Raw genomic sequence first — 116,466 nt, forward strand, 5'->3', positions numbered from 1 at the left:
GTCTCAGAGTTTGACAATCAACATTGCATCTACCTAAGGGTGTCCTGGCCCTTACCCTCTCTCCCACAGTTCTGTTTAAGAGAAAATAAATCTTTTTGCATTCAAAAAGTGTCTGGTGCCCACCATTTCATCTTGTATCACAACCACCATGCCTTGTAACCCACTCTACACTGAAGGATGTCAGCTGTCCCTAACTCTGGAGGTCACAATTAGGCCTCAGGGGCCCCGGGACTTTGCTACATGTGTAATTCCTGATCAAGATCCCTGTCTGCCTGCCCTGCTAGATTGAATTTCCCTGTGCATGACATTGGACTGTTCTCTGAACTCTGCCACCTGAACTTGTGCCAGCTGTGGTTATATATAAAGTCCAATCTAGTCCCAAAAGTGCAAAAATTTCAAACCAATAATAAAATCAATTGGAAAGAGGAAGGAATGGGTGGGATTATGACGGTGCTTTTAGAATAAAGAAATTATTTGATATAAAAATAGAAAAAGATTTTATTAATTGTAGTAATAAAAAGCAGAAAGAAGTAATGAGATCAAAATTTTGAAATCACAATTAACAATACTAATATATTCAAATACATTACAAATGACCACAGTCCGTCAATTAGTTCAAATAAAAGAATTCTTGGCTATTTTGATGGAATCCCGACATGTTTCACCTGCACTGAGGCTTCTTCAGGGGAGCCAATAATTGACAGAAGGTATTTTAAAGCAAGAGAAGGGAGAAATTCACTGTAAACAAAATATAACAGATTTAGTGAATTGGATCTTAGACGTGAAAGGCAGCCCAAACCCTTGATACGCGCACAAATTTCAAAAAATGTGTTTTAGGGCTACATAAGCCAGTTCTCAATTAAAATCAAATACTATGCATACCAATCTCCTGGAGATTGGTATGCATAGTATTTGATTTTAATTGAGAACTGGCTTATGTAGCCCTAAAACACATTTTTTGAAATTTGTGCGCGTATCAAGGGTTTGGGCTGCCTTTCACGTCTAAGATCCAATTCACTAAATCTGTTATATTTTGTTTACAGTGAATTTCTCCCTTCTCTTGCTTTAAAATACCTTCTGTCAATTATTGGCGTCCCTGAAGAAGCCTCAGTGCAGGCGAAACATGTCGGGATTCCATCAAAATAGCCAAGAATTCTTTTATTTGAACTAATTGACGGACTGTGGTCATTTGTAATGTATTTGAATATATTAGTATTGTTAATTGTGATTTCAAAATTTTGATCTCATTACTTCTTTCTGCTTTTTATTACTACAATTAATAAAATCTTTTTCTATTTTTATATCAAATAATTTCTTTATTCTAAAAACACCATCATAATCCCACCCATTCCTTCCTCTTTCTATCTGACATAATTGGGATGAGGTGCGCTGCTAAATTCTAGCCCGACCTGGCTCTCTCTCTCTCTCAATAAAATCAATTGTTTTCTTCCTTGTGCAAAAAAGCATTCCGATGTTCAAATAATAAAACGTGCTGGTAATAGAATGTGCTGAAAGAATACACCTCTCATCTCTGTGCAAAGATACACACCAATAGAAGTGGCCTCTTACCTTGCGGCAATGAGGTAACCATATATATATATATATATATATATATATATATATATATATACACCTGGGATAGCTGCTTCCTGGACCAATATAGTTTTGTACTTGTCTTTATCTCTCATAGATGCAAAGGAAAGTGATAAAAAAAGGGGGGATTCCGGATAGTGTAGTCATTTTTAAACCATTAATAGTTTTTCCAGTTCCCCTGATGAAGTCACGTGATGCCACATGTTGTTTAAATAAAAACTATTAATGGTTTAAAAATTACTACACTATCCGGTATCCCCCCTTTTTTTATCACAATTGATTTTATTATTGGTTTGCAATTTTTGCACTTTTGGAACTAGATTGGACTTTATATATAACCACAGCTGGCACAATTGAAGATTTAATTTTGTGGGGTTTTTTTTGCATTTTTGCACAAGTTACTTGCACATTGCACAGAAAGTTTTTTTGCTGCTGATTATTGCACATTTGGGATTTTGCACATGCTGTATAGTGAACCATTTCTTCGCAGTGCTATTAGTCATTTATTTATGCACTTATCAGTTATTTGTCTTTTGTGATCATCATTTGTATTATTGATCCGTTTCCATTGAAATGACCTATGTACTACTACCTGTAGCAGCACATGTTTTCCATTCTGTTGGGAATAGCGCAGCACCACCCCCTTTTTAATTCTAAATTAGACCAATTTTTCCTCTTTGTGGGACTTTAAAAGGCAGGAGTCTTCAAGAAAATGATATCAAAGTATAAATTTTATTAGGAAAGTTAAAACATGTGAAGCAATAAAAATATATGGAAGCACAGCTACAAACTCATGATATACAAGAAAACACAGCGATATATACAAACCCAATAGGAATCATGACACCACACTGGTAGATCCTGAGTAGTGAAATTGAAACCAAGAAATCCCAACGCGTTTCGAGGCAATTAAAGCGTCAGACCTCTTCTTCAGGGGCTTTTAATTCTAAATGTCCGACCCTGACATCCAACATTTCCCGTTGGAAAGTCCGATTGTGTTTACAGGGCTCATCAGACAATTGTTGTCCAACTTTCCGCCCAACAAATGTTGGATGGCAGGCTAGTAAATCTTTGGCGGACAACGGTCTGTTGTCAGATTTTCCTATTGTGTGTACACAAGTCCGCCACACAAAAGTCCAAAGTACAAACACGCATGCTCAGAATCAATGCTCATCAAACACGACATCAGCAGAAGGTGCCCAAAGGGTGGCGCTCAAGAGCTGAAATCCCAAGTAGTACGTCACTACGTTCGTGTTTGTTGGCTGACAATTGTGGTACCGTTTGTATGCAAGGCAAGTTCACGGCACACGCCCTTCGGACAAAGTCTGATGCTTTGTCTTCGGAAAACCCGGTTGTGTGTACGAGGCTTTAGAGTACACATTGCAATACAACATACCTAAGGAGCCAGAGATTTGAGTTCAGGCTGCCCTGTCATTGATATTGGACAGAATGGAGAAGGGGGCGCTGGGAGGGGGACTATGGTCAATTTAAATAAAGTAAGGGAATGCGAGATTTGTTATTTACCAGAAAAAGATGGCCGATCTTCTCTGTGTTACCTCCCCGCTTCAAGCCGCCCGTGCACGCAGGTGCCAGACCGTTCATAAATCTCCATGCAGTGGTATGGGCTTTCTAACGGCAATTCATTTTAATTATGTTTGACATAAAAAGACCACCTACAGATGAGACAATACAGCAATACGATTTCCAGGCTTTCTATGGGGAATACTTCATAACTGAAGTATGCTTTCCCCAAGGAGTTTTACTACCATTTGATTTAATTTTTAATTTTTACATTTTAATCAAAAATAGATCAAACGGAAGCGCCGTCCTCCGGGGAGACATCCGTTCTGATTTAAAGCAGGGTATATTTCTTTTAAATACACGTTGCTGCCATTTCTGCATAACTCAGGAATGACACCCTGCATTGGAAACACGGATCATGCTGTGCTACACATCGTATTCCCCTAATAACATAATGATCAGTTGTCAAATACTGACAACACGTCTTTTTTTCCAGGAGTCATTTCATTTCCCCCTCATCTTTTAAAGAAATCCAGACGAAGCCAGCGGTTCAGCAATAAAGTATTTTCTGAGTGCCCATTTACCTGAAGACGCCTTTTGTTTTCATGATGCATTTTGGAGGGAAAAAAAAATTATTTTTCTGATACAAGTTGTCTAGATGTGTTAGCAGAAATGACACGCTTAAAGCGGAACTCCAGGCAAACAGCTAAATACACGGGTAAAGTACATACAGTATACAGCAGAAGGGAGGCGTTTAGCTGCTGAAGGATTTTTATTTCTGTCCATCCAGTTCTAATATTTATACGTTTTTCGTTCCTTTCACTCTTTTTAGTCACCTCACTGATGTGCTGTGGAGGCAGGGGCGGACTGACCATTCGGCCACTGTTTTTTTTTTTTTTTACATCTGTCTCTGAAATGTCCATTACTGACATCTTTTTGGTCTAAAAATCCAGAGATTATAGCTGCCCCACCTCTCCAGTACCTTCTCAGCCAATAGAAACATGTCTGTGTATACTGTGTGTACATGTATGTGTATACTGTGTGATTGTATACTGTGTGGCCCCATAATCTCTGATTGCCTGGGGGGCTCCATAATATCCTATTGCCCGGGGGCCCCATAATCTCCTATTGCCCGGGGTTGTCAGTCCGCCCCTGTGTGGAGGGGTGTTCACTCATGCCTCTCCTTTTTTTCTTTTATATATATATATATATATATATATATATATATACACACAATATTTTATTTATTTTTGTATATATATATATATATATATATATATTATTTTTTTCGCACACACTCACGCCCCCAGAAGGGATTTCTGGGCACATCTTTTAATATCCTCACTTTTCTCTTGATTCACATATATATTTACATATATATTTACCTAGTTATATTTATGGTGGGAAATTTAGCGCTAATGCCCCATACACACGATCGGACAATCTGCCGGACTTCGCAGCGGAGGTCCGCCGGACTTGCCGAACGAGTGGACTTGCCCACCCACGACCACACACGAACTGACTTTTGGTGGACTTTTGGTGGAGGTCCGCCGGACTTTCCAAATGGACGGGCTTGCCCACACACACTAAAGTCCGTTCATTTTGAACGTGACTCCAGGTACAACAGGACTAGAGAAGGAAGTCAATCTCGCCACCTCCATCGGCGAGATTGACACCTTAGCCCTGTCACCTGGTATGGATTTTAAGGGGAAGCACCTACACTGAAAAAATGGCGTGCCCTCAACATGGGGGAGCGGGTGCTTTGGGGAAGGGGGGCGCCCATGTTGATGAGGACAAGGGCCTCTTCCTGACAACCCTGGCCGTTGGTTGTCGGGGTCTGCTTTAATAAGGGGGCCCCCAGATCCCAGGCCCCCCACCCTATGTGAATGAGTATGGGGTACATTGTACCCCTACCCATTCACCTGAGGGAAAAAGTGTAAATAAAAAAAACACACTGCGGAAAGTCTGGCGGACAAGCACACAGACGAGCGGATTGTCCACCGGAAAGCCGAGCCCGGTGGACAATTTTGATTCAAGTCTTCTTTCAAAGCCCACCGGGACTTTTGGGAAGAAAAAGTCCACTGGAGCCCACACATGGTCGAATTGTCCAGCGGACTAAGTCCGCCAGATAGTCAGATCGTGTGTACGCGGCATAACAGGTAAACACATATATATCGATATCTAAGTGAAATAGTGCAAAAGTCAAATATAGAAAACCACCAATGGAAATGTGAAAAAATCCAATGGATGTGAAAGTCTTAAGAAACCACCAAATGATGGCAAATCAAAGATGAAATAAGCTGGCACTGTCTGGCATCGGAAGCATCAAGGATCGTGGGGGGGCACTCTTTACATTTAGAGAAAAAGAGATTTCATCTTCAAATACGGAAAGGTTTCTTCACAGTAAGAGCTGTGAAAATGTGGAATAGACTCCCTGCAGAGGTGGTTCTGGTCATCTCAGTGGATTGCTTTAAGAAAGGCCTGGATTATTTCCTAAATGTACATAATATAACTGGGTACTAACATTTATAGGTAAAGTTGATCCGGGGAAAATCCGATTGCCTCTCTGGGATCAGGAAGGAATTTTTCCCCTGCTGTAGCAAATTGGAGCATGCTCTGCTGGGGTTTTTTCCTTCCTCTGGATCAACTGTGGGTATAAAATTGGGTATATTGGATTTACGATATTTTTTATTTTATTTATTTATTGTTTTTAAGGTTGAACTGGATTGACTTGTGTCTTTTTTCAACCTAACTTCTTCTACCAAAAAGGGAAGTATATTTACTCTAAAGCACCATACACACTATCAGATTTTCTGCTGATTTTTGTCTTCAGATTTACCAAAACCATGTAGTGCAAGGGCCTGCCTGATTGCATATAAATTGAAACTCCTAAGTAGGGATGAGCCGAACACCCCCCGGTTCGATTCGCACCAGAACTTTCGAACGGACCCCAAATTCGAACGAACTTTAGAACCCCATTGAAGTCTATGGGACTCGAACGTTCGAAATGAAAAGTGCTAATTTTAACGGCTAATATGCAAGATACTGTCCTAAAACGGGTTTGGGGACCTGGCTCCTGCCCCAGGGGACATGGGTCAATGCCTAAAATGTTTTTAAAAATGGCCGTTTTGGCGGGAGCACTGATTTTAATGACGGTTAAAGTGAAAAAAAAAAGTGAAATATTCCTTTAAATATGGTGCCTGGGGGGTGTCTGTAGTATGCCTGTGAAGTGCCACGTGTTTCCCGTGTTTAGAACAGTCCCTGCACAAAATGACATTTAACGGAAATAACGTCATTTAAAGCTGCTTGCGGTTTTAATGTTATATTTGGTTCCTGCAATATGGTTGAAAAACATTAAAGGGGTTCTGCACTCATAATCAAACATTTGCCCATTCTGTTGCCTCTAGTTCATACATTTCATAATGCCACCTGTTTTTTTTTTTGGATTCACCTACCTTTTGTAATCTGTAGTAATTTATTTTAAACCCCTGCGGCGATGGGCGGTCTCTTGCGGGGATCAGCGTCATTTCCTGCTGAAGCCCGCACTGTCTCCTGGGATCTCGTTGAAGTAATCCCAGGAGACATTGCGGCTAATGCACCCGACATCTCGGGAGATCTCGGCTGTAATAACCCAAATCACGCGAGATGTCGGCTGTAGCACCCGAAATCTCGCGAGATGTCGGGTGCATTAGCCGCAATGTCTCCTGGGATTACTTCAACGAGATCCCAGGAGACAGTGCGGGCTTCAGCAGGAAATGACGCTGATCCCCGCAAGAGACCGCCCATCGCCGCAGGGGTTTAAAATAAATTACTACAGATTACATAAGGTAGGTGAATCCAAAAAAAAAAACAGGTGGCATTATGAAATATATGAACTAGAGGCAACAGAATGGGCAAATGTTTGATTATGAGTGCAGAACCCCTTTAAGAAAAATGGCATGGGTAGCCCTCCCTGCCCATTACCAGCCCCTTTAGGTCTTGTACGCATATTAAGGGGAACCCCATACCCATATTAAAAAAAGGAAATGCGTGTGGCCCCCAGGCCCTATATACTCAGAACAGCAGTATACAGGCGGTGCAAACAAGACAGGGACTGTGTAGGTTTGTTGTGTTAAGTTGAATCTGTTTGTAATTTTCAACTGGTACATTTTTAAAGTGTAGCTCCAGTCAAAAAAACTATTTTTAAGCTTTTTGGAAAACATAGGGAAGGGTTATCACCCCTGTATAATTTGTTTTGTCGTCCATCTTTTTTCATCTCACTTGCTGTTGTCTCCTTCCGTTTGCAAGTAGGAGATGTTTGTAAATTGGATGTTTGAAAGTAGGGGCCTGCCCTATATGCTCTGCAGAAATGGCGGAACAAGGTGTTGGTTTTGCCACAACATTGTAAGCCCTCAAAGTGACTCTTGGTGGGCGCTGGAGCGCCCTGCTGTGAACGATTATATCAAGAATTGTAATTACATGCCATTGTTCAACAGTGGTAGAAAAATTGACCTTTGGTGGTTGTGGTGCTGGTGCCACAACACTATAAGTCCTCACCGTTACTCTGGGTGGGCACAGGAAGGGGCCCTCCTGTGAAATATTATATCAGGAATTGTAATTACATGTCCCTGTTAAACAGGGGCAGAAAAATTTGGCCTTAGGCACTGCTGCTGGTGCCACCACACTGCAACCTCTTCCATATACTCTAGTTTTACTGCAGGAATTAGCCCGGCTGCAAAGCATTGCATCAAAAATTGTACTTAAACGCCCCTGTTAAACAGGGGCAGAAAAATTGGGCCTTAGGCACTGGTGCTGGTGCCACCACACTGCAACCTCTGCCATATACTCTAGTTTTATTGCAGGAATTAGCCCTGCTGCAAAGCATTGCATCAAAAATTGTAATTAAACGCCCCTGTTAAACAGGGGCAGAAAAATTGGGCCTTAGGCACTGGTGCTGGTGCCACCACACTGCAACCTCTGCCATATACTCTAGTTTTATTGCAGGAATTAGCCCTGCTGCAAAGCATTGCATCAAAAATTGTAATTAAACGCCCCTGTTAAACAGGGGCAGAAAAATTGGGCCTTAGGCACTGGTGCTGGTGCCACCACACTGCAACCTCTGCCATATACTCTAGTTTTATTGCAGGAATTAGCCCTGCTACAAAGCATTGCATCAAAAATTTTACTTAAACGCCCCTGTTAAACAGGGGCAGAAAAATTTGGCCTTAGGCACTGCTGCTGGTGCCACCACACTGCAACCTCTTCCATATACTCTAGTTTTATTGCAGGAATTAGCCCTGCTACAAAGCATTGCATCAAAAATTGTAATTAAACGCCCATGTTAAACAGGGGCAGAAAAATTGGGCCTTAGGCACTGGTGCTGGTGCCACCACACTGCAACCTCTGCCATATACTCTAGTTTTATTGCAGGAATTAGCCCTGCTGCAAAGCATTGCATCAAAAATTGTACTTAAACGCCCCTGTTAAACAGGGGCAGAAAAATTTGGCCTTAGACACTGCTGCTGGTGCCACCACACTGCAACCTCTTCCATATACTCTAGTTTTATTGCAGGAATTAGCCCTGCTGCAAAGCATTGCATCAAAAATTGTACTTAAACGCCCCTGTTAAACAGGGGCAGAAAAATTGGGCCTTAGGCACTGGTGCTGGTGCCACCACACTGCAACCTCTGCCATATACTCTAGTTTTATTGCAGGAATTAGCCCTGCTGCAAAGCATTGCATCAAAAATTGTAATTAAACGCCCCTGTTAAACAGGGGCAGAAAAATTGGGCCTTAGGCACTGGTGCTGGTGCCACCACACTGCAACCTCTCCCATATACTCTTGTTTGATTGCAGGAATTAGCCCTGCTGCAAAGCATTGCATCAAAAATTGTACTTAAACACCCCTGTTAAACAGGGGCAGAAAAATTGGGCTGATGGCATCAACTAGAACCAGAAATGTTCTTCCAACATATCAGCGGAGGAGGAAGAGGATAGACAATCAACATAACAGGACAGTCACTCAGCATCAGCATAGGCAGTCTTGAAGGGATGTGATATTTCAAAAAAAATTATTCTGTTACATCAGCTTCAGGTGCTTGGTAGCTGTGGGTGATCCAAGACTGATTCATCTTGATGAAGGTCAGCCGATCAACTGATTCGGTGGACAGGCGCACCCTGTGATCGGTAACAAAGCCACCAGCAGCACTGAAGGTGCGTTCCGAAAGAACGCTGGATGCAGGACAGGCCAGTAGCTCAATTGCATACTGTGCAAGCTCTGGCCAGTGATCCATCCTCAAGACCCAGTAAGCCAGAGGATTTTCGGTGGGAAAGGTGTCCAAGTCTGACCTTGCCCCTAGGTATTCCTGCACCATGTAAATCAGACGCTGGCGATGGGTGCTGGAACCGATCATACCTTGGGGCTGCGGACTAAAAAATTGTCTGAAAGCATCAGTCAGACGGCCACCTTCTCCACCGCTCCTTCTGACCGATGCCTCAGCAACACGTTGTCCAGGACCAGGAGTTTGTAACCTCCCAGTCTCTGGGAACGCGTTGCACAGACCTTTCTGCAAGGCCTCCCGGAGATGTCTCATCCTCTGCTCCCTCTGCGATGGCAAGATAAGGTCGGCAACCTTACCCTTGTACCGTGGATCAAGGAGAGTGGCCAGCCAGTAATGGTCCCTCTCCTTGATCCGAAGAATACGAGGATCCTTCCGCAGGCTTTTCAGGATCAGGGAGGCCATGCAGCGTAGGTTAGCTGAGGCATTCGATCCGGAGTCCTCTGGGTCACTAAGGACAACATGATCCGCAGTTACCTCCTCCCAGCCACGTACAAGTCCACGTGTTTCTTGGGACTGTAAATCATCCCTACAAGACTGCTGCTGCTGATGCTGAGTGCCAGCCTCCACCTCCATGCTGACACAATCATCCTCCTCCTCCTCTTCCTCCTCCTCATCCTCTTCCTGTGTGATGGGTGGCACAGCAGGAACACTGTCTGGATAAAGGGGGCCTTGAGAGGCAAGGAAGTCCTCCTCTTCCTGCCTCTGTTCTGCCTCAAGTGCCCTGTCCATTATTCCATGCAGCGTATGCTCCAAGAGGTGGACAAGAGGTACAGTGTCACTGATGCATGCACTGTCACTGCTCACCATCCTTGTGGCCTCCTCAAACGGTGACAGAACAGTGCATGCATCCCTGATCATGCCCCACTGGCGTGGTGAGAAAAAACCGAGCTCCCCTGACCCTGTCCTGGTGCCGTAGTCGCACAGGTACTCATTGATGGCCCTCTGCTGCGTGTGCAGCCGCTGCAGCATGGCCAATGTTGAGTTCCATCTGGTGGGCATGTCACATATAAGGCGGTTCTTGGGCAGGTTCAACTCCTTTTGGAGCTCAGCCAGCCGAGCACAGGCATTAAATGATCGTCGGAAATGCACACAGACTTTCCTGGCCTGCTTCAGGACATCCTGTAAGCCGGGGTACCTGCCCAAGAACCGCTGCACCACCAGGTTAAGGACGTGAGCTACACAGGGCACATGGGTCAGTTGTCCCTGTCGGAGGGCGGAGAGAAGGTTGGTGCCATTGTCGCAAACCACCATTCCTGGCTTAAGCTGGCGTGGCGTCAACCACCTCTCGGCCTGCCCCTGCAGAGCTGACAAAACATCCGCCCCAGTGTGGCTCCTGTCCCCCAAACAAACCAGCGCAAGCACGGCATGGCATCGTTTTGCCTGCGTACTTGCGTAGCCCCTGGAACGCCTACGGAGCACCGCTGGTTCTGAGGACAGAGCACTGGAAGAGGCCATGGAGGAAGAAGAAGAGGAGGGGGTGGAGGAGAGAGGTGTGTCACAACCAATAGTAGCATTTTGGAGGCGTGGTGGCGGAACAACCTCCAACACTACTGCACCTTGTCCTGCATCCTTCCCAGCTGCCAGAAGAGTGACCCAATGGGCCGTGAAAGACAGGTAACGTCCCAGTCCATGCCTGCTGGACCATGAGTCAGCAGTAATATGCACCTTACCGCTGACCGCCCTGTCCAGCGAGGCAAGGACATTGCCTTCCACATGCCGGTAGAGAGCCGGAATCGCCTTCCGTGAGAAAAAGTGGCGTTTGGGGACCTGCCACTGAGGAACCGCACATTGTACAAACTCACGGAAGGGGGCCGAGTCTACCAACTGAAAAGGCAGCAGTTGAAGTGCTAGCAATTTAGCCAAGCTAGCATTCAACCGCTGCTCATGTGGATGGCTGGGAGTGAACTTCTTTCGCCGGTCCAGCAGCTGGGGCAGGGACATTTGCCTGCTATAATCGGACATGGGTGTACCGCTAGCAGAGTTCCCGGAAGCACTTGGCTGTGACACACCTAATTCTACACCTTCATTCCTCTCAGAGCAGGTTTCAGAGAGGACTGAAGGTCTAGTGGGGTTGGAGATGCCAGCTGATGAGGAGCAAGGAGAGGTCCGCTTTGTTCTTTGGTGTGGGTCTTTGAGGTACGCTTGCCAACGAGCTGCATGGCAGGTCAACATATGTCTGGTCAAGCATGTGGTGCCCAAGCGGCTGATGTTTTGGCCACGTGAGATACGCTTGAGACATATGTTGCAAATAGCAGCGGTGCGATCTGATGCACTCGTCTCAAAAAAGGCCCACACCAAAGAACTTTTAGAATAACGCGCAGAGGCAGCGCCCTGCACAGGCGGAGCTCTGCGGTGTGATTCAGTCGGTGTGCTGCCCCTAAGCTGGCCCCCGGAGGGCATCCTGCCTCGTTGGACATGTGCCTCCTCCTCCTCCTCCTCCTCCTCTCTCCTTCCAGGCACCCACGTGGAGTCAGTGCCCTCATCATCCCCTCCCTCTTCATCGCTGTAGCAAACCTGGCAGTATGCTGCAGCTTGTGGAACATGACTGCCAGATTGCTGTCCTTCTTGAGCATCCCCTCTCTCTGCGCTCACGCTACTGCCTTCCTCTAGCTGAGTGTCATCATCAGAGCCCACAAAACACTGGGCATCCTCCTGGAGCATGTACCCAACACTGTGCTCAAAGAGTTCAGGAGACTCCTCAGGAGGACGTGGTGGGTCTAGGGAAGGAGTCACTGATGATGACATTGGGAGGAGGGAAGACGATGCGTTGGCAGCTGCTTTGCTAGTACCCTGAGACTGGATGAGAGAGGATGAGGAGGATGAAGAGGGCTTGGTCATCCACTCTACCAAGTCGTTGGCATGTTGCGGTTCAACATGTCCAGCTGCCGAAAAGAAGGACAAGCGTGTCCCATGACCACGTGCTGATGACAATGCACCACGTCCACGACCAGCACTGTTGTCTCTAGACACAGAGCCTGCTTGCCCTCTTTTATCGGCTCGCGCCTGTCTGCCTCTCCTTGCTGGCCTTCCAGACATGGTAATGACCTGAAGGGAGTTGGGTAAAAAAGCAGTTGGGTAGTGTATATTGTGCTTGAGGCACACAACACCCACTAACTCCTGCAGATGCCTTTATTATAGAACACCAGAGATAAAGGGGTATATACAGATGTATACTGTGATGTGCTGGAGGCACACACAACTTCCAATAACTCCTGCAGATGGCAAGTGGTCTCAAATAGAGAAGAGCTATGTAGGTGGATATAGCGGTATGTACTGGGTACAGAGCACGCAGACAGCACGCACTATCTCCTAACACTACTGACTGCAAGCTCTATTATAAAAGATAGATCACTAGCTATAAGTGAGGTGAGTATAGCGGTGTATACTGCGGTCAGGGCACGCAGACAACAACCACTACACAACAGCAAGATCAAAAATCGTCCGAAAACGATCGGTGTGTACTGTGTTGAAGGTACACAGAACACCCACTGCTTCAGACGCCAACACACTACACAAGGCCGCCGCGCTGGCGGCCTTATATAGTGTGGGGCGTGCACTACACAGCCTGAGCTATGATTGGCCACAGGCATCCTGCCTGTGGCCAATCATGGCTCTCCTCGCTGCTGGCGCTGCGATTGGCCAAGCATGCGGGGTCACAGTGCATGCTTGGCCAATCATGAGCCAGCAATGCACTGCGCCATCGCAGTGCATTGTGGGCCGTGAGCGCCACACGAATTTGGCCCGAACGGACCAAAATGTTAGGATTTCGCCGAACGGACGAACAGCCAATGTTCGACTCGAACACGAAGCTCATCCCTACTCCTAAGGTTTGACCTCATATTATATGGTTTTGGTAAATCTAAGGGAAAAAATCAGCAGAAAATCTGATAGTGTGTATGGGGCTTTAGCGGAACAGGTGGACTCGAATGTCAGTGACGAGTCATAAAGGCAAAGGTGCCGAAATCGGCAGATCATCAGGGCGTAACCTATTGTATTAGGGTGTGCACCCCAAAGCTCAAACACACGTGACTTTCTATGCAGCCTCAGCTGCACAGGACAGTGATTGAATAGGAAGTGCTCTGTGCTGAGCGGCTTCCTGTTGATTCACAAACTGAAGCATAGTAAACACAGTTTCTTATTCAGTTAACAAAGCGAGTGTGTTCATTTAGAAAAGGAAGGGGCCAGTAAATGACATATTGATTAGCCCCCCCCCCCCCCCCCCGCTCTCCATCCTGAAACATCCCCCACAGCACTACAGGGGTGGCAACATGGGGGGAAGCTCGGGCAGTAGGGGACAGAGTGATTATGGTGTGCCCAGGCACACCTCCTGTGCATGCCTATGAGCATACTTACTGTATGAGCTCCTTTATAATCAGCATGCGTCTTATTAGCACGTCAGCACTGTAGCTCTTTGTGTTACTTTTCCTTCTCTGTCAAAATCTGCTGTACAGGGGATTTGTCCTAAAATAAATAAAAAATTGCTCCACAGGGGACGTACATGTCTGAGATTTGAACCAAGTAAAGACCAGCAGCAGCAAAAACATTTTATTTGGTGTGGGCAGAATGGGGATGGGGAGCAGATTTTCTCAACCTTTTTACCCCAGATGTCTTGGGAAAGCCCTACTTAACCACTTGCCTACTGGGCACTTTTACCTCCTTCCTACCGAGGCCAATTTTCACACAGATATACGTCGGCAGAATGGCACAGGCAGGAAAATGGGCGTACCTGTACATCCCTTTAAATTTGCCGTCTATCGGGCGTGACCATGCTGCATGCCGCGGGTCCCAGGAATTCGATGTTAGCCGGTGGCCCGCGATTGTGGTGTGGAGAGGTAGAACGGGGAGATTCCTATGTAAACAAGGCATTTCCCCATTCTGCCTTGTGACATGACAGAGATCTACTGTTCTCTGTCATCGGAAGCAGTGATCGCTTTCATGTCAATGGTAGCCCACCCCCCCCACGGTTAGAATAACTCCCTAGGACACAGTTAACCCCTTTGTCGCCCCCTAGTGTTAACCCCTTTCCATGCCAGTGACATTTTTACAGTAATTAGTTCCTTTTTAATAGCACTGATTGCTGTATAAATGACAATGTTCCCAAAAATGTGTCAAAAGTGTCCGATGTGTCCACCATAATGTCACAGTCTCGATAAAAAACGCAGATCGCCGCTATTATTAGTAAAAAAAATTATAATAATAAAAATGCTATAACTCTATCCCCTATTTTGTAGACGCTATAACTTTTGCGCAAACCAATCAATATACGCTTATTGCGATTTTTATTACCAAAAATATGTAGAAGAATACATATCTGCTTAAACAGAGCTTTTTTAAAAAAAAATTGGGGATATTTATTATAGCAAAAAATACAAAGCCGCAGAGGTGATCAAATACCACCAAAAGAAAGCTCTATTTGTGGGGAAAAAAAGGACGTCAATATTGTTAGGGTGCAGCGTTGCACGACCATGCAATTGTCAGTTAAATCGACGCAGTGCCGAATTGCAAAAAATGGTCATTCAGCAGCCAAATCTTCCGGGGCTGAAGTGGTTAAAGAAGAAGAGAATTGTGCGCTGCATTTGTAGATTTCATAATTTGCCACATCAAGAATGTTAATTCTCCATTATGATTGCTAGTTTACAAGACCGACCGCTTCTGGCTGATCCTTGCTTCCGAGCATGCATGTTTGTACTTTGGACTTTTGTCCGACGGACTTGTGTACACACGATCGGAAAATCCGACAACAGACATTTACCCGTGGAAAATGTATAAACCTGCCATCCAACATTCATCCATGGAAAATTGTCTGCTGGAGCGTACAGATTTTCCGCCAACAGCCTGTTATCACACAATTCCTGTCGGAAAATCCGATCGTGTGTACGAGGCTTTAGGACGTGGATTACTGGAATCATGTCCTGTGGTCTGATGAGGCCAAGATAAACTTATTTGGTTCAGATGGTGACAAGTGTGTGTGGCGGCAACCAGGTGAGGAGGACAAAGACAATTGTATCTTGCCTACAGTCAAGCATGGTGGTGGGAGTGTCATGGTCTGGGGCTGTATGAGTGCTGCCGACACTGGGGAGCTACAGTTCATTGAGGGAACCATGAATGCCAACATGTACTGTGACATACTGAAGCAGAGCATGATACCCTCCCTTCGGAGACTGCTGTGTGTTGAGTTATGTTGAGGGGACAGCAAATTTACACTGTTATACAAGCTGTACACTCACTACTTTACATTGTAACAAAGTGTCATTTCTTCAGTGTTGTCACATGAAAAGATAGAATAAAATATTTACAAAAATGTGAGGGGTGTACTCACTTTTGTGAGATACTGTGTGTGTGTGTGTGTGTGTGTGTGTGTGTGTGTGTGTGTGTGTGTGTATATATATATATATATATATATACACACACATATACACACACCGCTGTGAAAAAGTATTTGCCCCCTTTCTGGCTTTTTCTTTTTGCATATTTGTCACACTTAAATGACTCAGATCATCAAAAAAAATGTATTACACAAAGATAACCCGAGTAAATACAAAATGCAGTTTTTAAATGATGGTTTCATTTATTAAGGCAAAAAAACTGTTCAAACCTCCCTGGCTTTATGTGAAAAAGTAATTGCCCCCTAAACTTAATAACTGGTTGTGCCACCATTGGCAGCAACAACTGCAATCAAGCATTTGTGATAATTGGCATTGAGTCTTTGACATTGCTGTGGAGCAATTTTGGCCCACTCTTCTTTGCAGAATTGTTTTAATTCAGCCACATTGGAGGGTTTTCCACCATGAATCTAGTCCGGGCTTTGACTAGGCCACTCCAAAACCTAAAATTTTCTTTGTTTGAACCATTTGCAGGCGGACTTGAAGTTGTGTTTCGGATCATTGTCCTGCTGCATAACCCAAGTGCACTTGATCTTGAGGTCACAAACTAATGGCCGGACATTCTCCTTTTGGATTTTCTGATAGAGCTCAGAATTCATGGTTCCATCAATTATGGTAAGCCATCCAGGTCCTGAAGCTGCAAAGCAGGCCCAGACCATCACGCTACCACCACCATGTCTGAATGTTGGTATAATGTTCTTGTTATGAAATGCTGTATTAGTTTTATGCCAGATGTAACGAGACACACCCCTTCCAAAAAGTTTTATTTTTGTCTCATCAGTCCACGGAATATTTGCCTAAAAGTCTTAGGGATAATCAAGATGTTTTTTGGTAAACGTGGGATGAGCCTTTGTGTTCTTTTTGGTCAGCAGTGGCTTTGGCCTTGGAACTCTCCCATGGTTGCCATTTTTGCCCAGTCTCTTTCTTATTGGTGAATCATGAACACTGATCTTTTCCAAGTTCCAAGTTCCAAGTTCCAAAGCCTTATGCCGCGTACACACGACCGGACTTTTCGACGGACTAGGTCCGACGGTCTTCCCGAAAGACTTTCGGTGGAGGTCCAACTGACTTTCTGAATGAAACGGACTTGGCCACACACGACCGGACTAAGTCCGTTCGAACGTCCGTTCGTTTTGAACATGATGACGTAAACGGGACTAAACAAGGAAGTTCAATAGCCAGTAGCCAATAGCTGCCCTTGTGTCATATTTGGTCCATCGGACTAACACACAGACGAACAGTTTCCCAGATTTTTAGTCCATCGGATAGATTTGAAACATATTTTATTTCTAGGTCCGTCTGACTTTTGGGAAAAAAAAGTCTGCTGGAGCCCACACACAATGGAATTGTCCGACGGATTCCGTTCCGCCGGACCAAGTCTGCCGGAAAGTCTGATCATGTGTATGCGGCATTAGAAATGGTTTTGAAACCCTACACATTACTTTGTTTCTAATCTGTTCTTGATATTTTTTTGAGATTGCGGCACGATGTGTGCCTTTTTGTGATCCGTTAGTGTGCTACACTTTGTTAGACAGCTTCTATTCTATGTGATTTCTTGATTCAACAGGTCTGGCAGTAATCAGGCCTGGGTGTGGCAAGTGAAATTTAACTTGGCTTTCCAAAAAAAAATGTGGTTAATCACAGTTCATTTATGATTCAGCATGTGAGGGAGCAATTACTTTTTCACATAGGTCCAGGCAGGTTTGAACAGCTTTTTTCCCTTAATAAATGAAATAATTTAAAAAGTAAATCTTGGATTTACTCAGGTTATCTTTGTGTGTTATTAAAATTTGTTTGATGATCTGAGTCATTTAAATGTGAGAAATATGCAAAAAAATAAAAATAAATAAAATCAGAAAGGGGGGAAAATACTTTTTCACAGCATTGTAATATATATATATATATATATATATATATATATATATATATATATATTGTGAGGGGGTTCGCTCGGTAGCGGGTGTGTGTGACCCCCTGGATGGGTTCACAACACAAAGTCAGGCACAGCAGGCAGCGTTGTAGGTGCAAAAAACAAAAGATCCGGTTTATTTAGGCTACATGCAGTGATACATATAACAGCCAAACAAAATAAAACAAGAAAATAAATCCTGGTCAGCTTGACCTCTAACTACACACGTAGACTCCCTGTCTAACAACTGGGTGCAGCCTTGTGCTGCCCCAGTCCCTGTCCCTATTGTAGGGGTTTGCCACACAGGCGTTAACTCACCGCACAGAACAGATCTCAGACTCCCCAGTCTATACACACAAAACTGGTTCCAGGATGGAGCATCTCCCTATGCATGCTGGGGTTTTTTGTAGAGGTCTTAATGAGCCCACTTACTACAGCTGGGCTCATTAACTCTTCCCCTCTAATTGTAAAAGTCTGCATAAAGCCTGAATCTAGGACACACATTTCCCATCCTGAATACAACCAGGTGATTTTACCTGCGTGCTGTCACATACCCCCCCCTCTTGTTTCAACCTTGGGGTTGTAACACAAGCAGCCAGACATGCATGTATCCGAGACAAAGCATCCACATTCCCCATTTTAACACCAGGGCGATGCTTAACTGTAAAGTTAAATTCCTGTAGGGCCAGGAACCACCTATTTACCCTTCTATTGGTCTCCTTGTTTTGAGCCATCCACTTTAAAGGAGCGTGATCAGTCACCAGGTCAAAGTGCCTACCTAGCAGATAGTACCGAAGGGAATCTAGAGCCCACTTCACTGCTAAACATTCCTTCTCAATCGTGGAGTAATTTACCTCATGGGACTTTAACTTCCTGCTGAGGTAAATGACTGGGTGCTCTTCCCCGTTCCAGACCTGGGATAACACTGCTCCTAACCCAACGTCTGATGCATCAGTTTGTACAACAAAGTCCTTAGAGAAGTCTGGTGAGTACAACACTGGCTGGCTACATAAGGCTGTTTTTAAGGACTGAAATGCTTCCTCAGCCTCTGGGGACCATTTAACCATGACAGACTCTTTCCCTTTTGTCAGGTTGGTGAGAGGCACAGCCTGAGAAGCAAAATGGGGAATGAATTGTCGATAATAGCCAGCGATTCCCAGAAAGGCCCGTACCTGTTTCTTGCTGTTGGGACGTGGCCAACTCTGTATGGCCTCGACTTTATTGACTTGGGGTTTTATCACCCCCCTCCCAATAGTGTACCCAAGATATTTGGCCTCCTCCTGTCCAATGGTACACTTCTTTGGATTGGCCGTAAACCCAGCTTCCCGGATAGAGTCTAGGACTGCTTGTACTTTTGGCAAATGTGAGACCCAGTCTGTGCTATGGATAATCACATCATCCAGGTAAGCTGCAGCATATTTATGATGGGGCCTCAGAATCTTATCCATTTTCCGCTGGAATGTTGCCGGTGCATTCTGTAACCCAAACGGCATTCTCTTATATTGGAATGCCCCATCTGGGGTTACAAACGCAGTTTTCTCCTTGGCCGACTCGGCCAGGGGAATTTGCCAATACCCTTTGGTGAGATCAAGAGTTGTCATATATCGGGCTGTTCCCAGCCGGTCAACCAACTCATCTATACGTGGCATGGGGTAGGTGTCAAATTTTGTAACTTTATTTAATTGTCTAAAATCGTTACAAAACCGCCAGCTCCCATCAGGTTTGGGCACTAGTACAATAGGACTGGACCAGTCACTCTGGGACTCCTCTATCACACCCAATTCCAGCATCCTTTGAACCTCCCCACGTATTGCCTCCCATCGGGCCTCTTGTATTCTATAAGGTTTTAGTTTTACCCTTTCTCCTGGCGGGGTGATAATGTCATGCTCTACGCCAGATGTTTGTCCCGGAAGCTCAGAAAAAATCTCTTTGTTACGAAGTACAAACTCTTTAACCTCCTGTTGTTGGGGTTTCGATAAGGTGTCTGCTATTCCAACCTCAGGAACTAAGCAATCAGGCTGTACTTGTGACAAAGTCTTTGCGACTAGGGATTCCCTATCCCTCCAGGCTTTCAGCAGATTGACGTGATAGATCTGCTCCGGCTTTCGCCTTCCTGGCTGTCTAACCCTGTAGTTCACCTCACTAATTTTTTCAATTACTTCATATGGACCTTGCCATTTGGCCAGAAATTTGCTTTCAACCGTAGGGACTAGCACCAAGACCCTATCCCCCGGAGAAAAAGTACGTGTCTTGGCCCCACGGTTGTACACTCTCTGCTGGGCTAACTGCGCTTGGGTTAAATGTTCCTTTACAATTGGCATTACCTGTGAAATTCTATCTTGCATCAGGGCGACATGCTCAATCACACTCCTGTGAGGAGAACTCTCATTTTCCCAAGTTTCCTTGGCGATATCCAGCAGCCCTCTTGGGTGTCTCCCATAGAGCAACTCGAAGGGTGAGAAACCCGTAGAGGATTGGGGTACCTCCCTAATGGCAAACATCAGATAGGGTATTAGACAATCCCAATTCTTTCCATCTCTATCCACCACCTTCTTTAACATTTGTTTTAGGGTTTTGTTGAATCTTTCAACCAACCCATCTGTTTGGGGGTGATACACAGATGTACGCAATTGCTTCACTTTGTACAACTTGCATAATTCTTTCATAACCCGGGACATAAAGGGTGTACCTTGGTCCGTAAGCAGTTCCTTACAAATACCCACGCGGCTAAAAACAAGGGATAGCTCTTTGGCTATGGTTTTGGCCGAGGTATTTCGGAGAGGAATTGCTTCCGGATAACGGGTGGCATAGTCCAATATAACCAAAATGTACTGATGCCCCCTAGCAGACTTCTTTATCGGACCTACCAAATCCATTGCGATCCTCTCAAAGGGGACCTCAATGATAGGAAGAGGTACCAGTGGGTTACGGAAATGTGGCATAGGTGCCGACTTCTGACACACAGGGCAGGAGGAACAATACTTTTCTATTTCCTTCATGACCCCAGGCCAATAGAATCTCTGCAATACCCTCTCTCTGGTTTTCTCTGTCCCCAGATGACCTCCCAGAATGTGTCCATGAGCCAATTCTAACACCAACTTCCTGTAAGGTTTGGGCACTACAAGTTGCTCAATGGTTTCTTCTGCCCTTTGAGCCACTCGATATAGCAGGTCCCTTTCCATAGTGAAGTAAGGATAAGGGCAAGTCTTATCTGGGTTCACTAACTCGCCATCTATTTTCACCACATTTTCCCGTGCCTTTATTAGGGTGGGGTCTTTTAACTGTTCTGTGGCAAAAATTTTCCCTGTGAACCTCAAGATCCGAAAACTCCACAGACGGCAGGTTTTCATCTGAGGATGTTGGCTCCTCCCCAGTTTCTCGAGTTTCCCCCGCCAATATCGACAAGGGAAATTCAGGAGAGTCCTCACCACTCCCAGAGGAATTCTGGTCATCTTCCTGGTTTATAGGGGCACCAATGGGGGCCTCAGGACAATCCCAGAGTTCCCAGAATTTTGGAAAATCCCTTCCCACAATAGCATCATGTGGTAACTGAGACACTAACCCCACCTGATGAGAGAGGTTACCTTTGGGGGTCTCAAAAAACACTGAAGTTACAGGATACTCTCGGGTGTCCCCATGCACACAAATAACAGCCACCCTGTTCTTCCCAGAGACCTCTGTAGTAACTAATTCAGCTTTTATCAATGTTACCAGGCTACCTGAATCTAGCAACACATCAACATGTCTACCATTAATACACATTTTACATAAATGTTTCTCAGGTCCCCGAATGGCAGTGCATGCAACTGTCGCAAACAGCGACTGACGTCTCTCCCTTATAAAGTCACATTGCATAGGCTCATCCACAACTGGGCAATTGGCTGCAATATGTCCCTCTTGCTGGCAGCGGTAGCAAATAATTTTTTTCGCTGCCTCTTGCAGCATGGGCTTCCTGGGCTGCTCCCGCCAGACCTTAGGTAGAACTCCCACCCTCTCACTCTCTCCACCCTCACCCCTTGGAGTCATCTTACCCGCCACTGGGGATGATCTGGTCTTAGGGGGGAAAGTCCGTGAGTCCCTGGAAGAGGTGGTCAAGTTCTCTGTAGCCAAGTACCTCTCAACCAGATCCACAAGTTTATCTGCATTTTCTGGGTCTCCATGGCTTACCCATTTTTGGATGGCAGTAGGAAGAGCTCTCAGGAAACGATCCATAACAACACGTTCCACAATGTTTGGTGCGGTCAAAATCTCTGGCTGCAGCCACTTCCTGCTCAGGTGAATGAGATCATACATTTGAGACCTGGGAGGTTTTCCAACCTGAAAAGTCCAGTTATGCACACGCTGAGCCCGGACTGCCAGGGTGACACCCAGCCGTGCTAATATTTCTGCTTTTAGCACCACATAGTCTTTTGCTTGGTCAGGCTCTAGGTCATAATAAGCTTTCTGCGATTCCCCAGTTAACAGAGGGGCCACCAGTCCAGCCCATTGCTCCTTAGGCCACTTTTCCATTTCAGCAGTCCTTTCAAATGTGGTCAAAAACACCTCCGGATCATCCTCTCCAGTCATTTTTGTCAGTAAACGGCTCACACCAAAGGTTGCGGTATTATTGTACCCACTTGCTTCATTGGTCTGCGGACGTTGCTGTATCAATGTCTCTATTTGCTGTTGAAAATTCTGCTCTTGCTTCTGCAACAGGTCTATGAAGCGGGCTTCAGATCGCTGCTGGGCTTGTTGCTGAGCTTCCAAACTCTGCTGCAAAGTTGCATTTGTCTGCTGCTGGTTTGCATTTGCTAGAGCCAGCTGTCTCAGTATCTCCTCCATGCTGGCCTTAACAACAAAAAAAAAAAAAAAAAAAAAAAAAAAAACTGCCAAAATTCTCCACCAACTGTGAGGGGGTTCGCTCGGTAGCGGGTGTGTGTGACCCCCTGGATGGGTTCACAACACAAAGTCAGGCACAGCAGGCAGCGTTGTAGGTGCAAAAAACAAAAGATCCGGTTTATTTAGGCTACATGCAGTGATACATATAACAGCCAAACAAAATAAAACAAGAAAATAAATCCTGGTCAGCTTGACCTCTAACTACACACGTAGACTCCCTGTCTAACAACTGGGTGCAGCCTTGTGCTGCCCCAGTCCCTGTCCCTATTGTAGGGGTTTGCCACACAGGCGTTAACTCACCGCACAGAACAGATCTCAGACTCCCCAGTCTATACACACAAAACTGGTTCCAGGATGGAGCATCTCCCTATGCATGCTGGGGTTTTTTGTAGAGGTCTTAATGAGCCCACTTACTACAGCTGGGCTCATTAACTCTTCCCCTCTAATTGTAAAAGTCTGCATAAAGCCTGAATCTAGGACACACATATTTCCCATCCTGAATACAACCAGGTGATTTTACCTGCGTGCTGTCACAATATATATATATATATATATATATATATACACACACACACACACACATACATATAATATAAAAAAAAAATTAAAAAAAAAAAATATATATATATATATATATATATATTTTTTTTTTTTTTATATGATACACACACGAACGCTTTTTTTTTTTACTATTTTGTGCCAGTTTTAATTTGATAAGCAGCACAGTAGCTAAGCTTAGCACTTCCACCTACCAGCACTAGGGTCATTGGTTCAAATGCCAACATTGGCTCTGCCTGCATTGGGGTGCATAGGTTTCCTTTGGGTACACCGGTTTTTCCCCCCACACTCCCGCTGGTAGGTTAAATTGCTCCTGTCTAAATTGGCCCTAGTATGTGTATGTTATTTTAGTGACCTTAGATTGTAAGCTTCTTGAGAGCCGGGACTAATGTGAATGTACAATATATGTGTAAAGTGCTGTGTAAATTGACAGCACTGTATAAGAACCTGTAAAAAAAATCAATAAAATAAACAAAAACATCCCCTTTTTGGGTGAAATTCCATTTTAAAGTTTGTTTTACTCTCCTTCATGAAGGGGTTAAGATATAAAAACAAAACCACCAGTAAACAAAAAGTCACAAACAAGTCATTACAGACAGATGCTTCTTTAAAAACACATTCTTTATTTAAAAAATAAAAACTATTTGGCAAACATCCTCCTTCATTAGGGAATGTGTTACTTGCTAATTTTACATTCACAACAAATGTACCAATTAAAATTTTCTTACAAAACAAATCTGATGAAGAGGACAACATGCCAGATCCTGTTTATACAATACGACGCCCGGCGTTTCAGCGTCGCCGTTCGCAGGAGAGAGGCCGCGAGTCTGTTATTTTGTTTAAAGTAAATAGAAAATCCAGAGGTGTGAAAATAGAAAAGAAACCTCGGGGCTGTACATTCCATCTCGTCAGGAAGGAAGAAAATAAAGAACTCTGAAATATCACAAAATCTGATTTATACATGAGAACACACAAACCTAGAGTAGAAAACGGCTACTTAGTGGTTAATGTAGTTGCATAGTCTACCTTAGAGTAAGATACTAATAGACAAGACAACTTTTACCAGACCTGTTTGAATTAGTTGTCTTTTTCGACCATAAACCACAATCTTATTAACTAAAAAGATCAGTGCTTCACAAAATATACATATATAATGATGCCAGATAATACCAAAGTGATGTTTCTAGGCACATAACACACAAGTACTGTGTGAAAAAGTAGGTACACCCCATGGAAATTGTTGACTTTCAATATATTAAAGGAGGAAAACTTTAGGACATTGATTCAAACAATATGATTAGAATCTAAGATCTTCATAGGCTGAAATGCTTAAAGCCCCACACACACACACTATCAGATTTTCTTCTGATTTTTTCCTTCAGATTTACCAAAACCATGTAATATGAGGTCAAACCTTAGGAGTTTCAATTTGTATGCAATCAGGCAGTCCCTTCTACTACACAGTTTTGGTAAAACTGGAGGAAAAAAATGAGGAGAAAATCAGATAGTGTGTATGGGGCTTTAAAGTTTCTTATCTCAGTGTTTCTCAATTCCAGTCCTCAAGGCGCCCCAACAGGTCATGTTTTCAGGATTTCCCTCAGATGAATTGGCTGTGGTAATTACTAAGGAAGTGAAACTGATCAAATCACCTGTGCAAAATAATGGAAAGCCTGAAAACATGACCTGTTGGGGCGCCTTGAGGACTGGAACATTTTTACTCCTTGTATCAATAAAGAAAAATGATGTTTCACTTTCACCTTGTTGTTGACTTTTCATGGTGTGGTTAATTCAAACAGTGCCTACAAATAAAGGTGATAATAAAAAATAAAAATAAAATAAAAAAAATGTACATTGTGTTTAATTTTCATGATCTCAACCAGGGTTCTCCATACTTTCTAATTGAATTTTTTTATCCCTCGAACTTTATGGGGGGCAAACCAGTGAGAGTAGAAAATGCCCCAGCATCTGTGAGAGTAAACAAATCAGGCATAGCACCTTTGGTCAGTAAGTGGAGGAATAGTTGCCCATCACTGGTGTTAGTGGGTGGAATAGTGCCCCACCATTGGTGTCAGTGGAAAGAATAAAGCCCCATCATTGGCGTCAGTAGAAGAAATAGTGTCTTGTATCAGTGGGTGGAATAGTGCCTTAAAGGCCGGATTAAGGCAAGCATAGAGTCGCATCTGGCCCAGGGGCCGCAGTTTGGAGACCATTGATCCAAACTAACAAAAATGCTGACTTGTCATATGGTGCCAATAATAGAACCTCTTTAGGGAGTATTCAGGTTGAAACTGTCTTAAGCCTCAGATATCTAGGGTTAGGGGTTTTCTTTGTTACGGACGTCTGTGGTGTCATCATGCCAAGATCAGGAGACCTCTCCAAGGCCCTCAGAAAGTTGTAAAGCCTACAAGTCTGGCAAGGGGATTTAAAATCAGATCATTCCACTGTAGGGAAAATAATCTATAGGTGAGATTGATTTTAAACAACTGCCAGTTTGTCCTGGACTGCCCAGCCCTACAAATTATACAAGTTTGCCATTGATTATATAGGCAAAGACTTGGCCTTCTGCAACAATGTGATGAAGACGGATTAATCACAGATGTTTGGTCACAATAATAGTAGATATGTTTGCTGCAAACCAAATACATTTTTAACTGTGAAGCATGGTGGTTGGGGTTACATTGTTGTTTCAAGGCCTAGGAAATTGCAGCCATCAAGTCAACTATACATTTTGTTTCATATTAAAGTGTTATTGGTGAGAATCTGTTCAAACATAAAGCAAAAATGAGTGTTCCAACTTGACAATAATCCAAAGCACACTAGCAATTCCTCCAAGGAAACACTCAAAAAGAAGAAATCAAAGCCCTGATTTGATGCCCATTGAAATCTTGTGGGGGAAGATTTTGAAAATGGGCAGTTCAGGCAGGAGAACCCACAAAGATCTTGGAACTGAGGGAATTTTGTATTGAGAAGTGGTCAAAAATGTTATGATATCAGAGAGTGGTGGGCAGTTCTATAAAATGCCTACTGGGTGGTAATACCAGCTTTTTCCACTGTACACCATTGCATGTATTGACATTTTTGTTGGAAAAAAATATTTTTCCTGTGTTCTTATGCAAGTCTATCGCCTTTATCTGCAGACACGGTTTAAATGTTTGGATGTTCAAATAAGTTAGGCCGCGTACACACGGGCGGACTGTTCGCCCAACTTTGTCCGCTCAACAGTGTTTGGGCGGACAGTCCGCTCGTGTGTGGGCTTTCAGCGGACAGTTTCAGCGGACAGTTTGACGAACAAGGTTTTACGGAATTTCCAAAAAACTGTCCGCTGAAACCTTGTTTCAGCGAACAGTCCGCTCGTGTGTAGGCTTGTTCGTCAAACTAAGTTCCGCGCATGCTCAGAAAGGATTTACACGCGAAAGTTATAATGCAGTGTATAGGACGTCGTATTTTTCGTCCCGTCGTACGTGCCGTTCACGTCATCGCGCACGGTTTCAGCAAACTGTTCGTCCGTCGTGTGTGGCCATGTCCGTCCATGCTAATTTTGAGCGGACTGTTTGCCGAAACTGTTTGACGGACAAAGTTGGGCGAACAGTCCGCGCGTGTGTACGCGGCCAAAAAGACAACAATTCCATGGAGTGTACTTACTTTTTAAGATGCTTGTATATTATGTATTATTGATTACTTTAAAGATTGATTTTGGGTATGGATATTTTATACACTGGTCCAGCTTGCCATACCTGGGCAATGCCCCTGGAAGCTGGATATCACTGAAGTAGACACCGCTACTACAGTGTTCACCACTTACTTTCAGGTCCCACACTGAGCAGTTGCCTTGTTGCCTTTTGAACACAGGAGGGTCGGCCGCTCAGGTGATGAGACGCTGCACTGATGTCACGCTCTCTATTTCGTCCAATCAGAGAACGCTTTGGAGCAGCAAGGTCTACTTTAGTGATTTCCAACTTCAATTTCCAGGGGCATCAGCGAGGTTTGGGATATACAAGCTGGATCAATGTAACTGTGTATCAAATATCCATACCTGAAATTCCTCTTTAAAAGACCAGTCCACTCAAGTGATATTTTAGTTAAAGGTGCAGGTGATTGGGTTGATTCAGCCACTAGCTTATTTTATTCCTTGAATACTAAACAATGAGACCCCCCCAGACATAATTCCTGGCTTTATTTCTGCCACCAGCTTGGGGTGAAGTCCAACAGGCAGAGTCTGAGCTCTCATAATGGCCACAGGAGGTGTGCACACTTGAGAACTCAACTGCAGATACTTTATATTACCAAAAGTATTGGGACACCTACCTTTACCCACACATAAACTTTAATGGCATCCCAGTCATAGTCTGTATGGGTCAATATCGAGTTGGCCCACCCTTTGCAGCTATTACAGCTTCAACTCTTCTGGGAAGGGCGCCCACAAGGTTTAGGAGTGTGTCTATGGGAACGTTTGTGCCTGACCTCACAAATGCACTTCTGGAAGAATGGTCAAACATTCCCTTATTGAATATTGAACCCTACGGACTAAGACTGGGATGCCATTAAAGTTCATCTGTGTGTAAAGGCAAGTATCCCAATACTTTTGCTAATATAGTGCATCTCACCAATAGTTCAAGAAAGATAAAGGCAAAGTGTCAGAGTGGACTGAACCTTTAAAATTAAAAAAACAAAACAAAAAAAACAAAAACAAACATGTAAAACAAATGCTCTGGATGGAAACAGTCTAAGAAATTCCAGCTCTGCAGATTGATTTCTCTCACAAGCTTCATCAATGAAATATTCTTTCTTACATGAGCCAACATTTGAAGCTAATGTCTATGGGTAGACAAAGTGCAAAACTAAATGGATATTTAAGTCTATGTATGTAGTCAATGCTGGACAGGCTGAGTGGAGACTGTAATTCCAGCAAACACCCTGAGCTCATCCTTATTAAAGGCAACTGGCCGTGTAGCAATTTTGTGGCCCATTGCTACTGGCTGCCCTGAGATAAGGCTGCCCCGGGATGTTGGCAAACGATCTAGAAGCTATCTAAGCCCTTGTACACATGGTCGGACATTCCGACAACAAAATCCGACGGATGTCTGAAAGTGGTGTTGCACAAAGTTGTCGGAAAATCCGATCATTTGGAACGTGATGACGTTCGGTCGTCGCAACAGGACTACGTTGCGGCTAGTAGCCAATAGCTTTGGTCTCGTAATTTGATCTGAGCATGCGTTGCACTTTGTCCAATCAGAATTCTCTACAAACGATCGGACTGATCACGTTGTCGGAAAATTTTATATCCAGCTCTCAAACTTTATTGGTCGGACATTCCGACGGAAAAAGTCCGATTGAGCCCACACACGGACGGATTATCCGACAACATGGTCCGATCAGACCTTTTCCGTCGGAATGTCCGACCGTGTGTGCAAGGGCTAAAACAAATACATTACTCAACAATGAGGCTCCATGCACACTAGCTTAAAAAACGTTGCTTCTACATGAGTTTTGTGTTCTGCCTGTAGAAGCAGCTTAATGTTATGCTATGTGTCCATGCACATTAGGATGATTAGAGGCATATTTTAAGCTCAACGTTTAGAGGCAGGAATAAAAAAAAACTGATTCGTGTCTCTGATTGGAGTTTACAGGCAGAAACAACGTAAATCTCTTCTAAACTCGTCTAGACTTTGTACAAAAAATGCTCCATATGAGCGTTTTTTTACTGCCAAGAGAACAGGCGTTTTTTTTTTTTTACACCCAGTGTGCATGGAGTTAGAAAGAAAACTCAAGTTTTGGTGGTCAGATCATCTTCTCTTGTCACACATCATTAAAGGGCATAGTCACCTTACAGGGACTATATTGCTTTTTGTATGTATAAAAAAAAAAGTTTGTATTCCTTTATAACAAGGTAAATATGAAAAATGCCTAGGAGTATACTTCAAGCACTTCTGAGAGGCACCAGAGGAGGGACAATCCCCCCCCCCCCCCCCTACTTCCCCTATGATAAATAGGACTGTCTAACGTAGTTAGATACAATTTGCCAACGGGCATGCACGTAGTCATTTTTTCTTTTAAGAAAGTCAAATATGCTTTACCAACTTAAATCCCAACTGACCTTTGGGTTTAAAATCGACTAAAATATATTCCAAGTTCATCAAAGCAAAATATGAAAGACTTAGCCCTTGTACACACGGTCGGAGATTCCGACAACCAAATCCGTCAGATTTTGTCCGTTGGATTTTGTCCAAAACTGTTGCATACACACGGTCGGACAAAGTTTTTGGAAAGTCCGACGTGATGACGTTATTTCATTACGACGGGACTACGTTCCACGCTAGTAGCCAATAGCTTTGGTGTAGGAATTTGATCTGAGCATGCGTGGCACTTTGTCTGATCGGAATTCTCTATACATGATCGGAGTATGTCCGATCGGAGCATTTTGGCGGAAAATTTTACCAACAAGTTGGAAAACTCCGACGGAAACAGTCCGATGTAGACTACACACAGTCGGAATATCCGACAAATCGGTCCGATTGGACACATTCCGTCGGAATCTCCGACCATGTGTACAAGGGCTAAAGTTTGTTTTCTTTAGAAATTTATATCTATAGCTCTTCGATCAACAAATCTCAAATCTCCCTGCTGATTGTAGAGCTCTAGCGAACTACTGCAGAGAGACCACTGCTTTCACACAGACAGAAAGGGTTCCTCTGCAGCATGCTGGCAAGGGGCAGACCTTTCTATTAAGGAAGCAGCCAGTGCCTTTCCTAGAACATATTTTTTTTATTTTAAACTCAAAGTTCAGATAGACTTGTGACTAATGGTATGGGTTATAGATTCCCTTTGTATTAAATGGTTATTTTAAAATTTTAAATTCACATTAAAACACCAGTTTATAAACCTGTTAAAAAAAAGTTACAAAAAACACTGTAAACTATTCCCTTTCATCCAAGGCAGTCTTGAAGCGCTTGTCCTTCTGGCCAGGCAGTGACTGCATGATGACTACCAAACAGCATCACCAATGCATCTAGTCTTCGCTTGTATGTGCATTTAGGACGACACTAATTCATACACATTATGGTGCTTATAGCCGTAATGTGCAGAGCACCCAGTCCCATAACAACCAATCAGGTTTTACTTTTCTTCAGACAAGTAGCACAACCAATATAATGAAAAATAACTATTGGTTGGTTTCTGAGTGTGGCTGCACTTTGGCCTAATAAAAGTAAACAAATTAGCAAATTATGCAGCACAGCAACAGATACAGCAAGTGTATATAATACACACCCTAAAACGGAAAAACATTGCAACTTCACCGCAAAGAATGATCATATCATGTATTATAAAGGTGTATTTCCCCTTTCCTCCTACTTAGGGCTTAAACCTCACCTAGAAAGAGATGGAAGGACTTTCTTGACTATGCTGTTCATCATGCACTTGTTGCATCACCGCCACCTTCCCTGCAATCCCTGAGACAGCCAATCAAAACCAGCAAGGAAAGGAACTGTTCTAACAACTGTATGATGGGTTGTAAGGGAAAACATGCTTCTGTTTCAAGAAGAAACATAGTTGAAAATAAGTATTTACGGCTGGAAGAAACCATTTAACATAGGCTAGCAATTTGGCTTTCCATTGTACACCTTCAGATTACAGCATGTACCAGCCATTGTCCATCCACACGTTATCACTGCTATCAATAGGTTTTACACTTCTATTTCCAGGACTAACATCTGGGTCGTTCTTGCAAGACCCTAAGCATCTATAGTCGCTAGAAAACTTACTGCAGGGCGTTTCCCAAAAATCACAAATAGTGCAGACTTGAAGAAAGTCAAAGATTACTATTGGATAGACCATCCTTTCTCAAATGTATTTACCCTAGAAGAAGAACCCTTGAAATATTGTTCAGATCTCTGGGAGCCCCTGCTAAACCAATTCATTAGTGTCAGTGAGAAATATGACCCTTACATTGTTGGTCAGCTGGAAGGACTTTAGGACTTTAGGACTTGTTCCAACTTCTATCCAAGGGCCATTAAAAGCAGGCGTTTGAGCTTTGGTTCCACTCCGACCCAAAGAAGGGCATGCAGCCGCAATGCTTTGCTTCATGGAAAAGATTAAACTTGTCTTTCGCGGTGAACAGGTAGTACCGCCGCCCCAAACACTACTCATTCCACCATGTGCGGTGGGTCAGCAATTTCAGGGTTAAAACAGGTGGTGAGGAAGCATCATATGGCCTCCCGCGTCAACCGCGATTCCATAGAGGACTGCTTTTAGGGGTACAACAAGAGCTGCCACATGTCAGAACGAGCCCAAACAGTGGCGGCAGTAGATCTTCTTGCTGAGCCACCTGACATGTTAAACATGGAGGGAAAACAAGTGCATAGGCACTACAACCTTCCCACATAACAGTTCTGCCCGGTGATATCATCCAGAGTGCCAACACAACCATCCCTTTTCTTATTCAGAGATGCTGGACAGTTCCCAGTCTGATTCCTTGGATAATTTTGCCTTGTCTATTTCTGATGAACCTTGAACTCCTTGCCCTTCCTATAAACTTCCTATTTAAGCCATGTCTCTGCACTTGCCAAATTATTGACTTCTCTCCAGCCGATATCTTGCTTCTTTGAGTACCTGCAGCTGTCCTTATCTCCACTACCACTCGTTACTGGCCTTTGGCTTGTTTGTCGACTACTCTTCTGCTTGATCCCAACCTGGAATCACTTGTTACTGACTTTTGGGCTTGTTCGTCGACTACCCTTCCTCTTGATCCCTACCTGGTACATTTGCTGCTGGACCACAGCTTGCTCACCTCCTATTCGGGCGATCCTAAGGACCGCGACCTGGTATTATCATGCAGCAAAACCCTCCACCATCAGGAGCTCTGATGAATACCAGTTAGTGCTTAGAACCCGCAGCTCTAGTGAGCCAGTGTCATCTGCCAGGGTGACCTGCTTGTGTACTTATCCAGCTGGTCGGTGGTAGCTTCTCTACTGTTATAGCTACTGGTCTCCAAGCCTGACCCCCGACCATAATATCACTGGTGTAATGCAGATGGATCTGCCAAGTAGCACTGGCCCCCAAACTAGGAAGGCACCTTCAGAAGTCAATCAACTCAAACAATCTCTAGCAAACGCTGGCGTAACCCTGAGGTCAATTAGTCAATCAGAAGTCAATTAGTATTGTTCGGATAGCTCTCATCCGATGAACATTTTTAAAAATAAATCTGATTGGTTGTTATGGTTTGAAGAAAGAACTGTTCTTGTTACCCTTTGGCAACCAGATTCTTCCTTTTCATATTTTTAGTGCAGTGCAAGGAGAAACAAAGAAAGAATCTGGATGGTTGGCATCAGGAACAGTTTTCCAAACTTATTTATGAATGGCACGGTGAAAGGCTTTTCCTGTTGTAGAAGGAAGTATGGAAAGCCAAAAAGGCATTACCTTGTACCTTTCAAGATGATTGTTATTAAGGTCTCATGCACATTGGGCTTAAAAAATGCCGCTTTTATAGGCCTGTAAACGCACCTCTATGTTAGCCTATGTGGCCAGGCACACATATAGTAGGTGTTTACAGAAGTATTTAGGGGCTGAAAAAAAAAACACATTACTTGCAAATAGAGATGCACTGAAATTTCAGTGGCCGAAAATCGAGTTTTGCTGATAGAGAAAAGGGTGCTGAAAACGCACGCGATTTTACTATGCGATTTGCACTGCAGAATTCATTGCAGCTTGCGACTTCATACAACAGAAGTCTTTCATTGCAAAAAGTAGTGCAGGAATGTTTCTGAGTCGCAGCTATTTGAATGGTTCCATTGCCGACAACGGGTTGCGCACCGGTGTGAACTAGGGCTTATTGTGTGTTTTTCATAGGCCATGTGACTCAAAAACCACATAAAAAATGTAACAAGGGTGCATTATTGATTCGTTCTTGCTGCATTTGCAATGCATTTCAAAGGAGAATTGCATTTTTGGTGCTTTTTTTTTTTAGCAGACCAAAAATGCACCACAACAGAAATCGACCAGTGTGAAGACATACATAGAATTTAAAGGGATGCATTTTTCTCAAGATTTTCTTGGGCTAAAGGTGCCAATAATGGGCGACAATAAATTCTTATTCATTTAAATTCACGATATTAACCCCCTTCCCGACCGACGCAGGCCGATATACGTCGGCAGAATGGCAAAAGGGCGTACAGGTACGTCCCCTTTAAGATGCGGCATTGTGGGCGCGTTCCGCGTGCTTCGTGACCACAGGTCCCATGGACTCAATGTCCGTCGGGTGCCCGCGATCATGTCACAGAGCAGAAGAACGGGGAGATGCCTTTGTAAACAAGGCACGTTCTGCCTTGTGATATGACAGAGATCACTGCGCCCTGTCATCGGGAGCGTTGATCGCTGTTATGTGAGTAGTAGCCCATCCCCTCCACAATTAGAATCACTCCCTAGGACACACGTAACCACTTTATTGCACCCCTAGTGTTTAACCCCTTCCCTGCCTGTGTCATTTACACAATCAATGTAATCAATGCATTTTTATAGCACTGATCGCTGTATAAATGACAATGGTCCCAAAATAGTGTCAAAAGTGTCCGATGTGTCCGCCATAATGTCGCAGTCACCATAAAAATCAGATTGCCGCCATTACTAATAACAAAAAAATAATAATAAAAATGCCATAAAACTATCCCCTATTTTGTAGACGCTATACATTTTGCGCAAACCAATCAATAATCGCTAATCGCAATTTTTTTTTTTACCAAAAATATGTAGAAGAATACATATCGGCCTGTTTTTTTTTTTTTTTTTTTGGGGGGGGGATATTTATTATAGCAAAAAATATTGCGATTTTTTTCTAAATTGTTACACTTTTTTGTTTATATTGCAAAAAATAAAAACCGAAGAGGTGATCAAATACCAACAAAAGCAAGCTCTATTTGTGGGGAAAAAAGAACGTCAATTTTGTTTCGGTACAACGTCGCACGACCGCACAATTGTCAGTTAAAGCGACGCAGTGCCGAATCGCAAAAAGTGTTCTGGTCAGGAAGGGGGTAAATCCTTTCCGGGGCCGGAGTGGTTAAATAAAAAGTCAAACGTAATACAATTTATATATAAAAATATGTATTTGAAAAAAACTGTCATTTCGGTTTAGGGCCAAGTGAATCTTGAATTTTCGGTATTGGCACCAAAATTTCCATTCGGTGCACCTCTACTTGCAAGTTGAATAGCTTTTGGGCAGAAAAAAATGCTGAACGATCCTAAACATGAAACACACTCTAGATGCATTTAGCGCTTGAGCAATCATTAATTCCAATGGCCAGAAGACATAATTTTCTGGCCAATGAAATCAATGAACGCCCAAACGCTTAACAAGCCTAAACGCATGTGCAAACCGCACATCTAGACGTTTTTTTTTTTTTTTTTTTTTTTTTTAAGCGTTTTTTTTTCCTGACAAGAGCAAAGGAAAAAAAAAAAAAAAAAGATGTCCTGTGTGCATGAGGCCTAAAGGGGAGAGTCCCAGGAGGTGCCGCTCAGGCCTCATCCACAATGGAACATAAGCTGAAACATTTTTAGAATCCACTTTTAAAAGCAGAAGTTTTCTATAAAGACAGAGTAGCTATTAGTGACCACTTTGGATGGATAATGGAGGCACTGTAGTAATGTCCATATAAAAAGTATAAAACATAGATCAGTGCAGGCTGCAGTATTTCAGCGGAGTATTCTGGCTCTACGACGTCCAAAAACCATTAAAAAAAATCCAAACTTCCCCATCAGGTCTACAGTCCAAGAATGTGGTTAATATGCCCCTGAAAAAAAAAAAACACAAATAATGTATATTAGCAAATTCATTCTATGTATCAAAGTTGTAGAACTCTTCAGTAGCAAAACAGACAGAAATACAAATGCTTTTTTTTCTCTGGGATAGAGCTGCACGATTCTGGCCAAAATGAGAATCACGATTTTTTTGCTTAGAATAAAAAGATCACTATTCTTGCGACTAAAAATCTTTCACATTATACAAAAAAAATTGGGCTAACTTTACTGGTTATTTTTATTTTTTTTATTCATTAACCACTTCCCGACTGGTGCACACCGATGTACGTCGGCAGAATGGCCCGGGCAGGCATATTGGCGTACAGGTACGTCCAGTTTTAAATGCCGCCCTGCCATCATGAGCGTGACGCCGGCGGCACGCTTGTGTGGCGGTCGAGACCCCCGTGAGTCCGGTCGCAGGTCCCACGGACTCGATCGCTGCGGGCATACCCACGATCGTCTCACAGGGCGGCTGAACGAGGAGATGCCATTGTAAACACCATTTGCCCGTTCTGCCTAGCAACAAGTGACGCTGATCTCTGCTCCATGTGATTGGAGCAGAGATCAGTGTTCACTAAAACAAAGCCAAGCCCCCCACAGTTAGTAACATGCCCCTAGGAACACTTAACCCCTACACTGCCACCCACTGGTTAACCCCTTCGCTGCCAGTGTAATTTACACAGGAATCACTGCATTTATATAGCACTGATTGATGTATAAATGACAATGGTCCCAAAAATGTGTCAAAAATGTCCGATGTGTCCGCCATGATGTCGCAGTCACAATAAAAAAAATCACTGATCGCCGCCATTACTAGTAAAAAAAAAAAAATTTTATAAAAATGCCATAAAACTATCTCCTATTTTGTAAACGCTATAACTTTTGCACAAACCAATCAATAATCGCTTATTGCGATTTTTTTTACCAAAAATATGTAGAAGAATACGTATTGGCCTAAACTGAGGGAAATTTTTTTTTATATATTTTTGGGGGATATTTATTATAACAAAAAGTAAAAAATAATGCTTTTTTTTTTTTCAAAATTGTCGCTCTATTTTTGTTTATAGCGCACAAAATAAAAAACGCAGGGGGTGATCAAATACCACCAAAAGAAAGCTCTATTTGTGGGAAAAAAAGGACGTCAAATTTGTTTGGGAGCCACGTCACACGACCGCGCAATTGTCAGTTAAAGCGATACAGTGCCGAATCGCAAAAAGTGGTCTGGTCTTAAGCCAGCAAAATGGTCCGGTCTGAAAGTGGTTAAAGTAATATTTTCCAAAAACATTGCATTTGAAAGACCGCTGCGCAAATACAGTGTTACATAAAATATTGCAACAACCACCATTTTATTCTCTAGGGTCTCTAAACTCTCTACTAATATATATATATATATATATATATATATATATATATATATATATTTTTTTTTTTAATATATATATATATATTTATATAAATATAATGTTTGGGGGTTCTACGTAATTTTCTAGAAAAAAATTACAAAAAATAATTTTGACTTGAAACCAAACTTTCTTCATTTACACACGAAGTCTATTCCATTGACAAATTGTTACAATGTTTTACTTAAGTTTCACTGCTAAAGAATGCTGCGGTTCTTGGCAAACTGCCCAATTTTTTTCTTCCTTTCTTTTGACGGCTGTGGCTTCAGAAGAGCAGAGAGAATTCTTTCCATATTAAGAATCGTGAAACACTTTTGTCAAGATTGCAACAGGGAAAAAAAAAATTGCGATAATGATTCTTGATGATTTAATCGTGCAGCTCTACTCTGGGATCATGCCAATTTTATAGGAGTAATCAATAAAACTGTATAATGTTTTAATAACTTTAGGTGGATGATTATATAAACCTTTTTTTTTTATTATTATTCCCTAAAGAAATTGTATTTACCAAGGCATTATTTCCACTGTATTTTGTTGAAATTATAGTGGCATTGAAATCTCAGTTGCCGAATCTATTGGCTGAAAATGGTGTTTTCTGCCGAAAGAAAAAAAAAGTGCCAATAATGGCGCCGAGAACGCATGCAATTTTTCTGTGCTTACGGTGTGTTTTTCATAGGTCACGTGACTCAAAAAAAAAAAAACAGGGAAGTGAGTTTTTGCTGCAGTTTAGGCATTTAGGCTTGCTAAGCGTTTGGGCGACCATTGCCTTGCTAAAGAAGCTGAGGGTAAAAGTGATGGACTGGCCAAGCATATCTCCAGACCTAAACCCCATTGAGCATCTGTGGGGCATCATCAAATGGAAGGTGGAGGAGCGCAAGGTCTCTATCATCCACCAGCTCTGTGATATCAGTGGAAGAGGACTCCAGTGGTAACCTGTGAAACTCTGGTGAACTCCATGCCCAAGAGGGTTAAGGCAGGGCTGGAAAATAATGGTGGCCATACAAAATATTGACACTTTGGGTCCAATTTGGACATTTTCACTTAGGGGTGTACTCACTTTGTTATTTTGAGGGGACAGCAAATTTACACTGTTATACAAGCTGTACACTCACTACTTTACATTGTAGCAAAGTGTAATTTCTTCAGTGTTGTCACATGAAAAATATAATTTAAATTTAATTTAATAAAATATTTACAAAAATGTGAGGGGTGTACTCGCTTTTGTGAGATACTGTATATGTATGTAAAAAACTGCAAACCTACCAAGACATGACCGTCCACCTAAACTGACAGGCCGAGCAAGGAGAGCATTAATCAGAGAAGCAGCCAAGAGGCCTATGGTAACTCTAAAGAAGCTGTACAGATCCACAGCTCAGGTATATATATCTCAATTTGCTCTGACTGAGAATGGACCTTATCTACTGTATGAACCATTTCCCTGCAGGGGCAAGTGTGCACAAAGTTGATAGTCACGTCAGCAATCACGTTTAGGCAAAAATCACAAGGATCACCCAAAATATGTAGTCATTATAAATACATTTAAGCCCTTGTACACACGGTCGGACATTCTGACAACAAAATCCATCCGATTTTGTTTGACGGATTTTGGTCAAAACTGGTGTTGCATACACACCGTCGGACAAAGTTGTCGAAAATCCAATCGTTCGTAACGTGATGACGTAATTTAGTTACGACGGGACTACGTTCAGGCTAGTAGCCAATAGCTTTGGTCTAGGAATTGGATCTGAGCATGCGTGGCACTTTGTCCAATCGGAATTCTCTACAAACGATCGGACAAAGTCCGATCGGATCATGTTGTTGGGAAAATTTTTATATCCAGCTCTCAAACTTTGTTGGTCGGACATTCCGACGGAAAAAGTCAGATGGAGCCCACACACGGTCGGATTATCCGACAACGCGGTCCGATCGGACATTTTCCGTCAGAATGTCCGACCGTGTGTACAAGGGCTAACAGTCCCATTTAAAAGGAATGTAAAAACCTGGATGTTAATATGTACATAGTGATAGAATCCCTTGAATGTAACTTGTATGATGGAAACATATCGTGGCTGAGGTTTCAATCTAGTGCTAGAGCCTGCCATTACTCAAATAATAATATATAGAAGAAAAGGAATTGAAAGGAGTCCAACAAGCATTTTTTTCTTGATAAGCCAATGTGTTGGGAATCAGAGGCTCCTCTTCATCAGGTCTGGGAATATTGGTCTTGTGGGCAGGTTGCCTACTGTAAGTTGGTTAGTCATGGCTGGCCCAGGCTGGAAAAGGGTTAAACCTGTTTCTGCCATTGCCACACAGGTAAGACACAGCATGTACTATCCAGCTACTACACAGAACTGCTGAGGGGTGCTAGAGTTACAGATGAAGTAGAGAAAACAGGAAGAAGGTCAGAGTTGAGAGATCCATGAGAAGAAGATGCCAATTCATCGGCACACCAGCATCTGGAAATCACCACTATTGACTCTGCTTATAAGGACTCTTCCTGTGCAGGTATACTGGGTCAGCCACAGATAGGTTTAGTCAGGGAAAGGATGTTTTACTCTGTTGCAACAGTTATGCCAAGTTTACAGTAAACCTGTTTCAACCGCTTTTGAGCCTGGTCTGAAACTATTCAAAGGGGTGCATGTTGGGTTCTGGCATATCCCAGAGAACCGAGGTCTGTAATGCACTATGGGGTAATTGATTACAAAAGGTTAACTCAGCAAGGACAACAAAGAGGAGGTAGTTGCCATGAGTAACTGAAGGGAAGAACACACTACAAGCAACCAGTCCTTTGATGGGTTACTTGGTTAGGGACCATGTCCTCTGTAGCGAGGGGGTGGGTGCCCAAGCTCCCTCCCTAGCAGTCTATTTCCCCTGGTTTGCCGGGAGCAGACTAGCATTACAGAGATTCAAGGCCTGATCACGAGGTACAGAATGAAAGTATTACGGGCATCCATGGGGCTCTGCTCTCTGCAGAACTCGATTCTGCCACTGTGAGTGAGGTAACAGAGGGCGCTGGGCTGGTGGAGTGGGCAAAGGCTCAGCACGTCCCTCCTAAAGCAAAACATTCAATTACAACGGTAGCAACATGGGGCAAACCACTTGCCATAAGAACTCTGCACTTACTACACATAGTGAGGTTCATCTGTAAGTGGAGGAACTGCCTAATGCCGCGTACACACGACCGGACTTTGAGGGACTAGGTCCGACGGACTTTTGGCGGAGTTCTGACGGACTTTCTGAATGAACAGACTTGGCCACACACAATCACACCAAAGTCCAACGGATTCGAATGTGATGACGTATGACCGGACTAGAATAAGGAATTTCATAGCCAGTAGCCAATAGCTGCCCTCGCGTCGGAATTGGGTCCGGCGGAGTTCCGGTGGAAAAATGTAAAACATGTTCTATTTCTAAAGTCCACCAGATTTTTGGCAAGCAAAGGTCCGATTGAGCCCACACAAGATCGAATTGTCCGACGGACTTGTTCCGTCGGACCTTTGCTGTCAAAAAGTCCGGTCGTGTGTACGTGGCATAAGACCCCTCTCACACTGGGGCGGTTTTCGTCACTTTAGCACTGGAAATAGCCTCTGCTAAGCGTCTAAAAACAGCCTCCCATTCATTCGGGTGTGTATTTTCACACTGGGGTGGTGTGCTTGCAGGACATTCCAAAAAGTCCTCCAAGCAGCATCTTTGGAGCGGGTTGGGAGCGCTGCATTTAGCCCTCCCAAAACGCCCTGCCCATTGGAATGAATGGGCAGCACTTTCAAAGCGATGCATGCGCTCTTAATTTGCCCAATTAACCCCCCCCCCCAAAAAAAGCATAAAAACGCAAATTGCCGCAAAATCTCTGTAAAATTGCGATTAAAAAACATGAAAAGCACAGCAAAAAGCACAGCAGAAACGCTCAAAAGCAACATGTATAGATGTGAATTGAGCATAATAGTGCACTAAACATGATTTGCACTGCCCTGGAACTAGCACTGCACCTTGGGTTCTGCTGGATGGTCAACCATGCTGACAGGTTCACTTTAAGGTGGAAGCTGTGAATGTTCTTTGTCTCCGTACGTTACATATGGCTAGATCTGGTTTCCTTGTAATTTATTGCTGTAGTATAGAAACATCTCATTACAAGCTCAGTGGAAACACAAAAGGCTGCCTCATCCCTTCCTGAAGTCAAACAGTCAATCCACCATGAAAAGTTATTGTCATGGAAGCAGCAGGAGGTCCAGATGAACGGAGCGGTTTGAAGAGAAACGCTGAGCCACCGTCGTCTTTTATGAATTCGCAGTGTTTACTAGCCAGATGTCTCACTTGAAATGGAGCCTTTTATCCCACGCTTCCCCGCTGCTGCTCCATCTCCTTCCTCTCAGGCCCGCACATACAACATGAGCGAGACACAAGTGTGCATTCCCACCGGGGGAAGAGAAACGTGGGACAAGACGCTGCCAGGTTCACGTACAAGTCGTTATTTAAATGTTACACTACAAATTTGTTATACTTGTCAGAATAATAAAAAAAAAGGTTTTAACATTTTTCAAAACACACCAATTCAAGCATTAAAATATAAGCGCAGTTATGTCAGACTTCCCAAAAAGTCCCTTCCTTGGAAATTGTAAGCAATCACATACCTCAGGTCCTGCAGAACCAAGTTTTTTTAACGTGCTAAAACCAAGCTTTTTTTTTTTTTTTTTTTTAGGTTTGGATAGTGTAACATAGGAGTCCATAAGCTTTGTATAGGAATAAATACCTTGGTGACATTGGGAGGTAGGGTACCCCATCACTAGCACCAGTATGAGTGTCCCTTCGTTGATGTCACTAAGAGGAATTGAGCCCCATCTCAGCATCAATGGGAGGCATCACCTATTTAGTTACATAGTTAGTAAGGTTGAATAAAGACACCAGTCCATCCTGAGTGAGTGTCTACAATTGGAGAGGCAGAGCAAAGAGCCAGCGACTGACGGTCACCGTCTCTGCTCAGAACCGAACGATCAGCTGTCTTTGATCACTTAGTTCTCAGACTTGGAGGCAGTGGGAGACCGATGCTGCATCCATCTGAGTATAAGTGTTTATTTTTTATTTTTTTTCCCCCACACTTCTCTTTTACAGCTTAAAGCGGAGGTCCACCCTAAAGTGGAGCTTCCGCTCATTGGAATCCCCCCCCCTCCGGCGCCTCAACTGGCACCTTTCAGGGGGGGAGGGGGGTGCAGGTACCTGTACAGTACAGGTATCTGCACCCACTTCCGGGATAGCTCTCTGCGGAAAGGGGCGTAGATTACGCCCCTTTCCGAAAGTCCCCCGCTGCCTGCTGGGAAACACACAGATCCCAGAGGCAGCGGGGTCCATCCTTATTGCGCAGCGCGACTCGCGCATGCGCAGTAGGGAACCGGGAAATGAAGCCGAAAGGCTCCACTTCCTGATTACCATACCAAAGATGGCGGCGGCAGCACCCGAGAGATGATCGAGAGATCGGCTTCGGGTGCCGACATCGCGGGCGCGCTGGGCGGGTAAGTGTCACTATTTTAAAAGTCAGCAGCTGCAGTATTTGTAGCTGCTGGCTTTAAAAAAAAAAAAAAACGCGGACTCCCGGCGGACTCCCTCTTTAAGTGTAGCTAAAGAAAGAAAAAACAGCACAAGGGTCATAAGTTAGTAGGATGTGACCCTTGTGATCTCATATTGAGAGCCAGACTATCCAGTGCCCTCCGCCGCTTACCAGAGTCATCGGCAGTGGTGGAGGCGATCGGGGTCCTTCTCAGTGCTGTGCATAGAGACGAGTGAGGGGAAGATGGCCCCCACTTGCCTCCATGACACTGCAGGGCAGAAGAAACCTGGAATGTCACTTCCGCCCATAGCTCTTAAAGGACCATTTTATTTTTTTAATTGACAAACATTTTTTTTTTTTTATTTGTTTATTGCATTCTAGTGTAAATATGAGATCTAAAGTCTTTTTGACCCCAGATCTCATATTTAAGAGGCACTGTCATGCTTTTTTTCTATTACAGGAATAAAAGTGGCACAATTTTTTTTTTTTTTAAAGAACAGTGTAAAAATAAAAAGTAAAATAAATAATAATAAAAAAAAAAAATGTAAATGCGCCCCATCCCATCGAGCTCGCGTGCAGAAGCGAACGCATACATGAGTAGCGCCCGCATATGAAAACGGTGTTCAAACCACACATGTGAGGTATCGCCGCAATCGGTAAAGTGAGAGCAATAATTCCAGCCCTGGATCTCCTCTGGAACAAAACATGCAACCTGTAGAATTTTTTAAATGTCGCCTATGGAGATTTTTAAGGGTAAAGGTTTGTCGCCATTCCACAAGCGGGAGCAATTTTGAAGCGCGAGATGTTGGGTATCAATTTACTCGGCGTAACATTATATTTCACAATATAAAAAAAAAATTGGGCTAACTTTACTGTTGTCTTATTTTTTAATTCAAAAAAGTGTATTTTTTCAAAAAGAAGTGCGCGTGTAAGACCGCTGCGCAAATACAGTATTACAAAAAGTATTGCAACGACCGCCATTTTATTCTCTAGGGTGTTAGAAAACAAATTATAATATTTGGGGGTTTTAAAGTAATTTTCTAGCCAAAAAAACTGTTTTTAACTTGTAAACACCACATCTAAAAAAGAGGCTCGGTCTTAAAGTGGTTAAAGAGGAAACGGACTCAAGCCCCACTTTTTTCTCTGAAATTGTGCAGAATAACTTGCAGTCCTGTGTATAATCCTGCTGCAATCAAACAACTAGAGAGAGAAAAAAGTGGAAATACACTTTAAAGTGGTTGTAAACCCATGAAAGAAAAAAAAAAAACACACCTGGAAGACAAAGGCATAATGAGCTAGTATGCATCGTATACTAGCTCATTATGAATTACTTACCTTAAATCGAAGCTGTTGCCGCGGTCACCGTACACCGCTGTGACCGGCGACATAACTCCCGCAGTAATTTCCAAGTTCGTGGGCTCTGGCACTGCGATTGGCCGGAGCCGCGATTATGGCACCTCACAGGCCCTTTGAGACGGCGCGATCGAGCCGTTTTGTTCAGTGTGCATGCGCCGATTATGCAGGCAAAAGCATATTCTGTAAATATCTCCTAAACCGTGCAGGTTTAGGAGAGATTTACAGTACCTAAAGGGAAGCCTTATTATAGGCTTCCCTGTAGGTACAAGTGGTGTAACTAGGTTTACAACCACTTTAAGTTCCTTAGCTGTCCAAGGCAGCCTCTGTGTCTAATGTGGCAGACCTATGCTCTATAAGCCCTTGTACACACGGTCGGACATTCCGACCACAAAATCCATCAGATTTTTTCAGAGGGATTTCGTCCGAAACTGGTGTTGCATACACACGGTCGGACAAAGTTGTCAGAAAATCCGATCATTCAGAACGTGATGACGTTCGTTCGTTACAACGGGACTACGTTCAGGCTACTAGCCAATAGCTTTGATCTCGTAATTTGATCTGGGCATGCGTGGCACTTTGTCCGAGTGAGAGAATTCTCTACAAACGATCGGACAAAGTCATGTTGTCGGAAAATTTTATATCCAGCTCTCAAACTCCGACAGAAAAAGTCAGATGGAGCCCACACGCGGTCGGATTATCCGACAACGTGGTCCAATCGGACATTTTCCGTCGGAATGTCCGACCGTGTGTACAAGGGCTTAGAGATGTCTTGCTTCTTAGCTCCTACATGACCTGATTATAACGATCTATTCTGTGAATTAATTCACAACTGGGTAACGAGGGAATAGTCAGCATTAGACAGTTCAAGGTGGCGCAGGATGTACAGAATAGGTGCCATGTGTGCGTTGAGCACACAAGTACTGCATTATGTTTGTTCAGGAGTAGAGGCTTGAAGGCGGTCATTGCGTTTTATTCGATTTGGATGGCTAACCAATATGTATTTCCTTCATCCTGCCAACATGTACATCAAATCTGACAGCGGTTAACAAATGTCAGGACCAAATTAAATGCATATTTTGTTATGGTAACCAAGACTGAGAAGGCATGTCCAATACTCATAGGTGGTGGGGCATGGCAGCAGACCTGACATTTTCATCCAACACAAAAAAACAGACACACACAATGTCCGGTCAGAGCTTTTTCTATAATACAATGCTGGAGGTCACTTTATTGCTTATGTCTTCTGTCATTTAATGTGCAGTCATATATCCATATGCATTTCACTCACTATAACCGGTTATTTAATCAAGTTCTGAAAAATGACAGGTTCTGCTAAGACTAAACCTCTACTAACGCAAGACTGAAGTGCACAGAATGTTTCAAAGATTTCTTAGGCCGCGTACACACGGGCGGATTGTCCGTCCAACTAAGTCCGTCAGACAATCCGACAGACAGTCCGTCCTACTTTTGAATGAATGGACTTGACCACACACGATGAACAGACAGTCCGCTGAAAGCTTGCGTGATGACGTGTACAGCACGTACGACGGGACTAGAAATACGATGTCCAATACACAGCAATGCAACCTTCCGCCGTGTAAATCCTTTCTGAGCATGCGCCATACTTAGTCCGTCCAACTTGCCTACTCACGAGCGGACTGTCCGCTGAAACCAAGTTTGGACGGACTGTATTACGGAAATTTCTGAAAGACTTAGTCCGCCAGACTGTCCGCTGAAAAAGTCAGCTGAAGCCCACACACGAGCGGACTGTCCGCTGAAACACGTTTCAGCGGACTAAGTTGGACGGACAATCCTCTCGTGTGTACGCGGCCTTACTGTTACCTTTGATTATCTAAAGCCTAGTGGGTTGAACGAAAAAAAAAAACTGACAGCTCCGGTCGGAGCCGCTGTAGTAACAATCCAATGTTACAGCGATTGCCCCTGATGAGCTATTGTGTTCTGTCGGCAGGGAGGCAGGCTTCCCCCCTCTAATTTGCCAGAGCACTCCAGCCAGTGCTCTCAGCCATTGGCTGAGAACACTGATCAGGACCTGGTTGGCTGCTGGTTTTCCAGCATGCTCAGGCGAACAGCCGACTGTTTTCAGAAAAGGTCCGATGGGATTATGTTGTCAGAAAATCCAATCATGCGTTGGCTCTATCGGACTTTTTCCATCGGAAATCCCAACGGAAAAAGTTTGAGAGCCTTTTTCTAAAATTTTCCGACAACAAAATCCGATCTGACTTTTTCCAATCGTTTGTAGAGAATTCCGACGGACAAAGTGCCACGCATGCTCAGATTAAATTACGAGACCAAAGCCATTGGCTACTAGCCTCTACGTAGTCCTGTCGTACGTAACGAACGTCACCTCGTTCTGAATGATTGGATTTTCCGACAACTTTGTCCGACCATGTGTATGCAACACAAGTTTGGCACAAAATTCGTCGGAAAAAATCTGATGGATTTTGTTGTCGGAATGTCTGACCGTGTGTATGGGGCATAAGATACACTGCCACAGCAACCCCACCCCCATTTCCATAATGTTACCTTGACCTAGCTCCCTGTCTCTAGGACATCTTTTCTGCTCCTGTGTGAAGAGAACGGCCTGATGAGAGCTACTGCAGGAAAGCCTAAAGCTAGCCATAGACTACTAGAATTTTAAAATAAGGAAAACCACGCTTACACCAAATTATACTAAATCCAAATGAAGTTCAATTAAAATAAATGTGTCTCAGTGTATTCTTACATACCCCATGCTTCAATTAAAATACAAAGTCCAAAAAAACAAAACAAAATGTGCTTTGTGTAATCTTAAACGCCAAGTACTCCAAACAAAAAACATTGTGTTCATTGCACCGAATCCCCAAGGCACACTACACACTCACCAGATGGTTACAATAAACAAGTAAACTAGCACTTGCTGTAAACCCAAATATTTCCGGACCTCTGTGTAGGGAGTCTTGGATCACCACACACCTCTCTATAGAAGCTGGCCACCGCTGGATCACTCTGTATATCTCACTTGCTCATACCAATTAGACATGCAGTGGTATTCAAGAGAGAAAAGGAGTCCTCCCATAGCGTAAAGTTGTTTTATTTACACACTTGTAATAAAATTGCACTTACACAAGGAAAAAGTACTTAAAGCAGAGTTCTACCCAAAAGTGGAACTTGAGCTTAATTGCTTCCTCCCTCTCTCCGGTGTCACATTTGGCACCTTTCAGAGAGGAGGAACCGGTTTTTGACAGGTCCCCTTCTCCACTTGCGAGAGACCGGGCCGCAGCCCGATCTCCCGGAAGTTTGGCCACCCTCTTCCTTCCTATGCCGTCCGGCCAATCACAAAGTGCAGTGCATTTCTTGCATGTGCAGTAGGGAACTGAGCATGAAGCCAAAAGGCTTCCCTGCCGGGTTCCCTTACATGCGTGGATCGGCTGGGGTGCCGACATCGTGGGCTCCCTGGACAGGTAAGTGTCCATATAGTAAAAGTCAGCAGCTACAGTATCTGTAGCTGCTGACTTTTAATTTTTTTCCCCTCGAGGCAGAACTCTGCTTTAAAACAGCAAAATTGCACTTACACAAGTAATAAGTACTTAAAACAGCATTAAGGAAGTGCCGCTGGTCTCCCAGCATGCGTTCCAGTGGGACTAGAAGTGACGTACCAGACGTTCCACCTGATGAGTTTCATCTTCAACTTGTAACGTCCCCTGAAGGACGTTGCATGCTGATGACGAAACGCGTTGTGCAGAACTTCTGGCACGTCACTTCCGGTCCGGCTGGAATGAATGTTGGGGGACCAGTGGCACTTTCTTAATTCTGTACTTATTACTTGTGTACATGAAATTTTAGTACAAGTGTGTTCAATAAAACAGCTTTACACTATGGGAGGCCTCCCATTTCCTCTGTAATCTCCCTGCATGTCTACTTGGTATGAGCAAGTAAAATATACAAAGCGATCCAGTGGTGGCCAGCTTCTACAGAGAGGTGTGATCCAAGACTCCCTACCCAGTGGTCCTGGAATATGAGTTTAACATCAAGCACCATTTGACCACCTTGTTTATTGCAAGAGGTTGTATCCATCTGGTGAGTGTGGAGTGTTTCTTGGGGTTGCGGTGGATTTAAGCACAACGTTTTATGTTTGGAGCACGTGGTGTTTAATATTACACAGATGCACATTTGTTGTTTTATGGACATTTTTTGGACTTTATTTGGGTATTAATTGAAGCATATGGTATTTAAGAATACACTGGGACACATTTATTTTGATTGGATTTTATTTGGACTTCGTAACATTTTCCTTATTTTATTTGTTCAACACGGTCTTATGTTTGGAATAGCCGATGCATGTTTATATTATTTTATTGTTAGTATGAGATAAAGGCTGCAGGTGTAATTTTTATTGTACAAATAGAATTGTGTTAGCCCTTGTACACACGTTCGGAGATTCCGTTGGACTGTTTCCTATCGGACCGTTTTGTCGGATATTCCGACTGTGTGTGGACTGCATCGGATATTCCGACGGACCAAGTTTTCCAACTTGCCGGTAAAATTTTCCGACAAAATGCTCCTATTGGACATACTCCGATCATGTGTAGCCTACTCCGAGGGAAAAAGTGCCACTCATGCTCAGATAAAATTCCTAGAGCAAAGCTATTGGCTACTAGCCTGAACGTAGTCCCGTCGTAATGAAATAACGTCATCACGTTATGTACAATCGGATTTTCCGACAACTTAGTCCGACCGTGTGTATGCAACATCACTTCCGGACCTCTTCCGGAATTAATCCGTCAGAATTACTCCGACGGATTTGGTTGTCGGAAACCCCGACTGTGTGTACAACGGCTAAGAATTTTTTCATTTTAAGAATGCTTGTCCAATTTTCTAATAGTTAGTGGAAACAAAATACGTTTTTGACCACAGTGTTGAAAAAATTGATGGATTAGGATGGAAAATTTCTCGAATTAAACCAATTTCTAATAGTAAAATGTGGTTTTCATTTGGGAAAGTCTATTCCTTCCAAAATCAAGTGTTAGAATTCATCAAAGTTGAAATTGAAGAGTGTTTTCATACCAACATTCTTTCAAAAATGTAATAAATGTAAGGATCAGACACCAGCTTTTAGGCCATCTGATGGCCCCCACATTAATTCCAGCACTGCAATTCAGGAAACGTTAACCCTTTTACCCCAGAGCTCCTCTCTTTCTCAACTCAGAAGCTGTCATGGTCTTGTCATGGAAGAGAGCAGTGTATTTTTGTAGCACCTCAGATACGAAAAACGCCCTATTCAAGGTCACCAAGACCTTCCCCAGGCACGATTTTACTCCCCATGGGGTTGGGTAAGGGTCTATGGCTGGGCTTAGAGCATTCTCTGTGGACAAAATGCATAGCCACCAGTACTCTTGGTATCAAATATATCCAAGGGTCCACAAGAGGGGGAATAATGAAAGTTTGAATTTAAAAAAAATATACGGTATATATTTTTTGCTGAAGGATATGTATGTGCAAGACTTTTACCACTGTAATTAAAGAGTATTATGAGGGTACAAGGACAGAAGTACACGTGTGTAGTGTATATGCAAGCAGGCTCGGTTTCTATTATCAGCGACAATTGATTTGACTTGTAGGTCCTAGTGTCCCTCTTTCTCAAAAAGTAGAATAAGGGTGGATGGAAGGTTGTGGGGAGATATTGGAGGAGTAAGGCCTGGCAGGTAGGTTGTACAGGGCCCCATGATTTACATTGGTAGCCATGTCTGGCACTCTCAATTTCTTGCAAACTTTTTTTTGGTAGCACCCTAGGTTTAAAGGCTGCCTACCCTTGTCATGGAATATACAATGCAGCGCCCTTATGAAAAACAATTGCTGTTATGGGGGACAAGATTAAGGTTTGCTGAAACCATGGATTTGCAGCAGATTAGGTTCAAAATTAATGATCCCAGTGTATTAAATGTGCAAATTCTTCAGTCTGAATTTTTTGTAAACATAATACACTGGCCGATAAGGTCAGGTGGCTTAGAAGGGCGCTAATGATTTTGGATAACCCATTCCCCTCACGATAAAAGGGTGAGGTCATAGAAGCCGTATTGACCATTTATCTGTGATAGTGAAAGTATAGGGAGAGCTAATGACATAGTAAATAAGGAGACAGTGTAGGGCTTGTAGACACCGGCGAGCTTTTAGAGCAAGTGCACTCATCCTATTTGCCACTTTAAAGAGGAACTGCAGTCTGCTCACATAATTTGTAATAAAAATATCTTTGCCATTCTGAAGCTTCCCTCCAACCACTTTGCATATTATTTTATATATACTGTGATTCTGTACTTGCCAAATGTGCTGCAGAAATCTCCCTCCAGTGAGTCTGGCTGCAGCCATTTTAACTGTGGGCAGCTGAAGCTGCTGCCTGTTCACTTCCTGAATTTACACAGACACACTTCCAGCTCTGCAGCTCTCATTGGCCCTCTTATGACCCACCCCCTTCCTTCCTGGAAAACTCTCTTAAGAGTGAGAGCTGTGCATGATGTCATAAGCCTAGGCTAATGACCAGACAAGAAACAGGAAGTGGGCTGTATAAGTGGGCTTTTTTGCCTGAGGATTACCCTTCCATGGGCCGGCAGGCTCTTTTGGGTCCTATATTTACTATCTCCACATAAGTATGAATTTGACAACATTGCTCTATTGGTCGGGTAAGTATACAGTTGTGCTCATAAGTTGACATACCCTGGCAGAATTTATGATTTTTTGCCCATTTTTCAGAGAATATGAATAACACAAAAACATTTTTCACTCATGGTTAGTGTTTGGCTGAAGCCATTTATTAATTAATCAACTGTGTTTACTCTTTTTAAATCATAATGACAACATAAACTACCCAAATGACCCGGATCAAAAGTTTACATACCCTGGTGATTTTGACCTGACAACATGCACACAAGTCTACATAAAAGGGGGTTGAATGGCTATTAAAAGGTAACCATTCTCACCTGTGATCCGTTTGCTTGTAATTAGTGTGTGTGTATAAAAGGTCAATACGTTTCTGGACTCCTGACAGACCCTTACATCTTTCATCCAGTACTGCACTGACGTTTCTGGATTCTGAGTCATGGGGAAAGCAAAGGAATTGTCAAAGGATCTGCGGGAAAAGGTAGTTGAATTGTATAAAACAGGAAAGGGATAAAAAAAATATATCCAAGGAATTAGGAATGCCAATCAGTAGTGTTAAAACTCTAATCAAGAAGTGGAAAAGGAGGGGGATCTGTTGAAACCAAACCACGGTCAGGTAGACCAACTAAAATTGCAACCACAACTGCCAGGAAAATTGTTCAGAATGCAAAGAAAAACCCACAAACACTGGGGGAAATACAGGACTCCCTGAAAACATGTGGTGTGGCTGTTTCAATAAGGAGGCACTTGAAGAAAGATGGGCTGTATAGTCGAGTCACCAGAAGAAAGGCATTACTATGGAAATGCCAGAGACAGACACAGCAAAGAGACAAGCCTCAAATCTTCTGGCACAAAGTCATTTAGAGTGATGAGACCAAAATTGAGCTTTTTGGCCACAACCATAAACATTACATTTGGTGAGGAATCAACAAGGCCTATGATGAAAGGTACACCATTCCTACTGTGAAACACGGTGGGGGATGTGTGAGCTACAAAGGCACAGGAAATTTGGTCAAAATTGATGGAATGATGAATGAAGAATGTTATCAAAAAATACTGCAGGAACATTTCCATTCATCAGCCAGGGATCTGCACATGGGACGTACTTGGAGATTTTAACATAACAATGGTCCAAAACACAAGGCCAAGTCGACCTGTCATTGGCTACAGCAGAATAAAGTGAAGGTTCTGGAGTGGCCATCTCAGTCTCCCGACCTAAATATCATTGAGCCACTCTGGGGAGATCTCAAAACGTTCATGCAAGACAGCCCAAGAATTTACAGGAACTGGAGGCTTTTTGCCAAGAGGAATGGGCAGCTTTACCATCTGAGAAGATAAAGAGCCTCATCCACAAATACCACACAAAGACTTCAAGCTGTCATTGATGTTAAATCATTATGATTTAAAAAGAGTAAAACCAGTTGATTGATAATAAATGGCTTCAGCCAAACACTAACCATGAGTAAAAAAAGTTTTTGTTTCATCATTCATATTCTCTGAAAAATGTGCAAGAAATCAAATTCTGCCAGGGTATGTAAACTTAGGAGCGCACAATTGTATACAAACTACAGAACCATTGCAAGACACCCCCCCCCCCCCCCCCACACACACACACACACAAAACACAACTTTAAAGTTGTGGATCTTTATATATTTTTAATAAAAGTAAAATATGGAAATAATAATTTTTTGTTGTACCAAAAACCTAATTGAAAACAGTGTGGCACATATAGAAATTGGTTCTAGCATATAGAGAGTACATCAAATGGTGCTCCAAGAGTAATCTCCTCAGTTAGGCCACACATGCGATGTACAGTAGCAAGAAGGGAATTCCCTGCATCATCACAGTTCACCTTTTTAGTTGCCTCTTCAAAAGGTGTCAAAATACTCTTGGTAACAGTTGTGACTCCCCTTGCTCTGGAAGACATTTCCTATATTTGGTGGTGGCCGGCCTGGTGTGGACGTCGACAGCTTTCATGAGACTTCGGGTATGATCCCAATTCTTCCCCTTCTTTTCTTTCTTACCAAATCCTTTCTCTCTTTCAATTCTTTACTATATTGGAATTTGGTTTATAATTTTTTTTTTATGTATGTTTTAACCTGACAAGTGGTACCAATGTCTTGCCACCATAGGGAAGGCAATTATGTGGCTGGCATGGTTTTTCTTCCCCTTGGTGTTCCAAGAGTGCTTTGATGTGGTTCTGGCCTGGGTGGTGTGTTGGAGGAGGTTAGTTGGAGGTGATCGTTGTCCCCCTCCCCTGATATAGGGCTGAGGAGGAGCCATCTCAGAGTCAGTCTGCACCTTCAACCAGGCCTGAGCTAGTCTAGGTCAGTGATGGCGAACCTTGGCACCCCAGATGTTTTAGAACTACATTTCCCATAATGTTCTTGCACTCTGCAGTGTAGTGGAGCATCATGGGAAATGTAGTTCCAAAACATCTGGGGTGCCAAGGTTCGCTATCCCTGGTCTAGGTTTTCTAGGTTCCCTTGCTGAAGAAGTTTATCCACAATGGTTGGTAATTACTTAGCAGAAGTCACCCCAAGCCTATCTTACAGGGGTGAACATCAGAACCACGTACGACATATAACTGCTTAATATTCGCTATTCTTTTCATGTTCTTTCTGTTCCTGTTTTATACTGTTTCTTTACACTGAATATATAGAAAATGTACATGTCAACTATGAGCTGATGTTTTCGAAACTCAGAAAATGTTTATTATGACATGTGACTTTTTTTAAAAATAATTTATAATCTTTATTTTAGAACAAAGTGTCAAAATACTACAGGCATTCTAGAGGAGCCACTGGTGGTGTGAAAAAAAGAAAAGGAACCTGCCTTGCAGAACCTCTCCTTGTGTATTAATCACATAAAAGGAGGAGATTGAGGCGTCACATTAGCACCTACTTCAACTGGCAGTACTTCTACCTCTCATTTAGGCCCTCATGCTTTTTTTTTTCCCGGGGACAGTCGTTTTTTGGGGAAAATGTGGGCAGCCTATGGACGTAAGAATCTATGTTTAATTTTTGCAGCTGCCTGCTCCCCTCCCAGATGTAGAAGTTTCCTCCTCTATTTGGTGCTGCCTGCCCTTCTCCCTGCATTCTGTACAGGCAGGAAGCCTACGGGCATAGGCCCTGAAGCTACAGTGCCTTGCGAAAGTATTCGGCCCCCTTGAAGTTTTCAACCTTTTGCCACATTTCAGGCTTCAAGCATAAAGATATAAAAATTTTATTTTTTGTGAAGAATCACCAACAAGAAGTGGGACACAATCGTGAAGTGGAACGAAATCTATTGGATTTTTGAAACTTTTTTAACTAATAAAAAAATGAAAAGTGGGGCGTGCAAAATTATTCGGCCCCCTTGCGTTAATACTTTGTAGAGCCACCTTTTGCTGCGATTACAGCTGCGAGTCGCTTGGGGTATGTCTCTATCAGTTTTGCACATCGAGAGACTGAAATTCTTGCCCATTCTTCTTTGCAAAACAGCTCGAGCTCAGTGAGGTTGGATGGAGAGCGTTTGTGAACAGCAGTTTTCAGCTCTTTCCACAGATTCTCGATTGGATTCAGGTCTGGACTTTGACTTGGCCATTCTAACACCTGGATACATTTATTTGTGAACCATTCCTTTGTAGATTTTGCTGTATGTTTGGGATCATTGTCTTGTTGGAAGATAAATCTCCGTCCCAGTTTCAGGTCTTTTGCAGACTCCAACAGGTTTTCATCCAGAATGGTCCTGTATTTGGCTGCATCCATCTTCCCCTCAATTTTAACCATCTTCCCTGTCCCTGCTGAAGAAAAGCAGGCCCAAACCATGATGCTGCCACCACCATGTTTGACAGTGGGGATGGTGTGTTGAGGGTGATGAGCTGTGTTGCTTTTATGCCAAACATATCGTTTTGCATTGTGGGCAAAAAGTTTGATTTTGGTTTCATCTGACCAGAGCACCTTCTTCCACATGTTTGGTGTGTCTCCCAGGTGGCTTGTGGCAAACTTTAGACAAGACTTTTTATGGATATCTTTGAGAAATGGCTTTCTTCTTGCCACTCTTCCATAAAGGTCAGATTTGTGCAGTGTACGACTGATTGTTGTTCTATGGACAGACTCTCCCACCTTGCTGTAGTTCTCTGCAGTTCATCCAGAGTGATCATGGGCCTCTTGGCTGCATCTCTGATCAGTCTTCTCCTTGTCTGAGCTGAAAGTTTAGAGCAGGGGTCTTCAAACTACGGCACTCCAGTTGTTCAGGAACTACAATTCCCATCATGCCTAGTCATGTCTGTGAATGTCAGAGTTTTACAATGCCTCATGGGATGTGTAGTTCCGCAACAGCTGGAGGGCCGTAGTTTGAGGATCCCTGGTTTAGAGGGACGGCCAGGTCTTGGTAGATTTGCAGTGGTCTGATACTCCTTCCATTTCAAAATGATCGCTTGCACAGTGCTCCTTGGGATGTTTAAAGCTTGGTAAATCTTTTTGTATCCAAATCCGGCTTTAAACTTCTCCACAACGGTATTACGGACCTGCCTGGTGTGTTCCTTGGTCTTCATGATGCTCTCTGCGCTTTCAACAGAACCCTGAGACTATCACAGAGCAGGTGCATTTATACAGAGACTTGATTACACACAGGTGGATTCTATTTATCACCATCAGTCATTTAGGACAACATTGGATCATTCAGAGATCCTCGCTGAACTTCTGGAGTGAGTTTGCTGCACTGAAAGTAAAGGGGTCGAATAATTTTGCACGCACCACTTTTCAGTTTTTTATTTGCTAAAAAAAAGTTTAAAATATCCAATAGATTGCGTTCCACTTCACAATTGTGTCCCACTTGTTGGTGATTCTTCACAAAAAATTTAAATTTTATATCTTTTATGTTTGAAGCCTGAAATGCGGCAAAAGGTTGAAAAGTTCAAGGGGGCCGAATACTTTCGCAAGGCACTGTATGTCTTCAGTGCCATGACAATATTGAAATAAATAAATAAATACTTGCATACAACTGGTTGCCGAGTTCCTGGGGAGGAGAAAGATTATGCTGGCAAAGCATTGCAGACATGCCTTGCCTCTGCTATGTGCAGTCCAACCACATGGATACCAAAAATACAGAAAAAAATAAATAAGTACATATTAAAATATTACATACAAACATAAGGGGAGGGTTGCAGGACAAAGAGCTGGGATAAAGTGGGGCTCAGACCATTAGACTTGAAGGTGATTACAGTGTAGTTTATTTTTTTAGCAGGTCCAGGTAGCCAATGTCTGTTGTAAATCAATGTACCCTTGCTTACAAGTCATTGCTCTCCCATTTCTGTCCTCCTTGCTACCCAAGCACAGTCTGGCAGACAAGGGGGTCGATTTACTAAAACAGGAGAGTGCAAAATCTGGTGCAGTTCTGCATAGAAACCAATCAGCTTCCAGATTATTTTGTCAAAGCTTAATTGAAAAAGCTGACATTAGAAGTCGATTGGCTACCATCCAGAGTTGCACCAGATTTTGCATGCTCCAGTTTTAGTAAAATCAACCCCAATCTTTCTACTGGTATTGTGGAAATTGTATTATGTGCATTTTATGGATTGTTGTCATCTGTCTCCCTGTGTCCGATTTAACCAAGGAGCGCTCTAGTCAAGCGCACTTGAGGTGAATCAGGACCAGCGGTAAAACTGTCAGTATGAAAACATTTTCATGGGCTTGGGGACGTGTTTTCCATGGGTGTGGGCGTTTGCCGGTTTGTAAGTATCAAGCGCTACGCGCTGGGCTTCTTGCCTTCAAGTGTCTATGCACATTAGAGAAGTGAAGTCCACATAACGAGAGAAACATATTAATTAGATCTCTGTGTCTGGCTACACTATCCTTTTTGGATACATATCTGCTTTGATATGAGGGCATTGATATCTGCCTTGCTAATATACTCGTACCGTATATTGACAACACCAGTAGCAATGTCCCTGCAGATCTTCTCAAGCATGCAAGAACAAGTAGAATGATCTTACTAGATACTGGTTACTCTGAGCAGTATTGAGTGGGCTCTATGCTGATTAAGATGGTGGATGTGGCTGGACGGAGAGCAGTGTACATGCCTCAAGTGGATGAGACATGTGCACTTCTCCCTCCCACTCCTGTAGATGGCCTCCCCTTTAGTGTTATTTCCTGTGTAGTGTCATTTCCTGTGATGTCATTTTGTATGGCGGAAGCGATTGGCTGTTGGGGTCATGACTTCCTGTTTGTCACTTCCCTTTGTTGTCCATGAATAAAAGCCAAGAGCCTCTGCCAAGAGAGTCAGATGAAGGAACTAAGATGGCGACTAAGGGGGTTATTTACAAAAGGCAATTCCACGTTGCACTGCAAGTGCGCTTGAAATTGCCCTGGAAGCGCACTTGGAAATGCAGTCGCTCTAAATCTAAGGGGTAGATCTGAAATGAGTGGAAACTCTGCTGATTTTATCATCCAATCATGTACAAGCTAAACTGCTGTTTATTTTCCTTGCATGTCCCCCTCAGATCTACAGCGACTTTACCTCAAGTGCACTTGCAGGGCAAAGCGGATTTTCCTTTAGTAAATAACCCCCTATGTCTGTTTATTGGGGAAATGCGGGAGACACAGGTTGTTTAATGATGCATTATATTGAAAAGCTGAAAGAGGGCTTAATAGCGCAAAAGAGTATGGTGGTTTATCCACGACACTGGTCACGGAGGCCCAGCTTGCAGAAAGCACCAGCTGCTGACCCTCCAACAGATGGGGCTGCCACATGGTTGCTGTTCTTGCCTGGAGGAGCATAGCCTCCTTAAAATCAATGACAAGTTCTAACTCTACTGTTCTTTGTCACCACCAGTTATCCTGAAAACAAAAAGGAGGGACATGCATGGCTCCACATGCAACAAGGCAGAAATGGAGCACTCAAACAATTCTGTGTTCTTTGGACATTGAAGGGAGCTGGTGAGATAGATACAGAGGGTCCATGTCAATTGAGAATCAAAATCAGTAGATAAATAGTTTAGAACGATATTCTAGAGTGTTATTCATTGCAACAAAAATACTTAATGCCCAACTCTCGGCACCCTCTTTTTTTGGATAGATTCTTTTTTTTTTTTTACTTTCTATTAGCCCTATACAAATTGCGAAGTCTTTTTGCTTCAAACCTGTAAAATTGGACCCCTATACTCGGTTCTAAATTAGAGTGAGAAATGTGCTTTCTGGGCAATCACCAACATTGGTGAAGCTGGTGAAGCTGGTGAAAAGGAAAATTGTCCTGGTTTTGTATCTTCTCCCACTGGCTCTGCTTTACTGTTCACAAAGCACAACCTTGTGGGGTTCCCAAATAGGAGCTTGTTGCCCAATTCTCACGGCTAGCCCTAGAAAGTAAGAACATTTTTTGCTAGGGCACCATTTGCATTTAGGCCAGCAATATATTATAACCCCCACTGTGATTATACATAGGCAGAAAACTCCTTCTGTGCCAAAGTAAATAAAAACACATCTGGATTCATTAATATCTTGTAAACCAACATTGTATGACCATTGGGTGCAAGAGGCAGTACGCAGTAATGACTCTGCACCTCCTGTCAAGAGACGTTCTCTGAAAGCTGACAGCTTTATAGGATCCCTATGGAGAAAGCTGTATGCGATTAATACATGTAATGGTCATATTTAGTATTCAAATTTCTTTTTCATTTTACATGCCTTTGTTTACACGTTTTCCCACACTTACATATAGGCCAAGTCATCTAGCAAGAATGACAGTGGCAGGAATTAATATAAACTACTACCAGGGGTGTATGTGTGGTTACAACATCTATTGTTCTAAAGATTTAAAGGAGAAGTGTGGAAATTGGGGGAAAAAAATTAAATAAACCCTGCACATAAAACACTCAGCTATATGGCTGCACCATTGACCTGATGCTGCAGCTCTCGCTCGTAAGCTCTAAACACGAGTACTGAGCAATCACATGATTGCGGGTCGCTCAGTCCTCGGTCTGCTTTGAGCAGAAAGCAGTGATTGTCCATCACCGGCTCTCTGCTCTGCCCCTCCAGAGCTCACTGGAGAACTGGGCTGGGGAGAGGGCGGGAGCGCCTGGCTCAGGTTCTCAGCATTGCACTGAGAGGCAGAGCCAGCTGCTGATCAGGCATCTGCATGGATCCTGACATTATTGTCAGAATACATCCAGAGACTGGAGTGGCTCTGTGAGGTAAGACAACAGCAGTCTTTAGCCTGCTGTTGGCTGATTCTGGGTCATAAACATGCAAAAATAAGTGCATTCCTGTAACCTAAAAAGAGAAGTATGGCCAAACAAGCTTTGGCCATACTCCTCTTTTAAACCATGTTACAGGAATGGAAACTATGGGGGTTATTTACGAAAGGCAAATCCACTTTGATCTGCAAGTGCACTTGGAAGTGCAGTCGCTCTAAATCTAAGGGGTAGATCTGAATTGAGTGGAAGCTCTGCTGATTTTAGAATTCAATCATGTGCAAGCTAAAATGCTGTTTTTTTTTTTTTTCCTTGCATGTCCCCCTCGGATCTACAGCGACTTTACTTCCAAGTGTACTTTTAGTGCAAAGTGGATTTTCCTTTAGTAAATAACCAATCACTTTTTATGGATTTCTTGGTTGGTTTTGTAAATATTAAAAATATTAAATTTAAAAAAAAGATTTAAAAACAATAAATGACATGTTTAAACTACATCCCATAATCAGAACACAGTATTTCTTTAAAGAGGAAGTAAACCCTGATGAGTTTACTTCCTCTTTCATTCCCTGCAAAGGCAAAGCATAATGGACTACTATGCATTGCATAGTATCCCATTATGTGTCACTTACCTGACACAGGAGCCAGCGAAGTCACCGCTGTCCCCTGTAGTCCGGCGCATCCATCTTCTCGGTGGGTCTCGCAGCTCCGCCGCTGTCATTCGGCGAAGCCGCGATGACGTCACTCCCGCGCATGCGCACGGGAGCCGAGACACGCGGCATTGCGTGGCATCTTCATTATCGAGGATGCCACGCTCAGTGTGCCTGCGCGCCGCTGTCTACAGCGCATGCGCCGTAGACAGCGGTGCCCGTCTTCGGGCAAATATCTCCTAAACCGTATAGGTTTGGGAGATATTTCTTGGACCTACAGGTAAGCCTTAATCTAGGCTTACCTGTAGGTCAAAGTGGTTTGTAAGGGTTTACAACCACTTTAAGACAGCTGTCCTTTAAAAGGTTTAGTTCACCTTTTCAGAAAACACGAAAAGGTGAACTAATCCACAACACCTTGGAAATCTTTCACTGCCCACACTCGTGTATGAAGTGGTCCAGGCATTTCTGCACTTTTCTTTCTTCTGGGATGCCATCCTAGTACAGAAGATTCACATTGGCCAACAAGGCCACATGCTGATGCTGCAAAACACCCACCCAACATTGCAAGCATTGTGACGCTAGACCGCCTCCGAGGTGTGCATCTCTTTTCAGGTGCCTGGACCACTAATCCATTGAAGATGATAAATGTAGAGGGGAGTGGTGGTGTGGAGAGGGTGTACGGAGTAAGCTCCCCTTTTCATTTGTTAAAAAGAGGACCTAATACTTTAAGCCAGGGTTCCTCCAGAAGTTGTAGGGGTTCCTTCAGCATTGGGCAATTTCTGCCTCTCAGATAAGTTCCCACTCACACCATTGATCTTTTTAGCAATCTGGAAGGAGGTAATTCTTCCCAATGACCACAAGTGTAAGGAGCATTCTTCCCACTGGCCATCACACAAATTCAGGGTTTCTCAACTCCAGTCCTCAAGGCGCCCCAAAAGGTCATGTTTTTAGGATTTCCCTGGGATGAAACAGCTGTGGTAATTACTAAGGCAGTGAAACTGATCAAATCACCTTGATTTTTTTTTAAGAGGCCTTTAACCACTTGCCGCCCGCCCTATAGCAAAATGAAGGAGGCAAAGTGGTTGCGATATCCTGACCTCATATGACGTCGCCAGGATATCAAGCCGCTGCACGCCCCCGGGGTCACGCATCACAGCGATTGTTGTTGCGGCGTGTCGGTCTGACACGCCGCAACAACGATCTTTTGTAGGCATAACATAGTTATGCCTACAAAAGTGATCTAGCAGGACTTCATTTTCTAACTAAAGTTCCACTTTAAAGGCGCCAGAGCCTGAAATGCAAAAACAAAAAAAACAAAAAAAAAGGCTCAAGGATTTTAAAGGATCCTCATTCTGAAGAAACTACATGTATGCCCCAATAGAGAGGCATTCATTTTTAAAACCACCCAGAGCTATAAGAGGTTTGCGATAATCAAAAAATATTATTAGCGTTCATTGTCAATCACCAAAGAAAAAAAAAACCCAAATAAATTAAAAGCCACTTGTGATAATAAATAAAAAAAAAAAAAAGGGAAAAAAAAAAATACCCCAAATAATTCCACTTGACATTAGAGATCCCTGGCTGATAAAAGATTCAATAAGCGCTGTGAAAAATTCTCTACACAGCTGAAACGTATCCAATTCGGGACCAGAAAAAGGACAGAGATTAACACGAAGCTGATGTTTATTTAAATTCCATCCATCGTAATCCTCAAAGTGATCAGTAGGAGTCTTTTTTTTTTTCTCTCTTTTTTTATCCTTTGCACATCATTTTGGAGGACAGGTTTTGATGCACTGTACATATTTATTTATGCAAGACCCCCGGCTGGTGATAATGCGGCACAGGACGTACAAATTACTCGCCGCTCTGGAAATCCGAACGTAACAGCAAAAGATAGTTTCACGTCAGTGACTCCATATTGTACGAACTCACATCCTACAAGCCCAAATTAATTTCAAACAAGGCGTCCTCCCGACTACCATGAAGAGCGCCGCCTTGTCAGACATGATCAGTTATCAGGGATGGCAACCACTCTGCTAAACGCTCATCATCTCGGAGAGACTCTGGGCAATGAAAGTAATGGATGGAGCAGCATTATTGTTAGCTAAATAATGCATTTTCCAATCTTATTTATAAGATATGCAATCAATACTCGTACAAAGATAAAAATCCACTTGGCCTGTCTTCTCTCCTCCATACTCATTATTTGTGTGTTCAATATTTATTTAGTCAAATCAACATAAAATGCCATTTTGTTATTTCAGTATAGCCTGGCTCCTTAAAATGCATTGAAAGCTGCTTCATTTGTAATTATATGTAAAGCCCGGCGTGTGCCCTAAAGGAAAGTCTATCAATCTTCCTTTATTATTTACAGACCTTATTTCTCATGGATGTAATTGTCTTTTTTATTAACTACATTTTATAGATCCAATACTGGCACTGGAAAAAAAATGATATTTCTTTAAAGGGAATATAAAGTAGCTGTAGTATATTTTTTTACTGCACCACCGTACTTAGCTGGTGTAAATAGTAAAATGATAGATGTATAAACATCTCTTTCATAGATTCCAAGTGTTACACTACCATGCAAAAGTTTTAGACAGGTATAAAAAAATAAAAAATAAAAATAAATAAAAATGCTGTAAATAAATAATGCGGTCATAGAGCGGACGTGTTAAAAGCTTCTGTACTGCAGCAGCGCCCCCCCTTATACTTATCTGAACCCCGTAATTCCCACGATGTGAACGAGCACACCAGCTCCGGCCAGCGTCTCATGTCCTGACTGAATAGATTGATAACAGCTCAGCCATTGGCTCCCGCTGCAGTCAATCAAATCCAATGACACCGGCACTGGGGTCGGGCCCGAGTCCTGCTTTCTGTGTAAATAGATGCAAAAGCTGGACACTGGAGTGTGCCCGCGCGGGTGTCCATGAAGGAGAGTGCTTCTCCGATGGGGCACTCGAGAAGAGGAGGAGCGCGGCTGAGGGACCCCAAAAGAGGAGGATCGGGCCAACTGCACAGCTGAGGTAAGTATGATATGTTTGGTTTTTTAAAACCTGAACCTTTACAACCCCTTTAATAGTTTATTTTTATCAAATAACAAAATGGAAAGTAAGGGAACAGAAGAGAAATCCAAATCAATATTTGATGTGACCATCCATTGCCTTCACAACAGCATCAATTCTTCTAGGTACACTTGCACACAGTTTTGGGGTACTTGGCTGGTAGGTTGTTCACTAAACACCTTGGAGAACTAACCACAAATCTTCTATGGATGTAGGCTGCCTCAAATCCTTCCGTCTCTTCATATAATCCCAGACAGACCCGAGGAGGTTGAGATCAGGGTTCCATGTGGCCAAACCATCATTTCCCAGACTCCTTGTTCTTCTAGCTGAAAATAGTTCTTAAAATTATATCGGCTGTGTGTTTGAGGTCCTTGTCCTGCTGCAGAATAAATTTGGGGCCAATCAAACGCTTCGCTGATGGTATGACGTGATGGAGAAATATCTGCCCGTATTTCTCAGCATTGAGAACATCATTGAACCTGACCAAATCTCCAACTCCGTTTGCAGAAATGCAGCCCCAAACCTGAATGGATCCTCCTCTATGCTTCACTGTTGCCTACAGACATTCTATATCAGGGATATGCAATTAGCGGACCTCCAGATGTTGCAGAACTACAAGTCCCATGAGGCATAGCAAGACTCTGACAGCCACAAGCATGACATGCCTCATGCAGAGGCATGATGGGACTTGTAGTTTTGCAACAGCTGGAGGTCCGCTAATTGCATATCCCCGTTCTACATTATACCTCTCTCCAGCCCTTCAGTGAACAAACTGACTCCTGCTACTGCCAAATATTTCATATTTTGACTCATGAGTCCAGAGCACCTGCTGCCATTTTTCTGCACCCCAGTTCCTACGTTTGTGTGCATAGTTGAGTCGATTAGCATCGTTTCCATATCAGGAGGTATGGCCTCTTCACCCATGGCTTCTGACCAGACCTCTCCAGACAGTAAATGGGTATACCTGGGTCCCAAAGGTTTCCGCCTATTCTGTGCTGATGGCACTGCTGGACATCTAACGATGTTGAAGGGAAGCATGATGTGTCTTTCATCTGCTGCATTAAAGTGGAAGTAAACCCATCGATTTAAACAGTTTAAAAAAAAAAAAAAGCATGCCGGGAATGCTAACGGCACATTGGCTGTGCTCTCAGCCAAACTATTAAACCATCCAATGGCTGGTGTCATAACGAATCACGTGGGCAGCACCATAGCAGTTGAAGATTAAACAGAGGCAAAGATGGCAGCTTCCTTGGCTGAAAACGATAGGGGAGTTTACTTCCACTTTAAGGTTTCTTGGCTGACCACTGCTTCTATGGTCCTCAATGTTTGCCTGTTTCTTTGTGCTTCTTCAAAAGAGCTTGAACAGCACATCTTGAAACCCAAGCCTGCATTACATTTTGGGCTTCGAGAGACCATGCTGATGGAGCACAACTACCTTGTGTCTTGTTGCTGTGCTCAGTCTGGCCATGGTGTACGACATGTGATATGAAAAGGTCTTCAACAACCTTGCCTTAGAAGTTCCTCACCTCACCCGGTTTTAAGCCTCCTAGACAGCAGTTTCTGTTTCAGTTAATGACCGTTTCAGCATACATATGACATTTATGATCATGAACACCTGCCTGGTATAACTGAGTAATTATACACCTGACTCTAATCCTACAAAATCTGACTTTGTGCTTGTATAAGAAATAATGCTGGTATGAAGCCCAAAGAGTAGTTACACCAAATATTGATTTCTCTTCTTACGCTCACTTTGCATTTTGTAAATTGATAAAAAAAAAAAAAATAAAAAAAAAAAAAAAATTAAAATATATAGATTTTTGAAAGCATTCTTACTTTACAGCATTTTTTTTTTTACACCTGCCCAAAATTTTTGCACAGTACTGCATGTTAAAAAATAACTCCAATCTAAAAGGCATGATACAGTCATCTGTAGACCTTCGATAAAAAACAGTGATTAGGAAAGTTCTCCCTTAAAAAGAAGGCATCTGGTTCTTATTTTAAGGAAATATCTTCTGGTTTACTCTAGATTTCATAAACATAAATTTAGAACATACAGTATATAAATGCGGTGGCTTGTTACATGGGCAAGTACAAAGTACCTGGTGAGGGGCTACTTCAACATGCCATGAAAAGGCAGCTGAGAGCCACATATATGCCTCCCGAAATGGTTATTAGGATCACTGTATCAGATAATTGTTCAATCATTTTAGTTTGACTGGAAGAGAACTTAGAGGTTTATGAATAACATGAGAATCATACAGACATAATAATAGAAGTAGACAGTTGCTCTTCTGGAAGAAGTGTGGCACTGGTAGGTCTCAACTATGCTTATTGAAACTCGCAGATTAGAAGAGCATGGGAGGGTCACCTCCATAAAGGAGACTTGATCCTTCAAGAATGACCGTATATGTGTGTATAAAAATGCACGCTCAGCCTGTACAGGGTGATTAGAGTGTAATCAAACTGCTATGGCACTTTTCTGAAAAGATGTAATCAGATTGATCAAATCTGACCAATGCAGCCAAAAAATAATAATAATAACACCCTGAAGATCTACTGGCCAGGTGTGTGAAAGTGGTAGGCTCAATCATGCAATGATCTTCTCACGTCTATAGACGTCTTTGAAGGAGATCCTGGTGCAAAACTGTACTGTTTGTTCTGTTATGGGTAGGAGAGCATTTATTTCCTCCTAGAGATTGCCTATTTGCCCTCCTAATATGCGATAATCTGAACCGTACTCAACTAAACGTATACCGTATTTATCGGCGTATAACACAGACTTTTTTCCCCTTAAAATCAGGGGAAAATCGCGGGTGCATGTTATACGCCGATCCTCCGCGATTTTTGAGTCTCTGGGCGGCTATTAGCCGCCTTCGGCCGTTCTCGGTGGCTTTCGGCCGCCGAGAAAGGCAGAGAGCGGCCGTAAGCTGACGAGAACGGCCGAAAGCCGCCGAGAATGGCCGAAGGCAGCTGAAAGCTGGCGAGAACCGCGAGAAGGGCCGAAGGCGGCCGAGAACTACCGGGCGCCACCGAGATACACAGGACATCTCGGCGGCGCCATTTTTAAAAATAAAAATCTGAAATGAACACTGTCAAGGGGACAACGATGCAAAAGGCTGCATTACAAGGCTGCAATGATGGACATTTAAATGTAAGTTTTTTTCCTTAAAATTCCCTCCTAAACTTGGGGTGAGTGTTATACGCCGATAAATATGGTAACTAAAATCCAAACTTTTTTTTAGCTTTGGATAGAGTGGAGAGGGATTAGAATACCGGTAAGATTCTATTCTATCTAGTCAAAAATGCAGCATTTCGTGTTTTACCCCAGCCAAAAAGTTCCTATCCCAAACGCAAGTCTTCTGCCTTCAGGAGAGGGAAGTTTAACCTCACCGAAACGTGGCAGCTCCTAATCTCTCCTAAAAGCCTATGTGTACAAGGACACAGATTGATTTACTAAAGGCAAATATACTGTGCTCTGCATAAAGTGCATTTGCTCTAGATGTGAGGGGAAGCTCTGCTGGTTTCTATCATCCAGACATGTACAAAACAAAAATACTGCTTTTTAAAATTTTCCTTGTATGCGATTGAGTATACTTTGCAAAGTGAAGTTTTACCTCATTTACTGAGCTCTGGAGTAAATCAACCCCATAGGTTTTTATGGAGCCAAGTTTAGGAGCTTTGGAAAGAGCTCTTAAATTTAAGGCTTCATGTAGACTATCAGGGTTCACCCTATTTGTCCTGTTACCTGTTATTGTTGAAAGCAAAAAGGAAATCCAAACATTTTGGGTCAACACTGGAACAGTAATGGAGGAAGAAATCTTCCAATGGGCACACTAGTTCTGGTGACCCTGGGGTTCCCTCACTTTGGGGGGGGGGGGTAGCGATCTCACTCTCGCAGCACAAGGAAGGGAGATGAGAGCCATTAACCAGCTTGTGTTAAAGGTACATCTTCAGTCTACATCTACCAGTGCCCACCAGTGCCTCCTCATCAGTGCTGCCCATCAGTGAAGGAGAATAAATTACCCGTTTGCAACACTTTATAAAAAAAATAAAAATAAAAAAAATAAAAGTATATAAAATGTTTTTATTTGTCGGTCTTTTTTCGTTTGTTTAGCAAACGATAAAAAATTAAAAAAAAAAAAAAAAAAAAAAAACAGTGGTGATTAACAACTTGAAGACCAGCTGCCACAGTTGTACTGTGCGAACCGCCATCATTGTACATCGGCCGCTTTAAGAGCTATTGGAGGCCTGTGCGTACTGCCCCCAGCGCGACGCTGGAGCCAATGCGTGTGGCCAGCATGTCCGCTGGCCACCCGCAATTGCGCCACAGAGAGACAGGAATCTGTCAATGTAAGCAAACACATTCCCCGTTGTGACAGGGGAGTAGAGACAGATCTGTTGTCCCTAGTGATTAGGAACAGCGATCTCTCTCCTCCAGTCAGTCCCATCCCTCCACAGTTAGAAAAACCTCCCAGGGAACACACTTAACCCTTTGATTGCTCCCTAGTGTTAACCCCTTCCCTGCCAGTGACATTTATACAGTAATCAGTGCTAAAAAAATAAAATAAAAATAAAGGCACTGATCGCTGTATAACATGCCAATGGTCCTAAAAAAATAAAATAAAAAGGGGGATCTGTCCACCGGAATCCTGCTAAAAATTGACGATTACTGCCATTACTAGTAAAATAAATAAAAAAAGTCAAAAATTTTTTTTATTTTTTTGTTGTTTTTTTCCCCAAAATTGTTTTTTGTTTATAGAGCAAAAAATAAAAAAAAATAAAATAAAAAACAGAGGTGATCAAATACCACCAAAAGAAAGCCATTTGTGGGGAAAAAAAAAGGCAAACATTGAGTACAATGTAACAGGACCACGCAATTGTCCGTTAAAGCGACACAGTGCCGTATCGCAAAAAAATGGCCTGATCATTAAGGGGGCAAATCCTTCCAGTCCTTAAGTGGTTAAAATACCACCAAAAGAAAGCCATTTGTGTTGCACTTTGAATGACAATTGCACAGTCAGGGAACTCTGTACCCATATAACACACAAAATTATTATAATAATAATAATAATAATAAATATATATATACACACATATATATATATATATATATATATATATATATATATATATATATATATATATATATATATATATATATATATATATATATATATATATAAAAGTTATATGGGTACAAGAAAAAGCTTGCATAATCACAAGTAACATTTCTTATGTACTTACTGACTCTCCAGCCATGCATCGCTGACAAGTCTGAGGAGATATAACACTTTGCTGACAAATCTGAGGAGGCTGAAACAAGATTTAAAAAAAACACACACATTAGAAATAAGACGTTACAGCACATGGGTAAAATTGCAAGGGTAGGGGACTTATTGTACCATGATAGTCGGCTGTGTCACCTCCTTGAAAATGAAGCCATTTACTTGCTCTCTTCTACCATTAGAGATCTCCATCTGCCAGTATGCCATATCACAGTCAGCCATTGGGCTCAACAAGACACCATTTCCATTGGTCATACTTTGTAATCCATGGCACGCACGCTTCTGTAAGACAAAAAAAAAAAAAAAGGGAGGGGGAAATTATACGAATTTCCAGGCTTTTAGCATTTTCTTTGTTTAAAGGGAGCTTGTCACCAGGCTATTCATTTTACCAATAATCTTCTCATATGAAGACATGTAAAATGCACATATTTAAAGTGGTTGAACATCCTTAAATACATAGGGGAAAATTTGATCCCCTACAGTTTCTGTAATTTTACCCACTTCCAAATAAATGACGGGTCAATCATTTGTATCATAGGTGTATTTTAAAATGATAAAGACAGAATATCAACCAAAAATCCATAAAAAAAATAAAAAAAATACAAGACTTAGCACTTGGTGGAGAAACCCTTTTTTTGCGAGCAGAGGCAAGGACGTTTCTTGAAGATGGTGACCGGGTTTGCACACATCTCAGGAGGGATTTTGGTCCACCCTTTACAGATCTTCTTGAAATCCTTATGCCCCGTACACACGAGAGGGATTAAGTCTGACAGACCTCCAAAGGAGTTCCGCCGGAGTTCCGACGGAGTTCTGGCGGACTTTTCGACCGAACGGACTTGACCACACACGATCACACCAAACTCCGACGGAGTCGAACGTGATGACGTACGACTGGATTCGACGTAGGAAGTTCATAGACAGTAGCCAATAGCTGCCCTAGCGTCGGTTTTAGTCCGTCGGAGTAGCACACACACGAGCGAATTTTTCGAAGGGGACCGGGTCCGGCGGAGTTCCGTCGGGAAAATTTAAAGCATGCTTCATTTCTAAAGTCCGTCAGACTTTAGCGAAGCTAAAGTCCGTTGCAGCCCACACACGAGCGGATAGTCCGCCGGACTCAGTCCGTCGGAGTTTGGATGTCGAAAAGTCCGCTCGTGTGTACGGGGCTTTAAGGTTTCTTGGTTGTCGCTTGGCAACCAAGTTTCAGCTCCCTCCATAAATCGTCTATAGAATTAAGGTCTGGAGACTGGCTAGGCCACTCCATGACCTTAATGTGGTTCTTAAGCCACTCCTTTGTAGTATGTTATGGGTCATTGTCATGCTGGAACACCCATCCATGACCCATCTTCAGAGTTCTGGCTGAGGGAAGAAGGTGCTCATCCAAGATTTTACAATACATGGCTCTATCCATTGGCCCCTCAATGTGGCAGTCAGTCTATACCTCTGGCAGAGGGCCCCAAAGCATAATGTTTCCACCTCCATGCTTAACTGTAGGGATGGTGTTCTTCGGGTCATAGTCAGCGTTTTTCTTCCTCCAAACATGGCGAGTCGAGTTAATGACAAAGAGCTCAATTTCGGTCTCATCTGACCACAGTGCTTTCTCCCAATCCTTCTCAGAATCATTTAGATGTTCATCGGCAAACTCAAGAAGGGCCTGTACATGTGCCTTGAGGAGGGAGACCTTGTGGGTCCATGGCGACATAGTGTTACCAATGGTATTTTTTTTTTTGGTGACTGTGGTCCCAACTGCCTTGATGTTAAGCTCCTCCTGTGTAGTTCTAGGTTGATCCTCACTTTTCTCATGATCATCCATACCCCAAGAGGCAAAATCTTCCATGCAGCTCCAGACTGAGGGGTGATTGATGGTTATTTTGTATTTCTTCCATTTGCGAATAATCGCACCATCAGTGGTCTCCTTCTAACCCAGCTTCTTGCTGATGGTCTTGTAGCCCATTCCAGGCTTGTGCAGGTCTACAATCTTGTCTCTGACGTCCTTTGACAGCTCTTGTGTCTTGCCTATGATGGTGAAGTTTGAATAGAAGAAAGATTCCATGGATACTAGTCTTTTATACACATAAAAGGTTGTTATTAGTACTGTCAATTTAAGAAGGTGTTCCTCTGTACCACATGAGAACATACTGTAGTCAGTCTGTGGGAACCATAATCATTGACGGTTGGTACCATTTTATTTTACTTTTTAAGTAAGTATTTTACTTACGGAACTCCAACTCAATGTAGAACATTTAGATCATGTGTTTTTTCTGGATTTTTGGTTAATATTCAGTCTCTATCATTTAAAATACACCTATGATAACAATTCTAAACCCTTTATTTATTTGTCAGTGGGCAAACTTACAAAATCTGCAGGGGAATCAGATAATTTTTTCCCCCACTGTATAACCAGTGAGGCACCCGGCCTCAGGTAATACAGAGATGAAACCAATCCTCCTACATAACTTGTATCCGTTTATCTGCGGTCTTATCTTCTCTACATCTGTTTAAAGTCCAAAATACATAAAGCTTGTCTGAGCGTTCAGAAAGAAGGGGGTGGAGAGCTGAAATTACTCTGTGGAGCTCAGAGAGGACAGCTGAGAGCCGATTGGAGGGACACACCCCTCCTTCACACAGCTGACAGCTGAGGTTTGTCAATCAGCTGGATTGCAGCTGGTCCCATGTAATCATGTGTCTCTTGGTGCCAGGAAAACTTGTCAGACGTGATTCATGCTGATGGAGAAACGAAGCAGCAAAAATAAATGGCACTTAGTGCTCTGGATTGAGACAAGTACATGCTATTGAGGGATATGCTTTGTTCATGTCTGAGGTTTAGAACCACTTTAAGGCATGTTATTAACCTGTAAAAGCCTCCTTGATGTAGACATCTAAAAGCCCCGAGACCGCTGCTGGACGCCGCCATTTGGATGCATCATAGTTCATACAAAAAAATAAAAAATAAAATCACACACACACCACACAACATCTGATGTGTTTCGCGGGCAAGAAAAAAAAACTCCCCCTTCATCAGGGCTTCAGTAAAAATAAGACCCACGCATGGATTTAAAATAGATCTTTCCTGTGCAAATATGTGTAGGGAAGCTAATTGCTGGATCAGGAGTAGTGTCACTGGACGGGTGCATTTGCATGAACAATCAATCTAAATGACTTGTTTCGGTGGGTAGGTCTTTGGAGGCAGCCTGCCTTAGGTAACATACACGTGATGCAGAGTCCCCATGGAGTCTCCATGGATGAGAGAAACCAAATGAATGGAAGGGCTGGGTCAAAGACAGTCAAGGCTAGGGTGGAAAGAGTCATCACCTGGCTGGAGAACACCCAGCATCAGGCCGACTATCCGACTTACTGTAGCTTCTAATGAACATTGTGAAAAGCTGTGATATTAGACGCTAAACAGCGGTCCCCCGCCAAGCTAGCGGAGACCGTCCAGCGGATACGCTCTGTGTGAACCCATCCATCTAACAGCAGATAAAAGTACCCAAGAAACACTGCTGGGATGCTTCATTCACTGTCTCCAACACATTCCTTATATTGTAGGTCTGGATTTAGAACACATTTAAAAATATTTTTGCACCATTAAAAAAAAAAGTGTAAAAAGTGTAAAGCAAAACAAATCCAAATTTGCTGGTAGAGTGCAAAGTGTCACTTTGATGCAGATGGCTGGCTTAAAGCAGAGTTTCACCTAAAAGTGGAAGATCTGCTTCCTCGCCCCCCTCCGGTGCCACATTTGGCACCTTTCAGGAGAGGGCAGAGCGGGTACCTGTTTTTTTTTTTTTTGACAGGCACCCATGTAACTGCTGACTTTTAAATTTTGGAGGGGGGAAACCAAGAGAGTGTTAAAGAGACCTTGTCACAAAAAAAAAAAAAAAAAAAAAAAAAATGATAATATGTATAATTTTTTTTTTTTTTTTTTTTTTTAGAAACAGCTCCACTGTTGTAGAGCTAAACCCAAACCCATCTGGATGGTCTTTGCAAGATTTTAACAAACTGTTCCAGATTCCTATTGGTTTCTGTTCTGAAGAAACAGCTCAGGAAGGGCATACATACAAGCAGACAATTGGGCTCTTCTGGAAGGCATCCTGTGCAATCCATATTCCTTTACATGCATGTAGGAAATGTGCACATGCATACACATCTGTTGCTCACATTGGCACCTAAGTGGGTTATTTAAAACTGAGCCTGTGCTATGCTTCAGTGCCATCTGGTCTACAGCGATCCTATCCATACTTGCAGTTCTACTGTTAATGACCTGGTTTGTCTTGACTACTCCTGAACTCCACCTGCACTGACCCCAGCCTGCTTCTGACCTCACTTTTGCCGGTTCCCCTTGCTGCGGTGCCACAGATCTGTTACCGATTTGTCCTGCATCCTGACTTTGCATCTGCACCTGATCCGTTTTACTGCCTCTGTCCCAATCAATGCCGGACTGCCTTCTGCATGACTCTGCTTAATCTCCACTGGTGCCTGCTCCCCGCCTGTCTGCTTCCAGCCTGTACCGGTCTGCTGTTGCCAGTGCCAGCCAGCTCCTGTCTCCTGCCCACTGGCAGCTATCTGGCATGCCTCCTCCTGTGGTCTACTGACGGTCTTCCCCTGCTTGACTCAGAGAGTCTGTCCAGCCCTGCTGCTAGCAAGACCAACAGGCACCCGTGCCACTCTGTACTCTTGCACCACCTGTCTGCTCCATCACTGGCCCCAAGTCAGGTGTAGGAGAGACCTTCCTCATTATGTCAGGCTTTTCTATCAGGTATGTGACAGAACAGCTGTTTGTTCCACTAACTCTTTTGGATACTGATTCTGAATGGGCGTGACCAATTTATTTTAATCAGAGTTCTAATGAGAAAAGTTGCAGCATCTGCATCCCTTAGGGAGTACCTCACCAACTTTGGTTGCATTATATATATGTGTGATAGAGATTCTTTTTATATATAGCTATATCTCTATCACACACACACACACACACACACACACACACACACACACACACACCCTTGAAAGGCCACTTTGCAAATATATACACCCATCCTGATTAATAAAAGACTAAGTATTTTCTTTTCCATCTTAAAAACATTCAAATAATGGCAGGAGCGGGGAGAAAACCCACATATTCTGCAAGCGGCAGGGGCAAGTCAAGGGTGGTAGGAAGAGAAGAAAAAAAGATTTAGTGCAAAATTCAAATAATGAGAGCAGCCATCAGGGAGAAGAAGAACCCCTGGATTTTGTAGGTTGCGACGGTCAGTATGGGGATGCAACCCGACAGAACATCAAGCATGGTGGCAGATGGGACTTGTTTCAATCACAGATTTTGAAAATTACAGGAGCAGGCAAGGGGGAAGAACCCCTGGATTTTGTAATTGCTGGGTCACGGCTTGGGGCGGTAGGGTGCAGACTGGGGAAGGACCCTTGGATCATGCAAGTGTTGGGTCACGGCTTGGGTGGTGGGGTGTAGACTGTGGAAAAACCCTTGGATTCCGTAAGTGTTGGGTCATGGTTTGGGTGCAGACTGACCAGATTTCAGGTTGTACCTTAAATTTGGGTGTAACATGAAACATGATTAAAAAAAAGAGTGGACTTCTGTTTAAAGGGGGCATAATCGTCCATCTCATAGGGAATAATTTGGTTATTGCTAGGCATTTTGCTACCACAAGAGGGCATAGATTTATCCACTTGCTTGCGCCCAGTCTTCACCTTTTAACTGGTAGCATGCTTCAGGCTCATAATTGCGCAGGATTTTACAGCGTATTCTAGTGCCCTTTGTAACTGGCCAAGCGTGGCTCTCTGAAGACCAAACACATCCCCTTACAGAGTTATCCTAAACATTCGCTATAATCTGACTTTGATAGCATTGGTCTAACGTAATTGTTGCATTTAGAGAGGTCAATAAAAACAAAAAAATAAATAATAAAAAAAAAAAAAAAAAAAAAGAGAGTGGAGAAGAACACCGCAGACAGAAGACCAGACGATGACAATGGTGTCAGAAAAGACACTGTACTTTTCCTGCCGCCTTGTCCTTTTAATGATGATGTACAAGTCGTCATGCATCAGTCAAGGTGAATGAGAACACTGCTCCTTCGCAAATTTATCACATGCGGCCGACGGAGCAGAACTAACGTCAACTATATAAATAATAGGGCAAGCATTGCAGGGATTATACAGCGAAGCTCTTCTCTTCTTGGACAGGTGACCCTTCTGCTTTGGATTAGATGTGAATCATTTAATCCACTGGTGGCCACCAGCTCCCACAGCAAGCACTAATGGAAGTTACATTTGCACTTAGCATTGGAAAATGCTTTGAGATACCGTCGAAATTAATTCTGGTCTACTAACTGCTGTGACCAGAAAAGAAACGTATCCCGACCCTGAGCACACAGAAACATCTTATTAAAACGAAGAGGTACATTGCATTCTGGGGAGGAGGTTTAAAGATGGGATTACAGGATCAAATATGACTTTACACAAGGATGGCTAAAAAGCAGGGCAACATTGAAATACGGGCAAGTACCTGGTACATAGATGGCCTACAGAAACGTAGTTAATTTATCTCTTTCTCTTCATTATAGTAGATCTATAGGCAAAAAAAACGGAACAGTTGAACATCAGAATGACGCATTGCCATCCACCTATCTTGTTCAAAGGGTTTTGTTGAACATACATATCAACAAGAGCATACAAAAATAGTAGTGGACACACGTGAACATATCTGCATAAATTTCCGGTATCAAAAGAATATGGTAGTTTTGGACACAGAAATTTGCACACATTGCTGAAGGTTCAGGGGCGGTCAGCCGTGACCACCAGGTCCTGACCGTGTGGTAGCACTCTTAACTACGCTTGTGTGTGCGCGCGCTTTAGTTTACAGAGCCATAGTAGTATATTGGTCGAGAAAGGAATGTAAAACAAAACAATTTTAAAACGGAGACTACGTGAGGCTAGGTAGCATATTCTCCTATGCAATAAAAGTGTTTTCTGACCATGTGTCCAGTCCCAACAGGAACTGGCCTGTGGGTCGAAAAGTCAGAAGAGGAGAGTGTAGAAAGGGGGCAGGAAAGGGAAAAAAAATTGAGAGAATGGTGCGGAGGAAGAAAGAGGAGTAAGAAGGGGGGGGGTCCCCGGGGTAGGGGGAGAGGAGGCATATTAGAGCAAGAGTAGCACTGGATGGAATCGGGAAGGGTGGATATGCGTTGCCATGTCCGGAGGAATCCATCATGTGTATCCGATAACACGGCTGGCAGCTTCTCATTAACCATGATATAGTTTACATGATTTTTGACTGCTTCGAAGCTGAGGGCCGGGGTTTTCCCCAAGCTTTTGCTATGGTCAATTTAGTTGCAGTAAAAATGTGTGACACCAATTGGTCATAGTAATTCCGTAATTGGTTTCCCTAGAAGGGCCTCAAATGTGTCCCTCTTTATGTTAGCGTTAAAAAGGTTCACGAAGAAGTGCATAGATTCTGATCCACAGTCTACAGACTATTCACTTTTCTTATTGTCATTAAAAATATCTGGATATGTTGCCAGGTCACTCTTTCTGGGAATTTAGAAAACGCTGATACACCTGAAATGAAGTCACTGGGTTTTCACCCTGAGGGTCAATATAGCAAAGTCTACATTGCCAGGGGAGAAGCCTGGCAGAACTTCTTCTAGCCCTCAAAGTGTCACTAAACCCACATAAAAAAAACCCTATCAAACGCTGTATTACATGCTGTTCATACTCAGTCATTTTGAGATTAGTTTTCTGTAAAAAAAAAAAAAAACCTGGTTAATCCTGCTGCTCTCTATCTCCCCCTTCTGTTCTTGTCCCCAATTCACCTAGGGATTTTGCAGCTGCGGTGGCAACTCTGCACATTCTCAATTTTCAGGGAGTTTCTATACTAAGCATTTCCTCTCTATCACATCTGAGCAGCCCATGTGACTATAGAGTCACACATGTAGGTGTATATACAGTGGTAATGACAGCCCACTCCCTACCTCCCTCCTCCTCCATGCTTACTAACCAGCTAAGCACAATGGGGGTGAGATATTACATGTAGGTTGATGGATACTTCACCTCCCTTTAAGTCTAATGCCCCATACACACGGTTGGACATTCCGACCACAAAATCCGTCAGATTTTGGCCGAAACTTGTGTTGCATACACACGGTCGCACAAAGTTGTCGGAAGTTCCGACCGTTCTGAATGAGGTGACGTCAAACACGTACGTCGGGACTATAAACGGGCCAGTAGCCAATAGCTTTCGTCTCTTCGTTTTATTCTGAGCATGCGTGGCACTTTGTCGGAATTGTCTACACACACGATCGGAATCTATGCGATCGGATTTTGTGGTCGGAAAATTTTAGCTCCTGCTCTCAAACTTTGTGCGTTGGAAAATCCGGACGGAAAAAGTCAGATGGAGCCCACACACGGTCGGATTTTCCAACATAATCCGATCGCACATTTTCCATCGAAAATCAGACCGTGCGTAAGGGGCATAAGACACAGGCTGGTAGGGTGTGACGCGGCCTGGCAGAAATCTGCCCACACCACGTTATTTTCACAAAGATTTGTTTTCAAATATACATTTTGATGCCAATTTAAGACAGTTTGATACATTTTTTTTCCTACCTCTGTATTCCAAATGCATTTATTTTTGAACATGTGACCAGCAGCAGACGACTAGAGGCGCCTCCTGCTTATGTTTCCTGCTGGGAGAGAGCTGGGTCCTGTGACAGCTGTATATCACATAAGAAAAAGGTACTGAGATTTTTAAATTTTAGTTTTTCATTAAAATAATTACATTGCCATCATCCATTTACAGAAATGAAAGGGACGATAGAAATTAAGTAGTGTGTTTGATTCCTCTGTCCATCTCGTGTGGGTGCATGGGGGAAAATCAACACACGCACGCACACACTATTCCGACAGCGGATCCCACCACTGTTAATATACACTAGTCAACAGAAGAGACTTTACAGAATTTTCCCCATAGGTGACATTTCAGGTATATGTTGCACAAGCACACCAATCCACTTTGCTTTGCATTTTTTTGGCTACTCCATCACCCACTGCAGATGTTCCAACCCCTTCTATAGTATTCTATATTGTTTATAGCCTCGTATACATGATCACATTTTCCGACAGGAATAGTGTGATGACAGGCTGTTGGCGAAAACTGCGACCGTGTGTACGCTCCATCGGACAATTGTTGTCAGATTTTCCGCTGACAAATGTGTGTTGTCGGATTTTCCGAGCGTGCGTACACAAGTCCGTTGGACAAAAGTCCAAAGTACAAACACGCATGCTCGGAAGCAGAAGCGGTCAGTCTTGTAAACTAGCGCTCGTAATGGATAATTAACATTCGTGACGTGGCAAATTATGAAATCTCCAAATGCAGCGCACAATTCTATTCTTCTTTAATGGGATAATAATGAAGCTGCTTTGAAGTAAGCCCTTGTACACACGGTCGGAGATTCCGACGGAATGTGTCCTATCGGACTGTTTTGTCGGATATTCCGACTGTGTATGGTCTCCATCGAACTGTTTCCGTCGGAATATCTGACAGACCAACTTTTCCAACTCGCCGGTAAAATTTTCCGACAAAATGCTCCGATCGGACATACTCTGATCATGTGTAGCCTACTCCGACGGACAAAGTGCCACGCATGCTCAGATCAAATTCCTAGACCAAAGCTATTGGCTACTAGCCTGAATGTAGTCCTGTCCTAACGAAATTACGTCATCACGTTATGTACAATCGGATTTTCCGTCAACTTTGTCTGACTGTGTGTGCGCAACAGTTTCGGACAAAATCCGTCGGTCAAAATCCAACGGATTTGGTTGTCAGAATGTCCGACCGTGTGTACAAGGGCTAAAACATATAGCCAAGTATTCTACCAAAATTTTTTTTTACTGTGCATTAAAAAAAGAAAACAAATAAAATTAGACATGCTATCTGCCAATAGAACTTAACCAAAAAGTGCATTCTATGCATCCAAAAACATAGAAAATATACCTAATCAAATTATTGTTCAACCAAAAAAATAAAATAAAAATGTCAAAGCAATAACTCCAAGGCCAATAATAACATGTTATCTCCTCCGATTACACAACATGACTGGTTGAAGAACAGCCGTTCAGAAACTAACTGCAAAGCGCAAATAAAAACATGAATCACTCAAACTTCTAACAACACGAAATTAGCAGAAGGAGCCCAAAGGGTGACACTAAAGATTTGTATTTGTTGGCCGACAATTCCTTGCCCTTTGTATGCAAGACAAAATTTGGGCCAATGCCCTTTGGACAAAATTCCACGGTTTTGTTGGGCAACAATCTGATCATGTGTACGAGGCTTTAGGCTGCATTCACACCGAAACGGTTTCAGCTTGTAAAACGCCCCCAAAAATAAATAAATACATTTACAAAAAAAAAAAAAGCCCAACAAGCAAAATTCCATTCATTTCAATGGCATCTGAGCGTTTGGTCATGGAAAAAAATAAAACCCATCGTTCCAGGTGAGATAAGGAGCGTTTTGTCAATTGAAGCAAAACGCCTGAAAAACGCCCTAAGCGCAAAAAAAAAAAAAGAACATGAGCTTCTTTGGGGCAGATTACAGGCATTTTTCTGCCTTTTACATTGGTGACCTGAACAAAAAAAAAACGTGGTACTTTGAAATGCTCAGGTGTGAATGCAGCCCAAATTAAAAATATGAAAAAAAAAACAGGAGGGTTACGGGGAAATCCCCTTAGCAGTAGATGTACACACTTAGGAACACAAGGTCAGAAATTGTCATCAAAGCGCCCCCCCCCAACAGATATTATAAAAACAAATGGGGTTTAGCACTGCAGCATACTTTATTAGAAGTCAGATTCAAAAACAAATGCCCTGTACTGCCCATACATCCATATGTTGGCAACATACCTCAATATTTCCTGCCTGCATCTGGTGTGGGTTGCACTGCAACTCCCCTGTGTGTGCCACCTGCAGGTCAGACTGGAGAACGGCTTTGAGGTCATCATAGGCCAGTTTTAAGGGGTTGTAAAGGTTCGTGTTTTTTTTTCACCTTAATGCATCCTATGCATTAAAGTGAAAAAACACCTGTCAGTGACCGCCCCCCCCATTTTACTTACCTGCACCCTTGAACTTGTCCCACGGGGACGCGCTCTCTCTGCCCAGTGTTCTCAGCTCTTGATTGGATAGATTGAAAGCAGTACAGCCATTGGCTCCCGCTGCTGTCAATCAAATCCAATGATGCGGGCGCCATCGAAACATTGAATCAGGGGTCTAAAACTGGCGGCCCTCCAGCTGTTGCAAAACTATAAGTCCCATGAGGCATTACAAGGCTGACAGTTACAATAATGTAGTTCCGCAACAGCTGGAGGGCCACCAGTTTGAGACCCCTTCAAAATGTATATGCCATACAAAAGGCAAAGAGCAGAGGAGAGGGGGGGGGTTAAAGAGTATGTATACCCAGCATTATATAATCCTGATATGTGCCTGTTGTACCATGTATGAAAACCTATCCTGTTCTCTTTGTATGGTTTCCTTTAAATGAAATCACTGGTGTTCTTGCCATTGCCTCTGCTTTCTTTTTTAAAAGCTGACCACACCAAAGCATTAAAACACAGCATGGTCAGTTCTCTAGCTGTGCTAGAAACTTGGCATCTCAGCCTGCTCTACACAATGATCAGACTTGTCCTGTCCCCTCTCCAATCTGGTACTGCCATTCACTGGGAAGGTCAGTGAACTCTTGTTTCTCCTCCCTGAGCTCCTTCTGCAGCTGAGAAGGAGGGTATGTGATCAAAGGAGGGGGAGAGATTGCCTCTGCGTACACAACAATGGATACACACTAGGCATCTCATACTATGTATGTGCACCTGCTGTTGTAGATAAAGAATTTAGTGCTATAACCAATACCATCCACCATTAGTGGAGCTCCCGGGTGCTCGGCCTGCAGTCGCACAGCTGTTAGTAATTGTCCATAGAAGTGATCCCCACAGTTATGATTAAAACCATGTGGGCTGAAACTCGTTAACTGACCAACTGCAACTTGCACACCGTGGTTCTTCTAAATAAAATGCAAGATTTTAGTGCAACATCGGTTGTGCGAATCACCTCTATGGACATGTGTACCTGCTGAACATTTTCTGTATAGACGCTGTAAGACATAAAAAAATAAAAATAAATATTCAACAATAATGGTTTTCCCATTAAAGCCAAAAAAAAAAAAAAAAAAAAAAAAAAAAAAAAAAAAAAAACAGCCTTAGCACGTTATACCCTTGGATGAAAAAAAATAAATAAATACATTTATATTGGACAGCTGGGATGCCGTTTACAAGTTCTCGCCTTAAGTGTGCCGCTTTGGTTGACATTTTCACACTAAGGAAAGCAGAATTCCAGGGTGTGTAAATGTGTTAAGGCGACTAATGATATGAACTTTGAGCCTGACAGACAAGTCATAGGAATCTCTGAATGCACAAATTGTAAAGTGCAAACTGATATCTCAGGGGCCTTTTTTTTTTTTTCTCTTCAAGAAGGGGAGAAGAAGAAATTGGATGTTCATAAAGAAAGTCTGGAGTTGGGTGTCCATGAAACGATACATAAAGCTCAATTACAAATGTTTATTGTGATACCTTTACAGCCCTGGTGCCCAACCTGTAGCCCTTTGGCACTTTTTTGTGCAACCCTAGGGGTCCCTGTAGATACTAATCCTTGTTTCCCTATTGCCCGGTTATAGGACTGTCTCCTGAAGCATGTCCCTCAGTCTCCAAAAACTTCTACCATGTCCGCAGCCTCTGACCGGCTCCTCAAATACGTCCGCAGCCTCTGACCGGCTCTTCAAATACGTCCGCAGCCTCTGACCGGCTCTTCAAATACGTCCGCAGCCTCTGACCGGCTCTTCAAATACGTCTGCAGCCTCTGACCGGCTCTTCAAATACGTCCGCAGCCTCTGACCGGCTCTTCAAATACGTCCGCAGCCTCTGACCGGCTCTTCAAATACGTCCGCAGCCTCTGACCGGCTCCTCAAATACATCCGCATTCTCTGACCGGCTCTTCAAATACGTCCGCAGCCTCTGACCGGCTCTTCAAATACGTCCGCAGCCTCTGACCGGCTCTTCAAATACGTCCGCAGCCTCTGACCGGCTCTTCAAATACGTCCGCAGCCTCTGACCGGCTCTTCAAATACGTCCGCAGCCTCTGACCGGCTCTTCAAATACGTCCGCAGCCTCTGACCGGCTCTTCAAATACGTCCGCAGCCTCTGACCGGCTCTTCAAATACGTCCGCAGCCTCTGACCGGCTCTTCAAATACGTCCGCAGCCTCTGACTGGCTCTTCAAATACGTCCGCAGCCTCTGACCGGCTCTTGAATTACCGTATCTTTTATCACATCAGCAGTTAGCGACCATCTCCTATATTATGTCCACAGTCTGACCATCTCTTGTATCATAACCTGTTGTGTGTCTGCTGTCTGACCGTGGAAAGTCACCGAATTTTATGTGCAGCCCTTTGTTGGTGTCAGGGGCTGTACTTGAGGCCGTCCATATCAAGAAAGTTGACTACTGCTTTACAGGGTAGAATCATAACCTACCACTAAAAAGGTAAAGTAGGTAAGTATTTATTTTTTTAAATGGTGAAAACTGAAGCTTGAGAAACATCCTACTTGCTCAGTGCCTTCATTACATCAAGACTATAGTGTAACCCTACCCTAAAATAATCTATAAATAGAAACTACAGCTATATATATAAAAGGATTAGTGTATTTTTATTGTCTGTTAAGCTGCATCAGATATATACAGTATTTTTTGTATTGGTACATATTCCAACTATAACCGGTCTTCACAGCAAGGAGCACATGGAAGGACAATGCATGCATGACAAAACCAGAAAAAATCCCAACTCCAGTCTGCTTACCAACCAACTGCAGGTAATACACGGTGCCATGATGGGGCCCTGCGGCTTACATATGTGTGCAAACTAAACCCCTGTTTTTAATGCAGACTGTTAGTCCTTATACACACGGTCGGAGATTCCGACAACCAAATCCATCGGATTTTGTCCGAAACTGTTGCATACACACGGTCGGAAAAAGTTGTTGGAAAATCCGACGTGATGACGTTATTTCGTTAGGGCGGGACTATGTTCACGCTAGTAGCCAATAGCTTTGGTGTAGGAATTTGATCTGAGCATGCATGGCACTTTGTCCGATCGGAATTCTCTACACATGATCGGAGTATGTGCGATCGGAGCATTTTGTCGGAAAATTTTACCAAGTTGGAAAACTTGGTCCATCGGATACTCCGATGGAGACCGCACACAGTCGGAATCTCTGACCGTGTGTACAAGGGCTTAGACAAGTTCATTTGGTTGGTAAACAGACTGGGTGGAGAGTTGAGCTGGGAATTTTCTCTTGGTTTTGTCTTGTATGCGTTGCCCTTCCATGTGCCGCTTGCCGTAAAGGCCAGTTATAGATGGGGGCAGGGGCCATTTGTTTGTGAATGGTAATACAAGAAATAGAGACCAAGAGTTATCCAAGAAAGGCTTCAGGAAGTATAGTGCTAGCGACCCTGGGAGGCACTCCTTAGATTTTACAACACATGACAGAGAACTCATAGTGTACAATAGGAGTAGGGTAGGTAGAGCGAAGTGACTTTAGGACAGTTGTCATGTTTCCTGGATAAAAATTAATAACTCATTGATTGCTTTTGCCACAATGCAGAGAGTGAAACTGAGTACTGATCCATAACAACATGAATCGAGCATACAATGGAAAGGCTTGCACCTGATTTACCTTAAAATTTTGCTATTTGTTATTTTATAAACTGGTTTAGGCTTTTACACTGCAGCACTACTACTGTGTAACCAACTGGAAGCCACCACTCCAAACGCTTCTGATAGGGCAGCTTCTTATGCAGATATGCAAAATATCCCATTCACTCCTATAGGGAAATCGTGTACCATTGGGACACAATAGTTGGTTTCTTAAGGAGAATTAAGAAGAGTTTTCTGCTCATGAACAGAACAATTTCCCTGAATGGGAGATTTTTCAGGGAAGGGTGGGTGGCTCCAAGTGGCCCACAGAACATAGGCCTTGCATGAACATAAGTATAAGACTTGAGGGCAATATAATTTAAAAAAATAGCTGAAGTTGCTTGAATTTTCAGAAGGTTGAGCTCAGGCCCACCTCTTCTGCACTCCCTACTGGTCAGTAAAGCTGTCCATTATTAAGGGTCAATAGTGGGGTTTTTGAGTCAGAAGCATCTAGGTCAATATTAAAGTGGTTGTAAACCCTTACAAACCACTTTGACCCACAGGTAAGCCTAGATTAAGGCTTACCTGTAGGTCCAAGAAATATCTCCTAAACCAGGGATATGCAATTAGCGGACCTCCAGCTGTTGCAAAACTACAAGTCCCATCATGCCTCTGCCTCTGGGTGTCATGCTTGTGGCTGTCAGAATCTTGCTATGCCTCATGGGAATTGTAGTTCTGCAACAGCTGGAGGTCCGTTAAGTGCATATCCCTGTCCTAAACCTACACGGTTTAGGAGATATTTACTAAAAGACAGTGACAGCTGTCTACGGTGCATGTGCCGTAGACAGTGGCACGCAGGCACACTATCGCCCTTAGCAGCGATATGCCATTAGGGGCGGCTCCCGTGCGCCTGCGTGGGAGTGATGTCATCACTGCTCCGGCGCTGTGAGTGGCTGGAGCAGCGATACCCGGAAGAAGATGGATGCTCTGGACTACAGAGGACAGCGGTGACATCGCTGGCTCCTGTGTCAGGTAAGTGACACATAATGGGCTACTATGCGATGCATAGTAGTCCATTATGCTTTATCTTTGCAGGGAGACAAAGAGGAAGTAACATCCATCAGGGTTTACTTCCTCTTTAACCACTTCAATACCGGGTACTTAAACACCTTCCTGCCCAGACCAATTTTGAGCTTTCTGCGCTGTCACAATTTGAATGACAATTGCGCGGTCATGCTACACTGTACCCAAATGAAATTTTTATCATTTTTTTCCCACAAATAGAGCTTTCTTTTGGTGGTATTTGATCACCTCTACGGTTTTTATTTTTTGCGCTACAAATAAAAAAATACCGAAAATTTTGAAAAAAAATGTTTTTTTTTGTTTCAGTTTCAAAACTTTGTAACTAAGTACGTTTTCTCCTTCACTGATGGGCACTGATGGGGCTACACTGATGGGCACCAATGATGTGGCACCAATGAAGTGGCACTGATGAGGTGGCACTGATGGACACTGATAGGCGGCACTGATGGGTGGCACTGATTGGCGACACGGATGGGCACTGATAGGTGGCACAAATTGGCACTGATAGCTGGCACGGATTGGCATGGATGGGTGGCACAGATGGGCATGGATGGGTGGCACAGGTGGGAACTGATAGGCGGCACAGGTGGGAACTGATAGGCGGCACAGGTGGGAACTGATAGGCGGCACAGGTGGGAACTGATAGGCGGCACAGGTGGGAACTGATAGGCGGCACAGGTGGGAACTGATAGGCGGCACAGGTGTTATACTGTACTAATGGATGCCAATCAGTGCCAAACAATAATGCATGCCAATCAGTGATGCCCATTGTGGGCACTGATTTGCATCCATTATGGGCACTGATTGGCATCCATTGTGGCACTGACTGGCATCCCTGGTGGTCTAGGGAGGATTACCTTTTGCTTGGCATCCCTGGTGGTCTGGTGGCATCCCTGGTGGTCCAGTGTGGGCATCCTCGGGGGGCTGTGCTGATAATCGATCAGCACAGACCCCCCCTGTCAGAGGAGCAGCCGATCGGCTCTCCTCTACTCACGTCTGACAGACGCGAGTGAGGAAAAGCCGATCACCGGCTCTTCCTATTTACACTGTGATCAGCCGTGATTGGACACGGCTGATCACGTGGTAAAGAGTCTCCGTCGGAGACTCTTTACCGAGATCGTAGTTGCCGGGTGTCAGACTGACACCCCACAACAACGATCGCCGCGATGCGCGCCCCCGGTGGCGCGCAGCGGCTCATAATCCTGATCACGTCATATGACGTCCGATCAGGATTATGCAACCACTTTGCCACCGTCAATTGCCTATAGGGTGGGCGGCAAGTGGTTAACAGACTAAAGAATAAAAATACAGACCACAGCTCAGGTTACATTCAGGGCCCCTTCCGCCCTTCAGCTCTCACTATTGGCCATTGAGGCTGCACCTCCTATATGGGTCAATGGGGCTTGCCCCATCATTCTTATTGATCATAGTTGGGTATTTATGCCAGGTCAAAGCACAAGTACTCTGGGGTGTCTTCTGGGCTTGTCAGACGTATCAAGCTGACATATTTTTGCTCAGCAGCAGGTGTTTCCATAGTGCAGGTGGGCTGGACGAGGACTCAAATTTAAAAAGGTGAGGACTCTGATGTGACATTTTATACGGGGTGCTTAGAGATTTTGCATACTTGTAAAGTGTGTCATGACTAAAAGGTTAAGAACCACTGGTATAATTCTTAATAATCTGGGTTTTAAAAGTTCCCATGGCACACTGAAAGGCTTCTTGAGGCAATACACCTTTATGCCATGGTTTCTCAATAGCAATTAATAAGATGCAGACAGCAGTTTACTTTTAGAAAACAAAAAAGTAATGAGCATGGTGTAAAATGTTGAGGGACATTGTTCTAAAGATTGTGGTTGGGAAGAGGGTTAAAGAATCACAAGTCGGAAATCAAAATGGTCACTATGGCTGGGTAGGCGTTGGTACACCACAGTAGCACAGCTCTTACCAGAGTGGATGAGACATTTAAGCCTCGTACACACGATCGGATTTTCCACAGACAAAACCTCAGACTTTTGTCTGAAGGAGTGTGCCTGGATTTTGTCTTGCATACAAAAACGGCAAGGAATGGTCGGCCAACAAACACAAACGTAGCGATGTACTACGTGGCTTCTCAGCTCTTCAGCGCCACTCTTTGGGCTCCTTCTGCCAATTCGGTCTTAGTAGAAGTTTGGTGAGTGTTGATTCGTGCTTTTAATTTCACGCTTTTCAGTTTGTTTATGAACGGCCGTTCGTCAACCAGACATGCAGCGCATTTAGAGGAGATAACATGTTATTTATTATTGGCTCTGGAGTTATTGCTTTGACCCAAGTCCAGTCCGGGAACAGGAGGAGCATTTCTTGGACTAAAAATTGGTTGCTTTATTAATCGTGACCAATTACGTCATATGCCTTTGCTGCGGGAGCTGCAGGAGAATAATCCAGATGATTTTTGGAATTATCTCCGGATGACGGACTCCTGCTTTCACCAATTCTTGGCATTGTTGACCCCCCTATATTAAGAAGCAGGACACATGCATGAGGCTTTTTTTTCATTTTTTGGTTGAATAATGATTTGATTTGGTATATTGTCTATATTTTTGGATGAATAGAATGCACTTTTTGGTTAAGTTCTATTGGCAGATAGCATGTCTAGTTTTTTTTTTTTTTTAATGCACAATAAAAAATAAAAAATAAAATTGTGGAGACTACTTGGCTATGCATTTTACTTCAAAATGACAGTTTGGGAGTAGGCAGTTACATAAAAAAAAAAAAAAAAAAAAACACACAATGTAAAATTAACAAGGGACACCAACATAGTTGCATCTTTTCTCTTAAAAAAAAAAACGACAGGATAGTAGCGTTGTGGTAACTTGCAAAAAAAGCATAATAATATTATTCTTGATATCACGAGAAAAAAAAAGCCTTTGAAAATTTGTTTGCAATAACTCCATCAGTATCACCAGCAAAGCAGCTTTATTATTATCCCATTAAAGAAGAAGGGAATTGTGCGCTGAATTTCGAGATTTCATAATTTGCCGCATCACGAATGTTAATTCTCCATTACGAACGCTAGTTTACAAGACCGACCGCTGCTGGCTGGTCCTTGCTTCCGAGCATGCGTGTTTGTACTTTGGACTTGTGTACACACGCTCGGAAAATCTGACAACAGACATTTGTCTGTGGAAAATTGTAAAAACTGGCATCCAACATTTGTCCGTGGAAAATCCGATAACAATTGTCCGATGGAGCGTACAAACGGTCGGATTTTCCGCCAACAGCCTGACATCACACATTTCCCGTCCGTAAATCCGATCGTGTGTATGAGGCTTTAGAAGCTACTGACCGATACAACCTACTGATATTTTCCCCAGATACATTGGTTCTGAAATGCAAACTTTAGTTCACATTCTTCTAGAGCTCAACACAATAAATAGATATAAAGTACACATTGGGGTGGATTTACTAAAGGCAAATTGTGCACTTTGCAAGTGTAGTTGCATTTATTTCCCCCCAGAGATTAGTAAATGCAGTGAAGCTCTGCCGATTTCCATCATCCAATCATGTGCAAGCAAAAATGCTGCTCTTTTTTCCTTGCCCCCGATTGGGTATTCTTTTTATAAAGTGAAGCTTCACCCAACTGTGGGTGAAGGACTGTGTATATGGAATTGTATATTTAAATTTTTTTGGGTGAACTAGATGGACTTGTGTCTTTTTTCAACCTGACTAATTTGTGGGGGAAATGGTTGCAACTGCACAGTCCATTTGCTTTTAGTAAAGCCACCTCATTATGTAATAATTAAAAGGGATTCTGAAGCCGAAACTCTTCTTGCAATTATGGATTGTCCTGGTGAGTGGTGACCACACAGAAGAAGGTGTGGAGGAATCTTCCCGATAGACACATAGAAAAAAAATAAAATCTAACATTTCTAGTCATTCCCAACTTTAATAAAGATTTCTGACTTCTGCCTAAATGATTTACTGGTGAATAGAGATCTCCTTTTCAGCACAGACAAATACATAGAAGAACGTACATTGAGCGGGTGGTCCAGTACTCCATCCATACATTGACGCTTCCGCATATTGACCACTTCTAGGTCAACCGCCATATCTTCACACACCTCCATCTCCTCTTCTGTTGGCGCTGGGTGAAGAAGCACATACAACAATTAGATGGTTTTCCTATACAGGGGCGATTACAAAAGCGATTTAGAACATAAAATAGCGATATTGCCATCACACACTTTGCACCTCCAAAATTTCAGATGGCTCGCCCCAGAATTTACCGGTACATCCCATGCATCCATGCACTGTCTGCACAGTGTCTTTACTAGCTGGGAGGTAGAGTGGAAGTTTCAAGATAAAGTGGTAATCACATGCTGCCCTAAAAAGTGCCAGCTCAGAAGTCCCAACCACAGGGGCAGACTGAAAACTCATGGGGCCCCGGGCAATAGGAGATTATGGGGCTACACAGTATACACACACACACACAGTATACACATACACACACTGAAAAGGTACTGGAGAGGCGGGGTAGCTATAATCTTGGGATTAAAAAAAAAAAAAAAAAGAAGATTTTTACATACTGTCCCTGGTTTTATTGAGGCTGGCAACCCTGATGGGGCCCCCTAGTGGCATGGGGCCCTCAGGCAGTGCCCGAGTGCCCCAATGGTCAGTCCGCCCCTGCCCAATCATGACCCATTAGTAGAAGATCCTGACTACAGGAAATCATATTCTAATTTAGAATGCATCTAAAGCCAAAACTTTAAAATTAAAGGTTTTGAACAGAGTGGTGGTTGGTTTGTCCTGGTGGGCATTTTGACCAGGATTCTAAGTGAGGGAAATAAAAATAAAAAAAAATTTTGAGTTGGCACCAGAACAGGAATATAGGGGAAATCTTCCAGTGGGGACACTTGTACCAGTGAGAATTGTGTTATTCACTTTGAACGTCCTGTACACATGGTCGGAAATTCCGATGGAAAAAGTCAGATCGGATTATATTGTCGGAAAATCTGATCGTGTGTGGGCTCTAATCTGACTTTTTCTGACGGATTTTCCGACGCAAAAAGTCTGAGCGCAGGATCTAAAATTTTTCCGACAACAAAATCCGATCGCATTAATTCCGACTAAGATGAAAGCTATTGGCTACTGGCCCGTTTATAGTCCTGGACGTACGCATTTGACGTCACCTAGTTCAGAACGATCCGATTTTCTGACAACTATGTGCGACCGTGTGTATGCCACACAAGTTTCGGACAAAATCCTTCGGAAAAAATCCAACGGATTTTGTGGTCGGAATGTCTGACCGTGTGTAAAAGACAGAAGAGATTTCGAGATTTTCTTGCACTTCCAGCTGTCTCTACACAACAGGAAAATGAAGGAAGATCTCCCCAATGAGGCACGGGGGGAGGGGGGGGGCAAGAACCCCCCCCCCCCCCCCAACATGGTTTTTCATCATTTCCCAGTCCATTAAAAATGAAATGATTTGGCTTTAGTTATGCTTTAAAACAGCTATGATGAATGTCACACCCATCTGGCACTGGAGGCCAGGGCATTTTTCCAGCAGGAAATCGGGGGAACGCACTTCCAGCACTGAATGTATGTAATGGCAAGGGATGCTGGGCGTGCTATATGGTCCATTGATGCTGGCTGGGGGTCCATTGTTGCTGGTGGACCATTGTTGCTGGTGCTGGGGGGGTGGCAGATCTATAGTTGTTGGAGGGGGGGGGGGGGGGGTCCATTTTACTTCTTTTCTTGTTGTTAACAAAATCCATACAAATTACTTGGCACCACAAAATATTTGGGGGTGAAACCAAGGAACAGTGCTTAGAGATGAGTAGGGGAGGAGACAAAGGGTTATTTGGAAAGGGAGAGTTCCTGCACCTGGTCTTGGAGAAATAAAAAAAAAAAGCCCTGCTTTTTACCCCACTTGATCCATGCTAGTTCCAGGGCAGAGAACAAAAACGTCAATGCCCCAGAAGTGCACTGAACAGAAGCCTTGCCTGACTAACAGTTGCCCAGACCAAAACAATGTGAACAAGTGTTTAAAGCGCTCAGACCACGATCACGGTTCCGTCTGACCATCTACCACCATCTGTCTGGTGTCAGTATGAAGGAACAGCTGGGACAAATAGTTGGTTGGATGCCATAGCGCACACGCTGAGCTGTGAAGGAAGAGTTATGCGGGTTCATGTGGTCATAAAGCGGTTTCTGCAGAACTTGAGTGATAAGAATGTTGTTGGCAAAGTCCGAATGTCAAGGGCTGGTTGACCTACAATCACTAGGAATGAGAACTTATTACAGTGTACTTTGTGTTATTTTATGAGCGTGTGTGCTTTATCTTCTTACTTTTCCTGACACTGTAAAGCAAAGGTCTCACCGCATACACAAATAAGAAAAGAAATGTGAAGGGGACCTTGTGACACCATTCTGTGGTCTGTGTGTCCTGGTTGTACATGTGGTGGAGAAGTGGTGCAACCAGTGGCAGCCCATCCATAGAGGGCGCACGGGCACCGCCGCCCCCTCCCCATCCATGCGTCCGCCCCCCTGATCTACATATCAGGGTATGGAGTGCATGTATTCCATTGGGGGAGGTGTGTATTTTTGAAGAACGTGATTAGAGCCAAGGGCTCTAATAGGCTTAAAAAAAAAAAAAAAAAAAAGCCCTGTAAGGCAATTGCATACTAACACATTCTGAAATACTTGCTTTGAAACAAAGCCTTCCAATGGTGCGCTGTCACTGCTGAGAGGTCTTTACTCCAGGTTCGTGCACTCTGGCTATGTGATTGGTCGGAGCCATGATGACATCACTCCCATGCATGCACGTGGGAGCCCTCAGTTCAAAGCTCTGAAGGTCCTGCAAGGTATTTCCGGATCTTCAGAGCGCATGTGTCGCTGGCGTCGCTGGTCCAGGGTGAATATCCCCTAAACGGTTCACATTTTAGGAGATATTCATTTTATCAACAGGAAAACCTTATTATGCCATGAGCCCACCCTTTTTTTTTTTTTTTTTTTTTTTTTAAAACAGCCGTGGTTTACTACCACTGACACCGGGGTAGACAGATTAATATGAAATTCAGGATTTTTGTTAAAAGGAGCCCACTCTATTGACAACGACTTGGGAAAACTTCAACGTTAATGCCAGCTGTCATTTTTAAGGAGCTCCTGCCCAGCTCTAAGGTTACATGTGTGGTATAAGGATCTATGGCTCACCAGCAGTGGAGGACGGAACCGGCTTCAAACCCTCTGGACATAAACACAAGTTTACATCTTATTTGTTAACCCCCCCCCAGATTTCCAGAGACACTGACTATCCACAGATGTCCTATTAACCACTTCAGCCCCAGAAGATTTTACTCCCTTAATGACCAGAGCATTTTTTTGGCGATACGGCACTACATTGGTTTAACCGACAATTGCGCGCTCGTGCGATGCTGTACCGAAAGAAAATTTACATGCTTTTTTTATCCCACAAATAGAGCTTAATTTTGGTGGTATTTGATCACCTCTGGTTTTTATTTTTTGCGCTATAAACAAAAGAAGAGCGACAATTTTGCAAAAAAAAAAAAAAGTTATGATAATATATATACCTAAACTGATGAATACATTTTAGTATGTGTATGTCTATAACTATCAGTATCTCACATAAGTGAGTACACCCCTCACATTTTTGTAAATATATTTTATTATATCTTTTCATGTGAAAACACTGAAGAAATTACACTTTACTACAATATAACTGTGTGTAATTATATATATATATATATATATATATATATATATATATATATATATATATATATATATATATATATATATATATATATATATATATATATATATATATATACACACACACACACATACATACATACACACACACACACACACAGTTACATTGTAGCAAAGTGTCATTTCTTCAGTGTTGTCACATGGAAAGATATAATAAAATATTTACAAAAATGTGAGGGGTGTACTCACTTATGTGAGATACTGATAGATATAGATAGAGATATACACATACACATACTAAAATGTATTCCTCAGTTTAGGCCCGTATGTATTCATCAGTTTAGGTCTACATATTTTTGGTAAAAGAAAATAAATAAAAAATGTACATATTATATAAAATGAATAAATAAGCATATATAGATTAGTTTGTGCAAAAGTTATAGCATCTACAAGATAGGGGATAGATTTATGGCATTTTTATTATGATTTTTTTTTTTTTTTTTAGTAATGGTGGCGATATGCAATTTTTATTGTGACTGAGACATCGGACACTTTTGACACAATTTTGTCATTTATACAGCGATCAGTGCTATAAAAATGCACCAATTACCGTGTAAATGACACTGACAGGGAAGGGGTTAAACACTAGGGGGGTGATCAAGGGGTTAAGTCTGTCCTAGGGAGTGATTCTAACTGTGGGGGGGGAAATGGGTTTCCACTGACATGAAAGTGATCACCGCTCCTGATGACAGAGAGCAGTAGATCCCTATCATGTCACAAGGCAGATAGGCAGTAGATCTCTGTCTCCCCGTTCTGCTGCTCTGTGACACGATTGCCAGGACACCGTGGCCACAAAACCCGCGGACTCTGTCTGCCGGTCACGCTGTATGCGTCGCGCGCTAGCGCTGCCAATCAAAAGGGGATGTACAGGTACGCCAATCTGTCCACTGCTGCCATTGTGCTGATGTAGATCGGTGTGCAGGTAGTGGTAAAAAAAAAAAAAAAAAAAAGAAAGATTTAAATCAATTTAAAAGATTTAAATCAATTATAACCATAGATTTTTATCCACCGTGGTTTCACTGCCGTAGTAATTACCACAGCCGTTTCATCTGAGGGAAATCATGAAAACATGACCTGTTGGGGCGCCTTGAGAACTGGAGTCCAGATATACTGCTGTAGAAGATAATGGGGAAAAATAAATGCACCATATGCTATCCAAGATGAGGACGAGCTCTGCTGCTCTGCTACACAACTTTGCACAGCTAAGCCAGGCAAGAATGGTTCTTGTCTCAGCAAGTACTTAAAAACCAGAAAAACACCCAAAGATGCCCTCCCCTCCCCCTCCTAACCTTTCCTTCTGACCCGACCCTCCCAAAAACATCCCTACTCTACTTTTCTCATACTTATCACTTCAATCTCATCTCCGCTTCTATTACATCACGCTCATGTAAGGTCACCAGTGATGACATCACACATTGTACATGGCGAGTTTCCTTCGATGTCAACTTTGGAAAGAACTCATCAATACGGATACTGAAGAAGAAAGTTCTGGTGTTCTGCCAAAATTGAAGATCTCCTACAAAATTAGAGACGGGTACAATACACAGTCACCTACAATCACACACAGCTTGGACTTGATGGACTTGTGTCTTTTCTTCAACCTCACCTACTATTTACCATGTAACTATTTACTATCGTTATCCTGCTTTTTGATACAATAACTTTTTACTTGTTCTGTGGAACTTCTACATTGTGTCCAGTACTAGAGGAGAGCTGGCAGAGGATGTGCCTGCGTACCATTCTATACCAGGGATCAGACACCCTCTAGGCATTCTAATGCAATCTATAGGAGATGATCAGACTGTCTCTAGGCATTCGAATGTAATCTATAGGGGGATGATAAGACTCTCTCTAGGAGTTCTAATGCAATCTATAGGGGATGATCAGACTGTCTCTAGGAGTTCTAATGCAATCTATAGGAGATGATCAGACTGTCTCTAGGCATTCGAATGCAATCTATTGGAGATGATCAGACTGTCTCTAGGCATTCGAATGCAATCTATTGGAGATGATCAGACTGTCTCTAGGAGTTCTAATGCAATCTATAGGGGATGATCAGACTGTCTCTAGGAGTTCTAATGCAATCTATAGGGGATGATAAGACTCTCTCTAGGAGTTCTAATGCAATCTATAGGGGATGATAAGACTCTCTCTAGGAGTTCTAATGCAATCTATAGGGGATGATCAGACTGTCTCTAGGAGTTCTAATGCAATCTATAGGGGATGATCAGACTGTCTCTAGGAGTTCTAATGCAATCTATAGGGGGTGATCAGACTGTCTCTAGGAGTTCTAATGCAATCTATAGGGGGTGATCAGATTGTCTCTAGGAGTTCTAATGCAATCTATAGGGGATGATAAGACTCTCTCTAGGAGTTCTAATGCAATCTATAGGGGGTGATCAGACTCTCTCTAGGAGTTCTAATGCAATCTATAGGGGATGATAAGACTCTCTCTAGGAGTTCTAATGCAATCTATAGGGGATGATAAGACTCTCTCTAGGAGTTCTAATGCAATCTATAGGGGATGATCAGACTCTCTCTAGGAGTTCTAATGCAATCTATAGGGGATGATCAGACTGTCTCTAGGAGTTCTAATGCAATCTATAGGGGATGATCAGACTGTCTCTAGGAGTTCTAATGCAATCTATAGGGGGTGATCAGACTGTCTCTAGGAGTTCTAATGCAATCTATAGGGCTGATCAGATTGTCTCTAGGAGTTCTAATGCAATCTATAGCTGCGATCAGACATTCTCTTGGAGTTCTAATGCAATCTATAGGGGATGATCAGATAAGCTCTATGAGTTCTAATGCAATCTATAGGGGATGATCATACAATGTAGACCGCAGCACAGGCATGCTGAGACTTCTAGTTCCCCTCCGGTACAGCCAGGCTTCCTTCTCATAGCCATCTATAGAGTAGACTGTCCGGTGGTCCCCCCCCATCTCCTCTCCTTACCTGGCGATGTCCCCGATCACCGATCTCCTCCCTCCGCCCGATACACTTACAGAACGTGCTCGGTGTTACAATGTATCCAATGCCCAGCCCAGCCAATCACCGTGCTGCGTTTAAAAACGCGTGACGTCACTCAGCATGCCAGAGGCGGAACTAGAGCAAACATTAACCCCCTGTGTGCTGTGCAGCTAGAGGAACTGGTCTAGTAGCCGGCTGTGTGATGTCCTATTGTGATGGGACTGGGATGGTAGGATTAAGGACATCCATACATCCAGCACACCCCCCCCCCCCCACACACACACAGGGGGGATTTACTGAAACTGGAGCAGCTGTGCATAGGAACCAATCAAAATCTAGCCTCAGCTTGTTCTGTTAAGCTTTGAAAATGAAAGCTAGAAGCTGATTGGTTGCTATGCACAGCTGATCCTGTCTTAGTAAATCCTGCTCTGTGATGTCAGCTCAGATAAAAAAGAATGTGCAATAGGAGATAAGAGATAATGACAGAGACAAGGGACCACTGAAGTCTGTAGACTGTGATTAGGGCTGAAACAACTAATTGATTTATCGCCAACTAATCAATTCATTGACAACTAATCGATTATGAAATTAATCGATTACTATTTTTATAATAGATTAATCGGCCAGTAACATAATGAAGTTATAAAAAAAAAAACGAAAATGAGCCCTTTATAGTACAAAAAGAGCAAATAATCGCTACTATAAATATTACTTTCACAGTTCTACAGTAAAAAAATTAACCCCTTACAGTAGTGATTTTTTTTTGTACTATAAAGGGCTAATTTTCGTTTTTTATCCTTCTTATGTTACTAAACGAAAACGAACGTCGATTTGACCCCACTAACGATTAGAAAATCGGACGAACTTTCTTAAAATGAATTTTTTTTTGAAGGAAGACATTGTTTGTTTTTTAAATAAAAAAAAAAAATGATCTCTGAGTCTGATGATATTTACCAGATTCACCCTTTAACCACTTAAGCCCCGGACCATTTGGCTGGCTAAAGACCAGACCACTTTTTGCGATTCGGCACTGCGTCGCTTTAACTGACAATTGACGTCCTTTTTTTCCCCACAAATAGAGATTTCTTTTGGTGGTATTTGATCACCTCTGCGGTTTTTATTTTTTTGTGCTATAAACAAAAAAAGAGCGACAATTTTGAAAAAAAAAACGCATTATTTTTTACATTTTGCTATAATAAATATCCCCCAAAAATATATAAAAAAACATTTTTTTCCCTCAGTTTAGGCCAATAAGCGTTTATTGATTGGTTTGCGCAAAAGTTATAGCGTTTACAAAATAGGGGATAGTTTTATGGAATTTTTAATAAAAAATTTTTGTTTACTAGTAATGGCGGCGATCAGTGATTTTTATCGTGACTGTGACATTATGGCGGACACATCGGACATTTTTGACACATTTTTGGGACCAGTGTCATTTATACAGCAATTAGTGCTATACAAATGCACAGATTCCTGTGTAAATGACACTGACAGTGAAACGGTTAACCACTAGGGGCAGTGTAGGGGTTAAGTGTGTCCTGGGGCGTGTTTCTAACTGTGGGGGGGGGGGCGTGGCTGTGTATGGCACGTCACTGATCTCTGCTCCGATCACAGGGAGCAGAGATCAGTGACACTGTCGCCAGGCAGAATGGGGAGATGCTTGTTTACATTAGCATCTCCCCGTTCTTCCTCTTTGTGAGGCGATCGCAGGTATCCCCGGGGTGATCGAGTCCGCTGGACCTGGGACACGACTCACAGAGGTCCCAGCCGGCGCGCACGCGATGGCACGGCTGCAAATTTAAAGGGACGTACAGGTATGCCCATTTGCCTGTCCGTGCCATTCTGCTAACGTACATTGGCGTGCGCCGGTCGGGAAGTGGTTAATAGTATATACAGTATATCTCTTCTAATAGTATGTACAGTATATATCTTCTAATAGTATATACAGTATATATCTTCTAATAGTATATACAGTATATCTCTTCTAATAGTATGTACAGTATAGCTCTCCTCTAATAGTATATACAGTATATATCCTCTAATAATATATACAGTATATATCCGCTAATAGTATATACAGTATATATCCTCTAATAATATATACATTATATATCCTCTAATAGAATATACAGTATATCTCTCCTCTAAAAGTATATACAGTATATCTCTCCTCTAATAGTATATACAGTATATCTCCTCTGATAATATGTACAGTATATCTCTTCTAATAATATATACAGTATATCTCCTCTAATAGTATATACAGTATATCTCTTCTAATAGTATATACAGTATATCCCTCCTAATAGTATATACAGTATATCCCTTCTAATAGTATATAAAGTATATCTCCTCTAATAATATATACAGTATATCTCCTCTAATAGTATATACAGTATATCTCTTCTGTCTGTTATTCTCGATATTTTGCTCCCTAACCATATAGTTGGTTATTTGTATTTACCACTGCATAGAGATATTTAAAAATAAATTGCCTTTTTTTAAAACTTTACATATTAACTAAATTATACACAACACTTTTTTTAAGGTTATTAACTGATTAATCGATTAATCGAAACAATAATCGGCCAACTACCTGTGATGCCAACCACTTCTACGGATTACCAGGAATTTATAATTCTATTTCATCATTCCTTCCCTATATGTAATATAACCCATTTTAATCATAGAGGCTGGAAAAAAGTTCTGTAACATAATAATACTTGACATGGGTATGGCAGAAACTAAATCGGGGGTCAGCAACCTGTAGATCACGGCCAGGTGACTGCTAGATCGCGGTCTGGGCTTGCTGACCCGCCGGGACTTGTGTAATGTAATCGTCTGAACATGCGGCTGCAGATTAATCCTGAAAGTGTTTAACCTCTAGAGATCCGCGCTATAGCCGAATGGCGGCTACAGCGCGGACCTGCTTTGCCGGGATGACGTCTATTGACGTCGTCCCGTGCATGAGCGGCGCGCTCTGTGATCAGCGAGTCTATGAGACTCGCCTGATCATAGATCGGAGCAAGGGATCCCGACCCCTTACCACGTGATCAGCTGTCAGCCAATGACAGCTGATCATGTGATCGCAACAGAGCCGGTAATCGGCTATTTTTCTTCCTCGCGCTGTCAGCGCGAGGAGAAAAAAGAAAGCCGATCACCGGCGGCCGTGAGAGGGACTTCAGTCCCGATCGCGGCCAGATCATCAGTGCCCACCTGCCCCCTGCCAGTGCCACCTAAGTAGGGGAAAAAGTGAAACTCATCAGTGCCACCCATTAGTGCCCACAGTGCCACCCATTAGTGCCCACAGTGCCACCTATCAGTGCCCACAGTGCCATCTATCAGTGCCCACAGTGCCACTTATCAGTGCCCACAATCTGCCGCAAAAACAGTGCTACACCTCAGTGCCACATATCCGTGCCCATCAGTGTCATCTACCAGTGCCCATCAGTGCCCAGCAGTGCCATCCATCAGTGCCCAGCAGTGCCACCTATCAGTGCCACCTATCAGCGCCCATCAGTCCCATCTATCAGTAGTACCCATCAGTGCCCATCCATGCCACCCATCTGTGCCACTCATCCGTGCCATCCATCCGTGCCATCTTATCTGTGCCCATCTTTGCCCATCAGTGCCGCCTTATCTGTGCCCATCAGTACTGCCTTATCTGTGCCCATCGGTGCCACCTTATCTGTGCCTATTAGTGCCACCTTAACTGTGCCTATCAGTGCCCAACAGTGCAGCCTATCAGTGCCCACCAGTGCCGCCTCATCAGCGCATTTCAATGAAGGAGAAAAATTACCTGTTAGCAAAATTTTAATTTTAAAAATTTTATAACAAACTATTAAACATGATTTTTTTTTGTTTGTTTAGCAAAAAATAAAACTCCCAGCTGTAATTAAATACCACCAAAAGAAAGCTCTATTTGTGGGAAAAAAATGATAAAAATGTAGTTTGGGTACAGTGTTGTATGACCGTGTAATTGTCATTCAAAGTGCATCAGCGCTGAAAGCTGAAAATTGGTCTGGGGAGGAAGGGGGTTTAAGTGCCCACTAAGCAAGTGGTTAAATAGTTTGCTTTCTACTTCTGGCTGTCCAACTCCATGCCCAGGAAGGAGGAGCAGAGGTTCTCACCTGCAGACCCTGTGTTTACATGTAAATAGCGGCATTCATATGTAAATAGAGGCGGTATTTATATGTATGTCATGTCCCCCTGAGGCCATATCCACCATCACCTATACTGAATGCTGCCCACTGGGGAGGTAAAGGGGCATGCTTGAAAGTCCTGCAACTGTAGTCATTTAGGCTAACATCCTCCTCATAGCTCCCAACTGTCCCTAATGTCGAGGGACTGTCCCTGATTTGGAGCAATGTCCCTCTGTCCCTCATTCCTCCTCATTTGTCCCTCATTTTGGTCTGATCCATATAGTTGTATATAAAATGCACTTTTTATCTTTCAAAAGTGTTTCTCATTGGTAAACCTTTCACCCAAATTATAAATTGCTGCATTTGTAAATGTTAAAGTGATTGTAAACCCATACAACCAACTTTGACCTACAGGTAAGCCTAGATTAAGGCTTACCTGTAGGTCCAAGTAATATCTCCTAAACCTACATGCGCCGTAGACAGCGGCGTGCAGGCGCACTGAGCGCGCCACGGTCAACGGCAATATGCCGCGAGTGGCGGCTCCCGTGCGCATGCACGGGAGTGACATCATCGCGGCTTCACCGAATGACAGCGGCGGAGCAGCGAGACCCACGAGAAGATGGATGCGCCGGACTACAGGGGGCAGCGGTGGCTTCGCTGGCTCCTGTGTCAGGTAAGTGACACATAATGGGCTACTATGCGATGCATAGTAGTCCATTATGCTTTACCTTAGCAGGGAATGAAAGAGGAAGTAAACTCATCAGTGTTTACTTCCTCTTTAAAAGCCAATATAAAGGCGGCACGTGAGTGCCCACAATCCCACGATTTAAAGGGGATGTACCTGTATGCTCCATTTGCCCAACCGTGCCATTGTGCCGACCTATATCATCATGGTTGAATAAAAGCTGGCACACTCTGTTTGCAGCAGGCTTGAGAGGATGAGCTCACAGTGCCTCTCCTTACATCTTGTCAGAGGCACTGAGCTCAATGGACAGCTTGGAGTCTTGGACCAATGGTAAAGTACCATTAGGCCCAGCTGTGCAATAAAAATGCTGCAGTGGAGGCACGCCTCTCACTACAGTGTCATAGAAGGGGAATGTGTCTAAAAGACAAATACTCCCTTCCAGCCCATCCTTCTTAAAGTGGGGTACCCCCTAAAAAAAAAAAATTAAAAGTCAGCAGCTACAAATACTGCAGCTGCTGGCTTTTAATAATCGGACACTTACCTGTCCCGGGTTCCAGCGATGCGGGGGAACGAAGCCCCCCCCTCGCTCCCCGCTCCGCTCGCGGCGCCGTCATGCATACTGTGGGCACCTGGCTGTGGCTTCACAGCCGGGCACCCACTGCGCATGCGCGAGCGGCGCAGGGCGCCGTGATACGCCGTACAGTCACCTGGGACACGTGACAGGTCCCAGGTGAATGTGCGGCGCGAGGGGAAGTGATGTCACCAGCCCGGGCAATGAAGAAGGCAGACTACGAGGGACCCCCTAGCAACCGGTATTTAGAGGTGAGTAAAAAATTTTTTTTTTGCCAATTATTTTTTTTTGATTTTTTTTAAGATTTTTAAGTGGTTTTATTTTTTGGGGGGCAACTCCACTTTAACTACAAGGAAAAAGCGTGTTTATGTGTATAAGATTTACCCACAATCCCATGTTTTTCTCACACAGGTAAGAGGGAGAATGAGAATCTGCTGGTAATGAAAAAGGTACAAGCCAAATCATATATTATTATGCTATATGTTATCAGATAATACTTCATTATTTATCTATTTACTGTGAAATTACTGGTTGGAAGTTATAACTTCAAACTTCAGTCATTTGTCTGTTAAACCACCTGCTTCAGTACAGTTTTTGAAAATATAGTAAATCACCTTAAAAACAATATATAATAATTATTTGTATGTTACTTACTTATAGTAATTAACCCCTTACCACCCAGGCCAATTCTGACACTTCTCTCCTACATGTAAAAAGCATCCTTTTTTGTGCTAGAAAATTACTCAGTACCCCCAAGCATTATATATATTGTTTTAGCAGACACCCTAGAGAATAAAATGATGGTCGTTGCAACTTTTTTTGTTACACGGTATTTACAAAGCAATTTTTTAAACCCATTTTCCTTTTGGAAAGAAACTGTTTCATGGAGGGAAGTTTAAGGAAAAAAAATCACATTTAAATGCAGCCTTATCAGTGTCATTTGCAGCCTTGTCAGTCCATTGCAGCCTTGTCAGTCCATTGCAGCCATGACAGTCCATTGCAGCCATGTCAGTCCATTGCAGCCATGTCAGTCCATTGCAGCCTTGTCAGTCCATTGCAGCCATGTCAGTCCATTGCAGCCTTGTCAGTCCATTGTAACCATGTCAGTCCATTGCAGCCTTGTCAGTCCATTGCAGCCATGTCAGTCCATTGCAGCCATGTCAGTCCATTGCAGCCATGACAGTCCATTGCAGCCATGACAGTCCATTGCAGCCATGTCAGTCCATTGCAGCCTTGTCAGTCCATTGCAGCCATGACAGTCCATTGCAGCCATGTCAGTCCATTGCAGCCATGTCAGTCCATTGCAGCCATGACAGTCCATTGCATCCTTGTCAGTCCATTGCAGCCTTGTCAGTCCATTGCAGCCATGACAGTCCATTGCAGCCATGTCAGTCCATTGCAGCCATGTCAGTCCATTGCAGCCTTGTCAGTCCATTGCAGCCATGTCAGTCCATTGCAGCCTTGTCAGTCCATTGTAACCATGTCAGTCCATTGCAGCCTTGTCAGTCCATTGCAGCCATGTCAGTCCATTGCAGACATGTCAGTCCATTGCAGCCTTGTCAGTCCATTGCAGACATGTCAGTCCATTGCAGACATGTCAGTCCATTGCAGCCTTGTCAGTCTATTGCAGCCATGTCAGTCCATTGCAGCCTTGTCAGTCTATTGCAGCCATGTCAGTCCATTGCAGCCATGTCAGTCCATTGCAGCCTTGTCAGTCCATTGTAACCATGTCAGTCCATTGCAGCCTTGTCAGTCCATTGCAGCCATGTCAGTCCATTGCAGCCATGTCAGTCCATTGCAGCCATGTCAGTCCATTGCAGCCATGTCAGTCCATTGTAACCATGTCAGTCCATTGCAGCCTTGTCAGTCCATTGCAGCCATGTCAGTCCATTGCAGACATGTCAGTCCATTGCAGCCTTGTCAGTCCATTGTAACCATGTCAGTCCATTGCAGCCATGTCAGTCCATTGCAGCCTTGTCAGTCTATTGCAGCCATGTCAGTCCATTGCAGCCTTGTCAGTCCATTGCAGCCATGTCCGTCCATTGCAGACATGTCAGTCCATTGCAGCCTTGTCAGTCCATTGTAACCATGTCAGTCCATTGCAGCCTTGTCAGTCCATTGCAGCCATGTCAGTCCATTGCAGCCTTGTCAGTCCATTGCAGCCATGTCAGTCCATTGCAGCCATGTCAGTCCATTGCAGCCTTGTCAGTCCATTGCAGCCATGTCAGTCCATTGCAGCCTTGTCAGTCCATTGCAGCCATGTCATTCCATTGCAGCCTTGTCAGTCCATTGCAGCCATGTCAATCCATTGCAGCCTTGTCAGTCCATTGTAACCATGTCAGTCCATTGCAGCCATGTCAGTCCATTGCAGCCACGTCAGTCCATTGCAGCCACGTCAGTCCATTGCAGCCTTGTCAGTCCATTGCAGCCATGTCAGTCCATTGCAGCCATGTCAGTCCATTGCAGCCATATCAGTCCATTGCAGCCTTGTCAGTCCATTGCAGCCTTGTCAGTCCATTGTAACCATGTCAGTCCATTGCAGCCATGTCAGTCCATTGCAGCCACGTCAGTCCATTGCAGCCTTGTCAGTCCATTGCAGCCATGTCAGTCCATTGCAGCCATGTCAGTCCATTGCAGCCATGTCAGTCCATTGCAGCCTTGTCAGTCCATTGCAGCCTTATCAGTGTGTTTGCTGTTTAAAAATGGCACCACCAAGATACAGAGGGGATGTCCTGTGTATCTCGGCGGTGCTCGGTAGTTCTCGGCGGCTTTTGGGTATTTTCGGCCGCACTTGGCCATTCTCAGCTATTTTCGGACGTTCTCGGCTATTTTCGGCCACACTTGGCCGAGTGTGGCCAAAAATAGCTGAGAACGGCAGAAGATAGCCAAGAATGGCCGAGTGTGGAAGAAAATACCTGGAATCCGCAGACAACGGCAGAAAGGGGTAGCAACAGCGGGGGATCAGCGTATAACACGCACGCCCGATTTCCCCCTGATTTTATACGCTGATAAATACTGTAAATAGTATCATACTGTGTATACAACCACAATCCTATTAAGACAAGTGTCCACATAAATTCATATAATGCAAATTAGTAAAATGAATTATAATCAAATAATCATAAAGTGCAAAGTCCACATCAATATAAAAAATAATATTTGTATATAAAAATTCCAGACTCAAGAAAATCTGCATAAAGTGTAAATAGAGTCCAGATCCACAATGTGAGGAAACTTAATATAAATTGAAAGACGATTCCACCACCATCAACTGACGAAAGGTGAATCGATCCTTAAAGTGCATTTGATGGGTGCTGGTAGGCTGCATTTAATGCTGGTAGGCTGCATTTGATGGGTACTGGTAGGCTGCATTTGATGGGTGCTGGTAGGCTGCATTTGATGGGTGCTGGTAGGCTGCATTTGATGCCGGTAGGCTGCATTTGATGGGTGCTGGTAGGCTGCATTTGATGCCAGTAGGCTGCATTTGATGGGTGCGGGTAGGCTGCATTTGATGGGTGCTGGTAGGCTGCATTTGATGCCGGTAGGCTGCATTTGATGGGTGCTGGTAGGCTGCATTTGATGCCGGTAGGCTGCATTTGATGGGTGCTGGTAGGCTGCATTTGATGGATGCTGGTGAGGCTGCATTGATGGGTGCTGTTGAGTCTGCATTTGAAGGGCACTTCATTAAAAAGGTTGAGTTTACATGGGCAGAGAAAAGGGGGTGGAGCCAAGGGGGCAGCAAAATGAGGTTTCGCCTAGGGTGCCAAAAATCCTTGCACCAGCCCTGGAGGTCATCAGTGCCTGCAGATATAACCCTCTGAGGGGTCTTTACATCAAGCCAGGAAGTCAGGACCTCCAGATACCTCCAAATACCTCCTCTCCCTCAGTACTGGACCTCCGTCCACTATTCGCTGTGGAGGGGGAATTAGCTTGCTGAAGGAGAGCCACGACACCCACTCATCAACCATCCAACCCACATGGGAGGATACAAGAAACGGAGGGAAACTCCAATAGTGTGTTATCCTTAACCACTTTGGTTTATTAGTATAAAATTGCATACAAGAAAGACAAAAAAAGACAAAAGTTAAAAAATGGCAGCAATAAAAAATTTCAGCTTTCACCCGTGCTTCCGGGGTCGTATACAGCGTGGTGATGTCAGTGCATGGCCCAACCCTTTTTTTGTATATATATCAAACTTTAAACATTTAGGGATGTTCGATATCTTTCCAATTAGTGCGACTATTCTTTATCATTTAAAATTGCGCACACTCGTGGAATGGTGCCAAACTTCAGTATTTAAAAATCTCCATAGGCGACACATAATTTTTTTTTACAGTTTACCAGTTTAGAGTTACAGAGGAGGTTTAGTGCTAGAATTATTGCTCTCGCTCTAACGAATGATCGTGGCGTATATAACCTGTGTGTATTTGGCTCTGATACTACTTATAGCGCAAAAAATAAAAACTACAGAGGTTATCAAATAATAACAAAAGTAAGCTCTATTTGTGGGGGGGGGGGAGGACATCAATTTTATTTGGGTACAGTGTTGCGCAACTGCGCAATTTCAGTTAAAGTAACGCAGTGCTGTATCGCAAAAAATGGCCTGGTCATTAAGGGGGCAAATCCTTCTGGTCCATAAGAGGTTAAAAAATAATTTGCTCATCCTGGAGTTTGGCTTTATGCTGCCCATACAGTAGAGCTGCACGATTCTGGCCAAAATGAGAATTACAATTTTTTTGCTTAGAATAAAAATATCACAATTCTCTTGCGATTCTCGCGGCGTAAAATCTTTCACATTATACAAAAAAAAATTGGGCTAACTTTACTGGTTAGATTTTTTTAAAATTCATTAAAGTGCAATTTTTTCCCAAGAAATTGCATTTGAGCGAATACAGTGTGACAAGAAAATATTGCAACAACCACCATTTTATTCTCCAGGGTCTCTACTAAAAAAAATAAAAATAAATATATATATATATATATATATATATATATATATATATATATAGAGAGAGAGAGAGAGAGAGAGAGAGAGAGAGAGAGAGAGAGAGAGAGAGATGTTTGGGGGTTCTAAGTAATTTTCTAGCAAAAACTTGAAACCAACAAATGTCAGAAAAAGGTTTAGTGTTTAAGGGGTTAAACGTCCCTCATTTATACACCAAAGTGTATTGTGTATTCCCTTTGATCTAAAGGACAAATTGTTACAATGTTTATACTTATGTTCCACAGCTAAAGAATGTTGTGATTCTTGGCAGACTGCCCGTTTTTTTTTTCCCTTTCTTTTGATGGCTGTGGCTTTAGCAGAGCAGAGAGAATTCTCTGCATAGAAAGAATCGGGGAAATACTTTGTCAAGATCGCAACAGGGAAAAAATTGCGATAACAATTCTTAACGATTAATCATGCAGCTCTACCATACAGCAGTTAGATAGCGCAGCTGACTGTTCCATTACGAGGGGTTTTAATGGGTGATTGGGTTAAAATCAGCCTTTTGAACATGGCAGAAAAATCCAATGGCCTTAATTAAACTAAATCGTTTTTCCTGTTTTTAATCCATTTTCATTCAATCTTTTAATAAACTGAATCAATTTATAGCCAAGTTATGATATCACAATCAACCGGACCCTCTGGAGGTCGGTCAAACTCGTAGGTTGCTACAATTCTAGTGATTATTTGGGATTGTAGTTGTGATTCCTGTTGGCTTGAAAGTGATTGAAATTGGCTGAAAATTGGCCCATGTATGGCCAACTTGACGCTGATGGTGGGATTCCAGGGAAAGGCTGGGACATGTAAGCACGCACGTCTGGCCCATAATGCAATGTAGTAAACATCTCTGAGCTCTGCAAAATACTCTTCTTCCATCTGGAGCAATCTATGTTAGGAACATCCGAAGGGTCACCAATCATGACATGGTGACAGCCTCCGAAATAGTTCCCCGCAACTGATATTGTTTAACCACCTCAATACAGTGCAGTTACACCCCCTTCCTGACCAGACCAATTTACAGCTTTCAGCGCTCTCACACTTTGAATGACAATTACTCAGTCATCCAACACTGTATCCATATGAAACTTGCGTCCTTTTTTTCACACAAATAGAGCTTTCTTTTAGTGGTATTTAATCACTAGTGGGTTTTTTATTTTTTGTGCTATAAATAAAATAAAACGTAAATTTTGTGAAAAAAATGCCTTTTTCTTCGTTTCTGTCATAAATTTTTGCTAATTAGTAATTTTTCTTCATAAATTTTGGCCAAAATTTATACTGCTACATATCTTTGGTAAAAATAACCCACATTAGTATATATTATTTGGTCTTTGTGAAAGTTATAGAGTCTACAATCTATGGTGCCAATCACTGAAAATTGATCACTTCTGATCAGGCCTTCAGTACAACAGGTGTACCTCATTTCTTGAGACACTAACAAGTCAGGAAAGTACAAATACCCCCCAAATGACCCCTTTTTACAAAGTAGACATCCCAAGGTATTAAGTAAGTAGCATGGTGAGTTTTTTTAAGTTGTAATTTTTTCCCACAATTCTTTGCAAAATGAAGATTTTTTATTTTTTTTTACTAAATTGTCATATTATCAGGTTATTTCTCACACACAGCATATGCATACAACAAATTATACCCCAAAATAAAACGCATTTTTTTTACACAAAATTGTCAATTTATAAGATATTTCTAACACATAGCATGTATATAGCAAAAATTACACCCCAAAATACATTCTGCTACTCTTCCCGAGTACGGCGATACCACATGTGTGAGACTTTTACACAGCCTGGCCACATACAGAGCACCAACATTGATGTAGTACCTTCAGACGTTCTATGAGCAAAAATTACGCATCTCATTTCTCAACCACCTATTACACTTTTGAAGGCCCTGGAGTACCAGCACAATGGAATTTCCCATAAAATTACCCCATTTTGGAAAGCAAACACCCCAACGTATAATCTGTGAGGCATAATGAGTCTTTTGAACGGTTCATTTTTTTCCAGAAGTTTTTGGAATATGTGGAAAAAAATTAAAACGCATTTTTTTTTTACACAAAATTGTCAATTTATAAGATATTTCTAACACATAACATGTATATAGCAAAAATTACACCCCAAAATACATTCTGCTACTCCTCCCGAGTATGGTGATACCACATGTGTAGGACTTTTACACAGCCTGGCCACATAGAGAGGCCGAACATTGAAGTAGTACGTTCAGGCGTTCTAGGAGCATAAATCACACATCTCATTTCATTCCTACCCATCACATTTTTGAAGGTCCTGGAGCACCAGGACAGTGAAATTACCCACAAAATAACCCCATTTTGGAAAGTAAACACCCCAACGTATATTCTATGAGACATGGGCGGCAAATAGGTACTCGGGTACTCTGATGGGCTGGAGATAGGTACTCGGGTACTCTGATGGCCTGGTGACAGGTACTCGGGTACTCTGATGGCCTGGTGACAGGTACTCGGGTACTCTGATGGCCTGGTGACAGGTACTCGGGTACTCTGATGGCCTGGTGACAGGTACTCGGGTACTCTGATGGCCTGGTGACAGGTACTCGGGTACTCTGATGGCCTGGTGACAAGTACTCAGGTACTCTGATGGCCTGGTGACAAGTACTCAGGTACTCTGATGGCCTGGTGACAGGTACTCTGATGGTTTGGTGACTGGTATTTGGGTACTCTGAAGGGCGGTGACAGGTACTCATATGGACTGTGACAGGTACTCGGGTACTCAGATGAACTTTGACAGGTACTCAGGTACTCAGATGGACTGTGACAGGTACTCGGGTACTCAGATGGACTGGAACAGGTATTCGGGTACTCTGATGGACTGGTGACAGGTACTCGGGTACTCTGATGGCCTGGTGACAGGTACTCGAGTACTCTGATGGCCTGGTGACAGGTACTCGGGTACTCTGATGGCCTGGTGACAGGTACTCGGGTACTCTGATGGCCTGGTGACAGGTACTCGGGTACTCTGATGGCCTGGTGACAGGTACTCGGGTACTCTGATGGCCTGGTGACAGGTACTCGGGTACTCTGATGGCCTGGTGACAAGTACTCAGGTACTCTGATAGCCTGGTGACAGGTACTCTGATGGTTTGGTGACTGGTATTTGGGTACTCTGAAGGGCGGTGACAGGTACTCATATGGACTGTGACAGGTACTCGGGTACTCAGATGGACTGTGACAGGTACTCGGGTACTCAGATGGGCCGTGACAGGTACTCGGGTACCCTGATGGGCCGTGACAGGTACTCGGGTACCCTGATGGGCCGTGACAGGTACTCGGGTACCCTGATGGGCCGTGACAGGTACTCGGGTACCCTGATGGGCCGTGACAGGTACTCGGGTACCCTGATGGGCCGTGACAGGTACTCTGATGTGCCGTGACAGGTACTCGGGTACTCTGATGTGCCGTGACAGGTACTCGGGTACTCTGATGGGCTGGGACAGGTACTCGGGTACTCAGATGAACTGTGACAGGTACTCGGGTACTCTGATGGGCTGGGACAGGTACTCGGGTACTCTGATGGGCTGGGACAGGTACTCGGGTACTCTGATGGGCTGGGACAGGTACTCGGGTACTCTGATGGGCTGGGACAGGTACTCGGGTACTCTGATGGGCTGGGACAGGTACTCGGGTACTCTGATGGGCTGTGACAGGTACTCAAATACTCTGATGGACTGTGACAGGTACTCTGATGGACTGTGATTGACAGATACTATGAGGGGTGGTGACAGGTCCTCTTTATTGGGGGGGGGGGCAATCAGTATGTTTGGTGTACACTGTATGCGGTAACGAGATGTTACCGCAATCTCCTCCTCACACACGATTGGTGTGTGAGGAGGAGAACCCGGTAACATCCCGTTACCGCGGTTTGTTTACATTTTAGTGATCGGCTGTGAAAGGATCACAGTCGATCACGTGGGTAAACAGCCGGCCAATGGCTGTTTACCAGCGTCGGTGACGAGCAGTGTTCCCGGGGAACACGCCGCCACCGACGTGCACGCACAGCGCGCTCGCGATCGCGCGCATGCGCCATGCACGTTCGGGGTGTGACCATCTGTGATCGGCCGTGACTTCATCACGGCCGATCACGTGGTAAACAGCCATAACGAATGGCTGTTCACCCCCTTCGGTGGCGAGCGGTGTCTCCGTGACACGCAGCCACCGAAGAAACAGGGATGCGCGCGCACGAACGCGCGCATCCCTGTTTAAACGGGAGGCCGTCATATGACGGCCTCCCGCCACAATAGGTGCGCCGCCTGGCCGTCATTTCACGGCCGGCGGTCAGCTACTAGTTAAGCAGTGCCATAAATCTACGTTGTTATAGATCCCATTCCTAGATCACATATCGGCACTAAGAGAGAAGACAGCACTGAGATGAGGCAACAAGAACACATTCAGACAGCAAGTCAAATCAATCGGCAAACGTCAATGCCGTCAATGCTGCAATCATGGTATACTCCTTTTTTTCTTAGCCACACCACTTTTGGGCGTCACCATTTTGGCACCAAATACAGTGGAACCTTGGATTACGGGCATAATTCGTTCCAGGAGAATGCTTGTAATCCAAAACACTCAAAGTGAGTGTCACGTACCTGGTGATGGAGCCCAGAATGCAGGGAGTGGCCTCTCGTATGCCGGGAGCAGCATGTTCACTCTATCGCTCACACGCGTGCGCCAATTGGCTCTTCTGACGGAAATTCTGCGCACAGATCTTCCACAAGCAACTGGATTATCAGAACGTCTTTATTGACAGTGAGTTTCCCCATAGAATTCAACGGAAACTAAGATAATTTGTTCTGCATTGACTAATATTGCATGCAATACTGCATGTGGGCAGAGGTGGGGGGGGGAGCCGGAGAGGCTCGGAAATACTCGGGGACAGCTCGGCTGAACTGGGAAAGTGTCAGAAAGGCTCGGAAACACTCAGGAACAGAGTATTTCCGAGTGTTTCCAAGTATTTCCGAGTCATCCAGAGTATTTCCGAACAGCTCCAAACCGTTCCAGCGCCCCCGCACCTCTGGCCAAATGCGGTACTGCACACCCCATTAGTCAGATTAAAAAAATTTTAAAAAAATTGCTCGTCTTTCAAAGAGCTTGTTAACCTCGTTACTCGTAAACCAAGGTTCCAATGTACTATGAGAGCTGAAACATTTTATATCCTGCAAAAAAGGTCCATCTCTACACAATGTCCTGTCATCTGCCTGCTCAGCGAGGATCAACGGATCGACCCCCCACTGAGCAAAGTGCAGTCCATCTGGGGGAACGCCAGTGTGAAAGGACCCATACTTTGCCAGCTTTGTGTTGCCCCCACTTTTTTGAGCTGTGTTGTTGCCATCAATTTCAAAATGACCTTTTTTTTTTTTAAATAGTACATTAAACATTCAATATGTTTTCTATTGTGAATAAAATATGTGTTTATGAGATTTGCAAATCATTGCATTCTGTTTTATATCGTTTTTACACAGCATCGCAAATATTTTTGTGATAGGGGTTATATATTGGCTTTCCAATAGGGATGAGCCGAACACCCCCCGGTTCGGTTCGCACCAGAACTTTCGAACGGACCCCACGTTCGTAACGAACGTTAGAACCCCATTGAAGTCTATGGGACTCGAACGTTCGAAATGGAAAGTGCTAATTTTAACGGCTGATATGCAAGATACTGTCCTAAAAAGGGTTTGGGGACCTGACTCCTGCCTCAGGGGACATGGGTCAATGCAATAAAAAGTTTTAAAAGCGGCCGTTTTGGAGGGAACACTTATTTTAATGACGATTAAAGTGAAAAAAAAAAATGAAATATTCCTTTAAATATGGTGCCTGGGGGGTGTCTGTAGTATGCCTGTGAAGTGCCACGTGTTTCCCGTGTTTAGAACAGTCCCTGCACAAAATGACATTAAACTGAAATAACACCATTTAAAACTGCTTGCGGTTTTAATGTTATATCTGGTTCCTGCAATATGGTTGAAAATCATTCAGAAAAATGGCATGGGTAGCCCTCCCTGCCCATTACCAGCCTATTTGGGTCTTGTACGCATATTAAGGGGAACCCTGTACCCATATTAAAAAAAGGAAATGCGTGTGGCCCCCAGGCCCTATATACTCAGAACAGCAGTATACAGGTGGTGCAAACAAGACAGGGACTGTGTAGGTTTGTTGTGTTAAGTTGAATCTGTTTGTAATTTTCAACTGGTACATTTTTAAAGTGTAGCTCCAGTCAAAAAAACTATTTTTAAGCTTTTTGGAAAACATAGGGAAGGGTTATCACCCCTGTATAATTTGTTTTGTCGTCCATCTTTTTTCATCTCACTTGCTGTTGTCTCCTTCCGTTTGCAAGTAGGAGATGTTTGTAAATTGGATGTTTGAAAGTAGGGGCCTGCCCTATATGCTCTGCAGAAATGGCGGAACAAGGTGTTGGTTTTGCCACAACATTGTAAGCCCCCAAAGTGACTCTTGGTGGGCGCTGGAGCGCCCTGCTGTGAACGATTATATCAAGAATTGTAATTACATGCCATTGTTGAACAGTGGTAGAAAAATTGACCTTTGGTGGTTGTGGTGCTGGTGCCACAACACTATAAGTCCTCACCGTTACTCTGGGTGGGCACAGGAAGGGGCCCTCCTGTGAAATATTATATCAAGAATTGTAATTACATGTCCCTGTTAAACAGGGGCAGAAAAATTGGGCCTTAGGCACTGGTGCCATCACACTGCAACCTCTGCCATATACTCTAGTTTTATTGCAGGAATTAGCCCTGCTGCAAAGCATTGCATCAAAAATTGTACTTAAACGCCCCTGTTAAACAGGGGCAGAAAAATTGGGCCTTAGGCACTGGTGCCATCACACTGCAACCTCTGCCATATACTGTAGTTTTATTGCAGGAATTAGCCCTGCTGCAAAGCATTGCATCAAAAATTGTACTTAAACGCCCCTGTTAAACAGGGGCAGAAAAATTGGGCCTTAGGCACTGGTGCCATCACACTGCAACCTCTGCCATATACTCTAGTTTTATTGCAGGAATTAGCCCTGCTGCAAAGCATTGTATCAAAAATTGTACTTAAACGCCCCTGTTAAACAGGGGCAGAAAAATTGGGCCTTAGGCACTGGTGCCATCACACTGCAACCTCTGCCATATACTGTAGTTTTATTGCAGGAATTAGCCCTGCTGCAAAGCATTGCATCAAAAATTGTACTTAAACGCCCCTGTTAAACAGGGGCAGAAAAATTGGGCCTTAGGCACTGGTGCCATCACACTGCAACCTCTGCCATATACTCTAGTTTTATTGCAGGAATTAGCCCTGCTGCAAAGCATTGCATCAAAAATTGTACTTAAACGCCCCTGTTAAACAGGGGCAGAAAAATTGGGCTGCTGGCATCACCCAGAACCAAAAATGTTCTTCCAACATATCAGCGGAGGAGGAAGAGGATAGACAATCAACATAACAGGACAGTCACTCAGCATCAGCATAGGCAGTCTTGAAGGGATGTGGTATTTCAAAAAAAATTATTCGGTTACATCAGCTTCAGGTGCTTGGTAGCTGTGGGTGATCCAAGACTGATTCATCTTGATGAAGGTCAGTCGATCAACTGATTCGGTGGACAGGCGCACCCTGTGATCGGTAACGAAGCCACCAGCAGCACTGAAGGTGCGTTCCGAAAGAACGCTGGATGCAGGACAGGCCAGTAGCTCAATTGCATACTGTGCAAGCTCTGGCCAGTGATCCATCCTCAAGACCCAGTAAGCCAGAGGATTTTCAGTGGGAAAGGTGTCCAAGTCTGACCTTGCCCCTAGGTATTCCTGCACCATGTAAATTAGACGCTGGCGATGGGTGCTGGAACCAATCATACCTTGGGGCTGCGGACTAAAAAATTGTCTGAAAGCATCAGTCAGACGGCCACCTTCTCCACCGCTCCTTCTGACTGATGCCTCAGCAACACGTTGTCCAGGACCAGGAGTTTGTGACCTCCCAGTCTCTGGGAACGCGTTGCACAGAGCTTTCTGCAAGGCCTCCCGGAGATGTCTCATCCTCTGCTCCCTCTGCGATGGCAAGATAAGGTCGGCAACCTTACCCTTGTACCGTGGATCAAGGAGAGTGGCCAGCCAGTAATGGTCCCTTTCCTTGATCCGAAGAATACGAGGATCCTTCCGCAGGCTTTGCAGGATCAGGGAGGCCATGCAGCGTAGGTTAGCTGAGGCATTCGGTCCGGAGTCCTCTGGGTCACTAAGGACAACATGATCCGCAGCTACCTCCTCCCAGCCACGTACAAGTCCACGTGTTTCTTGGGACTGTAAATCATCCCTATAAGACTGCTGCTGCTGCTGCTGATGCTGAGTGCCAGCCTCCACCTCCATGCTGACACAATCATCCTCCTCCTCCTCTTCCTCCTCCTCACCCTCTTCCTGTGTGATGGGTGGCACAGCAGGAACACTGTCTGGATAAAGGGGGCCTTGAGAGGCAAGGAAGTCCTCCTCTTCCTGCCTCTGTTCTGCCTCAAGTGCCCTGTCCATTATTCCACGCAGCGTATGCTCCAAGATGTGGACAAGAGGTACAGTGTCACTGATGCATGCACTGTCACTGCTCACCATCCTTGTGGCCTCCTCAAACGGTGACAGGACAGTGCATGCATCCCTGATCATGCCCCACTGGCGTGGTGAGAAAAAAACAAGCTCCCCTGACCCTGTCCTGGTGCCGTAGTCGCACAGGTACTCATTGATGGCCCTCTGCTGCGTGTGCAGCCGCTGCAGCATGGCCAATGTTGAGTTCCATCTGGTGGGCATGTCACATATAAGGCGGTTCTTGGGCAGGTTCAACTCCTTTTGGAGCTCAGCCAGCCGAGCACAGGCATTAAATGATCGGCGGAAATGCACACAGACTCTCCTGGCCTGTTTCAGGACATCCTGTAAGCCGGGGTACCTGCCCAAGAACCGCTGCACCACCAGGTTAAGGACGTGAGCTACACAGGGCACATGGGTCAGTTGTCCCTGTCGGAGGGCGGAGAGGAGGTTGGTGCCATTGTCGCAAACCACCATTCCTGGCTTAAGCTGGCGTGGCGTCAACCACCTCTCGGCCTGCCCCTGCAGAGCTGACAAAACATCCGCCCCAGTGTGGCTCCTGTCCCCTAAACAAACCAGCGCAAGCACGGCATGGCATCGTTTTGCCTGCGTACTTGCGTAGCCCCTGCAACGCCTACGGAGCACCGCTGGTTCTGAGGACAGAGCACTGGAAGAGGCCATGGAGGAAGAAGAAGAGGAGGGGGTGGAGGAGAGAGGTGTGTCACAACCAATAGTAGCATTTTGGAGGCGTGGTGGCGGAACAACCTCCAACACTACTGCACCTTGTCCTGCATCCTTCCCAGCAGCCAGAAGAGTGACCCAATGGGCCGTGAAAGACAGGTAACGTCCCTGTCCATGCCTGCTGGACCATGAGTCAGCGGTAATATGCACCTTACCGCTGACCGCCCTGTCCAGCGAGGCAAGGACATTGCCTTCCACATGCCGGTAGAGAGCCGGAATCGCCTTCCGTGAGAAAAAGTGGCGTTTGGGGACCTGCCACTGAGGAACCGCACATTGTACAAACTCACGGAAGGGGGCCGAGTCTAGCAACTGAAAAGGCAGCAGTTGAAGTGCTAGCAATTTAGCCAAGCTAGCATTCAACCGCTGGGCATGTGGATGGCTGGGAGTAAATTTCTTCCGCCGGTCCAGCAGCTGGGGCAGGGACATTTGCCTGCTATAATTGGACGTGGATGTACCACTAGCAGAGTTCCCGGAAGCACTTGGCTGTGACACACCTAATTCTACACCTTCATTCCTCTCAGAGCAGGTTTCAGAGAGGACTGAAGGTCTAGTGGGGTTGGAGATGCCAGCTGATGAGGAGCAAGGAGAGGTCCGCTTTGTTCTTTGGTGTGGGTCTTTGAGGTATGCTTGCCAACGAGCTGCATGGCAGGTCAACATATGTCTGGTCAAGCATGTGGTGCCCAAGCGGCTGATGTTTTGGCCACGTGAGATACGCTTGAGACATATGTTGCAAATAGCAGCGGTGCGATCTGATGCACTCGTCTCAAAAAAGGCCCACACCAAAGAACTTTTAGAATAACGCGCAGAGGAAGCGCTCTGCGCAGGCGGAGCTCTGCGGTGTGATTCAGTCGGTGTGCTGCCCCTAAGCTGGCCCCCGGAGGGCATCCTGCCTCGTTGGACATGTGCCTCCTCCTCCTCCTCCTCCTCCTCCTTCTCCTCTCTCCTACCAGGCACCCACGTGGAGTCAGTGCCCTCATCATCCCCTCCCTCTTCATCGCTGTAGCAAACCTGGCAGTATGCTGCAGCTTGTGGAACATGACTGCCAGATTGCTGTGCTTCTTGAGCATCCTCTCTCTCTGCGCTCACGCTACTGCCTTCCTCTAGCTGAGTGTCATCATCAGAGCCCACCAAACACTGGGCATCCTCCTGGAGCATGTACCCAACACTGTGCTCAAAGAGTTCAGGAGACTCCTCAGGAGGACGTGGTGGGTCTAGGGAAGGAGTCACTGATGATGACATTGAGAGGAGGGACGACGATGTGTTGGCAGCTGCTTTTCTACTACCCTGAGACTGGGTGAGAGAGGATGAGGAGGATGAAGAGGGCTTGGTCATCCACTCTACCAAGTCGTTGGCATGTTGCGGTTCAACATGTCCAGCTGCAGAAAAGAAGGACAAGCATGTCCCATGGCCACGTGCTGATGACAATGCACCGCGTCCACGACCAGCACTGTTGTCTCTAGACACAGAGCCTGCTTGCCCTCTTTTATCGGCTCGCGCCTGTCTGCCTCTCCTTGCTGGCCTTCCAGACATGGTAATGGCCTGAAGGGAGTTGGGTAAAACAGTAGTTGGGTAGTTTATATTGTGCTGGAGGCACACAACACCCACTAACTCCTGCAGATGCCTTTTTTATAGAACAGCAGAGTTAAAGGGGTATATACAGATGTATACTGTGCTGTGCTGGAAGCACACACAACTTCCAATAACTCCTGCAGATGACAATCGGGCCCAAATAGAGAACAGCTATGTAGGTGGATAATAGCGGTATGTACTGGGTACAGAGCACGCACACAGCACGCACTATCTCCTGAGTGACACTACTGACTGCAAAGCTCTATTGTTAAAGATGGACCACTAGCTATATAGGTGAGGTGAATATCACGGTGTATACTGCGGTCAGGGCACGCAGACAATAACCAGAAAACAGCAGAGTTAAAGGGGTATATACAGATGTATACTGTGCTGTGCTGGAAGCACACACAACTTCCAATAACTCCTGCAGATGACAATCGGGCTCAAATAGAGAACAGCTATGTAGGTGTATATAGTGGTATGTACTGGGTACAGAGCACGCAGACAGCACGCACTAACACTACTGACTGCAAGCTCTATTATTAAAGCTAGATCACTAGCTATATAGGTGAGGTGAATATAGTGGTGTATACTGCGGTCAGGGCACAGACAGTAACCACTACACAAGAGCAAGATAGTAAATCAGCCAAAAACGATTGGTGTGTAACTGTGTTGAAGGTACACAGAACACCCACTGCTTCAGACGCCAACACACTGCATGAGGCCGCCTTAATGGCGGCCTTATATAGTGTGGGGCATGCACTACACAGCCTGAGCTATGATTGGCCACAGGCAGGATGCCTGTGGCCAACAATGGCTCTCCTCGCTGCTGGCGCTGCGATTGGCCAAGCATGCGGGGTCACAGTGCATGCTTGGCCAATCGTGAGACAGCAATGCATTGCGCCATCGCAGTGCATTGTGGGCCACACGAATTTTGCCGCGAACGGCCCAAACGTTCGGAATTCGGCGAACGCACGAACGACCGATGTTCGAGTCGAACATGCGTTCGACTCGAACACGAAGCTCATCCCTACTTTCCAACTCCTGCAAGAAATGGAAAAGTAGTAGGCATGTGCAATTCGTTTAGTTCCAAATTAGTTTTAGAATATTCGTAAATTCAAATATTTGAAAATTCGTAAATTTGTAATTCAAAAATCCAAAAACCCAAAAATGAGAAAATCTGAAGAAAAGTATTGGGATTTCCTTTCAAATTTTGCTGATTATGAATTCATCCGAAGTTACGAATTATCTGAAATAACGAATGCCGCATCGTATCAAATTAATTATAATAAATAACAATAATACTAAAAACTTTTTTATTATTATTTATTATTAGTTTGTTCCGTTCCATTTGTTTAAATGCGGGCATTCGTTATTTCGTAACTTTGGATAAATTTGTATTCGTTACGTTCACTAACAGCCACATTTGAAAGGAAATTCCAATAACTATAATTTAAGAGTTAGTGATTTATTATTTAGAATTTTCCAATTTTCTTTCTTATTTTGGGATTTTTGATTTTTCAAATTTATGAATTTTTCGAATTTATGAATTTTTCGAATTTATGAATTTTCGAATT

The 116,466-nt window shown here is 43.6% G+C and overlaps 1 protein-coding gene across 1 annotated transcript; it reads right to left on the reverse strand.

Annotated features, from left to right (window-relative positions):
- Nucleotides 1-23,764: 23,764 nt before the first annotated feature.
- Nucleotides 23,765-93,727, reverse strand: LOC143930874 (uncharacterized). The gene is made up of 5 exons (XM_077455518.1): nt 93,594-93,727; nt 86,881-86,990; nt 67,181-67,345; nt 67,023-67,091; nt 23,765-34,939 (listed from the first exon to the last, which is right to left on the reverse strand). Exons 2-5 carry the CDS (start codon nt 86,971-86,973, stop codon nt 34,910-34,912), a joined length of 357 nt encoding a protein of 118 aa, XP_077311644.1. The 5' UTR covers nt 86,974-86,990; nt 93,594-93,727; the 3' UTR covers nt 23,765-34,909.
- Nucleotides 93,728-116,466: the final 22,739 nt, after the last annotated feature.

This window comes from Lithobates pipiens, unplaced genomic scaffold (assembly GCF_037356315.1).
Source record: "Lithobates pipiens isolate NorthernLeopardFrog02 unplaced genomic scaffold, aLitPip1_a1.2 Scaffold_25, whole genome shotgun sequence".
Taxonomy (NCBI): domain Eukaryota; kingdom Metazoa; phylum Chordata; class Amphibia; order Anura; family Ranidae; genus Lithobates; species Lithobates pipiens.

Excerpts from the sequence above, each read along its gene's own strand:
- LOC143930874 (XM_077455518.1), bottom strand. The coding sequence starts at position 86,973 with ATGGAGGTGTGTGAAGATATGGCGGTTGACCTAGAAGTGGTCAATATG. Across the intron at positions 67,346-86,880 it reads TACTGGACCACCCGCTCAAT|AAGCGTGCGTGCCATGGATT; the intron begins GTACGTTCTTCT and ends TTTGTCTTACAG. Across the intron at positions 34,940-67,022 it reads GATGCATGGCTGGAGAGTCA|GGGCATATTAACCACATTCT; the intron begins GTAAGTACATAA and ends TTTTTTTTTCAG.